This window comes from Eleutherodactylus coqui, chromosome 2, assembly GCF_035609145.1.
Source record: "Eleutherodactylus coqui strain aEleCoq1 chromosome 2, aEleCoq1.hap1, whole genome shotgun sequence".
In the NCBI taxonomy this organism is placed as follows: Eukaryota; Metazoa; Chordata; class Amphibia; order Anura; family Eleutherodactylidae; genus Eleutherodactylus; species Eleutherodactylus coqui.
The window spans coordinates 211,005,297-211,138,139 of record NC_089838.1 but is presented as its reverse complement, the minus strand read 5'-3'; the positions used below and the strand labels follow the sequence as shown (position 1 = coordinate 211,138,139).

Below are 132,843 nucleotides of genomic sequence, written 5' to 3'. Positions count from 1 at the left end.
GTTCTCACCAGGACAGCACAAGAGAATGTCGCCTGAGCGATAGAAGGGCGTTCCTATCGGGTATGGGCAACTTCCTGATGTCATTCACTGCTTATGATCTTTCTTCCGCGTTGACAATATGCTGTCCATACGCGTACATCTGCACAGGCATACACGACCATATGCGATTAGTTTCCACAATGATTCACCGGTCTTACGCTGCACATATCCACACGCGGAATCTGACCCGCTCGTGTGAGCCCGGCCTGAATCAGGTCTTTTGTTTTTACATTCTATTTCGAGTTTTTATCTTGCGATTCCTCCAGGGTTGAGTTGAAATGCGGCAGCGAAGGTCCAACACAGTGAATCTGCAGTAAAATCCTATAATCTCCATGTTGCAGGTTAAAACTTTAATTCACTAGCACTGTATTATAAATTTAGTCAGATTTTCAGAGTGAAATCCATACCAAAAATCTGCGACAAATCTGAAAATACCCTCAACCTGCAGTGATATTTGTTGTTTGTCCTTCTACATTCTTTTACTTTTTGATAATTTAATAACCTTATGAAGCAGAAAATACCCCGAACCCTTACAAGTTTAGTAAATTTTATATACGTCACTATGAGCGTCTGATAATCCAGCACCTATCTAATCCCACTGATACCGGATTAGGGGAAATTTACTGCATAAAGATCTCCATAAAATAAGCATGGAAATTGATTTCACCCAAACCGACCTCCTCCACAGACTGTGCTTGTAGTTATCATGAGCAGTGTGGTACAGTTATTTAAAGTTAGTTTTTTAATAGCTCTGAAGATAATTAATGATAAATTTTGCCAAAACAACTCTGCTACAGTCAAATGTAATGGAACAAAGGAATCCAGTTATGGTAATTTGTTATACACATAGTCAACTTGTACTTCTACTGGAAAGAGATAGATAGAAAGTAACATAGTATAGGCTGAAGAAAGACATATGCACATCCAGTTCAGCCCATTACTCCCAATTGTGATCAAGAGGAAGACATAAAATCCCAATGGGGTAGAAGCCAATTTTCCTCATCTTAGGGAAAAAATTCCTTCCCAACTTGAAATCTGGCACTCGGAATAATCCCTGGATCAACAACCCTTCAGAGTAATCAGTGACTGTAATATATAATATTGTATCACTCAAGAAAGGTGTCCAGGCTCCTCTGAAACTTTTTTCGTGAATTCGCCATCACCACATCCTCAGGCAGAGGGTTCCTCAGTCTAATTTCTCTTACAGTAAAGAACCCTCCTATGTTGGTATAGGAGCCTTCATTGCTCTAGATGTAGAGGATGCCCCCTGGTTTGGCCAGACTCACACCACCATAAGCGGAATCCATTTGCAGAGGCCTGAAGTGGATTCCAGCTGTGAGCCCGACCTAGACCCTGTGTACGGCCGCGTATGGCAGCGAAATTGTACGGCGGTCATTGCCATTCACCTTTTTTAGTTTATATTTCCTGCGCCATCACTTAGCAGTGACGAGGATACCCGTAGCCAATATGCAATATAATGGGCTGTGGGTATATGCACGACCATATAGAACAATGGATTCTATGTCGCGGATATACGCGGTAAAATAGAACATGCTGCGTTTTATTTTCTGATTGCACGATTCCGACACACTGTGTTCGGAACTGCGTAATTCAATGCATTTGATTGCACTGCGTATCAAACGCATGCGCAATCCACAATTCAGATCCAGTTGTGTGAGACCGGCCTTAGTCACAATCCTGGGTATCAATAGGCCATGGGAGAGGATCTTTGTTTTGAACTCTGATATATTTATACATAGGTAGGTAAATGGATAAATGGATGCAGTGAAATGATCTCATATCCGTTACACTTCAGTATGTGCTATAGACCACTAGATGAATACATAGCAGTTTAGCTAGATGGAGAACATTGCTAATAATATACTGCAGCCTGGTTCCAACTACCTGACTCTTGTGTGTCCCACTTCTCAGTAGAACATAATGAGCCAGTTATCAGCTGCCTCTTTGACTGATTCCTATCTTTATGTTGGACAATAAAGTCTACTCGCTTTTTGAGCTGAAATATAATAAGCATGGCAGCAGAGTGAAAAGCTGATCTATATAATAATAGGTAGTGACAACAAAGGATATTTCTCAGCAGTGCACGAATCTATACACTACTGGAATGAAATTATGCTCCCTGCAATACCTATAAATTGCTGAAACGTCTTGTTCCAGTTGACAGAAGAGTGCAGAAATGACATGTTGGCAGACAAAAATAGAGATTAAACACAGAGAAGGGAATAGAGCTATTGAGGGACGATTAAATAAGAGTATGCGGTAAAACAACATTAATTGATAAGGAAAGAGACAGAAGACGATTTGTTGGTCAATAGCTTGAAGTCTGCGGAATTACTCATGACGAGAAAGCCCCATTGTATGAGGCCGTCATCAGACAGTACAATAAATAAGCTAAAAATAAAAGATTAAAACCCTTTTTGCCATGTGCGTAATCCTTCTCTTAACATTATTGCTTTTAGTTGTACTGCTTCCTAAGGAGCTTTTCGAAACACGCCTTGCACACATGGTGCATTAAATTAGTAGAGTGAGGGAGACTGGGATTAAGCAATGTATACTGACAGGAAAAATACAGGATGCAGGCCGGATCTGAAACTCCTCTACATGCACTACAAGCTGATATTTTTCTGATGCATTCTACTATCTGAATCAATTATCTAGCACACACATATTTCACAGCATTGTACTGAGGTTATCAGCACTGACTTTGGTCCCTGACCCTATTGGGCTCACAATCTAAATTCCAAATTAATCTATTAGTATGCTTTTAAACGCTTGGTGACCAGCCATAAGTGTTTTCACAGTTGCCACTAAGGGGCCTTAGGCTTGGCCACTGTAGAACCATGGTGATCTAGTCTAAGGATGGCATGGGATTCCTGTGCCAGGAAGCCAGGACTCCTACACCAACGGCTGGGAGTGGCTGTTTTGCTACTTGCATGCCATGATCAATAGCAATTACAGCATGTAAGCAGTTGACACCCTTCAGCAACTCGAGATAAGATTATGAGGTACTGACTGGTTCTCATGATAACTGGAGGCCTGATTAAGGCTTCTATGTCTGCCATGCATGTCTGCTTCTTAGCATCTTCAAATCCCTTTGAAGGACAAAAATGTGTAAAATGAAAGAAAAAGTTAAAGTTTAATTGAAAGAAAAAACAAATTTGGCACTGCAAAAAAACCTTTTATGGAAAAAATAAAAGATAAACATTAAGTTTTGCTGTGCTTTAATTAAAAAAATTATATAAATTTAGCTTTGCCATGATCGTATTGACCCACAGAGTAAAGATAATATGTAAAGGTCCATTCGCACGCAAAGATAATCTTTCAAACTATTGAAAGTTTTAGCGATCGTTTTGCATAAAGTGCTAATGGACATTAATGTCCATTAGCACTTTACCAGCTTCATTTGCGTGTAAATGAGCCTCCAAAAGCTGTTTGCAGGTGGTCTCAGCTCTGCACACAGCTCCTTTGTTCTGGCATGGGCTGTTGGCTGAATAAAATGTAATCTCTGACTCCCATGCAGAACACAGCGTGCAATCTGTATTATCTACTCACAGCCTGAATGATGGATTTTCAGCCAAAAGGAAAACGATGGTAGCGTTTACACTCAACGATTATCATTCATATGCCATAGTTTGAACGAATTTTGAGCGATAATCGTTGCGTGTAAGTGGGGCTTAAGCTTAACCACATTGTGAACATCTTAAAAACAAGCAACCCCCCCTCTACCAAAGACACGCATATACCTAGGTCACGAAAAATAAGTTAGGATGGAAGAATAAAAATAAGAAGGGCTGTGGCAGAAAGCGGTTAAATTACATTATGTCTAGTGTGTAAGATAATAAAATTAGGACTCATAAATATATAGCTGTACAGAATATGAGGGCACTACAGAAATAATAATGCTCCTATTATTATCATTAAAATTATGGCATCATAATTAGAGATGAGCGAGCGTACTCGCTAAGGGCAAATACTCGAGAGAGTAATGCCTTTTGCGAGTACCTGCCCGCTCATCTCAAAAGATTCGGGTGCCGGCGGAGGTGAGCGGTGAGTTGCGGGAGTGAGCAGGGGGGGAGAGAGATCTCCCCCCCCCCCCCCCGTTCCTCCCCTCTCCCCCCCCCCCCCGTTCCTCCCCTCTCTCCCCCCCGCCGGCACCCGAATCTTTTGAGACGAGCGGGCAGGTACTTACAGTAATTTGCCGTTCGCAAGTACGCTCGCTCATCTCTAATCCTAATACATCACTACATGTATCACTGGTGATTCTGAGTTTGGGATCCATTTATTCTATTGAAACACACATGCAGGATTCTTGTAACAAAGTTTAATTAATTGTTCCTTGAAGTTCTATGCATTCTTTACGGTTTTGAAAAACACCACATTTTCATAGGTTGTAAATTGATGTGTCTTATCATTCTATGTATACAGCTCCTATGTAGACCTTCATGTCTCCAGGGGTGCAGATTATAAGTATAACCTATGTGTAGTCTGATCCTGCAGCCATGTGTTACTCCATTTCCTCCTCTTGTTAACCTACAAACAGTTATCCAGAGACAAAAAAAAAATCAAACCATTGGTAAAATAAGATAAAAGACATACTCAGACCACCCGATCATCTTACTGCTTCAGCCGGTAACTAGCTGCAGTGGACAGATATCACTGCTGCATCTGGAAGTGGATACTAGCAGGGGAGCGGGCACTGATGGAACGGACACTGTGAGGGATGTTATTCCACCACTCTTAGCCAGTTTGAAATTTCTTTTCTTCTCTGGATAACCGCTTTAAAGGGATTCTGTCTCCAGGTTCATGCTGTCCAAACCACAAGCAGCATGAACCCGGGACAGGTATGCCAATTACCCCCATGTATGGTTTATTCTGAAATGCTGTGGCGGAACAGAATAAACACACTTTGAAGTTTGACTCAGAGCTGAGCTCAGAGTTGTTTTGGCGGGCCATATTGGCTTCTCCCCACCCTTATTACATAGACTGAGGGCACCTCTACACTTTTGAGTATAGGAACAGTACTGCGCTCTGCATGATGTGGGTGGGGAGAGGCCAGCGCAGCCCGCCTCCATGACTTGGAGCTCAGCTCTTGGTCAAACTTCAAAGTGTGTTTATTCTGAAATGCTACAGCATTTCAGAATAAAACATGTATTGGGTATTGAGCATACCTGTCCAGCATCTATAACCCTGGCGACATGTAGATCTGCATAGGACCAGTATACACAAATGAGTATGTTTATAATCAAGACAATTTACAAAAGTTGCTCTACTTTTTACTTTAGGTGCACTGGAGGTTTACATTTCCTATAAGCCACCTTCTAGGCTGATTATCACTTTTTAGCAGTTATATACAGAAATTATTGGGGGATTTTTTTAAGATCTTGAAATACAGAGCCTATACTAATTATTGTATGTTAACATAATTTGGTTCATACAGGATGGAACGAGAGGCAATGTATACTCAACGCAAAGCTGAAAGAGCCACACTTCGGACTCACTTCAGAGACAAGTACCGCTTACCCAAGGTAAAACCACATTCAGTTGTAGCCCTGAACATTTGCTAAAGTTACCCTATACAGTCATTCCATGTATTCTCTATATGTGGTAAAAACAATGCCTCAAGACCAGCACATAGCACCTGCAATGCATTTGAAATGTATATTTATTAGCATATGTATGTGCCCCCCAAAATATTATTTATATTATATATATATATATATATATATATATATATATATATACACACACATACAAGGACAGGGGAGCATGTGTCTTAATAAATTTTGCACATTAGCGCACTTCAGATTAAGAGACTGCGGAATGAAACTTTAGTTCTAATAAATCTCCCCCATGTGTGTCTCTGTAGACTTATTACTGAGGTATTCTTCCCTGGGAGCAAAGGGAGTCATATTTTTCATTGTATGAATCCAACAGGGAAACCTCTGTATGCCTATGTGTGAAAACAGGATGGCATAGAGAGATACAATAGGGCACCATAGACTTCCCTGAGCACCAGATTACAACTCTATACAACTTGGAAGTTGTACAGAGCTATGTTATAATCATGTGCATGAGCCCTTCCCCTATGAAATTACTCTTATTGTAAACTTGATCTAGTGCCTGGTGGTTCATTCACATCTGTAAGAATGTATAATGTAAGTATTTTTATCTTTCTTTCAAGAGTGACGTTGATGATGCACAGATCCAGTTAGCTGGTGGGGATGTTGAGCTACCTAAGGAGTTGGCCAAAATGATTGAAGAGGATAATGAAGAAGAAGAAGGAAGATCATCAGTAATTGGCCAACTCAGTAATATCCAGAATATTGACTTGGACTCAATTAAAGGGAAAGCCCAATCTACACTGGATGACCTGAAGCAGTCAGCTGAAAAATGTAGTCTAATGTGACTTGATTCAAGCCTCCAAAATACCTAAGTTTGCTGACAGCCAACTCAACAATTTCAAAAATGGTTAACAGCCATAAATTATGTTGGGGAAGCCATGCAATATATGTTTGTTCCCATCAAGCCCTTATATTTGAAGTTGTTGATTTCTGTATCCATGAGACAAGGTAGTTCTTGATCATGTATGGATTGAACATAGGAGATGTTAAAAAAATGTATTTGATGGCATATATTGAGGTTCAATACAAGTATGTGATCTCATATCCAGCAGGCCATTCTCCAGCCAAGTGCAAAACAAGAACAGAGAAGCTGGTAACGTATGACAACTTTTCAACCACTATAACATAGTATGAACATAAAACCGTTACCTTCTGTTCCTATGGAGGCCTTTGTCAATGCAAGTCTGGCAAATACAATTTTTTTGACAAGGGTTATTAAAAAATACAAGAAAAAAAGAGAAATCCAGTTTCAGTGTATGTGAGATAATAGGTCCCATACCTGTATTGCTGATGAAAAAAAAACATATCTGTACATATGCTCCTGTAGGGCTTGATGTTACTAAGTATCATCTGACTTATGTTGTGCTATCTATATGTCTACAATTGTTTGGCAATAACTCTGAACAGTTTAACTGTAAAAGTTTGATCCTTCTTTTGTGAGATAACATGTCATGTTTTCTAGTGCACCAAAAATATGCAGTATCTGAACTGAGAGTTTTTGAAAGTGTGCTCGCTGTAGATGTATTAACACATTGCTATTATGTCAAGTTTACTTAAACCAAAAATGAGACCTATAACTAAAATCTTAGGTCCGGCACTGTTAATGGGTGACATCAATAGGCAGAGGAAATCTTATGTCATCCACTGACAGTGAGCAAAAGAGATTGCCTGCTTGTCACATTCACGACTCCGGGAGCTGGCTCTAAGAAGAGTCCATATGGGGGAGCAGAGGCTAGTATTAAGAAAACACAGGCAACCATAGAGACAATGGGGTAAGGGCTGCAGAGCTATGCAGCCAGCCCCGCTAACATAAGCACATAATAGGTGCTCTTTTACAATAGGTGGTTTATAAGGCTAGAATAATATGGATGTTCAGAAACCACACCACTGTTGTCCATGGGTTGTTTCTGGTATTGCATTTCAACATCATTCAATTTAAAGTGAGCCTCTGCTTCTGGACAAACAAAAATGGCCACATTGCTTCTCTGACTACCTGATGCACACTGAGCATTAGTATCCACCAGGATAATGCTGGGTCGCATACAGCAAGGGTGTCAAAAAATGCCTTCATAACATTGCCACACTTCCATGGTATACCGGCACCAGATGTATCACCAATAGAACATGTATTGTTCCATCTGGGACGCCAAATTCAACAGCCTACAAGTTTGCACAATGGAGAGGCTCAGTTATACCAAATGTGGACCGGTTCGGCACAGGATACTATACAGAACCTGCATGCCTCCAATGCCCATCCATATCACATCTTACATCCAAGCTAGAGGTGGTAGAGCAGAGTACAAGAGCCTCCATGCCTGCCTGTATCACATCTTGCATCCAAGCTAGAGGTGGTACAACGGGGTACTAGAGCTTCCCTTCAAGTGTTCAGTTTTCTGCAATAGATATCCTTTTGCTCTGATATTGTAGTCACTCACTTATATCAACGTTGCAATCACATACAAAGTTTCATTACATTATGACAACTCCTTCTAGGTGCTTCATTTTTTTACAAGTGTAGACATCATGGGATTGTGTGCTCTTGTGTTTTCCTTTTAAAAATGCAGCAGAAGACAAAGAACGCAGCCAGTCTAAGAAACGCACCATAGATAATGTGCAAATAATCAAGTGGTTTAAGGATCTTATAGATGCTAGATCCATTTCCTCTTTCGAGTAAAAACAGAACACATTTTTAACTAAATTCTCCAAAACTCACATCATCCAATGGAAAAATTAAAATCTGGTTGTACCAACTTTGGCAATTGCAATCCAACTCCTATAGTTTAAAGTCAGTCTTTCATGTTACAGAAATGGTTTATTTCAGACATAATTCTAAGGTTTTAATGAACTCTTCACTCTGGCTCCTGCTTTAGCAATTTTAAAGGAGTTGCTTGAGATTAGAAAAGGTGTCTGTTTTTTAGCCAGAAGCAGCGCCATGTTTGTCCATGGGTTGGGCCTCGTACCGCAGCTGAGCATGGACAAGAGTGATACTTTTTCTGTGCAGAATTGAAGCTGTAGATGTGTTTAGTATCACTATCTTCAGACATAACTCAATTATGAAAAGCTTATTGCTCAAGTGCAGAATTCATAGTAAAAAAAAAGAGCTTTCATGAAATTTATGTTGTCCTAACCAGTAGTAGTAAATACTAAGAGGCTCCCTCATTCCAATGAACTATGATTTCCCCAAACTCTGCAAAGTTTCAGAGAAAAATGCCCGGCGTAGGGAACAGTGTTTGCTGCGCTCCTTCATTCAGGATTCTTCCTGGTGGTCCACCTCGATTGTCAGGTCTCTTCCTGTACACATGTAATGAGATACCCGTCACTCAAGCCAGGCGGTGGGGAGTCGCTCAGTTGACATTTCTCCCCAAGTCTGGCTCTTTTTAAAACCCTTCTCTGAAACACTGCAGAGTTTCAGAGTAAAACCTGGCCTTATTTTTCCACCATGTGTGAAAGCACCCTAGTGCAATCATCACTATTTTAAGTTTATAGACAATGGAGTTCCAAAGCCTTAGATACGGCTTTATATTCCTTTCCCTACTATTCTATTTCAGTAACCTTTTCTGCACTGCGTTAAGGCCTTGTTTACGCATACCTCAATGAGGCCTTAATGTTACTCCCTCACTTGGGTGCTACGGGTCTTGGATAAATTTACCCCTTAAATAATTGCAGTAAAAATTGAAAAAAAGAAAAAAAAACATCATGAGGATAGTTTACTTAACCTCCATTCTTTACACTGGTCTCAGTACAAAATATGATTAGATGAAATGTGCCAAATTTATTAACGTGGTTTGCAGTGTACAAAGTACATGTATGTTGGAGTCGAGCCTAGCCCACTCCATACACAAAACACAGCTGTCACCTGGCTATTACACCATTTTGAACAGCTTTAAATGGCTAGACAAGGTTGCAGGGTGCCATTTGGTAGCCATGGCACCTTGGGGCCTATCTGGGTGTGGCAGAGCTTAATAGGCTGATGCTAAATGTACAATATACTGTAATACTTTTGTGCCTGAGGCATTGCAGTCTACTGTACAAGTGATCAGGTGATTACAAGTTAAAGTCTGCTGTAGAGTCTAAAAAAAAAGTAAATAAAGTTAGATTTTTAAATATTACAAAAAAAAGTTAAAAGTAAAAAAAAACTATTAGCAGCGCACCCTGGTTTAATTTTTTTTAAAGTTTTTCAGTGCATTGCAAAAAATATAACTCATTTCGCAAAAAAACAATCCTCTAGCCATATCCATGAAAAAATAAAATTATGATTTTTTTTTTAAAAGCAGGAATGAAAAAAAACCAAAAAGGTTTCTTAATAAAATTTGTCACATCTCTGGTTGCCTGTGTGTCAGAAAGTCAAATCACATTGTGCCATTATGTATGCCAGCTTCTGACGTAAATCATAGTAAAATGTATTAGACCACTGCTGGCTCGTCCAACGTCTGCTAAGCTCCACTCCTTTTCACAAAAGTGACGAGGATGGCAGAAAAAGGGCAAAAAAATCCACAAAATGTTTGCATCTAGAAATGAGCAAGTCCCTGGTCTACACTTCACTATGTGTAGAGAAACGGATCCAATGAGGCACTACTGGTGGTAAACTGGCTCAATTTTCTTTTTGCTCATTATATATATATATATATATATATATATATATATATATATATATCACTGCCCGGTTCTCTGTAAAGTCTGCACCGTTCCCATTTAACACTAGCACAGCAAATCATAACCTACTGAGGGTACAATGTGAAGAGAGGGCTGACAGAGTGCCCTGGAATAGGTTCCCTCACCAACTTTGCTCGGTGGCTCAGCACTGTGTAATGGTTCTAACAGTTTTCTTTAGATCTGTGAGTCTTTGTACCAGTGGTTTCTTGGTTTCTACTAGCAACTACATTTCTAACAACTTGATATAAAAGACCCTTTGGAAAGTTTTGTGTTGTGTTTTTGTTTGTGGAGTTTTATGATATATGACAGTTCGTCATCAAGTTCTGTCTCATCTAGAAATAGCCTTTATTTTTTTAGAACTCACCCACATTTAGTACTGTTTTCCATTCCCATAATTCCTCTTAAAGGGTAAAGCACATGGAGATAGGTGCAAAGAAAGGGTTGACCAAAAGGCCAACCTCACTGAGATGTAAGAAGGAAGTGCCCTTTTTTAGAACATAAGGGTGTTTTATTTATCACTTTACATGTCATGGGGCAAAAGGACAACCCCAAGCATGTAAGGTTTCTTCTAAGAGATGTCAGACAATAGTATGTCAAAAATTGCTGGAGAACCGTTAAACATTTTTGGAGGGGCTTTCAGTTCATTTTTGGAGCGTCTTGGATCTATTTGCACCCATTTTCATCACTACGATCACTATGGACTCATGATATCTGACGGCGGTGAGCTGGTCATTATAGATTTTTCCTGAGACAGTAGCATGCCTTTATTCTGATTGATAGACTCTGTGGAGCTTCTAAGCTAAAAGGGTATTACACAGGTTCTGTTTCACCCATTATGTAAATCCTCAGATTATTTTACCACTGTCACGTTCAACTGTATCTTCCGATCTCCTAGAACAGCTGTTGCTGTAGAGACATCTGACCTGTGCAGTTAGTGCGCTCATAAAGGAACAGGATACTTCATATGCCTTGCTGAAATAACATTCAGCTCAGAGGTGGAATTGTAACTACATTTTTTAGCTGTCTTTATGTAGACTGTAGAGAAACAGGAAAAGTAATGCACCGGAAATGGAAAATAATTTAATTTACATATAATATCGCTAAAACAAAAAACCGTACACATCCAAGTCAGTGTCCAACATTGCGGCTATTGGAGAGAACACGCTGAAAAAAAAAAGAGAGGAAGAGATTATACATTATTTTCCTACATTGCATTTCCCCCTTTCTGTGGTAAGAAGTAAAAAAGTTGACAGACTCACAGCTTTGCACAGACTCAGTTAGCATCTCTTGTCCGAGAGATTCAGACTTCCAATCAGAAGTTTTCATCTGCAGAAAACCCATAAAATGAATGATATGATTACTACAGAGCAAAACCAATCCTCTCACATGTTCTCTCATTGTACGCTCCTCACCTGTTCCTTTAGAAACTCTGCTCGCTTCATTAGTCCCTGGATCTGCAGGATAAGCACATATAGATTAACAGAGGGAGAAGGAATGCGGCTCAAGTACACAATGTCAAAGTGGTCAAGTGACTACAGATCATGGTCTTACTTTGTGGGCTTTCCCATCAATATACCGATTGCATTTATGATTATCACAGTCACATTTTCATTTAAGGGCGGCAAGTTGCTAAATATCTGTGTACGCTAGTGTTAAAAAAATCTCTGCTTACTGTGTAGAAAGACTTTGTTGGCTAGCAGTACATAGAGTATTAACCCGGCACACTATAAATATATTTCACTATTATAAAACTGAGCTCTGGTGGTTTAATGAGTCCCACACTCCATGATCTCCAATACAAATTATGAAGAATTATAGTTTTAAATCAGACCTGAATTTTTAGAATAAGCTGCTGTGCGTACATGCGGAGCTGTATGTCTAATTCTCAGCTTTCTCTGAGCTAGTGGGTGTAGGCTAGCTGCCATGATGTCTCCCATGTACTACACACAAAGAAGATGAGATTCTGCTCAACTATCTCTATTTGTCATATTAACCCCTTAGTGACAGCCCTATCGTAAAACTACGTCCTGCAGCTGCAGGACGTGTATGGAGGGAGGTAGCGCCGCTATCTCCCTCCATACAGCGCGGGCATCAGCTGTTTATTACAGCTGACACCCGCGGGCAATAGCTGCGCTCGGCCGTTCGGCCGATCGCGGCTATTAACCCTTTAAATGCCGCTGTCAATTCTGACAGCGGCATTTAAATCCCCCGAACGCTGTTCGGGGGTCCCGCACGGCCCCCCCCGCGGTGAGATCGGGGGATCCGTGCAGGTGTCATGGCAGCCAGGGGCCTAATGAATGGCCCCAGGGCTGCCTTAGCAGACTGCCTATCAAGCCATCCACACAGGGTGGCTTGAAAGACTGCCTGTAAAAAAGCAGTATGACGTAATGCTATAGCATTACGTCATACTGCAGGAGCGATCAAAGCATCGCATGTTAAAGTCCCCCAGGGGGACTTCAAAGTAATGTAAAAAAAATAATCAATAAAGTTTTTTTAATTGTTAAAAAAAAAAAGTTATAAAAAGTTTAAATCACCCCCCTTTTGCCATATCCATTATTAAAAAATCAAAATCATAAAATAAAAATATGTATTTGATATCGCTGCGTCCGTAAAAGTCCGATCTATCAAAGTAGTGCATTATTTTTCCCGCACGGTGAACGTCATCTGAAAAAAAAATAAAGAACGCCAGAAATACACTTTTTTAGTTACCCTGTCTCCCAGAAAAAACGCAATAAAAAACGATCAAAAAGTCGTATGTATTCCAAATTGATACTATCGGAAACTTCAGGACATCCCGCAAAAAATGAGCCCTTGCTCAACTACGTCGACGAAAAAATAAAAAAGGTATTGCGTCACAAAATGACCGCAGAAAATAATTGAAAAAAATTAAATATCTAAAAAAAAAAAATAAAAGTACTACAGCAAAAAAAATACTATACAAGTTTGGTATCGTAGCAATCGTACTGACCCATAGAATAAACATATCAGGTCGTTTTTGTTGCAATTTGTGCGCCGTAGAAACAGGACGCACCGAAAGATGGTGCAATGTCGTTTTTTTTCCATTTCTCTCCGCTAAGAATTTTTAAAAAGTTTTTGAGTAAATTATATGGTACAATAAATAGTGCTATTGAAAAATACAACTCATCCCGCAAAAAACAAGCCCTCATACAGCGACGTCGATGGATAAATAAAGGAGCTACGATTTTTTAAAAGGGAGTAGGAAAAAACAAAAATGGGAAAAAGCAAAAAAGCTCTGTCACTAAGGGGTTAAGAGAAGCAGCAGCAGCATGGAAGACATATACAACTAATAGCTATATCTCCTGACTCCCCCATACACATGAATGCATGTGTTTTCCATGGGGAGAGTGCAGAAAGCAGCAGCTAGACTCCTCTGGTGGTGATTTTACTCCAGGAAGAACAAAAGGATCAGGCACTGAAATTCAATGTTCCCAAACCATCTTTCTGCCACCATCATCTATTAGGGGACAGTCAGCATAAAAACAGAATTTCAGTTAAATAAAGTTATTTGCACTTTTTCTAGTCATCACACTGGCTATCACGTGAACACAAGTTTGTTGTAAAGTTAGTTTCAGGGTCCAATATCCTGGAAATACATGCCCTAGTATATTTCCTTCAGTTTACACTTCTCGAACTAGACTACTAGAATTTCATTATTGTCTTGCACTCACTTCAGCATGTAGTAGTTCTCGTCTTCTTCCAGCTGATTCAGCTACAAGATCCCAAAATGAAAACATATCAACTTATGCATTAAGGTCTATTTGTCAGTATAACTATAACATACCTAATGAAAACCCTAAACAGTTTCCCTTAACTATTTGTATCAGAGAAGACAGTGATTTGTTTTATGTATGGAGACTAGAGAATAACTACTGTATGTAGTATTGCTCAAGAGAGAGAGACCTCTTCAGTGTAAAATGGTAAGAAAGCAACAATCAAAGAAATGCATTTGAGTGTCAATTCTGCTCAGGCTTCATGCTCTGAGCACAAGACCTGCCAATACTTGTGGCATGGAGGCTGCTACCTTCACAAAAAGACTGTCACATTTCCTGGAGGTGCTGTCAAATCATATTGGAAGTGCTTTTAGATATTTTTAGCTATTTTCAAAAGATGGACAGTTAACTGACCAGTTTCTAGACTGGGCTTGTCGCTTCTTTAAGGTAAGTAACATGCTGTCACTTACCCTGAAGAAGGGACTGGTTCAGTTCCACAACAGATCGGTTACCTGTACAACTTTTCAACTGCAGAATCGGTTCTCAGTTCCTCCAGGAGGCCTCAATCTTTAAAGAGAACATGTCAGCCTGAACAGGCGGCATGTATAGAGCAAGATGAACTGAGTAGATTGATAATATAGTTTTATGAGAAAAGATTTCAGTATTTTATTCCTTTATATCTCTGCTCATTCTAAAGGTTAGAGGTCCAAGAGGTGGACCTATCAGTGATTGACAACTATTTCTCTAAGCACAGTCATACACAGATAGGACCGCCTACTGGACCTCTAACTTCAGAATGAGTAGAGATATAAAATACAAGTTATACTGAATATTTTACCATAAAACTATATATTAATCTGCTCGGCTCCTCCTGCTCAATAACATGATGCCTGAAGTTTGCACAGCATGTTCAAACTCACATATTCCCTTTAATTGCTAAATAGAGAAATGCCATGGCAGAGTGACAACTGAGGAGACCGATCCTGGCATAGTTGCAAAAAAAAAATAAAAAAATTATATAACTAATTATATATATATATATATATTAATGAATAACTCAATCTACTTTGACACAAACACTATATTTATCAAGCCTCTCTCCAAGAAGAGAATAAGGTGTGTGGTTGTCATGAAAACATACAGCTATTTTTACAGGCTCTGTGTATCTATCTCCACTTATAAATGCTCACATCTATGAAAACAAATCCAGAATACACTGATTACAACAGAAGATTTAAGGAACAGTATTTAGTTCAGAAAGAAATAATTGGAGGTAGAGTCACAAATCTTGGACGCCGCATGATTTCTCTACCGTATTCCATATCTTAAATCTCAGGGCAAATGCTACACATGTAAAGAAGTGCATTTTGTGTTATGCTCTGTGAATAATAAGGTAAAAAATGTGATATAAAATCTGCATTGTGTGGATGAAGCCAAAAATTTGTAAGTATTTTGAAGCCAAAATCCGGAGTTGGTGCCAAAAGGATCAGAAGTTTAAATTGTATCATTAAATTTCGCCCCTGGTTTAGATCCACTTGTGGCTTTGGCTTACTAATACTGATGCAAAATACCGAATGAGGCCTTACACACAATTGGGAAGAGTTACATTTAAATCCAATCAAATATTTTGCATAACCAATTGCAGTAAGATACATAAATGTGTTGCAGATCTACAGAATAAAATAACCTCACCCCGGTAATGCTGCTTTAGAAGGAATTGTATAGAGTTTCTGAGATGGTGCTTTACATCTCAGAACATGAAATATTGGGCCCACAACTGGTAACATTTTTCAGGACTCACATCAGCTGCAGAGTTTATTAGAATGCAGCAAAGAAAAGTCCTTATGCCTTTAGCTTTAATACGGGACACACATGTCACTCTAAAGATGGATGGCTGCCAATATATGAGATTATTACTCCCAGGCTAGTCTTCATCATCTCACTGATCAGCACACTATGTCCTTAAAGCAGAGTCAATGTAATGGATTGTCATATATGCAGTTTTATGGTACGTCCAAAACGTACTGAATTTGCTAGAGAAATTTTCCACAGCAAATCCACAAAAAAAACTGGAGGGAAATTTGCAGCAGCAAATCCGCACCAAACAGTGCGGATATTGGTGCAGATTTTTTTTTTTTGGGGGGGGGGGATTCCCTATGGTAAACAGCCGAGCAGTCAAATGGGTCAAAACATTATCGCCACAGTGTAGAGAGACCATCGGAGGACCATAGAAGTGTTGTCAGAGGAGCACCAGAGGAGGACAACATGAGGTTTCTTTTATTTTAAACTCCGAAATTCCAGACCGCAAATCCACAGCATTTCTGTCCAGAGTGGGCATACCCCAGCAGACATGGCTTCAGCTCGCACATAGTGACTTCATGGGTTTGCATCTTGTACAAGTGTAGATTACAAAATATTTGCACTTACCAGCAAGCATTAGTATCAATTCCCCCAGACTCTGCTGGTACAGATCCAGGGCATCAGTAGCCATGCCTTCTTCATCCTGCAGTGCAAATAAAGGAAATGTAAGAAAGTTCTAGCTGACTATATGCTTTTACACAATTTGTTCTGATGACTTCATACCTTAGCTACCGCCGCTGAGGCCACATCCAAAGCAGCAAATAGTCGTGGCTTGTCCTGAGACATCTCTTCATTGTAATGTATTAAAAAAGGTGCTGATTAGTTTTGGTCAAATATGCAAATATACTCAGTCTAAGATTAAACATGATATACCATGAAGTAGTAATAAAAGAAATCTGGATAGCAATGAGGCCCTCTGATGGGTCAGATGTTAAAAAACAGATTACCACTATTTAAACTCTGCATTATTAGAATAATGCAGAGTTTAAATAGTGGTAAACTGTTTTTTAACATCAGACCCGTGAGATAATTATTGTTACCTCTGCATTGCTCTAGTGTAGTAACTTGCTTCTTAACTTTAAGTGCACCCATGTGAGCCTCGTATCTGCTGGTTCTCTTATGCACACTGTTCGCTGTTATACAATTACAACTAAATAATCCAATGTGAGCAAAAAAAAAACATAAAAAAGAAGATCTATATATCATAAAACTGCAGGCTGTTCTGAGCTGCCAGATCTCACCTTTCAAGAGTTCCCGAGAGGATATACCCTGTTGCAGTAGGCTCTTATTATTAGATGACACCACGACCTTTAGCTCCTCAGCTCTGGACACATACTGACAAACCTGCGCCATAGAGATATTAATACTTTGCTCAAACAACCAGGATTAAAAACTTATGTTTGGCAGAAAAAAAATGTACATTGTGTCCTAAACCTAGAGTGCATTTAATCAATCACTACTAACGGCTTAAGGTGTGCAATTAAAACAGGCAATCAGCACTAGGAACGAACCTTAGAGCGGATGGCTTCTTTCCGCCGAACATCTGTTTCGTCTACAAGAAATAACACAGCAGTGCGTTAGACTTTAAAACATAACATTTATGCAAATTAAACATCTTCAGCCACTATACAAGTGGAAGAAACACAAAAAAATAATGATTACAGTGCAGGGCAGGGATGAAGTATTCTAGAGCTCGGCAGTACAATGTGAGGGCAGCTGCATGCTCTCCGGCTCCATCTTTCTCCACTGCTTCCACAACAAAGGCAGCCTGTATATAAAAGACAAAAGATCCGCAGCTAAAGGTGAAGATAAAGCAAAAACAAGACTAAGGCTGCTTCCACGCCTGCATTAGGGCTCGGTTCAGTGTTTCCATCTCTCTGCTCTGTTTTTATAAGAGAAAAACTGAAACAAAATGGAAAAAACTTTATTGATTTCAATAGGGTTTAAAAAACTGCAGAGCAAACATAAAGGCCCATTTGCTTCCGTTCCATTAAGTTTCCTTTTTTTGGATGAGAAAATAACGCAGCCTGCAACGTTATTTTTCTGTCTAAAAAAAAAAAAAGGCGGTAACCTGAGGGAATGGAAGCCTTTCCGTTTGCTGTTTTTTTTTGAAACGCCATTGAAATCAATGGGGGGAAAAAATAGATCAATTTTTTTCCATTTTATTTCAGTTTTTCTCCTCCGAACACAGAGCAGAGAGATGGAAACCCTGAACTGAGCCCCAATGCAGGTGCGAGAGCGGCCTAAGAGAAACATAGAATGTATGTAATAAATCAACGTAAAAAAACAAAATATAAGTTATTTGAGAAAAACTTAAGGACATAAAACAACGATCACATATTTGGCATCCCAATGGCTAAAACAAACTGTGCTATAAAATAAGTACACTTAGGCTAACTTCACACAAGCAAGCGCGATATGGGGGTTGTGAATCCCGTCCCCATATCGCGCTCGCCATCCATGTAAAATCTCCGAAGAGGTGAGGCGTTTTCATGTGGAAACAGCTTTGCATCATTTCTGGGATGCAGAGAATCCTCCGCCGCGGCTGACAGCCACAACACTGAGGACCATAGATGCAGCAGTTGGCCAAGGAAACTTAGTGAAGTGGATGAACACATAATGCTACTTCCCTTCGAAATCAGAAGATGCCCGGCAACGCCATCACCTCAGAACTGGCAGAAACCACGGGACCACTGGCCTTCATGCAAGAATTGTGGCTAAAAGCCATACCTCTGACATAGAAACAAAGCCAAGCTACTCAACTATGCATGAAAACAAAGGGATTGAGGTACAGAAAAGTGGCATCAGATGGTCTGGAGTGAGGAGTCAAAATTTGAACTATTTGGCTGTAACAGAAGGTAGTTTGTTCACCCAGGGGCTGGAGAGCCGTACAATGATGTGTCTGCAGGTAACAGTGAGGCATGGTGGAGGATCCTTGCAAGTTTGAGGCTGCATGTCAACAGAGTTGGTGATGTTGTCAGGATTGTGTCTTCAATGCTGAGAAATACAGGCAGATACTTATCCATCATATAATACCATCAAGGAGGCGTCTAATTGACTCCAAATTTATACTGCAGCAGAATAACGACCCCAAAACATACAGCCAGTGTCATTAAGAACTATCTTCAGTGTAAAGAAGAACAAAAAGTCTTGGAAGTGATGATATGGTTCCCCCACAGACTCTGATCTCATATCATTGAGTCTGTCTGGGATTACATGAAGAGACAGTAGAATATGAACAAGCCGACATCCAAAAAAAGATCTGTGCTTAGTTCTCCAAGATGTTTGGAACATCCGCCCTGCTGAGTTCCTTCAAACACTGTGTGCAAGTGTATCTAGAAGAACTGATGCTGTTTTGAAGGCAAAGGGTGGTTACACTGAATATTGATTTGATTTCTCTTTGGTTGATTCACTTCCCATTTTATTAATTGACAAAAATAAACTATTAGCACTTCTATTTGTGAAAGCATTCCTACTTTGCAGCATTTTTCCATACCTGCCTAAAACATTTGCACTGTACAGTAAGTATAACTTATCCTGTGAAAAACAAGACCTTATACACTTAAATTAATGCATAAAAAACTACATGTTATAGAATACCATCATGGAAAAATCAAAAATGGATCTTACCATTAGAATAAACAATGGTTGGATCTTTATAGTGTTAAATACCTCCAAACATAAAAATTCAAAATGAGGTAAAGAGAGAAAAAAATGATATAAGCACAGCAAAGACAAGATACTTACAGCTTTCTGCAAAGACTCCGCACATGGCATATGTTCTAAGTCCACAAATGGGTGGCTGAAGAAGTCTACGAAAGAAATTCGTTGATCTGGGTCTCTTACTAACAATCGTTGGAGTAGATCACGACATTCTCGGGAAACCTGTGGCCTTGTTGGGAGCTACACATGGAGGAACAGAAATAAGGTTCAGAAGGCGGTCACTCCAAGACTTGTATATTGATCATGTCCCGAGTTATGCACATAAAGATGTATTACTGTAATACAAGGCAAGTCTTATTCAAAACAAGTCTCTGATTTCAATGTAATCCACGAAGCTTTAGTGTATAGGAGAACAGACCAATGTCTCCTGGTTGGATATTAACTAGTCCCAATTGTTTGCTGTCCAAAGAAGAGGGTATTGGCAGTATAAACAATTTCAGGATCCTGCATATTTGCTATAACATGTCAGTATCCTGGTAATCGCACTGCTTCTAATATGCAGATAGATGTACAATATGCACGCAATATTAGTAAAGTCAATCAACACCTCAAATAGGACTGTGAAAACGGAATGCCTAACTAAAGTAATATCAGACTTCCTCTTTAGCCCGTTCACATGTCTCACCTCTATACTTTGGTTGCTTCTTATTTTCTCCTCCAGTTCAGAGAATGACCTTGATGCAAATGGTGCTCTCCCAAATAAAGCCTCTGAGATGAAAGAAGTGACTAGTGACTTACACAAAGTGGAAATGCAAATATGACAAGTCACATATCCAGATCAAGTGTTTTATTCTTCAGTTGCTATGGAAATCTTTACCATCTTAAAGAGGATTATCATGTTTATGTTAATTAAAGAAAAATGCAGCACACTTCAGAGGAAGTTTTAGAAGACATTTTGAAGCCTGTTGAATACACTAGGAGCAGGTGACTTTTCTCCTCTTTTCTATAAAATATTTGCCGATGTCCTAGGCTCTCACCTGGTAGTCATATTTAATTCTAGGTGAAACTCATCTGCCCTTCATCTGCCAATATCGCAGTGATCCCTAAACCAGGTAAAGACCCTTAGAACCATCTTAATTATCGCCCTATCTCTTTGCTAAACATTGACATTAAGCTCTTGTTGAAAATTCTTGCATCTCTCTTAAACACATTTTTACTCTGTCTTATACATAGGGATCAAACAGGCTTCATACTGGGTTGTCAGGCTGGGGACAGCATACGTAGGGCTATACATCTAGCCCATGTCATGTCGGCTGTTGGATATCAACAAAGCTTTTAATTCTCTGGTCTAGAACTTCATACAATTAATTCTTCAAAAATAGGGATTTGGTACATATTTTCTCTATTGGCTTACTTCACTATATGCGAATCCCTCCAAATCAGTCTGAAATGCTGAGTTCTCTTCCCAATCCTTTTCAATTGAGAGAGGAACAAGGCAGAGAGTTCATTCTCCCCTATTCTGTTTGTTTTGGCCAGTGAACCTTTGGACACGTTAAGAAGTAAAGATCCAAATATAAAAAGTATGGAGGGGGCTGGAGTAAATAAACTTGCTTGCAGACAACATCCTTCTCTTCCTCTCTTAGTCCCACACCTTCCTTCCCAACCTTCAGCGGCTTCTCACTAACTCTGCTTCTATTTCTGGCCTAACAATAAATGCAGACAAGTCCATTGCCCTCAATATATCTCTCCCACAGCAGGAAGTCAATCTTTGGAAATCTAACTATATCTTTCATTGGGGAAGTATGTTTATAACTTATCCAGACATAAAATTAACTTCTCGCTACTCAGACCTTTATGCTGCCAACTATCATCTTTTTATGAAGTCCCTCCTTGCCTTGATGGACACCTGCAGATTACTCCCCATATCATAGCTTGGACGTATTCAGGTGATCAAGATGTCCTGGCCTCCAAAATTGCAATACTTATTTCGGCTTCTCCCGCTGTCCATCCCGGCCTATATCCTACGTAATCTAAAAAGGAAATTGCTTTACTTTGTCTAGGGGTCTTCTAGGCCAAGAATTTCCAAATATACATTACACACTCATAAATTGGAGGGGTGTTTGGGCGTCTCCGTGGGTTCTTTTAGAACTTCCATCAATGACCCAATTGTCATTGACTTCCTCTGCTGGATACCTTCAAAATCTAAACCTCCTCTGCTCAGTCCTCTAATGCGGCACTCCCTCTTTGTTTGGGGCTCAGCCAAATATCTTTGCAACCTCTTTGCATATGCCTCAAACCAATATCTGGAATAATCACACTTTTACCCCGGTAGGGGAAGGGGAAAGTGGGTGTCTCCCTTCCATCATTCTGATGGTGGCTCACCAATGACTTCACTAAATTACACTAATTATTGACAAAGAAGGGGATTGTGTCATTCCAAGCCTTTAAATCTTCCCATGATATTCGTAATGCAGACATTTTCCACTACCTTCAACGTAAGCATTGGGCATCTACCGTTGTACAGGGTTTGAATAGTTTTAGCACGTTTACTCTATTTGAGTATATATGTATGTAGTCTCCCCATTCCCTTGCATCTAATCTCGATTCACTATTTCACGCTGAATAAAGTCCTTGCACCCCTCTAAACATTCTTATGTTTCTAAATGCCCTATCAACCCCACTTCTCTAGAATCAGCTTATTAATTGCTCATGAGATCGCACTTGGTGCCAGTTCGGATAGAGCATTATGTACCAAATCACCCTTCCTCATGTTTCAGGGGTTGCTCTGACCTAGGCCCTATGTTTCACAAATGGTAGACTTAACGCTTAAGTGGGTCACTTCTGGTCTAAAACTTACGACCTAGTCTGCAGCCTGTTTAAAGTGAATCTCTGTCACGATCCATGGGTGGCTCTACTACATCATGAAATATGTGCATTGTCCTGCATCCAGTTCCAGTTAAATTCAATGAATGGCCAAGCGCTGGCTGTGATTGGCTGAGCGCTGTGACCAATCACAGGCAGCTCTCAGCTGTCATTTAATGAATGACTGAGCACTGCCTGAGACTGGATGAGCGCTCAGCCAATCAGACACAGCGTTTTCAGCAGGTGGGGACTTTAGGGAGTACTTGGGCAGATACGTGTCTCGAGCAGCCTGGGCTCGGTGGAGGAAGCCAGCGTTTGTGTGTCAGTAACACTGTTTGCCTGGAGTTAAGGCCTGTCTTGTTTGTTTTTTGCTGAAATAAACCCAGGCAAAGCCTGGACTATGAACTTTACCCTTCGTGTCACTGTCTCTGGCTGTGGACGCCCAGGCTGCTATGTTATCCTGACGCTAATCCCTCACATATGGTGTTTGGATGCGGGCACAGGTCTTCAAGAGACATACACTAGTTAATGGACATTTTGCTGCAGCAACTGGAGAACCGTTGCTAAGGGCAACCGCCCAAGAAAGATTGTCTGGAGAGTGCTGTAACCCCCCATGTCCATAGTGAAAGCTGCAACGGTGCAGCAATCAGACACGGCCAAGATGGATGACTTAATGAAAAAGTTAATTCAGGCGAACTCCAGCCTCCAGCTGATGACTGCAACTCAGCAAAAGGTGCATGAGGAGGCCATGAGAGCTCAGGCCGAAACTAATGCTCTCCTGGTGGAAGCCAACCGGTTAGCCTTGCAGGAGCAACAGCGTATTAACCAGCAACTGCAAGAGCAAGTCCTAGCGGTGGCGCAAAGGGTACAGAGGTCGTCAGGTTCGCTTCCCACCGCCCGTACCGCGGTAAGGCGTCCTTGCAGAAAATGACACTCACAGACGACGTCGAGGCCTATCTCGCTGTCTTTGAAAGAGTGGTGGAGAGGGAGAAGTTACCGGTGCCTCAGTGGGCTGAGGTAGTGGTGCCTTTCCTGATGGAGGAACCCCAAAAAGCCTATTTTGACCTCAGTGAGCAGGATGCTAAGGACTATGCCAAACTAAAGGGTGATATCCTGGCACGCTTGGGCGTGAATACCAATGTGCGGGCCCGGCGTGTGCACAACTGGACTTTTTCTGATCACCTGCCAGCTTGCTCACAGATGTACGACCTATTCCACCTGGTGAAAAAGTGGCTACAACCGGAGGAGTCTACCCCTGCGGAGATGGTGCAAAAGGTTCTTTTGGACAAGTTCGTCCATTCGTTGCCCCCCGCAATCCAGCGCTGGGTGGGACAAGGGGGCCCCAAAGACGTGGAACAGCTTGTTAACCTCGTCGAGAGGTATAAAGCCACTGAGGACTTACCACAAGCCGTGCCTCCTGGAGGTTCCAACTCTGGGAACAGCAAGTCGGTCGGAGCAGCTGGTAAGACTGTTCCTTATTTAAGGGGAGTCAAAAGTGTCCCAAAGGGAGGCGGCTCAGAGATGGATCATTTGGGGCAGAAGCGAAGTCCCAAATGGACAGTCCAGTCCCGGGTAGAGCCTCAAGGAGACCGGGGGCCCATACTGTGTTGGCGCTGTCATGAGCCCGGCCATATTGCTGCAAACTGTCTACTTACAGTAGAGCCAATGGAGTGTGACTCAGCTAGGCGGCGGTCAATGTTTGCACGGCCACTATGCTCTGCAGAGACTGTATCAGAGACTGATCAACAACTATGTCAGATAAAAGTGAATGACTTTAACGTAATAGCTCTACTGGACTCAGGGAGTTTGATCAATCACATGCAGCTCTCAGCTGTCATTTAATGAATGACTGGGCACTGCCTGTGACTGGATGAGCGCTCAGCCAATCAGACACAGCGTTTTCAGCAGGTGGGGACTTTAAATCCCCGGCAGCTGAAAGATCTTCAGTACAGAGTCAGGATGCCAAGCGGAAAGACCCACTGGACCCAGACAGCAGCGGAGAGGCGAGTATATATATATAGTAAGACAGTGACTGGCAAAGTTGTTGAGGGCAGATATGTTTCGCCTAGGATGCTCTCTTATGTGGCTTTAGGGAGTACTTGGGCAGATACGTGTCACCGAGCAGCCTGGGCTCGGTGGAGGAAGCCAGCGTTTGTGTGTCAGTAACACTGTTTGCCTGGAGTTAAGGCCTGTCTTGTTTGTTTTTTGCTGAAATAAACCCAGGCAAAGCCTGGACTATGAACTTTACCCTTCGTGTCACTGTCTCTGGCTGTGGACGCCCAGGCTGCTACGTTATCCTGACGCTAATCCCTCACATATGGTGTTTGGATGCGGGCACAGGTCTTAAAGAGACATACACTAGTTAATGGACATTTTGCTGCAGCAACTGGAGAACCGTTGCTAAGGGCAACCGCCCAAGAAAGATTGTCTGGAGAGTGCTGTAACCCCCCATGTCCATAGTGAAAGCTGCAACGGTGCAGCAATCAGACACGGCCAAGATGGATGACTCAATGGAAAAGTTAAGTCAGGCGAACTCCAGCCTCCAGCTGATGACTGCAACTCAGCAAAAGGTGCATGAGGAGGCCATGAGAGCTCAGGCCGAAACTAATGCTCTCCTGGTGGAAGCCAACCGGTTAGCCTTGCAGGAGCAACAGCGTATTAACCAGCAGCTGCAAGAGCAAGTCCTAGCGGTGGCGCAAAGGGTACAGAGGTCGTCAGGTTCGCTTCCCACCGCCCGTACCGCGGTAAGGCGTCCTTGCAGAAAATGACACTCACAGACGACGTCGAGGCCTATCTCGCTGTCTTTGAAAGAGTGGTGGAGAGGGAGAAGTTACCGGTGCCTCAGTGGGCTGAGGTAGTGGTGCCTTTCCTGATGGGGGAACCCCAAAAAGCCTATTTTGACCTCAGTGAGCAGGATGCTAAGGACTATGCCAAACTAAAGGGTGATATCCTGGCACGCTTGGGCGTGAATACCAATGTGCGGGCCCGGCGTGTGCACAACTGGACTTTTTCTGATCACCTGCCAGCTTGCTCACAGATGTACGACCTATTCCACCTGGTGAAAAAGTGGCTACAACCGGAGGAGTCTACCCCTGCGGAGATGGTGCAAAAGGTTCTTTTGGACAAGTTCGTCCATTCGTTGCCCCCCGCAATCCAGCGCTGGGTGGGACAAGAGGGCCCCAAAGACGTGGAACAGCTTGTTAACCTCGTCGAGAGGTATAAAGCCACTGAGGACTTACCACAAGCCGTGCCTCCTGGAGGTTCCAACTCTGGGAACAGCAAGTCGGCCGGAGCAGCTGGTAAGACTGTTCCTTATTTAAGGGGAGTCAAAAGTGTCCCAAAGGGAGGCGGCTCAGAGATGGATCATTTGGGGCAGAAGCGAAGTCCCAAATGGACAGTCCAGTCCCGGGTAGAGCCTCAAGGAGACCGGGGGCCCATACTGTGTTGGCGCTGTCATGAGCCCGGCCATATTGCTGCAAACTGTCTACTTACAGTAGAGCCTATGGAGTGTGACTCAGCTAGGCGGCGGTCAATGTTTGCACGGCCAGTATGCTCTGCAGAGACTGTATCAGAGACTGATCAACAACTATGTCAGATAAAAGTGAATGACTTTAACGTAATAGCTCTACTGGACTCAGGGAGTTTGACCAATCACATGCAGCTCTCAGCTGTCATTTAATGAATGTCTGGGCACTGCCTGTGACTGGATGAGCGCTCAGCCAATCAGACACACGCGTTTTCAGCAGGTGGGGACTTTAAATCCCCGGCAGCTGAAAGATCTTCAGTACAGAGTCAGGATGCCAAGCGGAAAGACGCACTGGACCCAGACAGCAGCGGAGAAACGAGTATATATATTGTAAGACAGTAACTGGCAAAGTTGTTGAGGGCAGATATGTTTCGCCTAGGATGCTCTCTTATGTGGCTTTAGGGAGTACTTGGGCAGATACGTGTCACCGAGCAGCCTGGGCTCGGTGGAGGAAGCCAGCGTTTGTGTGTCAGTAACACTAAGTTACTGACACGTTGTAGTGTAAGATAGTGGCTCCAAGCCGCATAGTGCGGGCCGGCTTTTCCTGGAGTGGTCAAAGTGAACGGTGGGATGACCACTCCCACGTACCACGTGAGGCTGGTATCAGGCCTTATAAAAGCTGGTGAAAACCTCTGCATGTCAGAGGACCAGACTGGCTGTGAGCAGCCAGTGGAGTTGTGCAGTCAATAGTGAGGAACATCTCCAGTGTATAGTAAGTGCTCAGGCGAACATGTGTTGTTTTTCTGTTTGCCTAGAGTTAAGGCCTGTCTTGTTTGCTTTGCTGAAATAAACCCAGGCAAAGCCTGGACTATGAACTTTACCCTTCGTGTCACTGTCTCTGGCTGTGGATGCCCAGGCTGCTACCTTATCCTGACTCTAATCCCTCACAATATATATTTTAAGCTCTGCCCCCCCCCCCTCCCCCGAAAATCATTGTGTTCAGCGATGAGGGAACTCCCCGTGAGGGTGAAGGAATCCTCTGCCACTGAGGTTGCAGCAGTGGCAACGGATAACAATGATTTCCCATTGATTTCAAAGGGGCCCAAGCCACTCTCGCACATCGCATGCCATGTGTCGGAGACCAATTTAATTTCTCCCGAATGCATGCCTGACGACGTAGTCAGGCAAGGGCTTAATCTCGCAAGTATTTGAAAGTACTGTACTACTTTGACAGTTGGTAATAAGGCAGGGAAATCTCTGGGACTCGCTGTACTGAGTATGCAGTAAAAATCCCGGAAGATTTCAGATGACAGCTCAGTGCTCTGCACATTTCAGCACTAGAGCCGTCCACAGAAATCTTCCAGGGTTTAACTGCATGGTCAGTGCAGCAATACCCAGAGATTTTCCGGGCGAGCCACTAAAGTTAATAGATATTTTTGAAACATAGAGTAGGCCAGTAAGGTTCGATTTTCCCTTGTTTATATCCTCCCCCATTCCTCTCTACTTTCTTTTCTCCTTCAATTGTTTCCCCATTCTTTATCACTGGTCCTTTGTTCTCCATCTCTTTCTATCCTATTTTATCTCATCTTCTTCTTTTGCTCTCTTCTTTGAGGTTTACTGGTAATATTACTGCCCCTGAAGGGGTACTGCACCTGAATTGTGACAGTAATGTGTAAAAGGAGATGAACAGCATTATAAGCCTGAGATTTCTTACCATAGAGAATAACCCCAACAGACCAGAGGTCTACTCGAGCATCATAGTGTTTACTGCACACCATCTCAGGAGCCATATACAGAGGAGATCCTCGCAGTGACTGATACTCATCCTGGCATATCATGTGCTGTGCAAAACCAAAGTCTAGTGGAAAGATGAATCAATTATTTTTACTATGAAACGTCTAATATGACTGATTCAAAACAACTTCTTATACAACATCAAAACTGATTTAGTATCTTTTTTAATGTCTATTAGCAAACTTTGTTAACTTAGAACAAAAGGTGAATATAGATGTTAAAGGGGTTAGCCACTTTCTATGTAAACAATATTAAATATATCATGTGTGGTAGGGAAGAGAAGAAAACACTGATATATCTTCTGTATATAATTTACTTCTGTCTCAAGTCACACCCCCGACTCATAAAATCTTTCAAACTGCCACCATACGGCTCTTGCCCACTGCGGTGTGCTACGTGGATAGGCTGCTGACCAGGGTATGTCCATGCCAAAAACCTCCGGTTACACATGGGAGCATGCCTGCTCTCTCGGAGCAGCGAAAGCGCAGTTAGCAGTAAGTCTATGCATGGACCCTGTGTTACCTGTAGCTGACAACTGTACTGCACACAGGTGTTTTATTATAAGCAGCTGTGTGTCTCCTGGTTGTGGATTGTGCATACACAACTGCTTAAAACACAGGGGCCATGCATAGATATACTGCTCACTGCACTTTCACTGCTCCAAGACCATTCTGGAGAGCAGCGCATGTACACATGAGTAACCAGAAGTTCAGGATTGACTTGCCCTGGTCAGCAGCCCCTCCATGTCACGCACTGCAGTGGACAGTAGCAGTGTGGTAGCAGTATAAAAGTTTTTGTTAGTCAGGGGGTGTGACTTGAAACAGAAGTAAATTTTACACAGAAGATATATTAGGTTTTTTTCTTGTCTACCACACATTAGCCATTTAACCCCTTTTTTTCCCGTTTTTTCTTCTGCCCTTTAAAAAAATCGTAAATCCTTTATTTATCCATCGACGCCGCTGTATGAGGGCTTGTGTTTTGCGGGGCGAGTTGTATTTTTCAAAGGTGCTATTTAATGTACCATATAATGTACTGAAAAACATTTAAAAAATTCTAAGTGGAGTAAAATGTAAAAAAAAAACGACATTCTGACATCTTTCGGCACACAAACTGCAACAAAAATGACATGATAACTTTATTCTAGGGGTCAGTACGATTACTACGATGCCAAACTTATGTCATTTTTTTTTGCTGTACTACTTTTCAAAGACATTTAATTTTTTTAAATTACTTCCTGCCGATATGTTCTGCGCACAATAACTTTTTTATTTTTCTGTCGACGTAGTTGTGCAAGGGCTCATTTTTTGCAGGACGTCCTGTAGTTTGCATTTTTTAATACATCTGAATTTTAATAGCTTTTTATTGCATTTTTTGTGGGAGACAGGGTGACCAAAAAAGTGCATTTCTGGCGTTATTTTTTTTTTTTTCAGACGACGTTCACCGTGCGGGATATATAATGCATTACTTTGATAGATCGGACTTTTACGGACGCAGCGATACCAAATATGTATTTTTGTTTTATTATTTAGATTCTTTTATTATAAATATGGCAAAAGGTTTTCTTTTAAACTTTTCTTTTTTTTATACTTAGTAAAACTTTATTGTTCTGTTTTTTAATTTTTTTTTTTAGTCCCCACTGGGCACAAAAACTAGCGATGCTTTGATTGCTCCTGCAGTATGATGTAATGCTATAGCATTACATCATACTGCGATCGAGCAGGCGGTCTATCAAGCCACCCCACGTGGATGGCTTGATAGACAGTCTGCTAAGACAGCCCTGGGGCCTTTCAGAAGGCCTCTGGCTGCCATGACACCCGCACGGCTTCCACAATTCAAAGGGGTTAATAGCGCAGATCAGCTGCGTGGCTGATTGAGCTATTGCCCGCGCATGTCAGCTGTAATAAACAGCCAACACCCGCGCTGTATGAAGAGAGGTCGCCCCGCAATTTCTCTTCATACCTACCCCGACCACACAGGACATAACTGTACGTCCTATAGCGAGAAGGGGTTAAGGATCAAGCACTGTAAATTTAGGAAGCTTGGTCCTGGGCTTTAATGCCGGCTGATAGCCAAAGTACAGCGGAGGTTTAAAGCTCCTGCAATCAAGAAGGAGCAGGTTGGATTTCTGGCTATTAACGACAGCCAAAGACCCGGAGGAGAAGGCAGAAGTGTTTTACAGGCTACATAGTGCTTTATTAGAGTTGTGCAGTGCAGGGAAAGCGGAAGTGCCACTTCCGCTAATCGACCTGGTGATCACGTGACCGACGGGTGTACTCTGTCAGGACAGAGCAGCAGAGTCTTCTTGTTGTTAGCTGTTTAGTCGTTCACGACCCTTGGCGACCCTAAAGGCGAGCTCCCTCCATGTTTTTTGGTTTTGCACTGCTTTCAGTTGTGTGATATCCATGCCGGTATCAGCTTTGACAGTATCAGCCATTGTGTCTTTTGACGGTCAGGTCTTCTTTTGCCACTGATCTGTCCAAGCAGTATAGATTTTTCTAGCAACTGTGCTCGCATTATATGACCAAAATCCGTGTCTGAATCTGGCCATCTTGCCCTCCAGTGATATATCGGGTCTTATACAATTTAGGACTTCTCTGTTTGTTACTCTCGCCATCCAGGGCATACGCAGCAGCATATATGACTATGTAAAAAACGGTGGTTTGCCCTATCCTGCGTTTAGTTGCGATGCCGATATCCCTACTTTTCCAGATTTTGTCTGTGTTTAGCATCGCTCTTCTCCCCAATGCTATCCTATGTTTTATCTCTGGCATAGATGGAGGGTCTTAGATCCTCACAGAAAAGAACTTTACTGATAATTAAAATTTAATTTTTATTCTTATATAACTAAAAGGAGCCATATATGTACATACATAGAGAAAATTTACTATTAAAATTTTTTCTCCAAACACTGTGTTGTGTTTGGATACGCAATTGTGGTGATTAGTACTTGTTTGTTTCCAAATGTGGAACCACTTTATTTTTGTTTTTATACCCACACAAAACTACACAAAACTGCACAAAACTAGGTGCTATGCGTTTTGTGCATAGACACCCTTTACTATGCTGGTAACAATCAGTCTTATCAAATTGTAAATTTTACTCTCTTTGTGGTATCTTAGATTTTCGTTAGATAGTTATAGTATAACCCCCTCCATACACGTTTATTCTTGGAAGCTGGTTATTTTAACAAGTGGAGCTTTGGTCTATTTATTTCATATAAAATTCCATCATTATTCCATCTATTCCATCAACGCGTTTCTATAACATAAGATGTACGTGTTATTTCATCAGGATGGAAGCTGTCTGGTTTATCATAACCTTTATGATGTTATTAAATTAATATGCCCGAGCCAGAATTAATTGGGATATGGATCGCTTCTTTATTGTCCGTTTTTTTGGGACTTTAAATATGTTTGCTGGTTTTACTTGAACCACCTATACTGGTCAGAATAGACAGTGATTATATGCATCAGTTTAAATTTGGGGATAAAATAGGCATCTGATGTGAATACCCATTAACACCATTAGCTGAGCATTACGCTATCCAATCTGGGCCCACATTTACGGGGAATTTTATATGAAATAAATAGACCAAAGCTCCACTTGTTAAAATAACCTGCTTCCAAGAATAAACGTTTATGGAGGGGGTTATACTATAACTACCTAACGAAAATCTAAGATACCACAAAGAGAGTAAAATTTACAATTTGATAGACTGATTGTTACCAGCATAGTAAAGGGTGTCTATGCACAAAACGCATAGCACCTAGTTTTGTGCAGTTTTGTGTGGGTATAAAAACAAAAATAAACTGGTTCCACATTTGGAAACAAACAAGTACTAATCACCACAATTGCATATCCAAACACAACACAGTGTTTGGAGAAAAAATTTTAATAGTAAATTTTCTCTATGTATTACATATATGGCTCCTTTTAGTTATATAAGAATAAAAGTTAAATATTAATTATCAGTAAAGTTCTTTTCTGTGAGGATTTAAAAGTAAATTAAAGGACTTATAGGCCTCTGTGACTTCTAGATGGAGGGTCTTAGCATTTAAAAAAAAAATAGTTACAAGAATAAGTAAAACAAAAAATAAAAAATTACAGAATATAAAATAAATTCACCAACCAAAACCGTCGCCATATGCACACTGTAATCCAAGATTATATAAATGATTTAGTAAAACCTCTGAAACAAAATGAGGAATGCAATTTAGTGTAAATATACAAATTTAAGAAATAAACCATAAATTTATTTTTAGCTTTCTGCTCCCCATAAAACTAAAAATTGGAAAAAAAAGTCAGCGAAAAAAAAGATAAAAAATAGCATTATATGTCACAAAAAAACACGGCAAAAATAATTTTAGTAGAAGAAAACAAAATAGGGCAGGAAAACCACCAAAGTGTCTTTAGGACCAAAACACCCTTGTTCTTAAGGGGTTTAGATACATTTAAGGGTGCATTCAGACGACCGTATATCGGCTGGGTTTTCACGCCCAGCCAATATACGGCGTCTCTCTCTGCAGGGGGAGGAGGCTGGAAGAGGCGGGAGCAGTGCACTGAGCTCCCACCCACTCTCTACCCCCTCTCCGCCCCTCTGCACTATTTGCAATGAGAGGAGGCGGAACGAACGAGGGCGGGGCTAAGTTCCGGGGAATTATCCTCTCCTCATTGAAAATACTGCAGGGGGGTGGAGAGGAGGCAGAGAGGGGGCGGGAGCTCAGAGCACTGCTCCCGGCTCTTCCAGCCTCCTCCCCCTGCAGAGAGAGATGCCGTATATCGGCCGACGTGAAAACCGAGCCGATATATGGTTGTCTGAATGCAGCCTCATACTGAGTACGTATAAAGTGGCCAACCCCTTTAAATAACTGTCAGCTGAGTTCTTGTTCACCCAACAGTTATTTCGCCCGACATCCCTATAAATGCAGACCTGGCTAAGAACAGTTTAACTCGCTAGAAGAGGGGAACATACCAAACCTTTTCCCCCACAGACATGTATCGTGGGAGAAGAGTTGGGCTAGTATGACCACACTCACCAGCAAGCTTTAGGTGGGGCCTATCAAGGCTACTAAGTAGAATATTTTGAGGCTTCAGATCCAAGTGTGAGATATTTTTCTCATACAGAAACTTCAACGCACTTGCTGAAAAACAGAAGAAACAACAGATCTGTTAATTTCTCTTTTATTCAACCCTTACAGCTGCATCCCTATAGTTAAACAATTGCACATATGTGAGCACGCTCACTATATACATGAACACACATGCATATACCCAATCACTACATACATGTGAACAAATCACGCACTTAATACGCAGAGGCACACATATATACACACATTAAAAAATGCAGGCATGCACATATGCAAAATGACTGTATACAAGCACACTCTTGCATGCAGGCATGCACATGCTAAGTACTGTCACACACAAATATCACATGCTTGCATAATTCTGCACACAAATACATACAATGATGTACACACACATGTAGGGGCTTCTCTTGTAAGAAAGGAAGAGAGGAAGGGCTCATTTCCACAGGCATATGGGTGCCATTGAAGCCAGCGGTATGGCAATGATAGTGCACTTTGCATGACATGACAGCATATCTCATGCACACGGTCATGCACAGTGAGATTTGTTTCCTTTTTTCCCCAAATTCCCGCTCTGTCTCATAGCGGCATTGCGCATGCAACACCACCCAAATGCCATGCATTTTGTAAGGACAACTTTGAATATGCTACCCATAGAGAACAACAAGGCTGTACTCACATAATACGCGGTGAAATGAAGCAAGCTGTGATCTTTTTCACGCACGTATTACATGCAATGTATATATGCTAATGTGAATGGATCAATGATAATCAATGTACTTTCATTAACTCCATTCACCGTGTAATATGCTGTGAAATCACACTCGTGGGTATGAGCCCTAAACCTGATGCAGCGAAGGGGGCTGGCTTAGTTATTGAAATGAGCCAGTCAGCCAGTCCCCTGCAATGACATCACCAACGAGAGGGGAGGTATCCATATCACATGGCCAGGTGTTGAAACCAGGCAGGAAGTAGAGGTGTCAGCACCACTGGACCAGGTAAGGTTTATCCCCGGAAAACCCCTTTAAGCTAGAATCTCAATGGTTGCTTTACTTTTCCTGACATTTTGGGAGGAAAAAGGGATGTTTAGAATCATTAGTTGCAGTAAGAAGTATATCCTACCTAGTTGCTGAAGAAAAATTTGAGTAACCTTTTCTGGAAGAATACGACGCGTTCGGATAAATCGAGAAAGGTCTCCACCGGCGCAGTATTCTGTGATGAGGAATATGTAATCTCTGTCCCACTGAGACCCAGAAATCCATCCAGAGTATGCAACAAAATAAAGGACAAATAAGCACGTTATGGACAAAGGACGAACACAGATCAGTATAATTCTCTAGAGCCCAGCCAGGTACCAGCAGTGATATGGCAAGAATAAGGTTGTTGGCCCTCATTTTAGCTGTACTTGTTAACCTCTTAAGGACTAAGCTCGGTAAATATACAACGCTTGGTCCTGGGCTTTAATCCCGCTGACAGTAGAAGTGCGTCGTGGGATTAAAGGCTCTGCTGCTGCAATCAAGCAGGAGCAGGTCGGGTTGTCAGCTGTTAGTCACAGCCGAGGACCCGGAGGAGAAGCATTTTTTAACCTCTTTTGCCTTCTCTTTTCCCGGGTACATAGCGTTGCATGAGCGCTAAGTACTAAGAAGTGAAAGTGGAAGTGTTTCTTCTACTATGCAATTTGCCGATCACGTGACCACCGGGACCCCCTGTTACAGCAGAGCTGTAGGGTCCTAGCAGATTCCTGATCATCTCTGCTAGTGACTATTGTCACTACAGGGGTGTTTTCCCTGTAACTGGGGCTTCTATGGATGCGCCAGCTACAGTAGAAAAGTGTGATATATAAAAAAGAAAAAAAAACAATATGAATGACCCCCAGAGGTCTTATATGACGTCATGGAATATAGATGGTAAAAAAGAAAATGACCCACCGCTAACGCCAACCAAAACCGTCGCCGGACGTGCCTTGTAATCCAGAACAATACATAATATATCAAAATGTCCGAAACAAAATGAGGAACCCGTTCCCATACTTTATTTTAGCGTAAACATGTTCATTTTTTTAGTTTTTTAACCCCTATAAAACTAAAAACACAAAAAAAGTCAGTGAAAAAAGATTTAAAAGAAAAAAAAATGCAGCAAAAATAATCTGGTAGCTGAAGGAAATAAAATAGGGCAGTAAAACCGCCACATGGGTAAAATCCCTAACAAGTGTCTGGTCCTTAAAGGGATTCTGTCAGCAAAATAAAAACATTTATACTCACCTGCATCCGGCCCTACATCCCTGTAGAAAGAAAAGAGTTAAAAAAACAAAGTACACTTACCTAATCCTGTTGTACTTCTTCTCTCCATTATTTATGTCGCGAGAGGGGTCATCTCCCAGCAGCTCCTGTGCGCTGACGCCAAGCTGGCCGCGTCTAACCTCTGATGTCCTCGGAGAGTCGACAGTGAGTGCGCAAGAGCGCCAGGAAGGGGGGGCGCATGTGCACTCACCGAGGACTTCATAGGGTAGACGGAGCCAGGCCATTCAGTGCGTGACGCGTCACTTGTGCATATTAGATGCAGAAGCGGGCAAAGTACCAGCTTCCGCTACTGCTCCGTCCACTGACCCTAGCGGCAGTACTTGCGTCCAGCAGTGGTCAGAGCAGTGGTGAAAGCTGTTACTTTGCCCGCTTTTGCACTGCGATAGAAAGGCTGCTGGAGGGACATCAGGAGAGCAGCAGGCTCCTGGTGAACGGCCCAGTAAGGCACAGGTGAGTATAATTTTTTTTTTTTGCTGACAGAACCCCTTTAAGGAACAAAACACCATGATTCTAAAGGGGTTAAGAAGGGCTGTCACATCACCCCTTTACATATCCCGGACATCCTAGTAGGGGTCCCTTATTTTGACTCAACATGAACAAGTATTAGATGGACCTCCATACAGCTGCCTGGCAGCGGAGTAAGATCACGTTACTCCTACAGATGCAGCGTCCTGTAGTGATGAGATAATCGCTGGAGGGTCTTTTTTAAACGTAGGTTGTCTAGGTTCGATAACCCTTTGAAATAAGACAATTTTTTCACTATTTGTACCTATTTAAACAGGTTGTCTGGTTACAATTAACTCTAAATGGGTTCAAATAATAAAAAAGGGTAATTACCCTGCTCAGCCCCAGCGATCCAGGACTACGGAACTACAATTCCTCTGGTCTCTGTTGGCAGTAAAAGTCAGGCGTCTGCTGGCAGCCAATTAGAGGTCACCACCCGTACTCCTTCCATCAGTACTCACATGATGCAAGGAGTTTGGAATGGTGATGCTGAAGCCTCTGATTGGCTGCCAGCGATTACCTGACTTCTGCTGTCAACAGAAGAATAGCGGGGATTCAGCGCTGGATCGTCAATGCTGCGGAAGGTAAAAACCTTTGTTTTATAGTTTAAACCCATTTGCCTTTTATTTTAAAAAGTTGATTGCAACCAGACAGCCCCTTTCAGTCAATGTAACCAAAAAGCCTGGCGTGGCTAAAGCAGGGAAAGCAACGATTCTCTAAACAGTAAGTAGAAGAAGAGGAGAGAACATGCGTGGCTAACCTGGAAGTCCTTCAGCTCCAGGATGTGTGGATGATGGACAGTTTTCAGGATCTCGATCTCTGTCAGTAAGTTCTCCACAGAAGCTTTATTGAGGCTTTTCTTGCTGACACATTTAATGGCCACCACTTCCCGTGTGTTGTGCTAACGAGGGATGGGAGACATGGGGGTACAAGTTAGGAAAGGCAATAATACAAGTTATATACAAACACCTTCTAGCATAAATCAGGAAGAGTTAGATAGAGGATTAGAAGGCTTCTCTGGGGGAGTTCAGATAAACTAAGCGGTTAGGACCCCATAGGATGCACGTACATTACTACAAGTACCTCTACCCATTAAAGGGAACCGGTGACGTCCCACATCACTATAGACTAAGTTAGGGAGTGAAAGGGAGCCACTGATGGATTTTTTATACTCATCCACTTCCTGGATCCTGTGATGCTCGCCGCTGAAGATTGCGCTGGCACTGCACGTCTGGCTCTTTTCACACCGCCATGTGCGCACCCTCCCATAGACGTGTATAGGAGATCACGGGCACTGTGAAAAGAGTCAGATGTGCAGTGTGGGCACAATCTTCAGTGGTGAGCATCAAAGGATCAAGGGAGCAGATAAGTATAAAAAATAAAAAAAAAATAGAACCTACAGTAATCAAAAAGTTGTATGTAGACCAAAACGGCCCCAATATACTCTACAGCTCATCAAGATGGAAAAAAAATCATCACACAGCTCAGTTGATGGAAAAATGAAACCGTATTGGTCTCAAAATATAAATGTTCACTATGGAGAAGATTTATGAAAACTGTTTTAAAGAAAAATTGTCCTTGTTGCCCCTAGCAACCAATCACAGAGCAGCTTTTCTTATTCAAGAGAACTATGAGGAATGAAAGCTGCGCTGCGATTGGTTGCTAGGGGCAACAAAAACATCTTTAATTTTAGGCAGTTTCATAAATCTCCCTCAGTGTCGCAAGCCCCCAGCGTATTCGCGGCCGCACTCTGAGGACATACATATTGATGATTCTCACACGGACCGATGGTTGACAGGATAACTCCTGACATGTCGTATTCCTCTTCGTTTCACGGATGACGAACAGGACTACCAATACGTATCTACGGCCGCAGCACAGCACGTGGACTTCTATAAGTGTGCTGAATGATGCGACTTCCACCCAAACTTCTGGGCGTAACTCGCACTCATAACTAGTGCGCATCTAGTCTAAGACCGTTTTCACATGGCCGAGAAGTTGCGCATTGGGAGTACCTTGGAACGCAGCGCACGGCATACGTTGTGCACGCGACTGCGATGCGAGGTTTCCCATGCAAAACAATGGGAAGCACTTTCCGATCCGAGGCTAAAAGTGATAGCAGGGGGGCGCTACTTCCCAGAAGTGATGCGAGGCGTTTTTAACACAGAAACGCCTTGTGTCCACTAGGAGAATGCCTGTTAGAGCATGTCATAGACCAATATCGCACTCGCTCGTGTGAAATTAGCCTACGGGCTCCTTCACTCAGGTAATGAGTTTTTGCGCACGCCACAATTTGCACTACATACAATGCTTTTTTTGTGCATGTATCAGTGTATTTTTATATACTTTTTGTACACACAGGGTTATACTCATTTGCGCGCAGCAGACGAACGCGCCCCGATCTTAATGGCTATTTAGCCTAATGAGTTCCAGATGTGCTGGTTCTTTCATTGAATTGTGCAGCGTATTACGTATCTGTGCGCGTATTTTCACACCCCCCCCCCATAGGCTTCTATGGGATCTTTGAGCATGTACTATTTTTTTGCGCATGTGAGAATGAACCCATTGAAACTAATAGGCTCTATTCTCTGTGTATTGCATGTGCAAATACGCCCATGTAAAGGAGCCCTAATGAGGACACTTTTGCGCCATATTTCCCAATAAAAATTACTCTCTCCCACTGAGGCCTCCCGTGGACACCCGGATTATCGTCCTTCGTTGCACAGATTTGCGGAACACAGCAGGCCAATTGCATCCTGCGACTTGTACAGAGTGGAAAAAATGTCATTGGCGCTCTTTTGCACCCTGCAATATAGCGGCTGATGGAGGAACAGGAAACCAGTCCAAAACTGACGGCAACGCCTTGTATGACTGCAGAGCACATTATGCCACCCTTCATATGGTACTAGTGCAGTATGTCTCCACCAGAAGTATGGGGTTGGCCAGGCTGAGCTACAGGTAACACCCACGCCCACAGCTGCCCATTGGCTCCTGCGGTGGAGACATACATACTACACTAGTACCGATGCCCACTTTGTTCGTCCATCAGGAGCTTGTTCTTGGTGAGCACCAAGAGATAGAGAAGATCCTGTACATGGGTGTCCCCAGCAGCGGCTACATCCTCAGCAGAACAAGAGCTGGAGGAGGAAGAGGAGGATGAGGAAGGGGAAGCTGGCAGCAGCTTGTCAGGACCCTCCACACCCAGATCCTCCGCTTTGGGAGATCTTTTTGGCGATGATTAACCTCCCCGGGCTTCTTCAGCTCCTCCCTGAATGCCGAGGAGCTCTCCTGGGGGCTGAAGTCCTTCCTCTTGTGCCCCAGCTGTTTGTCCTGGGCACAGTGCTGCAGCAGCAATGCGGGCGGCGAGACCTGATGATGCCCCCCGCCATTCTTACTGTGCTTGCCGGGGGCACAGCTCACCGCTAACAGCAGCTCATACTGCATGACCTGCAGGTAGCCGGGCAAGAATAGGGCGCTGCCCACTGACGATGCGAACTGTTGGCTGCTCCAGAATGCTCCCCCACCAAATAAGCTGATGCCCCCTCCGCTGCCAGCGCCGCTCCCGGCTGTCTACAGTGACCCGAACCCGTAATCCCCCATTGACAAGTCTGTGTGCGGAGCAGCTAAGAGTATATGAAGCTCAGTATATATATATAGTGTGCACAGTACAGTGTCTCTGTTTACAGCCCAGGGTTACAGGGAGCCCCGGCCGGCTGCAGTGAGGAGGGTCTGGGCTTATGTCACTGTCCGGAGGGTACTAGTGTAGTACAGTATGTATAGCTCCACTGCGGGAGCCAATCAGCATCTTTGGGCGTGCCCTTGATGTTACCTGTAGCTCAACCTGGCCAATCCCATACTTCCAGTGGAGACATACTGCACTGGTACCCCTTCATACCCGTGTCCCCTGGTACGTTTATGCCAGCTCCCTAGTGCTGCTGGGAGGTCACACCTGCAGCCAGGTAGACAACGGTGTTCCTGCACCAGCTGGTCCCTACAACCCTCCAGTTATGGGGCACACTACTCCATGCCAGTCCCTGCCGGGCACCACTCACCCTCCTGTAGGCCTTATAGACGGTGGCATAGGTGCCACTGCCCAGTTTATCAGTCAGAATGAAGTCACTCAGCCGAGGAGGAGCCCAGCCGGCCATGCTGTGCCATGTACCCTCCGCGTGTGTCAGTCCGTGCACGGCGGCCTGTGCGCCCCCCTCAGCTGCCGCCAGCCGCGGCCAACGCCGTGTTGTTGTGGCTCTGTCATTCTACATGACACTTCCTCGTTGCTGCTAAAGGAACAGGAAGCAGCCCCGGCGAGGACTGCAGACTGGCGCCATCGTGTGGTGGAAAGGCAGAATGTCCCTGAACTGCTGCGATCTGCAGATAGTTGCATTTATTCACCTTCTTATATGAAGTGTGCTTCGTGTGTATGCCCAAATACAAGGATGTGTGGGATTGTTTGTGCTCACATAACTGACATTATATGTGCTTGTACTCCACACCTCTAACGTGCCAGTCGCTTGGAAGGACAGTTCCTACTTTTGACCCCATCCCTGTGTTCTTCATTTTGGCCCGATAAATAGATTTTCATTATTAAATATACTATATTGCTCCCAAAACATCGGACTGGTTTGTTGCAATAAATGCATATATTCAGAAGATATTTTAAGTTATATATAACTGAAAACCAAGTATGTAGATATTCATGGCAAATGGACGTGATGGAGCTAACAAACTGCCCCCCAGATCTGCTCTCTGAATGCAGATGTATCCCAAAATAGGAGCATGTGTCCAAGGACAGATGATAAAAGTGTGTAGCTGGAATACCCCTTTAAGCATGGTCCGCCATGACTATGTAGCTGCTGCAGAGGACAGGGTCTGGAGCTTCTGACCTTTTAAGGAACCTTTTCCGATGAGTATCCATTAGGTACAGACCCCTTACGTTAGTTGTTGGTTGCTTGCTTTACTGTGCATGTGCAGGCACACCTCTACAGAAGTGCCCAGCATGGGACAAGATTTTGGACATTTGCATACTACAATAGCAAAGATACGGAGGATTGAAAATCCAAACCCTGGCCTTCACCTGCGTTCAGGGAAGCAGCAAGAACTGCATGAAAGGGGTTGACTCATAAAGACATCGCCTGTCGATATGCCCTATTGGGGCATATGGAAGTCATAGAAGTTGGTCTCTGCATGGGACCACATTTGGATGCTCAGATAAACAGATGCTCTGTCTCAGCACCATGGACGGCCTTCTATAAATGAAATGTCTCGATGACAAATCCTCTTTTAATTGTGATTTAGCTAAATAATTGGATTTTGAAAAAAATTTTTTTACTGGTTTTGTGATTTCTTTTTAGTTTTACTACAATTCTAGTTATTTGATCATTTTAGGGTGCTTTCACACTTGTGCTGGGGATTCTGCTTTCCTGCTCCTCTCGTGTGAAGGAGCCCTTACCGTGTGGTACTTAAGCTAACCTCCCATAAACAAAATGGGTCAGGTGATTGCATATGTTGGACATAATTGTTCACACATACCGTCATGAAGCTAGACAGACTTTACTGAGAGGACCCCACATGATTTAATTTTTCCTGTCTGATCTAGTTGCCCCTTCTGATGTCATAGAATGGTGGAGTTGGAAGGGACTTCCAGGGTCATCGGGTCCAACCCCCTGTTCCGTGCGGGATCCACCAAGTCATCCTAGACAGATGTCTGTCCAGCCTCTGTTTGAGGACTTCAATGAGTGGAACTTCGATGGATCACCCTCACTGTCAGAAAGTTTTTTCTATGCCATCCATTGCGGCATAAACTGGTTGCCTTAATAATAGATGCAGCAAAAGCCCTCATTCCACTAAGGTGGAAGCAGAAGGAGCCTCCGACAGTCACCCAGTGGAAGGACAGAGTGGATACCCTAGCAAACTTTGAGGAGCTCTCTGCTTGGTCTAAGGGAACCCACGATAAATATGTTGAAATGTGGGCTCCGTGGAGAGCGGTCATCTGGTAGGCTTAGCTACCAGTTGGATAGTCATAATCACAACCATGAAAGCCTCAGGTGTACTAGCTGGGCGAGACTCCTACGTAGTGGAATCAGATTGTAGGGGTGGACCCGGACGACGGGCATCAGCTCCCTGTTGCTAGACACTATCCGAGGATGGCCGGGACTCCCGCCCCACCTCCCTTCCCTTCCTCCCTATACCCCCCCCCTCCCTCTTTTCCCTCTTTTCTTCCCTTCTCAGTCTGCTTTCCTTTTCATGTCTCTTCTCGTATTGTCTCTATTATTTTGTCCGTTACTCGTTCTTCTTTTTATGTTATATTTGCATATGTATACGGTCTGTCCTGTCATACGCCTGTGGGGATCCGGATGGACTCGCACTGATTTATCTAGCCTGTTTCGAATTTTTGGAAGTTGGTGGGGTACCTCCCCCCTTCCCCCTCGGGCCAAAGCTAAGCTGAACGCTTCTAGAAACAATAGATATTCAGACCTGTACATATTTGGTATATGATATGTTGATGCTGTTTGTATTGTTAATTCTTTTTAAAAAAAATGGCAATAAAATTTGATTAAAAAAAAAAAAAAAAAACTTTTTTCTAATATCTAGTGTCTCCTCCCTTTCAGTTTCATCCCATTGCTTCTAGACTTTCCTTTCCTATGAGAATAGGGCTGATCCCTCTGCACTGCGACAGCCCTTGAGATATTTGTAGACCGCTATTACGACTCCATTTTTTGCAAGCTAAACATTCCCAGATCCTTTAACCGTTCTTCATAGGACATGATTTGCAGACCGCTCACCATCTTGGTAACTCTTCTCTGAACTTGCTCCAGTTTGTCTATGCTTTATATAAAGTGGGGTGCCCAGAACTGGACACAGTATTCCAGATGAGGTCTGACAAAGGAAGAGTAGAGGGGGATAATGACCTCACGTGATCTAGACTCTATGCTTCTCTTAATACATCCCAGAATTGTGTTTGCCTTTTTCACATTGTTGACTCATGTTCAGTATGTGATCCATTAGTGTTGGAGTAATCACTTAATTTAGGCGATACTCAAAGGATTTCATACCTTATCAATCAGGTATGCCTAATTGTATACTTGATGCATCAAAGAACACAGTAATAAACAACTCAAGTGATGTTTCCAAGCTCTTCTGAAGCGTTTTATTATTGCATAGTTTATATAGAGAAATGCAAAGCAGTCGTAATAATCTGGTGGCTTATTCACAAGACTCCAACAAGCTGTTCTGCAGTGTCCTGTCTCTGACAGGGTGCTAGATGCAGGCTGCACATTGGCGTACAGGTTCTTGCCCGGCTACTGCTAAACATCGCCACCATAAAGTATTGAGCGCAATCCAGTCCTCACATCTCAGTGTGGGCTGCCATTATTAAGTGCATTGCCCCGTAATGCTGCTGCCAGGTTTATAGGTGTCCAGCAGAAGAGCTACGTAGTTATGAAATAAGGCAGAGCAGCAGTTAACATTGTGATACAAGGACCCTGCTGCTGTGCGTTATTATATGCACTTGTTCTAAAAGAACCCTTAGGCTTTAGTCACACGAGCGTATATCGGCTGCCATTTTCACGGCCATCCGATACACGCTACCATCTGATGCATTGGATTCCAATGCATCAGTTCAGACAGGCGATTTTCTGCCGCGTAAAAGCGCCCGGCAAAGATAGCGCATTTCAGCCAGGAAAGCGTCCTGGAACTATCTTCCTGCCCGGAATACGACAGCGTGACTGCTAAACTCCCTTCCCCTTCTCTCCTCCTCTGCGCTCCCCTTGCGGGCTGTTTGCAATGGGAGGGGGCAGGACTGGGCGGGAGCTAGTTGCTAATCTCCCGTACCATCCCATTGCTGGCTTGTGTTTAGACCAAATGATTGATTATAATCATTCCAGCAAAAGTGAACGATAATTATTGTTCACGTTTGCTCGTTTGATTTTTGAATAATCATTCCATCTTAAATGTACATTTATATATACTAACCTAACTATATAGCTACATTCAGACGAGCGCCAATCTTGCGCCATTTGTGCGTTGCAAAATGCTCAAAAACTCATGCAACTATGAACTCCATTATTATTGAATGAAGTCATTCCTTCACAGCTGCAAGGTTTAAAAAAAAAAAAAAAAAAAAAGTCCTACTTTTTCGCATCCCTCGGAACGCATTGCCCATTGTTTACAATGGGATAGTCAAACACATCACATGCCGTACAATGTGATGTTTCCAATTCAAATCAATGGGATCCACTTGCTTCACGTGTGTCGGAGGATCGCAATTTCACAGGAGTGATGCGGGGCGTTTTTGCATGAAACCCGCCTTAGATCTGTGGGTAACACACACGTTGACAAGCGGGATATCTGGCAGATTTTCTCGGACTGATAGCATACTCACCCGTGTGAATGTAGCCTAAGAAAGGCAACATGATATGTAGTATGGCATGCAGAGTCTCCTCCCACAGAGACAGTCAGGCTGCATCTCCCCACTTCTCTCCTATGAAAAAGGTAATCAATATTATAGTCCCAGAAAACCCTTCATGCTTCCTCTTCAGTCTTTTTTCTAGCTTGTAAAAAAGGACATGAAATTAAGGTCCCCCCCCCCCTCCTTTTTTTTTTAACAAAGTTTTTTTTTTTTGGTGCATTTTTTTTTTGTTTTTAGCGTTTATAGAAAAAAAAGACCATGGTAAAAGGCCAGAAAAAAATGCCATGCTAAGCTCTTGCTGCGAAGAAAAAACAAACAAAAAACACATCACTCCACGCCATCGCATTTAACTGCTGTCAAGGCATGCTCGAAGTTGTAGTTCTACAACACTTGGAAAGTCACAGGTTGGAGATCACCGCTCTTGTTTAGGGCTTCCTTCAGACTAGTACATTTACATGGGGCGAGATCACGCAAAGAATTGCTTGAAACAGCCATTTTTGGCACTAGTCACCCGTGTTCACAGCCACCGATGGCATTGAGTGAGCAACTGCCCGTTTGCATTGACTGGTAGGCGGGTGGATGGAAGAGATCTGTGTCACACTTTGCTGAAAATTCTGCAGAGATTAGCCGGATGGGCGTAGCCTCCCACTGCCCAGCAAATGTACGGCAGAAGCTGGCATAAAGTAGGCTGCTTTCACACATAGCGTAAATGCTACAGACTTTCCGCAGTGGATTTTGCAGCAGTAATTATGCATCATTTACAGCACAAGCCATGTGGAGGAGAGTTCAAAAATCTCATTAACGTGGAGTGGAACACTTCTGCATTAAATCCACGGTGTTTTTGAAGTACGCTGTGGATTCTAAATCCAGCAGGTCTATTTATGTTATGGACTTAACCAACCCATGAAATACAAGGGTTAAAACCCACAAGAAACTCCTATAGCAGTGATAGCTCGCAGCAGATATGCGGTGTGTGAAGGCAGCCTTATTGTGCAAATCTGCACTGCTCACAGCTCATACTGGTTAATAAATTAGCTACATCTTACTTTATCACGAAAAAAAATTAGGAATGACATGCGAGACACTATTTTTGTTAATTTCCCCCCCATTTTTATTTTTGCAATCTTTTCTGAGGTTTGGGGGAAAAAAAGCCTTCCAAAAACGGCAACTCAGGGACCATAAAAGCTTCACTCACTTATCAGTGTCTAAAGATATTTGTACTTCTGTGATAGTATTTTAAGTGCAAATTATTTACATCCATGCCTGTGCCTTGTCATATGTGTGTGTATAATTATATATATATATATATATATATATATATATATATATATATATATATATATATATATATATATATATATATATAAAGTGGATTATACCCACCTGATAATCAGGTTTCCAGTAGTCTCCACGACAGCACCAATGAGATTGCCTCCTCCTGGTAGGACAGGAACATACTGAGAGGTTAAAAGCTCCCCCCCTTCCCCACTTTCCTCAGTGGATTCTAACGAATTGCCGGGGCAGGAGCTAAACTTAAATTTTTTCCCCTAACCGGGGTTTTTTAATTTTAAATTTATTATTTTATTTTTCTAGGGCGGGAAAGGTACGGGTGCTGTCGTGGAGACTACTGGAAACCTGATTATCAGGTGGGTATAATCCACTTTTTCCCCCAGTCGTCTCCACGACAGCACCAATGAGACGTACCAACTAAAGTTTATTAGGGTGGGATTGCTGCCGAGAGGACTTTGCGGCCGAAGGCCATGTCCTCGTCCTGCTGCACTTTTACCCTATAGTGTTTAGTAAACGTGTGGGGTTTTTTCCAGACTGCGGCCTTGCAAATTTGCTCGACCGAGGCTGAACTGTGTTCGGCCCATGAGGACGCTACTGCCCTTGTGGAATGGGCTTTAAGCGCTAACGGGATCTCCTTCCCGAGGGCTTTATAGGATTCTATGATGGCCAGGCGGATCCACCTGGCTATGGAACTTTTCGCTGCTTTGCTACCCTTATTTGGGCCACTGAACTGGACGAACAGGTTGTCATCCCGCCTCCAGTGGCTCGTTGTATCTATGTAGGTTAGGACTGCTCTCCTAACGTCCAGGCAGCTTAGGGTTCTTTCCTCCTCGTTTTTTGGGTGGCTGAAGAATGAGGGGATTATTATATCCTGGGACCTATGAAAATCTGACACTACTTTCGGCATAAAGGCCGGGTCTGTTTTAAATATTAGTTTGGTGTCTGTAATTTTCATAAACGGGTGGCGGATGGACAAGGCCTGTAGTTCGCTAACCCGTCTTGCGGATGTAATGGCTACTAGGAAGATGGTCTTGATTGTCAGCATTCTTATAGGTAGCGCTTTGATCGGTTCGAATGGTACCGCTGTCATGGCCCCTAGAACCCAATTAAGGTTCCAGTCTGGGAACAGGTTTATGGGCCTAGGGCGTAATCTAGCTGCTGCTGTTAGGAACCTGTGGACCCATCTATCGTCTGCGAATTTTGTGTCGCAGATAGCGCTAAGGGCTGAAACCTGGACTTTTAGGGTGCTCGGGGAGAGGCCCATCTCTAAGCCCTCCTGCAGGAATTCTAAGATTAGCGGAGTGTCGGGGATAGAATCCCCGCGATCCCTTCCCTGTCTCCATGAGGAAAACTTTCTCCAGACCTTCTGGTAGATCAGGTGGGTCGTCTTTTTCCTACTGGACATTAGGGTTTCTACTACTTTCTCTGAGAATCCTTTCTGTCTTAGCGAGGATTCCTCAAGAGCCATGCCGTTAAATGGAGTTTGTCTAGGCCGGGGTGGTTCAGTGGCCCCTGCGATAGAAGATCCGTCCAGGTGGGCAAGGTGACTGGGTCCTGGACGCTCAGTGTTGTCAGAAGACCGAACCAGCTTCTTTTTGGCCAGAAGGGGGTCACTAGGATTAGCGTGCATCCCTGGGTTCTGAAGTGTTGTAAAACCCTGGGGATTAGTGGTATGGGAGGAAAGGCGTAGGCCAGTCCTTGTCCCCAGTCCTGGCCCAGGGCGTCTACCGCTATCGGACGATCTCCTGGCCGGAGGGAGAAAAAGTTGCCTACTTTCGTGTTCTCCCTGGTTGCGAAGAGGTCCAACTGTGGGGTCCCCCACCGGTTGGTTAAGATTCTGAATGCCTCTGGGGAGAGGGACCACTCTCCTGGGTCTATCTGCTTCCTGCTGAGGAAGTCTGCTTTTCCATTTAGTGTCCCCTTTAAGTGGGTTGCCGTGATCGAGAGGATCCGGCCCTCCGCCCAGTGAAAGATTTTCTGTGCGATGCTTTGCAGTGGGGGAGATCTTGTGCCCCCTTGGTGTCGTATGTGAGCGACCGCGGTGACATTGTCTGACAGTATTTTTATGTGATGGTTCTGTAGCGAGTTGCCCAACTGCTGTAGAACCTGCCAAACTGCCTGTAGTTCTCTGAAATTTGAGGATTGTTCTTTTATCCTCTGAGGCCAGGGACCCTGAAAGAATTGGTTCCCCACATGCGCTCCCCATCCACAGGCGCTTGCGTCTGTTGTGATGTGGATGGCTGGGTTTTGTAGCCAGTGAACCCCTCTCCGCAGGTTCTCTGGGGATGTCCACCAACGCAGGGATGTTTTTGCCCTGTTTGGGATGTACATCCTTGCCCCTAGCGAGGACTGCCTTTTGTCCCACGAGGATAGGACTACGGCCTGTAGGGCTCTGGTGTGGGCCTGGGCCCATGCTACTCCTGGGATGCATGATGTCAAGCTCCCCAGAAGAGACATTGCCTCCCGAATTGTGCAGAATCGTCTTCGTAGGAAGGTTTTGACTATTCTGCGGATTTTTTGTATTCTCTCCTCGGGTAGGTAGGAGCATTGCGATTCTGAGTCGAGAGTTATTCCCAGAAACGTCTTCTGCTTGCCGGGATCTAGGCTGGATTTTTCCCAGTTTATAATCCATCCCAATGATTGGAGAAGTTGTAGCACTGTCTCCAGATGTTTGGTTAGGAGTTTTTTGGACTCTGCTATTAATAGAATATCGTCCAGGTACAGTACTACTAGGATCGATTTTTCTCTCAGGTGGGCGGCTACCTCCGCCATAATCTTGGTAAAGATTCTGGGAGCTGAGGATATCCCGAAGGGCAGGCATCTGAACTGGTGGTGCTCTGTTCTTCCGCCCATGTCCACTGCGAACCGCAGGTATTTCTGTGAATCTTTGTGGATCGGGATGTGAAAATACGCGTCCTTCAGATCGATGGACGCCATGTAGGCTCCTCTGGGGATCAACTTTATTGTCGAGGAGATGGTTTCCATTTTGAATCTCCTGTATCGGACGCAGGTGTTCAGGTCTTTCAGGTTTATTATCGTCCGGTGTTTCCCGCCGGGTTTTTTTACTAAAAAGAGCCTGGAGTAATAGCCCTGGGTTTCCTCGTTTCGCGGTACGGGAGATATTGCGTTTAACCGCTGCAAGTCGCGCACGCTTTGCCCTAGTAAATGTAGCTGTTTTTTTGGGGCTCGCGTGGTAATGAATTTCCTTCTGGGGATGGATACCAGCTCTATCTGGTATCCGTGCTGTAGGATCTTTGGGATCCATGGGCCCCCGCAGATTGCGGCCCATTGATCCACAAAGCTCCCCAGCCTTGCCCCTACGGGGATGGCGTCAGGGTCTTTGCTTCGGCTCCCCCTGATGGGGGTTGAAGAGGATATTCCTTCCTCTGCCCCCCTTGGGGTAACTCCAGCGGCCTGTCTTGCCCTTGCCTCGGTAGGCCTCGGGCTGCTGCATTGGGGCCCGGGGAAAGGTCTTCACTCTCTGTGGTTTTTCCTCAGGGAACCCTTTTTTCCTGTCGGCCGCCTTCTCTAGAATTTTATCTAGGTCCGGTCCGAATAGAAATTGGCCGTAGAAAGGGAGGGCACACAATTTGTTTTTCGAGGCCAGGTCGCCTGACCATGACCTCAGCCATAACACCCTCCTGGCTGAGTTAGCGCGGGCTGTGGCTTTTGCTGAGAGTTTGACGGTCTCGGCTGCGGCGTCCGCTAGGAAGTTAGTGGCCATGCGCAGTATGGGAAGGGAGTTAAGGATCTGATCCCTCGGCGTTTTGTTGGTCAGATGTAGTTCCAGCTGCTCTAACCATACCCCCAGGGTCCGCGCCACGCAAGTGGCTGCGATCCCTGGCCTAAGGATGTTTGCCGCTGCCTCCCATGATTTCTTTAGGAGTCCCTCTGCCTTGCGATCCATGGGGTCTTTTAGCTGTGCGGCATCCTCAAAGGGCAGAGTCGTCCTCTTGGCTACCTTGGCCACCGGGACGTCTACCTTAGGTATTTCGTCCCAGCTTGCGCAAGCTTCCTCCTCCAGGGGGTATCTCCTTTTTACGCCTCGAGCGGAGTAGGAACCTGCGTCTGGTTTACTCCACTCTCTCTGAATTATTTTAGAGATGTTTTTGTGGACCGGGAAGGTATGTTTGCGCCTCTCCCCAAGTCCACTGAATATCTCATCCTGTCGGGTCCGCGGCTCTCTGGGCTGTTCTATTTTTAACGTAGCCCTAACTGATTTAATTAGTTCCGTCAATTCATCTTGATGGAACAAATATTTCCTGTAGTCCTCCTCCTCTGAGGACTCTTCGGCCGCCTGCTCCTCTTGCTCTGATCCGATGGAGTTCTCGGAATCAGAAGACTCCTCGGGAACATATGCCTTTCTTTGGCGTTTTGCTGGCGGTGCCGGCAGTGACGTTAGAGCTGATTGAACCTCTTCCTTCACCAGCTTTCTAACGTCATCCAGGAATCCCCCCGATTCCTCTCTGACTAGCCTAGCCACGCATGCCTTGCATAGAGGCCTCTGATACGTGGCTGGCAGTCTCGTCCCGCATTCCACGCACTTTCGCAGTTTTGTTCTGGGGGGGATGTCTTTTTTATCCCCCTGACAAACAAAGCATTTTTGCGGGTAAACATGCAATTTTTCCATACACAACATACTGGATATTTGCATTGTATTTTTGCCGCACTGGCTACTTACGGCCGCTGAGGCTGAGGTTTCAGCTGTCTCTGGGGCTGGAGCACTCATCTTTATACCAGTGCTGCAGACACCCTGCGACCTGTGATGCTGGTGTTCTGGCTTCTCTCAGGTTCCTATTTGAATTTTCGCGCTCCTGCGCTAAGCCCCGCCCCCTCCGCTCCTAATGCAGACGCGATGACGTCATCGCGCTGGACGTGAGATGCGGCGCCCCGCCCCCTGCCGTCAAAGGGCTTCCTGGAGCGCCGCGCTGTAATTTCTGCCGGAGGACGAGGGGGACTGAGGCTCCCGCTTTGAACCCCCTATGGGCCGCCGCGGGAGGAACCTGGCCCGGGGGTTACCACCCTGATGTGGCGTCCCGGGAGTCGTCTGGCTGCGAAGGGATGACAGGGTGAGCCACTGCCTTCCGATCCGCCTGTAAGTATGCTTTCGCTGGCTTCTCCACCAGCTCCTCTCATAGATCCTGCCTCCTGGCAGGACAGGAAGACACTGAGGAAAGTGGGGAAGGGGGGGAGCTTTTAACCTCTCAGTATGTTCCTGTCCTACCAGGAGGAGGCAATCTCATTGGTGCTGTCGTGGAGACGACTGGGGGAAATATATATATATATCTATCCATATCCATCCCTGCCACTTTGGATCCATTTCTTTAAGCCTGAAGAAGAACCCTGCATTGGTTCGGAAGCTTGCTATAAAATATCATGTATTTTTGTTAGCCATTAAAAGGTATCATATCTACAAGATTACTAGGTTTCTCTTGCTGGGAGAATCACATTTTGCTCTACTGGCTAACAAGGTACCAAACTTTTTTGCATTTGGATAACAAACATCATGCAGAAAAAAGAAGGGTACGGAGGATAACATCTGGCCGTAGAATTTTATGCCACAAAAACACACTGGTAAAAACAATGAAAAGTGAAATAATGTGCCCTTTTCATACAAATAGCTACATGTGAAGTCAGTCTATACAATGTAGTTTTTCTCTGAGCTGCAGTATGGCAGAGGTTCTAGATTTTTGTGCTATAAAGTATGTTGCACTTGTCTGCCAACAGTGTGAAGCGACTGTCATTCCAGTGACATATGCTTAAGTAATGCAAGTAATCAGAGGTGTGTGCAGCGCTGGTTTAGGACAGTCTCTTTGAGACTTTGAACCGAGCAAAGTACATACAGAGGGTGTGTGCGATCTCTCTACCCAAACACCAGTGGCTTGCAGATAGGCCGTTCAGCAGGGGTAGGTGAGCTACACATCTACGGAAGGTTATACTCTGGCACACATAAGTGCTGCCAGATACAACAAATGTATTAAAGAGGCTTGCACCTCTTCACCCCCTAAAGGCCACATTGATGCTATGTTCCCACCGACGGTGCAGATTTTGACTCTTTCGATGTGCAAATTTCCATCCCTTGGGAATGTACCCAAAAATTGGAAAAAGTCTCCCAAAAATATCATTTTTTATTGTAGATTTTGAATTTATGCCCCATGTAAAAATATTCAGTTTTAATTCTATTTTAACCCGTTAGTGACAACTAATTTAGTCTTAAAGGGGTTGTCCAATTATCGGATAACATTGCCTCCTAGTTCCAACTGTATTAAAACAAAAAGAGCATGCAAGTACTGCTATTTTTGTTAGTTACACCTTCTCTATCGTGGAGATCCAGCATTGTACCTCCAATGTGGTCCCAGTATTTACTGTTGCTGATTTAGTCATCGGAAGTCACCTGACTGCTGCAGCCAAGCAGAGGAGCTCACAGATGTGCGACTTGTTAATACACTGATTCCTCATTACTTAAACTTTAAAAGTGGACAGAAAAATAAATAAATAAAATGAAGTATCCATTGTAGAAAATAGATTTATTTAGATTTTCACTCATTAGGCACTATAGGGTGACAAGTTATCAATTATACAAAGCTGGTACAGTCAGTTTGTTGCCTACAGAGCAGTAGGTTAGGTTATAACTTGTACCTATAAAAGACCACTGTTTAGGCCTTAATCGTTACAGTCATTTTATTCTCACTATATAAAACCTTGTAAATGGATGTGCCAGCATGCCACATCACGGCCAGGAGGAAGTGCAGGCAAGGATTTGTGTCTTTAAATGTTTAAAACCCATCATTTCTGGAACGGCCAAGCTGTTGTAATTAATCCGATCTGCCATCGTTTAGCCTCTAGTGAAAAACACTGGTACATAAAATGTCTTCTGCAGCAAATATAGAAATACAATGACAGGAACATATACAAGAGGATAAAGAAGAATCTACATATTTTACATCTCAGGCTGGGTCAACATAGAACAAGCAGTTCATTACCACAGATTTGGGTGTTTTACAGACATCATTCATTCCCCTTTCTGAATTTAAAAAAAAAAAGGTGAGAAAAAAAAATAAGAAGGTCAAGCATTGAGAAAATCATTTTTTCATCTCTAAGTATATATATATTTATGTACATGTATATGTAGAATTTCACAGTCTCTTAGTGGAAGTGGGACCATATGGAGTGCTGGATACAACCACCAGAGGCAATTACTTAAGAGACAACCGATTTCTTCTCTGGAGACGATGTAAAGGGGATAAGGGAAACAGACGTGTAAAAGAGGGAGAAGGAATGGAATCAAAGCGTTCAGTTTTCCTGGAATGCCCCCCTGGCAGCTGAAGTGGCGGCTCCGGCAGCTGCATTTTGAACTGTGCGATTGGAAAAGATGCCTTGTGAAAACTCCTCCTGCGCCCTCTGGAAACTTGCACCTGTTCTGCGATACATCGAGTGAACCTGTGAGAAACATATATACATTGAAACAGAGAAAACGCCAAACCTAATAAAACAGATTAAAGAGACTGTAAACTTCAAACTGCACAGTAAGAGTGGAGAGGACTTCGATTTGAAGAGTCTGTTGCACCCTTGTATGAGCCATTTTAATGTTGGCCAAGACTAACATTCAGTTGGATTACAGATAGGACGGCCACAAAAAGAACTGCTTCCATGATTACTTCATGTCCGGTTGTAGAAATACTTCTTGCATACATGCCTATGAATTATATAAAAATTAAAGACCCTACTACTCACCCCTCCCAACCCTCCTGTGGCTGGGACCGCAGCCACCAGTCTCTACTGTTATACACTGCTTACAGGCTGCAGTCAGCACTGAGCTTCGATTGGCTGCAGCAGCCTGTGATTTCCATACAGGCTGCCAGTAAACCGGACACCATAGGGAAGATCAGCGGCTGTGCTGCTGGACACAGTAGGGAGTGGCGAGAATAGGGTCTGTTATTTTTACACATGGGCAGCTTATTTAAAAACAAAGTAAATAACTTGGATAACCCCTTCAACCTGTTGTGAATGTAGCCAATTTGAGCCTTGACACAACAGCAATATGTTGTTTTTGCATCACTGTGTTCCAAGAGTCATGACTTTTTAACAACCACCCTGCTTCTTGACAGCAGCTATTAACGAGCTTTATTCTGCAGTATTGTCTTTCGACGGCGGTTGCATGAGAAGCCTGGCACGGGTCTCCTGTGTCAGGGAGAGTGGGTGCTCAGCTGTCAGACGACAGTTAGGCACTTGCTCTAATAGCAGGGACAAAGTGGACTGAATAAACCTTCGATTCCCGCTATTCAACCCTTTACATTGCTACAATCAGTATGACCGCAGCATATAGAAGGTTGACAGATGGCAAAGGCTCCCACTCACCCATCAAACCCTTGCAATGTGATCGCGGGCTCCCGATAGGTTGCTATAGCACCTGGAGGCTTGAATATAGCCTCCGGATCTGCTAGCTATGGTGGCCTATGAGGCTCAGCCTCTGGCTTTCTAATGCACTACTATACTGAAGTATAGTGTATTAAAGAAGAAGAATGATAAAAGATGCTGATAGTGGGACAAAAATAAAAAGTTAAAAACGTAGAAGTAAAAAATAAAAAATACACCAAAACCACACCTTTACTATGCAGAAACAAAATTAAGAAAAATCACACAGATCAAAAAAGAAATCTTAATCCTAACAGTGCACGTCATGAAGAAAAACAAAACAAAACAAAACAAAAACATGACGCAAATAGCTAGATTTTGCCTATCTCGCTTTACAAAAAATTAAATTGAAAGCGCTCAAAACGTCACATGGATCAACAAATGGCACTATTAAAAAGTACAACTCGTCACACAAAAAAACAAAACAAAAAAGAAAAAAAGACCTCACAACAGCGTTGGCAGAATAAAAGGTTGTTAGGGCTCATGTCCACGGGCAAAATAAGAATTAAAATCCGCAGCGGATTTTAGCTCTTCTCCTGCCCGCGGATCCGCACCCCATAGGAATGCATTGACCACCCGCGGGGTAGATAAATACCCGCGGATCGTCAATAAAAGTGATTTTAAAAAAAATGGAGCATGAAAAAATCTGGACCATGCTCCATTTTCATGCGGGTCTCCCACGGGGACGGCTCCCACGGGCTTCTATTGAGACCTACGGAAGCCGTCCGGATCCGCGGGACACAAAAATCGGATTTTACTCACACGCTCTGGTTCTTCTCTTCGCCGCAGCGCCATCTTCTCTCAGTCGCGGCCGGATCATTTTGCTTCGGCCCGGCGCATGCGCGGAGCACGTCACCGACGTCATCATGCACATCCGCCGAGCCGAAGAAAGAAGATCCGGCCGCGACGAGAGAAGATGACGCCGCAGCGAAGAGAAGTATCCGGAGCGTGTGAGAGGTAAGTTAATTCTGATTTATTCCTATTTTTAGCCCTCATGTCCACGGGGCAGGAGGGACCCGCTGCAGATTCTACATGGAGAATCCGTAGCGGGCCCGATTTTCCCCGTGGACATGAGGCCTTAGGGGTCTTTGAATGCAGCAACAAAAAATGCATAAGAAAAAAAAAATGAAAAAGCTACAAAAAAACCCCTATATAAATTTGCTATTGACCTTGCAGAATTAGTTTAACATAACATTTATACTGCACTGTGAATGCAGTTAAAAATAAAAAAAATGGCCAGAATTGCAGATGGTTAATTTTGCCTCTAGGAAAAAATGGAAAGAAAAACAGTGTGGTATAGGTTCCTAAAAATTGAATAAATGAAGACCAGAGTTCATCCCGCAAAAAAACAAGCCCTTATAGAGCGCCATCTATGAAAAAATAAAGTATTATGGCTCTTGGAATGTGGCAACACAACAGCAATTGTTTTTCAACTTAAAAATTTTTTTCTGTGTACAAAAATAGCAAAACAAAAAAACTAAAGCAAAAAAGAAAAACTAAATAAGCATGGTATCACTGGAATTGTGTTGACCCAGAGAATAATATTACTTTATTTTGCACACTGAATGGCATAAAAATGAAATACTTAAAAAAAGAAAAAAAAAAAAGAAAAGAAAAAACACAAGTAGCAGAATCCCCCCTCCCCCCTCATTTCCATTCCCCTAAAAAATAAGAGTTATACAGTACATTGTATGTACCCAAAAATGTTACTATTATAAAATACAACTTGTCCTGCAAAAACCAAGCTCTCATATAGCTATATTGGCAGAAAAATTAAGAAGTTATGGCTCCTGGAATGAAACTATGAAAAAACAGACCCCCCCCCCGTTCGGCGCAAGACAACCCCGATGCAGGGGTTAAAAAAACAAACCAGGTAGTACTTACCCGAATCCCGGCGGTCCGGCGTCTTCATACTCACCTGCTGAAGATGGCCGCCGGGATCCTCTCTCTCTGTGGACCGCAGGGCTTCTGTGCGGTCCATTGCCGATTCCAGCCTCCTGATTGGCTGGAATCGGCACGTGACGGGGCGGAGCTACACGGAGTCTGCATTCTGCACGAGCGGCCCCATTGAAGACAGCAGAAGACCCGGACTGCGCAAGCGCGGCTAATTTGGCCATTAGAGGCCGAAAATTAGTCGGCACCATGGAGACGAGGACGCCAGCAACGGAGCAGGTAAGTATAAAACTTTTGATAACTTCTGTATGGCTCATAATTAATGCACAATGTACATTACAAAGTGCATTAATATGGCCATACAGAAGTGTATAGACCCACTTGCTGCCGCGGGACAACCCCTTTAAGGCAAAAAGTGTTTGGACTGCAGGATAAAAATACTTCTGTACTGCAGCGTCATTATGGTTATTAAATTACATTCAAAGCCATGGGGGACCCGTCGGCCACCGATAGGCCTCCAGTTGCCATAGTAAGCAATCAGACCTTTGTGATTTCATTGCAGAGAGTCAATGACGTCACAAAGGAAACCCCCTTCCTTTGTGAACTCCGTACATGCAGTGGTCAATATTGATTGCGACATGTCAGGGGTTCATGGTGGGGGATTGGCGTTTTCTCCGATCCCCGATGTTGCCGCAGGACTTCAGCCATCACAAGCACTATCCTCGTGTGTATGCGAGAGCCCCTTTCCTCCCATCAAGTTCATGTAGGTCATGGGAGAGAAAGGGGTTAAAGAGGTGATCCTCATCCCCTCTCCAGAGGATATAGTAGGTGATAAGGTATCTGTTTGCTGGGGATAAATAACCTTTAACCACCATACTAGTGATCATCTGCCCATGTAAATCCACCTTTAGTATGCAGTACTGGAGACTTACCCGCTTCAGCAGGAACACAGATAAGACGGCAGACACTGTGAAGAACGCTGCCACAACCATCATGATCACAGAAACGGCAGTGTTAAGTTTGATGACCTCTAACGCCATTATCCAGCCACTGCAATAAAGGAGAAAGATGTGAGATAACCATGAATAATGGCATAGAGAACAGTGAGAAGAACTTCAAGCTTACCTGTCTCCCCAGTGAGGGATGCCAACCGCTTGTATGATATAAATGATGATTTGACAGAAGAAGATGAAGAAGAACCAAAAGAAGTTAAAGGAACTGTCCGTCCTAAAAAGAAAAAATAGGGCGTCAATGAGGTTGAGACTTGAAGTATAAATATATATTAAACTTTTAACAGCACATATCTTTGTAATAGCCGCTGTGTTAGAATTATGCCATCTAACACCAATCTTAAAGACTGATCAAATATAAAAAGGTTGGTGATGGTTACCCAGCAAGGTTTATGAGCAAATACACAGCCATGATCCATAAAGACTGACTCGCTGCAGCATTACCGCACCCTGTATAAAATCCCACCCAGTCCTATAGGAGAAGCAGGAAATGGAAGTAAAGCACCGCGCTCCCACTGATTTCAACGGGAGTGAAGCTGGTGCTCCCACTTCCTGCAGTGACCGCCGATGAAGACGTCCGGCCGCACTGCACTGACAACAGGTGAGTGAATCAGTTGATATACGGACCCCTGGAATGCCGCTGTAAGGCTGGGCTCATACGAGTGTATTGTATAACGCAGCATTTTACCGCTGTGGGAGCCAACGTATCACTGCGCATGGCAATGTATTTTACGCATGCCGTCATGTTCAGTCTTACTCTTTTTCTTAATTTCCTGCTCTGTCACTTAGCAACGTTGCATTTAAAGATATACTGCGTTTATTACGCACACAGAGAATAGGGCTCTATTGTGTGTTATATGCGATAATAGAACATACGTATTATACACAACGTATATATGCAAGTGTAAATGGATCAAAGAAAATCAATGTACTTTCATTGACTCCATTCACTGTGTAATACAATATTAAAATTATGCTTGTGTAAGCCTGGCCTAAAGAAAATGGGTTTTCTACTAGTTGTAGCGAGATTTTGTAGCCGTGTGAAAGAGGCCTTATAGGCTAGGGAATTTGGATTCTGATATCCACAGCAGCCTGTTAACATGTTAAGTCTTACCTTTAGGTCGAATGCACACGGCCGGGTCGGATTCCACACGCGGAATCCGACCCAGTACCAGGCCGGTGACCCCTGTGTACCTGTCCGGATAATTTCTCATCTTTGCTGTGGATGTGCCAGCGCACATGTACAGTACAGATAATACTGCACCGTTGCTATGATGCGGCCCGTGACAGCTGCGGATGGTGTGGATCTAACTGCTTCCATTGACTTGGAAGCTGTCCGTGTGGAATTTGCGCTGAAATAAAAACTTGCTGCGATCGCAAGTGATTTTCGCTTGTGGACAGGGAAAAGTGATTTTCTATAGAAAGTCTATGGGCAGTATTTGCTGTGGAATCCAGAGACGAATGCCTGCTCTGGATTCCGCAATGCAAATACGCCCATGTGCATTGGGCCTTAAAAGAAAAACCTGTTTGAATTTTTCTGATACAGTGAGGAATACAGGAGGAGTAAAAAAATATTCTATTAAAAAAAAACAAAAAAAAAAAACAAGCTCAGGGTTTTTTTTGGCTTCTGGGAGGGGGGGGGGGGGGCGGCGCATTGATGAGTCTCTTAATTTGTCCCCGTTACTCTCGCAACTAAGGTCCGCTTGGATATGCTTTGCTACACAGAGTTCATTGGTCTCTATCCCCGGACCTCTCACCCCACTTCTAGCTAATCCACAATTTAAGGCCTTTGAAGACAGTATGCATCTCCTGTCTATGCACTTGGACCCCATTCCACGTTTATGGGATATTCTCGGACCTGGTGGGCTGAGGCCTCTGGTGGAGTTCTTTGAGAGAACTCCGATTCCTCCAGGAGAATGGCTGAGATATTTTCAGCTGCGGGGGGCCTTGGATTCCCTGACACCCGATGCAGGTTTAGTTAAACACCTTTTGGCCTTTGAGGTAATTTGCACCTCCATAGATACTCCTAAACACCCAATATCGTACCTATATAGGATACTGCTATCTCGAGAGCTGGGGGACGAACCCCCAGAGTATGTTGGGGCTTGGGAAAGGGAGCTGGGTCGGCACCTTCCCCGGGAGCAGTGGCAAAAAGCTATCACTAACACACAAGGGGACGGTGTATTCTAGACTCCAGTAAATTTACTTTAAGATATGGTCACGATGGTACAGGACACTGGAGCGCCTACATAGAATGTTTTCCCAAACCTCCCAAATATGCTGGAGGTGCTCTGGGAGTAGGGGTAGTATGAGTCACATATGGTTGGATTGTCCCCCAGTGGCAGCTTTGTAGTCGGATGTCTTGGCCCTGTATAACAGGATTTGTGGCGCTCCCATTGTTCTCACCTGCGAGATGGCTTTGTTGTCTATGTTTCCAGGGTCCATAGCAAAGGTAAAGAGGGGTTTGTTACGATTCTTTGTCCAGGCCATTAGGCAGATCATCCCAAGATTGTGGAGAACCAACATTTCCCCAACCAGAGTTCAGTGGGTGGAGGCAACCAACACACTGGTGCGTTATGAAGAGATGAGAGCTGAGGAGGACCAAGATCTTAATGCATTTTATGCGGTGTGGCAGGAATTTAGGTCATCTCCCAGAATGAAAGAATGGTTGTCTTTAGGTTCGGGCATGGCACAGTAAAAGCCATCTTTGGGCTTGACCCTGGTTTCCCCGGCCTCACATGAGAGAATGTCAAAGATAGTCTGGGTTGCCACCATTTCTACTCGGCAAGGTTGATTTCTCTTTTCCAACCTCCTTTGAGGCCCAGATGTCCCTTCCCACCTTTCCCTCCGCTAGATTTCCCTTACTACCTGTGTTTATCTATTTTACTTTGCGTTCTATTATATTGTTTGATTTATCTGAAAATCTGTGACATGGGTGTCCTCTTTGGATGCTTTTCAAGATCCACTGTCAGAAGAGATATGCTGTTAAATTCCCTTTTATAGAGCTTAACCTGTGAGTTATACAACTATATATTATTGTTAATTATGTTTTGTCACCTATGTCAAAATAAAATATTTTTGAAGGGAAAAAAAACCAAAACACTTAGGACTTTGCAGCAAGATACACTTCGCTACAAGTTCTAATTTTCAATGGGAAAACTCGCATCGCATTTACATTGAATGGCATGTGAGTGCTATGCAATGTATTCAAGGTCCCATTAAAACCAATGGGCGATGCATTCTGAGGAATGGGGAAAAAACAGGACATGCAACAAATTTTTTACCTCACAGCATCACTGTGAGGGAAAACATTGCTCATGTGTATGATTCCATTCGAAAGAATGGAGTTCATAATTGCATGAGTTTCGCGGTCGTATATAACTTAACAGCTGTTTGCCTTTAGCAATGTCACACATAATGGTAAATACTTCTAGACAAACAAAGTAATTCAAAGTTTGAAGAAAAAACAAATTACCTGAAGGCTTTGTAGATTGGTCGGTACCAACATAAAAAGGCACAAGGTGTAAACAAAACAAACCACAAGATGGATAAGCCAAAATCCACACCACCTTCAGCTTTGGTAGTGAAATACGCCAAGCAAGCCAAAAGGTTGAGTAGAAGTGTGACCGAGTGAACTGGAGAAAAGAAGCAGAGGATTAATGCCATCATGTATTAACACTCTCTAACCGTTCGGCAGAGCAGTTATTTTGTGCACAGCACATACATTTAGCAGGACAAAGGAACAACTAAAATAAATGGCCAGACTGTATATGTAAAAAAACTACATGCTTGGAGGTATCTGTGCCACTAACAAAGTACAGACTTTCTTTATACTTGCTTTAGATTCACATGTGGAAAATGTTTTATAGAACTTGCATATAAACGATAATATACATACATCCAATTCATAGGGAAGGGGTTGTCTCAGGGCACTGAATGGAGAGGCAGCGCACACACACGACCATCACCCCATTCTAGTCATGGAGTATGAGGGAGGAGAAAATCAGAACAGTGGGGACCTTTCTTAGGCCTCCTTCACACGGACGGATTTCCGCCGTGTTATTCGTGGCGAAAATTCGCTGCGTTGCCCGCAGCTATTAGGTTCTATTGAAACTAATAGCTCAGGGCTCACGGTGCAGAATTCCGCACAGTGAAATCTCCCGTCCTCACCCGCGGCATGCTCTATTTGCCGCGGGTGTACGTGCGGATGGCTTCCATTGCAGTCAATGGAAGCCATCCGTTCACATTATCTTCCGCTGTAGCACAGCGGAATATAGCGTGAAAACGCTTCCCCGCCTACCGCCGGCGCGTCACATGACACGGCCGGCCGCGTCATGTGATGCAGTGGGCGTGCCATGTGACGTGGTCGGCGTGTCACATGACGCGGCGGCGGTGGGCAGGGAAGCGTCATGCGGGAGCGAGGACGCCGGATCCGCAGGTAAGTATGGGGTCTCCTGGGGGACGCCGTGACAGGCTCTGCCACGGAATTTCGCGGCGGAGCCTGTCACGGCTGTGTGCAGCCGGCCTGTCTCCCCACAATCAAACATTTATCACCTATCCAATGTATAGGTGATAAGGGTCAATCTTGGAACAACCCCTTTAATATGCATTTTTGTGTGGCAATTGTGGTGTTATAATATTCCTTGAAGCACTTCCATAAAAAAACAAAACAAAAAAAAAAGCACACATTTGCCTATTTACTTTCCAGCTTTCTCTTATCTGTGCAAAGATCACAGTAGGAGGAAAATAAATGCTTGAGTAGGACATTGAAACCCTTATTCACTAACATTTATACATTTGAACTGTGCAAAATACCATAACTGCAAGCATGCAGAGAGAAAAAAAATTGCCCGGTGTAAGTTCAGTGTATTGAAATTTGGATACTTTCTCCTTAGGGACCTTGTTCCACTCATTTACTGGCAGTCTGCAATATGAGAGACTGAACTATCATGATCTGAGCGCCTCTGGTACGGAAGTAACAGATTAACTCCCTTTTACACGGGCTGAGAATCTCACTATTCTTGTTTGCCTAAGCTGGTGACGTCATCAGCAGCACGTTCCCACTCGGGGACTGTAATAAGACTGCACAATTCTCGTTCACTAATTATTCCTATGTGGGTTCGGAAGGGTATCTTTTCTAGGGAGAGCACCTAGGTGGTATGTGAGGAGACTAATAAGGCCATGCATGCTCCTCTGGGAAATATGCAAATAAGGGAGATGGAACAATACCTCTGCAGCGCCACCTATTGGTGGGCAGCATTCCTTCAAGTCAATGTTAGATTTTATACAAGCCTTTTAACAATGACCGGGAATTGAAAACCAAGCCAGTGCTGATTTTCATACTGACTAAAACGGAATGCTGAACGAGAGGCGCACAAGATTCTTGTTCCTTGTTTAGTTGTTGGCTTGCATTTAAACTGACCGATTATAGTTCAGTTTGGCTCGTTTGAATGATTTTCTAAATAATCTTTCCGTGTGAATGCAGCATAAAGCCAAGTTCTTCAACTTTTTAAGCTACATTTTGAAAGCGAATTGTGATAAATTCTGCTTCAAGCAGACACAAGATTCCTTGTCTTTCTGAAAGTCTAATATATGCATGTAGGAGTCACTATATATTTCCATAGGGAGGTTCACAGACTGATACTTACACATCCACAGGTAGTACAGCATCTTACAGGTCTGCTGGAAGTCAGCTGGGATGTCTGCTGAGAAGTCCTGGTAGAAGCACGGTTTGATGGGACACCTCGCAGGAAGTGGAGGCCAATTATTCTGTCTTACTGCAAGAGGACAGGAAGTATGTCAGGCAGCCCAATTGTATTGCCGAAGGCCCTTTTTGACGTCCGTTATCATTACGAATAATACATTTCCAAGCAATTGTAACAATAAGAAACTATACTTAATCATTATTTAAAATGCATTTTTCATGCATACAGTTTTCTTTGTAAAGTTCCCATTTAAAAGGCATTTGATACTCATCCAATAGACACTGATCTCTGAGGACCCCCACCGATCAGAGGAAAGGGGTCCCAATCCACCTGTTCCTCCTCACTGCACAACCACAGTGAGAAGTTTGGAGTAGAGGTCACATGTATACATACGGATACTCCATTTAATGACTGTGGGGCTAAAGGATAGACCCAAGCGCTATACTCAGCAGCTCTGAAAATGGTATCATATGTATGAAAACTGATGGAAATTAAGGCAACCCTTTTAGTCCTGCACAAAAATTGCCACACTGCTTCTCTGACTACCTGATGCACACTGCGCTAGTATACAGAAAGTAGACCAAGAGGCTATACGCTGCTTTGATTTGCCACTGTAGCGCATGTGAGCAGTACTAGCCAAGTCAAAGCATCCGGTAGTCAGAGAATCGGTGTGGCCATCTTTGTTTAGCCAGGACCACAGGGTTGCTTTAGGACTGTTAAAAAGACGCCAGATGATAGCAATGTGCTCTAATGAGGCACATGGACAATGGTCTTCCTTACTGGAAAATCTTAGCACAACTACTAGAAGAGTCACCACACATTAAAGAGAAACTCCATTAAAATCAAAGCAAACTTTCTCCACCTGTAAACTTTTTTAACAGTTTGTAACTTATATAGCAAAATTCCTTTAATTTAATATGTGTTAAAATAAAAAAAAAAATCTAGGTATGTATACAGCATTTCCAGCACAGAACTGCAATACAATTTCTCAAGACCAAAAGAGTTAGCAGAGGATTTATTTCTAATATACTGAACCCTTGCTATAGAGTGGTTCAATGATGGCAGCTTCAGTGCATTGTGGATTTTAGATAGACCATATATAATTCTGTTTTCGCTGAGTTTTTTTGCTATATCGTGGAATTTTGTGGTACATACAGGAAATACAGTACGCCACTAGCGTTTGCCAACATAGGATTGTACATGGCACACTATTGGCTGATGGAATGTGTTCTGCATCTTGGGCGCTCATTGGCTCACTGATCGTAGCATCGGTCTGTTTGTCCATTGTGTGTAAACTGGCATTAAATACAACGCTGGTACTTTGCGGATTTTCACGTATCGCGGAGGTCTCTGGAACGCAACCCCCATGATAGACTAGTGATCACTGTACTGTATATAACACTTATAAACATTATAGAAGGACACGATAAAGAATAAAAGCATACAGCCTGAAACCTCAGCTTACTTACAGTTAATATTGACATTCCTCATTTCCTTTTCTTTCCTCTCAATCTCAGCCGCTTTCTTGTCCAGCTCCTCTTGCTGCTGCAGGAGGCTAGCTTGTGCTGCCGCTGCTACTGCCTGCAGGGGGAGAGAAGGAAGAGGGGCTGGATGAGCGAAACACACATGTACGGTCTATGAAAGACTTAAGCAGTGAATGTGATATGCAGATATACTGCAGCCATATGTGTACTGCTGCAGACTGCATGTTACTATGAGCGGTCACAAGGATCTAATAGTGAAGAGAAAAAAAAAAAACTAACAGTTTATGTTGACGATGACCAATATGACACCATGACATAATGTAGCTGTGTCAGGACAATGGTGTTCCTACATAGCAAGTACTCAGAATGCTGGCAAAAAATGTCAAATTAAGGGGTATTAAACTAAACTGCATCTCTTGAGTTAAAAAAAAAGGCACAGGATTTGCTGAAACCAATGCCAGTTTTACTGAGATTAGTTATTTAACCCCTTAAAGACTCAGCCCATCACCCCCCCCCCCCATTGTTTAGTTTTTTCCTCCCCCCTATGAAAAAAATCATAACCCTATGTTTAGCATCGTCATGGATGCCCAAGGGCTTGTTTTTTTGCAGGACGAGTTGTATATTTCATATGGTGCTACATAGTTGTGCAAGTGCTCATTTTTGGTAGGACATCCTGTAGTTTTTATTGATACCATCATGGAGTACATATAACTTTTTGATTGCTTTTTCTTACATTTTTTCTTCTTAGAGACAGAGTGACAAAAAAAATTTGCAATTCTGGCGTTTTTTTTTTTTCTGAAGACGTTCACTGTGGGGTAAATAATGTGTTATTTTGATAGAGAGGATTTTTAGGGATGCAGCAATACCAAATATGTTTTTTTAATTTTATTATTTATATTTATAAATATGGCAAAAGGGTGTTTTTTTAACCTTTATTTTTTTAATAATTAATAAAACTTTTTAAACAAATTTTTTCAACGAAATTTGCGATGCTTTGATCACTCCTGCAGTATAATGCATCAGGCATGGCTTGACGGGCAATCTACAACGGCAGTTCCAGGGTCTTTCAGAAGGCCCTTGGCTGCCTTGGCAACCAGCGATCTTATCACAAGGGGCAGTGCAGGGCCCCTTAAAATCAATTGGGGCATTTAAAGGGTTAACAGCTCCGATGAGCAGCGCTTCTTAATGGGAGTGGTAGGGGAAGTGGGGGGCTGTAAGAAACAGCAGGCACCCGTATAGAACGGGGGTCGACCCGTGACCCACCTGCAGGACGTAACTGTATGCCCTGTAGTTAAGGTCTTAATGTAGTTAACACAGGAGCTTCTTCAGTATACAATTGATTCCCAGTTCATTTACTAGACCAGAGGGCCAAGTCAATAGTAATGTCTTAATTGATCAAACAAGATTTAATTTTCCAGCCCTGCAAGGTTTGCCCTTCATGCTCAAATGCCACTTGTGCCCTGGAGACTGCTAATTGTCAATTTCCAACCCATTACTGCCAGTTAATTATCTTGTACTTTCCAAAAAGGCTCAATAAAAGGCCATTTGATGCATATGGACACAGGACTAGTGGAATAGTGATCATCCTTCGGTCTCTGACACCAGGAGTGCATATGTGGGAGCCACGTGGCCTATTCTACATAACCCAAATGTACCTGTGGAGACGGCTCTACGGATGGCTGTAGAACAGCCGGCTGAGAAGGCATCACGGGCTGTACTGGTACAGTTTTCTGATTCGTTGTCTGAAAGCAAGCAATATACATGTAGAAAAAAATATTAAAATTAATAGCCAGAAATAAATGTCCATTTGGCCTTGGCCGAGTAGAGAACTGCATATACAAATGTAGATCATATTATCAACCAGGTAGTCTCAATACTCTTTGCATTGGATAGAAATGTCTCATGCAATGAAAGGCCCGATTCATAGATGTGCAAAATGACTGCAAACTAAATTAAGTCATCACATGAAAGTAATAGACTGGATGTAGAGAACCATCACGTGAGACAAATGTATTCCTTGTAGCAGTGGGAATGGGCAGGTCTATCTAGTTCAGATACCCACCAAACGGGAATTTTCAGAGAAAGGGTTGAATTCTTCAATGTTCCCATGGCCGCCACTGGTAATTTGTGTGACTGCAGGATCCTGTAAAGAAAAAGTTTACATATAAAAATAAGTGCGGTGGAATAGAAAAATACGTAACACATATGATGAAGTGTCATTGCTGAAGTTAAACGCTGCAGACTCCATTATGGAGAATCAGCAATGCAAAAGTGCAATTTTATTTAATTTATTTTTATTGCCATACCACAGTGAAGTTTTCTGAGTATTGTCAAGTCCTGCCATAACATTGCTATGACAGTGGGAATATATCACAGTGCCTTTTACGGTACGTTCTCATGGGCAAAATCTGCACTTGGATTTTTCAGGATCAAATCCATGGAACATTTTCGCTGTGTGAACACACCATTACCATGAATAAATGACCCCTTCCCCTCAGAAAAGGGATGCAGGTTTATTTTGGCCTTCACAGTGGCCATATAACTTACTTTAAGGCCCATTTAGACACAACGATAATTGCTCAAAAGATGTCGCTCAAGCGACTTTTAAGCAATCATCATTGCATCATTTACAGCGCAAGATGATCGCTCAAGATGAGCGATCACCTTGCACTGCCAGCGGAAGATGCAGAAGACAAGCGGGGTGTCCTCGCTTGTCTTCTGCATCCAGCTGTTCCCCCCACTCCGAGCGCCCGACTGTTATACAGCCGAGTGCTCAGAGTGGAGGATGCAGAAGACAAGCGGATCTGTTTCAAAAACGCAATGATTATTTTAGTCAATTTTACTTTATTTTAGTCAATTTAAGACACAGAAGCTCTAACACCAGAGGAACGCAGCGTATTTGTTCTGTTAATAAATGAAGATGGGCACGCAAAGGAACTCGCTCCTCAAAGCACTGCAATTAGGTGAGAATATAGTGCTTTAAGGTGATGAGGACCTACAGGGACCTGCAGTGCTGTCTTTCAGGCTCTGTGCATGTGACAATGCCATAGTCACAGAGCCTTCCCACAGAGGGTGGCCATTGTAGAAGGTGCACTAGACTGCAGCTAGAGATTTTATGATATGTACACAGTCTGGTTTCTTACTTGGGTATGCGGTGACAGATAACGTCATCATAGGGCAAGGCCAGAAGCGCAGGTATTGCAACCATGTACACAAGCTACAGAAAGTTTCTTGTACTGTTTTTTTTTTTTGGCTGCACGTTACTCATTTCAGAAAGAAATGCCAAAAATTCACCTCACTGTATGACAATGGAGCTAACCAATATACAGATCTACAGCACATCCGCTGGGGGAATCAGAGTGTAAGCCTCCTAGTAAAATGCCCCGTTTCCCCGAAAATTTTGCTCCAGAAGATTTTACTTTTATACATGTATAGCTGCCTGGACACTATTTACATTGACTTCTTTTATTAACTGTAACTAGGGCTTAAATTTTGTAGTAGGTCTTCTAGTTGAAGCATCCTCAAAAATCGTTCGGCATCCTCAAAAATCATGCTAGGGCTTATTTTCAGGGTAGGTCTTATTTTCAGGGAAACCGGATATGCGACAGATTTACAATATGCAAATCCAATGAGTGTGAACATACCCTATTGGGTTTTGTGTTGTACACAAGTTACAGACACTGACAGGTGTAGTTCTACAGACAACTTCAACTGTGCAGCTACAAAAACCTAGAACTATGAAGCCCGTTATGGGCCATTTCTCCATCTGTTATTTTTGTTGTACAGGCACACTTGCCTACCAATGATGGTGCCATTACCTGTACAGAACATAAAGGGGAGATGACTACTTTCTAAGGTGTAGAATCACTATGGTAGAGGTGTAAACCCTGGCAGCATGTGTTGACTGTATGAACTATACAGCAGCCACTCCCTGGCTTTTCTAACAAGTTTGCCCAGTGGATGACTCACATGTGACCTAGTGATATAGTGCGGGATAGTGACATAACACATACACCCTGAAAGTATCATGGCCTTTAAATATGGATATTTCAGGCCTTCGTCAGCCATTCTGGGAAACTTATTTTAGACAAGACTTTAAATAAGTAACTTATTTTAAAAAGTTCCACCAGCCCTCACTGTACTACATCATGGGAGGACCAGTCATGTCCTCTGATCAGTGGGTGGGATACATATCTTTGTAGCTGCAGCCCCACCTCCTCTTCTCTTTGAAAGCCAAGCCCTCACCCGGATACCAACCTCTATAAGTTACCAGCAATTTGAATTTGTCAAGTGGGCGGTCCTCTGCTCAGAGTCAATAGTTCTGGGGGGGGCAGGCAGTGTTTGCCCATTGTCACCTAGCAGAAGGAGAACACCCAGGTGACAGATTTAAAGCGCTAGGAGCTGAATCTTATGGAGATCGTTGCGGAGGAGAGTACAAAGAAAACAGATATGAGTAACAGAATTAATTCTGAGGATCAATGAAAATGAAATGAGCCCACATTGTTTCCTCAGGGACTCAGTTTGTATTTTCACCCATTTTCAGTCTGTTGTCCATGGGCGCACCAATGTTTAACCCTTTCCAATCCAATCTTGGATTCAGGGTTTCCTAAAAGGCTTTCTCCTTTTGCTGTTATAAAAACGGTGCCAACTGCTGGCTAAAGCCAGTATGTGTGTGCCAGAGAGGCTCCGACAGCGGAGTGGCTAGCAATAGACGGTAAGAATACTCTGTCGGACGTATTCTGACATTGAAGGCTGTAAAAGCCTCAATCAGAATGCAGAAAGATGTCAGACAGTTGATTGGAAAGGGTTAATACTCTTGGTGCTTCTCAGCGGTATGGTTTGTAGTTCTTGTCTCCCATATAATAACCTTTGAATTTGGAAAAAGATTAAATGGGTCTTGAATTTTATTTGCTGGGCAAACCCATCAGCCATGAAATTAAAACCACCTGTGTAGGCATAGCTTGTACCTCCAGAACAGCTGATCCATCCACCATGGCTCAGACTCCACAAGACGCTGGTATCTGGCATCAAGACGCTAACAAATCCCTCAAGCCCTGTAAATTGAGAGATGGGCCTTCAGGGATCGGGCTTGTTGTTTAAGCAAATCCCACAGATGCTAATTTGGATTTAGATCTGGTAACTTGTAAATGAGACCTCCCCTTTATCATGTTCCTCAAACCACTCCTGAACAATTCTTGCAGTGTGGCACTATGCATTATCCTGCTGATACAGATTACTGCCATGATTGTTACCCTGTACTTGATCTGCAACAATGTTTAGGTAGGCGGTAGATGTCAAAGTATTGTCCACAGGAATGCCAAAACATCCCAGAGCATCGCATTACCTCCCGCTGGTTTGCCTTCGTCCCATAGTGCACCCTATGCCATGTCTTAGGGCTCATTCCCAAGAAAGTATTTTCACCGCATATTACACGTGGCGAATGGAGTCAATGAAAGTACATCGATTTTCATTGATCCATTAGCGTATATACATTGCGAGTAATACGCACCTGAAAAAGATTGCATCCTGTTCTATTTCACAGCGTATCATGTGCGTTCCAGCCCTATTGCTCTCTATACATAGCGGCATACACAACATTGCTCAGACAGAGTGGGGAATTAATAAAAAACAAACTAGTCACACTGCACATGACCACGTGTGAGATACCATGTCACACGCAGTGCACAATCGCTGCCATATGCAGCAAAAGCCGGCTCCTGGAACGGTAAGACGCGTGACCCACACAGCATTTACGCATACGGCTGCAGGAACAAGCTCTTACCCTGGTAAGCAATGCAGACACATCCACGTGATGTTGAAGAAAACATGGATTCATCAGACCAGATCATCTATTGCTCCAGTTCTGGTTCTCATGTGGCTGTTTTTGTCACAGAGTGCTGGCCAGGTATAAGAATTGGGCACTCTGAGCGGTTAGAGGCTCTGCAGCTCCAGAGCACCATATTCTGTCCCCTTACTATTATAGCCAGCACTAACTTCTTTTGCAGCAATTTGTGCTATAGCAGCTTTTCTATGGCAGTGTTCCCCAACTCCAGTCCTCAGGGACCGCCAACAGGTCATGTTTGCAGGATTTCCTCAGTATTGCAAGTGTGATGTAATTATTGTCAGTGCTTCAGACATTGCCACAAGTGTTCTTACTAGAGGATATCAGGATAACATCACCTGTTGGTGGTCCCTAAGGACTGGAGTTGGGGACCCCTGTTCTATGGGATCAGACCAGTCAGGCTAGCCTCCACTCCTCATGTACACCAGTGAGCTCTAGAAACTCATTATCCTATCCCCAATTCCCCAGTTGTCCTTCCTTGAACCAGTTATGTCAGGTATTAACAGCAGTCTACCCATAAACCCCACTTTGGAGATGCGCAGTCGTCTAACCATCACAATTTGGTCTTCTCAAAGTTGCCGAGATCCTTTCAGGTCTCCGTTCTCCCCGCTTCCAACATATCTTCAAGAACTGTTCACTTCCTGCATAATAGATCTCACCCTTGATATAAAAACACAGATTCTTATGACACTTAAAACCACTGGTGCAGTGAACGTTATGGCTCATCAGTGTATATTTTACCGCAAACACACTTTGTGGCCTTCTAAACTATAGATATTGTTTTAAGCTATATATCAAGTTATGTAACTTTTTAAAATTTCTTTTTAGATAGAACATACAGCTTATAGAGAAGCTCTAAACAGTAATAGTCCTGCTTTGTTGATTTCTATAAGGTTCTGCTAGATTGGTGCATTACCATACAATCTTGTTCTACATGGTGTTCAGACTCTGCTGGATGACCTTATCACGCCATGTGTTTACTCAGCTGGGTGACAGTATGAGGACTTCATGTGACAACGTTAACAGATTAGCCAAAATGGACGGTTGCATAAACACTCAGGAGAAGTGTGTTGTAATTGTCTGAATTGCTTTACTATCCTCTTCTCCTCACCAGGAAGCAATCATTATACAAGACTAGAAGTAGACTTCAAGGAAACGATACTTTAGAGTTTTCATTAAAGCTACATTCACACCACTGTACAGCACATACTAGTAACGCCAACCTACATGTGAACTACAGTTTGAAACATATCATTCGGGAAAGGTGTGCCAAGATTGGCTTCTGTAGACTAAACACCATTCAAAACACTACGTCACCATTCCTGGACTCTTTGGAAGAAGAATGGTCATGCAGAAAATAAACTTCTAGAGAACACTCTCACCAAGTCTGTAGCTATAATACCTGGGTGGTGCACATCCATGATATTACTACAGCCAGCCATCAACAGTTAAAAAGAACTCACCTCCAGGTGTATCAGCTAAATTTATTACTATTGTGTAACGTTTCCTACACAGGGCCACCTACATCCATGTCAGGCTTCATAAATAAGCCGTTATATGAAGATGTGATTTAAAAACATTCGTGACTCACATTATAAATTAAATTAGATAGCAACAACAACAGACGGCGTGTGGGTGTCCCACAAAAACACGGTATAAAAATATTACATCAAAGGTCGCAGTCCACAAAAATCACAAATACATCCCCTCCTCAGGCATACCCCTACATGCATTTCTTGCGGTAGCTTCGTTATGCCTCAAGCCTTTGTAATAAGTTAGTTTTTTTCTACTCTCCTTGAGAGTTCGACCATTTAGTGCGCCCTTTCGACAATGTGTAATATTTTTACACCCACACATCATCTGTACTGTGGAGGAATATTACACCCCAAGTTTCTAATGATACTCAAGTCATAAAGTCTTAACTGAATCTCAAAAAATTTATTAAAAGATCATCACATAGAAGACAATTAGGGTATATGGACATCATAGAGGAAGGTTCTTTGATGTTAGAGTGGCTACCTCTCCGGCAGAAGCATTACATGAAGACCCTACATGAATGCTGCCTTCTAATAGGTGGCGCTGCAGAGGGATTGTTCCATCTCCCTTATTTGCATATTACCCAGAGGAGCATAAATGCCCTTATAAGTCTCCTCACTCACCTTCTAGCTGCTTTCCCTAAGGAGAAAAGATAGCGTTCCTGACCCACGTCACAGGCCTCTTGCTAGCCAAGCCAGAAACCTATGACACACTGGTAAAGGGCAAACACCCGAAACAGCTGTCTGTGTATGGATTCTGGCTTGGCTTTCAATTCCCAGTCCATAGGTGGCGCTGCAGAGGTATTGTTCCATCTCTCATTTGCATGAAGACCCTTTCATGTGAGTGGTAGCCATATAATGCTACAGTGAGATCATGTCTGCATCCACAGTTTCCTGCGTCAGCCCCTTTAAGTGTGTATGGCACTGCTTATTTCCAAAACACTAACTCTGATGAAGGAGATTGTGGTTAGAAAGGAGTTTATTTTATTTGCTTTGGGTTTGAGATTTTGTTCTGGCATTACAAGTTATTATTCGCTGGACTGGTACCTGGCCTCTGAACTAGACGCTAGTTGTCGTCTATTTGAGAAGACCTTAAATGTACGTGCAACAGTGTGGGAAGTTCTTCAAAGTTCTACAACTTACATAACAATTCACATGCACAGGTTTTACCATAACCCCATACTGTGCATAGCTCTGGATGAGCTTCCAGTTTTTTTCTGCTATGCCCACTGGATGCCATTTGATGGAGGTTATTTTTCTGCATTGCTTGTAGGGGAGAATATCCCCATAATACAGCCGCAGGGAAGCAAGGACTTAGGATGTGAGCAGAATCCATTGGATGTAACAGTGCTGAAGGGACATGGAAGAGGACAGAAATTGTGCACATATCTGTACATGTAAAGCCAAGTGCAATTAGGTCTACACCAACTACACAAAACCTAGCATGTGTTAATGCAGTCTTGCGATTCGTCATAAGATATAGTGGGAGTTCCATAAGGCCACTCACACATGGCAGCGTTTTACCGCGATTTTTACTGTCATCTTCAAAACGCAGGCTCTGTGTTAGACACACACCCCATCATTGTGAGGGGTGAGGAGATGCGTTAAAAAGTACAAAAACGCGTTAAAATAGAGCAAACGCCCCGTTTGAGTGCAGGTCTGCGGGGCACCATTGAAATAATCGGGAGCATTGTATTGCGATTACCATGGCGTTCAAAACACCGTGGAAGTCAGCGCTTGTGTGAGTGGCCTGGGGACACTCACGCAGGCGTGTTTTTACAGCGTTTAACGCGCATTTGCAACGTGCTGATTAAACGCTGTACTAACCAGCCATTCATTTCAATGGGACTTCTTAGATGAGCGTTTTAGCGTAGCATTTCTAACGCTGCGCTTTTCGAGCGCTGACTGATGTATTTTAGTGTGTTTCAACAATTTTAAATGCGTCGAGTTGCCAATGAATGGGGAGCATCTCCAATGCAGTCAAAAATGCGGTTTGCTGCGTTTTTAAAATGCAGGTTGCTATGGTTGGACCAGTTCTGACATCAGTTTGCTCGGCTGCGTTTCTTACTACGCTGTCAGAAATGCACCACAATGCAGCTGAAAACACAGTAAACCGCTGCCTTAAAAGACAGCGCATTTTTACAAACGACCCTGAGAGACTTGCCTGAGGAGACAAGATGATGTAGAAGACCTTAAGAAGCAGGGCACTGCACTCCAAGAAGTTTGTCAACTCAAATCAAGAAACCGGCAGCCGCTAGGAATGCTCCCGGCCTGATATACAGCACAGCTGTGAGCCCGGCCCGCGGGAGGCTGACAAGTCAATATTTAGCAGCTCATGTGGAAGTGTAATAACAGCCTGTAATCCGCTGAGGCATTGTGTCCCGGCCAAGTGTTTCATTAGACATGGGAGAGGGCTCGGATCTATCTATAGACTCCGGGCCAACAAGGTTGTGCTGCATCAGTATGGGGAATAGTAGGGAGACATTGTGCAGACACCTCTGCTGTACGCGTCCTGGTAAAGTCTCCATACATTTACTTCATCTCATAGCATAATCCAGCAAAATATGACACGGTCTTTTATTGCTCAGTGTAAAGCCAGCCTAAAGTTAATCATAGATGTCCCATAGAATAGGAAGCTGAAGATTGTTAGTCGACTAGTTCATTAAAGGGGTTATTCCCATTTATAGTATATCTGCAGAATACGGCAAATACTGCATATAGACAAGGGATCCCTTCTCCGACCCATACCCATCTCCAGAAGTGAGCCTGTCCCAACTCCTCCTGTCTCAGGCCGGGCTCACACGAACTGGTTGGATTCCGGCTGGTCCCCCTGCGTACCTCAATAAACGGTATTGTGGATGACCGTGGAGGTTTGCTGGTGGTCATGCGCAGTACAGTTTTTTTGTCTGTATTTCCTACCCTGTCGCTTAGCGATGACGATGGTACCCATACGCAATGTCAACTGCATATGGACGGTGGATCTGACACCTCCATTGACTTTAATGGAGGCCATCCGCATGAATTCCACGGTGAAATAGAACATGCTGCGATTTTTATTTCGCTCGTGGAATATGCAATTCATATCCACTTGTGTGAAGGAAAAAAAAAAAAATAATTATATATATATATATATATATATATATCTCGAATGTTCATGCCTTTCAGTGCCCACATTTTACTGTGGATCATCCATGTGGATGGTGATCGCAAAATCCACAATACAAATCTAGTCGTGTGAGACTGGCCTTAGGCTGTATTCACACAGGTGACCATTTTCCATTTAATTTTCCTTTGCACATCTCGTTTCTTTATTCATGCGGCCCCCATAGTAACTTGTTTTAAAAAAAAAGCATCATAAATGTTCAACTTTGACTTGGTCAGCTTAGAAAGTTGAGAAAAAGAAAATCAAAATCGGTGTCTTTCAACGGGATGAAAAAAAAAAGAAAAATACATTTATATATAAATATATATAGTGTGTGAACGTAATGTACCATTAAAATGGGACACATAATGCAAGCTTTAACCCCTTAGTGACAGCCCAATAGTGTTTTTACGTCCTGCTGTTGCAGGACGTGTATGGAGGGAGATAGCCTCTAAATGCTGCTGTCAATTCTGACAGCGGCATTAAAACCCCCCGAACATCGTCGGGGGGAGCCGTGCAGGTGTCATGGCAGCCGGGGGCCTTCTAAAAAACCCCAGGGCTGCCTTAGCAGACTGCCTGTCAAAAAGCAGTATGCTGTCATACTGCAGCAGTGATCAAAGCATCGCTGGTTGTGGTTCTCTAGGAGGATTAAAAAAAATGTATAAAAACAAAAAAGTTTTACTAATTGTTAAAAAAAAGTAGTAAAGCCCTCACTCAACTATGTCGGCGCAAAAATAAAAAAGTTGTTGTGTGCAGAAAATGGACACAAAAAAATAATTTAAAAAAATTCAATATCTTAAAAAAAAAAAAATACAAGTACTACAGCAAAAAAACCCCCAAAAACATGCAAGTTTGGTATCCTAGTAATCGTACTAACCCATAGAATAAAGATATCAGGTCATTTTGTTGTAGTTTGTGCGCCGTAGAAACAAGACGCACCGAAAGATGGTGGAATGTCGTTTTTTTTCCCTCATTTCTCTCCACTTAGAATTTTTAAAAAGTTTTTCAGTACATTATATGGTATAATAAATCGTACAATTGAAAACTACAACTCGTCCTGCAAAAAACAAGCCCTCATACAGAGACGTCGATGGATAAATAAAGGAGTTACGATTTTTTAAATGGGAGGAGGGAAAAACGAAAATAGAAAAAAGCAAAAAAGCTCCATCACTAAGGGGTTAAAAGAGAAAAAGAAGTGAAGCCTGAGAGTAGAAGTTACTTGTCTGCTCAGTTGGGTTGTGCATGTAACATTTCCACAAAGGGGGGCAAGCACCCTGTAATTACCGCTACATGGTAATCTGTACATAATGTGCTGGAAGGAGGAAATGAAAAGATAGCAACTCAGTGTTTGTGCAAGGTGTTTATATCTGCACTGCTGTAAGATCTCCTGTGCGACAATGATATTGGCCATAACATGAAATGTGATCCAGTAAAGGGCTATTACAGTGCAGGAATATGAAATGTGAATCTTAGTGTCAAAGAGCGTTACATCCTGGAGACATGAAGGACTCTAGACAGAAAGCTGTGTGCAGTAATAGAAGCCCTGCAGTACACACAAACAAGAAGTATCCGCACACACCCAAAACAGAAAACTTATTAAACCTCCTGATACATTTCAAAGGTTTACTAAAGACATAGCAAAGCATGGGAGGCTGTGGCAACGTCCCACCATAGTATAGCCCTAGGAAGACGGCAGAAGAGGCAGCTCTGGGTGTGTCCTCAGTTGGCTCTAAAGTTTATGAACAAGTTTTTCCTGTGCAACCATTTGTGCAATAGCAAGTTTGAGGATGCATAGACTTCAAAGGGCGGTAATTTATTTATATTTTTTTTAAAGGACCACTCCAGTAAACACATTTGTCACACTTAGGACATCTCCTAATGTCTACTGCAGTCACTTTCATGCAGTGCAGATTCCTGTCTGATACTTAGCAGGCACCATCTTGATGCAGAGATTTCCACCTGCCCGGCTGACATTGTCATAATTAAATCAGTACAGCATCACATAACCAGCTAGAGAGAGTACCATCTCTGCCTGCGGGGAGGACATAGCCACTACCGTCTGTATGCTATATTCAGAAAATACTGCACTACCTCTGAAAACTTTGCACCCCCAGCACCTCCTACACCGGGCACCTGGTAGCCTCTAGTGAGCATAGCACCGCTGGGCAGGTGATGCAGAAGTGGCCAGTGATGCTGCGCTCACTAGAAGCCACCAGGTGCCTGGAAAGTCGGAGGCAGAAATCGTAAGATGTGTTAAGCCTCAACATTAGCCACAGCCCATTTTTAGTAGGGGTGTGTTCATGGTAAAACATTTCGCAGGGGTGCCACAAGGCTGAAAAGTTTGGGAAACCCTCTACTAGACCGTAGTAGTAAATCTGCCTCAAAATTTCCGCAAGAAAAAGTGACACATTTTAGTCACTTGTGGTCCAGTGAGCACTCAGCCCCTCATACATCGAGAAATCGTGGAACCATTTAAAGGAGTGTTACCATGGGCAGAATAAGGGTGTTTTCATACCTGCACTGGGGATTCCCCTTTACTGCGCCATTTGGGGAGCAGGAAAAGGGAATGTCCGTGTTCAAATGGTCCCGCTGCCTGGCTTTTGGAAGGAAGAAAAAGTGGTGCATGCAGTGTTTTTCCTTCTGGTATTTACAGCCAGATCTGCGATGGTACCTCGGACCGGAAGTCCCAAAGCATATGTGAAACCGACCGAATGATCTTGGAGACATATCCATCTCTCATTCCAAGAATGAATGTAATAAGAAATTCATTATAAACATCTTAACTTTCAGTCCTGGGACGATAAAGAGGGAATCCATGTGACCCTAATGCAGCCAGACGAGGCAGGACAGACTAATTAGATGACACACATTCTTCTATGTGAATGTATGAACAGCTGGCAGTGTCACAGGAGTGGGTGCAGTGGTTATATTGTGCGTTCTAGAAACTAGATTACATAAGCAATAGTTTGGAATAAAATGAAATACACGGACACATGCACATGACTGGGATGGGGCATAGCCATATTAACACCCAAGCACCCGAGGGCAAGAAAAAGCCCAAACACTATGGCAATTTTTTGACACCCGACAGATAATCCGAAATTAAAAAGGATCTCCTTACAGACTGTGCATGTAAAGTAAGTCAATTACCCAATCAGAAGCGGATTAATCTATGTAAATAGGCCAAACTTGCGGTTTCTGACTGTCTCCCCAACTTTATGCTCTGTGTCACCCAGATGATTGTGGCGGTGTAGAGGACTTAAAATGTAAAGGGTCTGTCAAGCAAAAAAGATACATCAATCAGCCCTAACAAGGATAAGACAAATATAGTGTAGATCCCCCTTACATCCACAGAACAGCTCTGACCCATCAAGCACAAGACTATTCTGGGGTGTCTGGGACCATGACACAAGCAGGTCCTTTAACCTGGAAGTTGTGAGCTGGGGGTCCTAATGAATTGGATTGAGATCTTGGAAATTTAGAGGCCATGTCATGTCCTTGAACTGTTATGTTCCTCATCCATTCCTGAACGATTTGTATGCATGCCCCCTGCCATATGGCAGGGGGCATTATCTTGCTGATAGGGGACATTGGGAATACCCAAACTTGATCTGCTACAATGTTTAGGTGGAAAGTGTCAGGGTATTCTAATACTCCACACAAATGCTAGCACTCAAGGTTTCTTAGCAGAACATTGCCTAGGGCATCTCACGGCCTGCATCCCAAGGGCATCTTTTCCCAAGCACCACATCACACCATTCACATAATAAAAGAAAATGAGGGAAGTTTATGAAGCCATTTGCAACAGTTTTCTGACATTAAAAAGTTGTAACAATTTGGCACATGCCATATTTGTGTACAAATTTGACTTTTTCCAATACTCTCCCCTCTTTTTTTTGTCTCAAAATGCTTTATTGAAATTTTGCAAAGCAATACAAGGTGCTGCTTTATTAAATTCCCCATGCAGGGGGTGTCTGAGCATCAGTTAAAATAGAAGGAAAAAAAAAAAAAGACAGAAAAGAAATTCCACATATATGAAATAAAAATATAAAAGTGAAAAATCCACATGTTCTAACAAGCTGTATTGATTCAGCTCTTTTAGCCGTATGCCTCCCTCTGTCCTCCTCTCTCCCCCTTCTTTCCGACTCACATTACACTTTCACCTCTTTAATTGAGGATGGGCCCCACATTCCGTGGGAAAGCAGAAGTTAAAAAAAGACAAACCCCACAGCGCATGTGCAGCGGTGTGCCGGCTGGCGCTTCCTCACACATCTGCAGTGAAAAAAATAGAAGACCTGGACAGGTAAGCAGGGTTCTCAGCTGCTGGCAGAGTTGGATTCCGCTGCGGGGCTTCTGCATGCGGAATCCGATCCGCCCGTGGACATGAGGCCCTAGACTGGGCTAATGCATCAAGGGATTAAAGGAGATGTCCCGCGCCGAAACGGGTTTTTTTTTTTTAACACCCCCCCCCCCGGTCGGCGCGAGACAACCCCGATGCAGGGGTTAAAAAAACCACCCGCACAGCGCTTACCTGAATCCCGGCGGTCCGGTGACTTCAATACTTACCGCTGAAGATGGCCGCCGGGATCTTCTACCTTCGTGGACCGCAGCTCTTCTGTGCGGTCCACTGCCGATTCCAGCCTCCTGATTGGCTGGAATCGGCACGTGACGGGGCGGAGCTACACGGAGCCGCTCTCTGGCACGAGCGGCTCCATAGAAGAAAGCTGAAGACCCGGACTGCGCAAGCGCGGCTAATTTGGCCATCGGAGGCCAAAAATTAGTCGGCTCCATGGAGACGAGGACGCTAGCAACGGAGCAGGTAAGTATAAAACTTCTTATAACTTCTGTATGGCTCATAATTAATGCACAATGTACATTACAAAGTGCATTATTATGGCCATACAGAAGTGTATAGACCCACTTGCTGCCTCGGGACATCTCCTTTAAGTAAAAGTAAGAAACCTCCAGAGTGCGACAGGCAATCAGGTGAGGGGGGCAGGCATGGAAAAAGATTATCGCCAGAGTGGCCCTTTAGCAATTCATAGAGATTCATAACACACACAGGACAGACACTGCTTCATTAGAGCCCGCTACTGTTTGTAAAACAGTGCAAATTTGAACAAATCAATCTGTCTAAAACAGTCACATGGTCAGTTAAAGAAGTTGTGCCAAGGTGGCGCACCCCCCGTCCCTCTTTCATATGCTATTTTAGGGCATAGAAAGATGGGTCCCCCACTCTGGACCCCCCCCCCCCCCGACCCCATATGACCCAGAATGGAGAGCCGCTCAGTGACCTCAATCTGGTAGACCTTCTGCCGTCCTGTAATACTACAATTCTCCTACAGGGCAAATACTAGGCTGGCATGCATTGCCTTGGAACAACGCAAGGGCCCATTTTACTCAAGAGGTAAAATAGAACATGCTGCATTCTTCTTTTTATGCACCTATTATACGCAATGTATCTACGCAAATGGGAATGGATCAATTAACTTTCATTGGACCGATTCACCACGTAATACGCGATTAAGTTACACTGCCGTGAGCCTGGCCTAATGCAGGTGTAAGAATCATGTGATGATCGGCTTTCTGTAAACAGGCAGTTGTTCATCTATGAACTGCCTGTTTACTCTGGATGGAGGTGGGTGATTAAGTGAGCAATTATCCTTCCTGTGTGAAACCAGAGAGTGACAGTCATAAAAGAACCCTATGAGGATAGGGTCATATGACAGTGGAAAAAACCTCCAGCAGATACTCACTATGAGATTAGAAATGGCAGCTTCCTTGTCAAACTCTTATCTCTGCCCTCTACAGCAGCAGCTGCACACATCCAGCATGACAGCAGGAGTGTCTAATAAGAGCAGATATATATGGAATTGTGTAACATTCACACAAATACACAATATATTTCACTATAAATACGTTTACTCTTACAATAGAAGCCAAAATCTTAATTTTTAATTTCCCCTGCATGGGAAATAACTTTCTTTGAGATACAATACGTTATTTAATAAGGTGTTCTCCCATTTACATATCAAAAAGTTATGAAAGTCTGTTAATAGCTGTTATTTACAGTGTCCCAGTCCCCCCTATGCTAATGTCTGCTGCTGGGTGTAGGTTCTGGACAATATCAGTCTGCTTCGACCTTTTTCAGGTACGTGCACATGACATTAAAAGATGACTGGGGAAGGCAATGGCAAACCACCCCACAAAAATAAACAGTGTGCCATGAAAACCTCACATCACCCCAGGAGTCAGTCATGACTCGGTGCTTGCACCAGGGGACTTTAGCTTTTACCAGCTCTACTACTACAGAGGCGATGCTACTTCCCAAGTAAGCAGAAAGCATTTTCAATTGGCAGCTCTGCAGTGAATAGAGAGGCATTACACAGAGAACTGGTTGACCAATTGCCCTTTTACACGAAATGACTGTCAGGTGCTTGAGCGACCGCCAGCCGTCCCAGCGATAGTCGCGCCTGTGGTTTCACACAGTAATGAGGATTTCTCACCAAGTGAGGCAGGCGGGAACCATCTCCGGTCCAGTCGCCTTCGTTCACAGTAAACAGGCCGTCCTTCATAGATAAACAACTGCCTGTTTACACGGCCCAATTGTCATTTGATTTTTATGCCTGCAGAAACTGAAACAACGAATTATCATCATTTGTTATTCAGTTGCAGCAGGCATTTACACGGCCCGATTGAATTTCAATCATCCAGCGAGAATTTGAACGATGATCGGGCTGTGCAAATGGCCCTAAGGGTGCATTCACACGAACGTATATCGGCTCGGTTTTCACGCCGAGCCAATATACGTCGTCCTCATCTGCAGGGGGGGGGGGGGAGGGTGGAAGAGCCAAGAGCAGGAACTGAGCTCCCGCCCCCTCTCCACCCCTCTGCACTATTTGTAATGGGGAGAGGCGGGGCGGGGGCGTTGCTAATTCGCAGCCCTTAGCCCCGCCCCGGCTCCTCTCATTGCAAATAGTGCAGAGGGACGGAGGGGAGGCAGAGAGGGGGCGGGAGCTCAGTTCCTGCTCCTGGGCTCTTCCAGCCTCCCCCCCCTGCACATGAGGACAACGTATATCGGCTCGGCGTGAAAACCGAGCCGATATACGTTCAAGTGAATGCACCCTAAGTGTGTGTGCTCTTCAGCCATCAGTTCATTAGATACACATTGCTACTTGCACTTTGAATACCAAGTGGCGCTATATTGTGCCAGGGTGCTTTTATATGGATTGACAATCGGCTTGCTCTAACGAGCACCGCTCATCACGTCTTTACGAGGATTAGAGGTATAGGGATGTACTGATCATGGTAGCACAGAAGGGCTCGGAGTACAACAGAGATACAAGAGGCATAAAGACACAGTTTGCAGGGATTCTTATTTAGTGATTCAGGACAACTGAGTATAACCAGTGGATTTTCACATAGTCGTCAAACCTTATGGTTGTCACAACCAAAATATGTCCTAAACATGGACACACTTCCCTCTAGTAAGTATAATTAAACCGTACAATGCTTGATCAGTCCATTTATATCATCATCAATGTGGACAAAATCTGAGCCCCCCTCAATATTTAGAGGCCAACGATATGCCCGGCGAGCATTCGAGTATACAGCAAGAGAAATTAAGACAGTACAGTGCCAAGCTCAAAAATGGTGGTGGTTGACCACTTGGAAGTTATTAGTTCCATCTTAGTGGTTTATAAGTGTGCACACTATAGTCCTACCCTAGAGACCGGTCTCTACTTATACTTAAGTTCAGCCAAAGCATATCCATCAGTATGCTCCGTAGCACCTGCAGGTCCCCGGCGGTGATGTATGGCATCGCTGCCTCTTTTCTCTCCGAAAACACTAGTGACCCACTGCTCTACGTTCTCTCAATGAGCATTTCATCCCAACTGTCATCAGCTTCCTCTGAGCTCAGGCAGCTGTCTCCTTCTACCAGCAGGGTAGACATGGGGGACCTGCCCTCACTCCTCCTAAACTACTCCAAAACCAATAGTCACCAGTCCTCTCAGAGCGCACTTCACAACAACTCTTCCAACCCTTCTGTCAGGGGGCCTGAAGACTACCAATCAGAACATTGTCCAGAGCAAAGTGATCCACATGTGTTATTACAGAACTTGGGCACTAGATGTCACTAACATCAAGTTTTACTTTATAAGTTTAGCAGCTATAATAATTACTTGTGCATTTTGTTCACACATCCCCACAGGGTAGATCCCTTATATGGACAGCAAACTTTAATACAGCATGTGAAGGACACTGTACAGTATTATTGAGTAATGGTTACTAAACATGCATATACATCCTTCAGTAAATACTTCCAGCTGCAGCAGCATGTCTGTGTTGCTTCATCCTCCTTTTTTCTCCATAGACTTTTATGGGCAGCATGATAGAACAGCAAGCTGCTTGTCTTGGAGTCTATGCTAACAGACAGACTTCACATGACAACAGGCAGTGGACAGTAAGTTAGAAGGAAGGGAGACCCTTAGAGGGATTTTTGGCACAAAATAGTGCAATTTTAGATATATAAGGCAATCTGCACTGTTGCCAACTATCACAATGACCTATAGCCATTATTAAAAGGGCAGTACCTATTTAGCTGATAATGCTAACATACCACCCTTTTCTCTGCTGCCAGCACATTAAGAAAGCTTTGGGCTGAACAGATTAATATGAGAAACTCTGGTTGTAAAGGACAGACAGCCCAGCAGATATAGCCTTGTATGCTGGATTGTCAGACAGTGGGGCAGAGATTACTAAACTGAAATCACTCGAGTTCTAGTTCAATTCACACAACAAAACAAAAACTGTTATGTGCTACATTTATTGCACTTTATGCAACAAGTGGATGTAGTTTAACAGGGTGGGGAGGGGGGCAACATTGTATCAGATGCAACAAACTATTAGCAAAAACTAACCAATAGGTGCTAGGAAGACAAGTGTCTCAAGATGCACCGGATTTGTCAGCCACAGTGTTAAATTTAGCGCATCCTCAGTCTGTTTAGTCTTAGTTTACACTGTCTATTACACTGGATTAGTAAATCAACCCTGCTGTGTTTCTAAGGCTATATTCACATGGCAGATCTTGAGTGAGTTCTGTGTCCGAAATGGACAGAACTTGGGGGAAAATGAGGAACATTGGAACGGCCCTTATGCCTGAAGAGTGAACAATTCAAAGTATTACATATTTGCCCTCTACTGGAAACCGGGGAAAGTATCCTGGAAAAGCCAGCAATTCTCCCAGAAGCCCAAACGACTTAAAGGCAGTGATCAATAACGGGGTTTTTCAGGGACTTTTTGCCCCCCCAAAAAACCCAATTGACCTGCAGTTATCAAAACTAAAATAAACTCCCCTTTTCTGCTCCACCAACTCCTGGCCCCTGTTAGTCTTTACTTCCAGATGCAGAATGAGGACATCCCAACACCTGGTCATGTGACTGCTGCAGCTAGTTTCCGGATGAAGGGATTGGCTGCAGCAGTCACATGGCCGTGGTGTCGATCTTGTCATTGATATCTCCCTGCACCCAAGAGTAAAGACCAGCAGGAATCGGGTGCAGGGAGGGTGAGCATTTCTAGGTAAAGTTGCCAGGTTAGAGTTTTTGAAGACAAAAGCTTAATAAGGGCGGCAGCGTATGCAGATGAGGTACATGAACTAGTTTAGAAGTATGTCAGCTCATCACTGCATATTCGAACACATTCCAGGAGGTGCAGTGAAGAGAGTTCCACGCTGGCCATCGGGTCGTTGACAAGTGCAAAAACTAGAACACTCATCTTTGAGATAGAACCAAGCTACTCTAATCCATCATGTTAAAAACGTCATACAGGCAAAAACCGTGCAGAATTATTTCAGACCAAACAAATGGTCCCTACTGACATACTCCGAATGAGCAAGAATCGGGGGCAGATTTTTGATAGCCATTTAAGACAATCTGTCTTTCTTGCCCATAGCAACCAATCACAGTGCAGCTTTCATTTATTATACTGCTGAGGTAAAATGGAAGCTGCGCTGTGATTGGTGGCTGTGAGCAACAGATTTATAAGACAGCTTGCATAAATCGACCCCCAGGTGTTTGGTCCACAACCCATAAGATGTAACCGCACCAATCACTGTGTGTTGGCATCCCACCCCACCAGCCATCTGATGTTGGCATTAGGCACGTGCAGTGTGCTTGTGAAGCCAAGATATACACCCTGGCTCACTGCACATGATCACATGGCGTTTCAGCCAAGACCCCAGGACTCTGCATGGCTGCGACACCATCCGAATAATTCCAGAGACCTTATCAGCATACAGCGCCGGCCCTAATAAAGCTTTCTTCCTGCAAAAAACACTAACCTGACGATTTGACCAAATAATAAAAAGCAAAAGGCGTTGGGGCTCTACAGACCCCCACAATTGTAAGTATAACAGCAGTATATAAAAATCAGCACTGGGGGTCTGTAGAGCGCCAGCGCCATTTGTTTATTATCTGTACATTTGCGGTCCTCTGGAGCGGTAGCTGAAGGGCTGCTGTGGGACCTCCCAGCCTTCGGGCTAGACTTAATATAAAGCCCACCTGCTTTGGCATCACCTGCTACAGGCCTTCTTGGATATTGTGTGGCATCATCGGGTGTCAGGCATGTAGTGGGTTAAAGGGGTTTTCCAGGGAATTGATGATCCATCTCCAGGGTCCTGAGGGTCATCAATACCATTTCGCTGGAAAACTCATTTAACCCCTTATAAGACCAGAGTGCTTCAATCCTAAAAGGACCAGACACTTTAGTGATTTTACCCATGTGATGGTTTAATGGCCATATGCTTTTTCCTGGTCTGCCAAAATTATTATTTTTTTTCGTCACATATGGGGTTATTTAATGCCTTTTTCGCTTTTTTCCCCCTCAAACTTAGTTCTTCATTTTTTAAATTACTACATAAAATACTAGAATGGAGTATAGGAATGGGTTCTCCGTTTTGTTTTGGACATTCTGGAAAAGTTTGTATAATCTTGGATTAGCAAGGCAGATGTGGTGATGGTTTAGATTGGCATCGGTTTGTGATATATATATATATATATATATATATATATATCTGCATGCACACAGGCGGGTCGGATTCCACATGCAGAATCCGGCCCTGTCAGCAGCGGCGTCCGTGCACGCCTTTCTCTTCTTTCTGTACTGCAGACGGTCCACACAGCTTGCTGTCGGACATGCGCAGTACAGTTTTTTTTTAAACTACTGCTTTTCCTGTGGCATCCGCGGCCCGTCTGCAATGTCAATTGAGGATGGGCTGTACGGCTTCCATTGACTTCAATAGTTGTCTGTGCGTACACCACCAAAAACGAAGCATGCTGCGATTTGTCATCCGTGGTTTCCGTTTGTGTACATAAAGAATCACTTTTGCATTGCATGCTATAAGCTGTATTTGCTGCGGTATCTGAAGGCAGACGTCTGCTCTGGATTCCGCAATTCAAATCCACCCATGTGCATGCACCCAAACTGAAGTATCCATAGGAGCCCCAATCACAGGGTAAACATCCCCCTAGTGTGATATTAGTCACCATCGGAGCTGGTCAGGGGTCTGCCAAGTTCCTGCAGGTCTGACATGCTGCGAGTTGCCAGTGATCACTTGATCGCTGGGTCCCATGCAGGAAACTGCCCTGCTGCCTCCTGCATTCTCTATACAGCGCTCATTGAACGCTACGTAACCTGTAAAACCGAAGCCGTTAAAAACCTCTTTCTTCTCCTTCAGGTCGTCTGCTGAGTCTGACAGCTGAAAACCCAACCTGCTCCAGCTAGACTGCAGAAGCCGTATCCATACACCATCCACCAGGATTACAGCCTAGGACCAAGTGCCGTATAATTACAGCGCTTGGTCCTTAATGGGTTAATCTATATATAAAGTGACACTCTGGTTTTGGCTCATGATTCTATCCCAGGACAGAAGTTTTCCTTATCCTGCAGCGCTACTTGAATAACGACGCCATTACTGACTTTTGGGATTTTACCAAGGGCCTGGCTGGAACACTCCTCAGAAGTCCTCATGTCCTTGGGGTAGTAGCAAAAGTGCTGCTGACAGCTCCCTTTACTTCATCCTCGCCCATTCTTGTACTTCTCTCCACTGCAGGGCCCAATTCAGACATGCGACTGTCGACCTGTGTCAGGTCATCGCCTGTGCTGGGGAGTGAAGACAAGTTGCAGTGCAGTCTCTGGGGGTCTTATGTTTAGGGGTCTGCAGTCTATATGCAGGGGGCTGGATGTATCTTGTTCAATGTGTGTTCTGCGCTTACTCTGGGGTTGTGATGGAGGGCCACCTGCTAGAAGTGCTGCAGTCCTATGTAAGTAAGCAGAGCAGGCAGACCCTGCTCTGGGGGCGCTATTACTCCCCTCTTTAGATCTGCACACTATTTTTGCGCTGTCTGCGGAAGTGCCGAGGATAAGGCGTCTCAAGACGTGGAGCCGCTTCCAGGAAGTTACTGCAGCACATCCCACGCCCCGTCCACCTGCAGACACCCGGCTCCCATCCACGACCGGCTGTACTCTGGACTTACAAACATTCGCACCATAAGCAGACCAGATCGCGCGTCAGATTTACCTGGAAGGGGTTAACTTCCACCGGGTCTGCAAAGGGGTTCGTGTCGTATCCGGCCATGGCTCCTTCCGCGAGAGTCACAGTGCGCAGCTGCTCCTCCCTGGACAGGTAGCTACTGGATGTGACGGGGCAGTCTGTGCAGGGCGGGGCTCCCGGGAGCGTCGTCTGTACGGTAGCCAATAGGCGAGCAGCAGGACTTCCAGTCACCTACTAGCCAATCATCTCGCGCGTCTCCGCAAGAAGAGGCGGGACTTGCGCTAGGAGCAACTAGGCCGCTGTTACGTAACAAGGGCGTGGCTAATGACACAAGGGGCGGAGCTATCATGGCCCAATATTTCTCTGATATCCGGGGGGAGTGGCTTAGCCAATGAACAGGTACAGGTGAGGCACGTGACGTCAGTCTGACGACAAGAGGCGCTGCAGGAGGCTGTAAACACGTCGCGGCTTCTTAGGCTAGGAGATAATCTGTTGTATTAACAAAAATAAAACCTCGCGTAATTAAGGTGGTTGTTAATTGTATGTCTGCTATGATCTGTGGCGTCACCGAATCCCCAGGTCTCCCAGCCTCATACTTTGGCGAAGTTATTTTTAGCCGCAACGTCAGCAGGTGAATGACTACAACTCCCGGCATGCTCCACGCTGTGGTGTGGTTACGCACTGTTAGCTGAAACGAGGTGGAAGCAGCGAATGATGGCTGAGCCCCGAGGTGAGCGCAGGGCGGAAGGACACTGACACTGCACATCGAGGACAGGTTCCACTGGATAGTTTCCAGGGCGATGATACTATGGTAGAGGGTGCTGGGAGATGTAGTCCTACAGTGGGCGGTCTACTATATCTTATCACTAGTTTTAGATGGCTTGTGATATTTTGCACATTGATGGCACATATTATTCACGTGGTTTTTGTGGTCATGTGTTATATGAATTGTAGGAGTATACGGTCTGTCTAACTGCTACCATAGTATACCAACGATTGGAATGGAGGAAATTTCCCTTCATTCACGTGTTGGTAAATCCACTTGATCATTTGGGTGTGTTCACATGAGTTTGGTGCAGATCTGCAGCAGATTTCACCCTTTAAATTGAGAGGCTGAAATCTGCTGGAGATCTGCACCAAATCCTGTTACGTGTGAACGCACCCTTAGGGCGGCTCCACATGGGTGTATTTGCATGCACAATATACAGAGAATAGAACCCATTGATTTCAACGGATTTGTTCACGTTTCTGTATATTGTGCACACATCTAGGTTGTGCAAAAGAATAGAAAATGCTTCTTTTTTTTCTTCTGCGTATTTGCAACCAAAGTGCCCCATATAAGTCAATGTGGGGGGTGCGCAAATGTATGAAACATTCTACTGGCAAAAGAACACATCTAGAACTAATTAGCGTGCTAATCGGTGCGTCTTTGTTTGCCATGCGTAAATCAGCGTGCTTTGCGGGCGCAAAAAGAACAGTAAAATAAACTGGTGCGCACAAAATAGCATTGTTCATTGTGCAATCTCGCACCAATATGAACCCAACAAATTGCAGCACCCCCTATCTTGGAGTGAACTATTGCATCTCCCATCATTCTCATTGGGGCCCGGCGGTAGCATCGCACCACGTGCTAGGTGCACGCGATGCAATGCTAGATTTCAGCTGCGGCAGAGGATCGCTACTTCCCCGAAGTGATGCGAGGCGGTTTTGTTCCAAAAACGCCTCGCATCCGTGACAAAATCGCATGTTGGTGACTGCGCTATCGAGCCGTGATTCACAGCCCAATATCGCGCTCACCCGTGTGAAGTTAGCCTTAGGCCGGCTGCACACGGGCATATTTGCATTGCGGAATCTGGAGCGGGCGTCCGCCTCCAGGCTCTGCAGCAAATACTGCTCATTAGCATGCAATGGAAATGCGCTTTTTCCTACATATGAGCGGAAATCAATTGCGATTTTCTGCTTGCAGAGGAAAAATCGCAGCATGCTCTGTTTTTGAGCGGTATCTGCACAGACTGCTTCCATTGAAATCAATGGAAACCGTCTAACCCTCGACGCTTCCGCAATCATCATTGTGTAAAAGGTTGCAGAACCCACGTCATCGCCTAGCGACAGCACAGGAAAATGTGTACTGCCCATGTGCGACGACCAGACCATCCGCAGTACAGATTAAGGCCGCCTGCAGACGGCGGGGTCAGATAAGGACCCGACCCGACCCAAGCCCCTGCAGGGACCAGCGCGGCACTCACCTGCTCCCGCGGCTCCGGCTCGGTGATGTGCCGGCTGCTTGTTTTCAGTGCGAGGTTTTGCGCAGACAAATCGTGGCTGTCTGCATAGGATTGCGTTTTCTAACGCTATCCTATGGCAGCTTCCATGGGCGGAAATTCTGCGGGAAATCCCGCCGCGGAATTTCCGCCAGTGTGCAGGGGGCCTAAGTAGATTCCGGACAGGTACGCGGGCTCAGATTCCGCTGTGGGATCCTGCATCCAGAATGCTTATGGGTCATTCCGTGTCAGTTCAACCAACGCTCCCGGTCGACCATCTCAGATTTCAATGAAACTTTGCACAAAGGTAGACCCTGACCCTAAACTAAGATAGCCAGAATATTAGGCTTCAAAGTGCTTTGGTTCACGAGCTACAGGTCTTACTCTAGGGGGTTGTCATGTGATTACAGCGCGCAACCTGAAAAAAGTGGCGATTTCAATCCATTGCCAAGCCAGTTCTAATGACTAGAGCAATGAAACTTCACACACTAGGAGAACTTTTGGTGCTGAATCCAGCTAAGCTACTCAGACTGCCACTCTTATCATCATTCTGCCACCATTGCATGTCAAAGTAGCTGAAAAATTCTATCGCGCAAAATAAAACTCATATTTTAAGCAGTAATAACTCATAATCAATGCAATCCAACTCAGCTATGAATTTATCAATGTGTACTCCATAGAAATGTTTCTCATTATTCCCATTATGGACCCAAAAGGATGCATAGCTCTTAAGATACAATGAGTCAAAAATGGCAAAAAACACTTTTTTGCTAATTTTTCCCTTTTTCAAAGGCGAAAATCGGAATGTACTCCATTTTTATTTTTTTTCATTTTTGTTCTATTTGGAAGAGAATTTTTTGCTCTACAAGATTTGATGTTTTTCATTTTGTTCCCAGACCTTCTAGATGGGAAAATATCAATGCCTGTGAAGGTCCTATGCACTCGCGGAGGTCAAATAATAAAATAAGTGTAAGTTTTGCATGGATGTATAATTAGTTTAGAATTCTAGAATCTTGTAGAGCAAAAAATTCTCTTCCAAATAGAACAAAAATGAAAAAAAATAAAAATGGAGTACATTCCGATTTTCGCCTTTGAAAAAGGGAAAAATTTGCAAAAAAGTGTTTTTTGCCATTTTTGACTCATTGTATCTTAAGAGCTATGCATCTTTTTGGGTCCATAATGGGAATAATGAGAAACATTTCTATGGAGTACACATTGATAAATTCATAGCTGAGTTGGATTGCATTGATTATGAGTTATTACTGCTTAAAATATGAGTTTTATTTTGCGCAATAGAATTTTTCAGCTATTATTGACATGCAATGGTGGCAGAATGATGATAAGAGTGGCAGTCTGAGTAGCTTAGCTGGATTCAGCACCAAAAGTTCTCCTAGTGTGTGAAGTTTCATTGCTCTAGAGTCATTAGAACTGGCTTGGCAATGGATTGAAATCGCCCCTTTTTTCAGGTTGCGCGCTGTAATCACATGACAACCACCTAGATTAAGACCTGTAGCTCGTGAACCAAAGCACTTTGAAGCCTAATATTCTGGCTATCTTAGTTTAGGGTCAGGGTCTATCTTTATGCAAAGTTTCATTGAAATCTGAGATGGTCGACCGGGAGCGTTGGTTGAACTGACACGGAATGACCCTTATAGATTTCTGTGGATATTCAGTATCTGCTTATGCTGGGTGCAGAGGTAGCAATCACACCAGGGCCCTCATACCTGGGTGGGTCTGAAGAAGCGCATAAGAAGATGTCAGGGTTATAAGTGGCACTTGGTAAGTGGGGGGCCTGATCCAGATTTTATATTAGTGCCCGATAGCAGCAAGTTAGTCAATAAATGTATGACATGCAAGTTAGATGGGTAAAGAAGGTAGTAACTGGCAGCAATCAGCAATGTAGAAAGATGCAAAATTTATTTCCCCATTACAGAAATTCAGCAACGTTTCGGTCCCAATGGACCTTCCTCAAGCCACCTTCCACCTTGGCTTGAGGAAGGTCCATTGGGACCGAAACGTTGCTGAATTTCTGTAATGGGGAAATAAATTTTGCATCTTTCTACATTGCTGATTGCTGCCAGTTACTACCTTCTTTATCTGGATTGCACCCCCGGAACCCCCCTGGTTTGGGCTTCCCTACTGGCGTTGCATACCGTGTTGCCTGACTCTGTATGAGGATATATGCTGTGCTGCTGGGAACCTCTTTTCCTATTTATTGATGCAAGTTAGATGGGAACAGGGTGGGGCAGGTCAGTAGCGGATAAAAATTAAATATTTCTCTATTAGGTTTTGCAAAACACAAGTTTTTTCTTAAAGGGAATTATTTTTAAAGGGAATCTGTAATCATGTTTGAGCCCCAAAAATTATATTATGGGGCTCAAACGTGATGGAAGGGGGATCTTTGAGAGCTGTGTGTGACTCTTATGTGTCCCTGTGAAGTTGCTGCACACAGTGCGCGCTGCCATAGAGATGAATGGGGATGCGTGTGCATACAGCCAGCTGAAAAGAGTTACACTATGTGCATGTGGCAGCTGCATAGGAACCTGGGGAGTATCAAACACCGCTCTCTGTTCCATAACATTTGAGCCCTATAATGTAGTTTATTGGGCTCAAACATGATGACAGGTTCCCTTTTAAAGGGGATGTCTGGTTTGAGCCAAAACAAGGTAGTTGTGCTAAATTGAATAAAACAAGCCTTACCTGTTATATTTAATGCCATCGCTACAGTTCTCCCATCCAGGCTCTGCTTAGTCATCTACAGTGTCGACATCACGTTCGTAACATGTGATCGCTGTAGCCAATCACTGATCTCAATGGTGTATCGCTGAGGTCAGTGATTGGCTGCAGCAGTTGCGTGATGTTGACATGACCTCAAGAGTAAACTAAGCTCAGATGGTCATTGAATTCAGGGACATGATGTCACCAACTGGCATAACTATATGGCGATGCAGTTGCACCCAGGCCCAGGAGCCTTGAGGGGCACATAAGGCCTCTATTCTCCATATAGGGAGTCCAGTACTATGAATAAAGCATTATAGTTAGAGGCCCTGTTACAGATTTTGCATTGGGGCCCAGGAGCTTCAAGTTATGCCCCTGCGTTAAGGGGTTAAGAAAAGTTGGGGGGCTCCAAGATAAACTTTTGCACCTGGGCCCATGAGCCTTTAGCTACGCCCCTGATGTCACCGCTGCAGCCAGGTAAACATTTGGTGGGAAAATGAGCAGTGGTGCTGGATCTAACAGGTGAAAGTTTGGAATTACAGTAGTAAATTGCGTGTATTGTGTACATTCAATTATCAGTTACTTTCCATAAATCGATAGTAGAGATAAAAGATAAGAAACTGTAATATCTTATTAGAAAAAATGCCTCTTTCTACCCCAGAAGCACTCCCAGAAAAATGTTTCTTTTCTTCCATTTGTAATGAACATCTGGGAAATATAAATGAGCACATGAACACCCTTGGGTGATCACACAGCTGGCCCAGTGTGTGCAATCATCCCATGTGAAGAAGGAAGGAAATCCAGCACTGTACTTGTTCCAATAAGAACGGGGCTTAATTCAAATAGATACATAATGACACATGTAGGACTGATGCGTTTCAAACACCTAGTTCTCTTAATAGTAGATACAAAGTATAGTGTGGTACATACTTAGGCCCTATGTCCACGGGAAAATATCCGCAGCGTGATCCGCACCCCACAGGGATGCATTGGACACCCGCAGGTAATTAAATACCTGCAGATGTCATTTTCCTCTGAGGCGTGGATTGCATTTGCGGGAAAACACCTGCAGCATGCTCCATTTTAGTTGCGGGTCTCCCGCGGCTTCTATTGAAGCCTCTGGAAGCCGTCCGGTCCTGCGGCACACCCGCAGCTGTATTTCTGCTGTACCATGGAAAAGCAGGCATTTAAAAAAAAAAGTATACACGGCACATGTGCGTGGCACGTTACTGGCATGCCGAGCACATCCGCCGGGCCGAAGAAAGAAAATCCGGCCGCGACGGAGGGGAGATCCGCAGCGTCCGGACAGGTGAGTATTTCTGATTTTGTGGTCTCATGTCTGCGTGAAAGGAGGGACCCGCAGCGGGATTTTGCATGGAGAATCCGTGCGGGGCCGAATTTCCCCGTGGACATGAGGCCTTAAAGTGTAACTGTGTTTTCTATAAACATTTGAGCTATCATAGAGGCTGGCTGCTGAGAACTCCCATCAATCACTAGAATGAGCCAACTGAAGCACTTATCTGCATTCTGTCGCTGCTTAACTCTATAGAAAGTCTATGAGCCCATCTTCAATTAGCAACCAGTGGCAAGCTTCAGCTGGCTTATTCTAGCGACTGGTGGGGGGTCCCAGCAGCTGAACACACAGCGATCAAAACTTTTGATAGGTCACTATGACTTGTCAAAAGTTTTTAGAAAGCACAGTTGCACTCTAATTACATATAAAGGGCACACAACTTATCCAATAAAAGACCGTGATCAATTAAAGGAAGTAATTATGGCAAAATTAACCCTTAAAGAGTTGACTCCCTTAAAACACGATACACACATAAATGGAGTTTCAAAAATAAGACTGTCTAAAGAATCATCAGCAACAATGAGAAAAAAGGAAGATGTGCTGCAGACAACTAGGATTTTTTTCATCTTCACAAAAGATGTGACCAGCTGATGTACAAGCGTTTACTTGTTCATCCGCTAATCAGATGCAATTTCACATGGCCCACTAATGGGGAAATTGATTTTACTATGAATGTACCTGCCCATCAGCGTCTCTTGATATATTTGAAGTGCAGTTGAGTAAAATATCCATTAAAATGACAAGTATACAAACATCAGGAATATATGAGATATAAGGGATTTGGGAGAAAAAGATGGTGTTGGCCTCCATAAAGAGCATTTTGTTGTGAGGAGGAAGTAGTTGCATTGCTTCATTCTATGTTTTCTTCTATGCAGTTTTTCTTCTGTCCTGCGTGGTACAAGACTATGCCTGGGGCAAGCTTGGAGCTGACAGTGAAGTAGCTCAGCTATGGGTCAGCGGTGACTCTGGGCGGAAGATTGAGCCAAATAAGCCATATGCAGAGGTAACCTAGAGATTGTTGAAGAATATTGCCAGAAATGCAGTATTCATCACATGTATATTAATAGCAATGGGGAAATATACTGCAGTCATGGTTAGAGAGTTTAAAATGTAGCTGCTGAATTATGTAAGCAGGATGTTCAGTTCTATTACATCACATCACATTACAGAAACGGGTTTCCTTATATACAGCTAGGAGAAAAAAACTGCCCCTAGTGAAGCAGTATCCTAAGAGTAATTCACACACAGCAGGTCTGTTGCAGGAATTTCTGCAAACATCCGTACAACCCATACATTTGAATTCCATTGTTTCTGTAGCATGCACATGGATTTCTGCAACCCCATTCAGATATACAAGACCATCACAGGATTTTCTGCAACAAATCTGCCTCTTGTCAGTATAGACAGTTGTCAGCTGCAGCGCTGTGCAGTCAACAGCTATCACTCTCCTGTATTCAGCTTGTGTGCAGACTGCTGCGCTATTTATTCCATTTTGAAAACAGAAATGAAACACAACGGAATCAAACGGAAATATTTCCGTGTTTTCAAAGCTAATTAACCCTTTCCAATCCAATTTGTATCCTGGTTTTCCTAGGGGGCTTACTCTTTTTCTGCCGTTATACAATGGCGCTATATGCTGGCTAAAGCCAATACTACATGAGGCGACACGTTGGATAGGGTCCGACAGCGGAGAGGCTGGCAATATACAGCAAGAGAACCCCGACGGACGTCTTCCTGCATCGGAGCTGTACAGCCTTAAATCATAATGTCTTCAGAGGTCAGACAGTGGATTGGAAAAGGTTAAAATCAATGGGGAAATGATTCATAGAATGGCAGTAACTACCCATGAAAGACAGACTCATTTGTTTTAATGTGCAAACATTCTTTCCTGACCCTCAGCTGATAATAGGGAATATCCCTGGATCATCATGACAATACCCTGCAATACCTTTAATTAATCTTCTCACTTTGTGATTATTCTTAGTAGACCCTAATCTTATCCTATCTATTTTCCACCTACATTGAGACCCCTCATCTCAGACATTGGGTCTATCAATGAGATTGATGGCTGTCTTCAACCCTTAAAGCTTTGTATTCATGGGTACCGTGGGGACAGCACTGATGTACTCAGGAGTTTCCAACATTTTTCATAGTCCTCTGATTACTCTTGGCTAACGTGTGACATTGTTAATCTCCACTCATGCCTACCACATACCTTAGCAATTTAAGCTGTCAGTTTCCACTCTGACAAGCACAGTCAATATTCATTAGAACCAAAGGAATTTATCTGTCTGGCTATTGAATATTTACTGAAACATAATTTTTTTATTTGATAATATTTATTATTTACAAATTGTTGGAGCCCCAACGGGGGCCTAAATTTTTCCGTACTCTTGCTGCATTTTACGTGGCATGGTGGGAGGACACCTTTATATTTAAACATAGTGCATAAGGCATCAAGAGACAGGCTGACTTTATTATTTAGGGTAATGTATCTGAGGATTTAAAGCTCAAGGCCTTGCTAGTGCATCACTCCCTAAGTCCGAGGGGCACTATGTAATGTCACTAAGGTATCTTTTCCTGTTTGGAGCACACAGTCAAAGGCTTGGGTCACAGTTTGGGTCTTTCAAGAATGGTTTTTGAACAATTTTATCCCTGTTGTTGATTATAATTGCTTGGGCAAAAACATTCCTTTTGATAATTCTCCTTGACAATGCCCCTGGACATCCAAATATTTAAAATGAGATGCACCCCAATGTAAAGATGGTATTTATACCTCCTAGCACCACATCATTACTTCAGCCAATGGATCAGGGAGTCATAGCCTGCTTTAAATCTGTTATTTATGGAGGACATTCTTGCAAGCTGACAGGGCTACCCGAAATAACGAAATTACCTTAAGGGAGTTCTGGCAGAATTATATCATTTATGATGCCATCAAAAATATTGCTGATGCTTGGGATGAAGTGAAAGAGACAAATTTGAGAGGTTTGGACCAAATTTTGCCCCCAGTTCACATGAGAATTTGGAGGTTTTTAAGGTGAGCTTCAGGTGATCCGTCGGGTGTGGTAAGCAGGTATGGTCAGTGTAGGCCACTTTGACTCTGGTCAGGTGTATTCAAAGTCCCATCTCAGCAACTTTTACAACAGTCAGGGTAGACGGATAACAGTGTATTGAGCCTTCCACCTTGGCACCAGAGGCCTCTCAAGCCAATCTTTCACCTAGACTTTTACCCCTGGATAAAAAGTACACAGCAGTATCCAGATGTATAGGTAACTTTTGTTCAGAAATATTCAAAAAGTAGGTAACCTTTTTCCTGCTCTTTTGGCGATGGTTGCCATGGTGTTACCCAGGGCGAGCCTCTGCTGCTGATTTATCATCTCTCCCACTATTTTGTTGTCTACTTTAATCCTCAACACTACTTGGTTAGGCCTACCCTACATCATCTTAAGAGGGGAATAACCAGTTCTTTAGTGGGGGCAGATCTGATTCTGAGCAGAGCAATGGGTAGGACTTGTGGCCATTTTAGGTGAGTCTTCTGACTCGTGCTCAGCTTTTCTTAAGCTCTGAGGTCTGTGTGCAAAGTACAATTTCCATCTGATCTTAAGACAGTTGGCTAACTCTTTTATCTCTGCAGCAAAGGCTGGTCCATTGTCTGACCAAATTCGCACTAGTAGGCCATGTCTTGGAATTCTGTCTCTCAGTAGTGCTCTGGCAACTTCACACTCATTCCCAGTGGGGTAGGCCTCCACACACCCTGTGTATGTGCTGACAAAAAACAGGAGTGGTTCTGCTTCTATAGTCTGTTGGGTTACCACTGCATATCCAGCATAGCATATGCCTTTTTCCATGAAGCTGCTACCATCTGTGTACTATTCGACATCAGGAGCTTTAAGAGGTGTGTCCCGTAGATTAGGATGGCTGCTAAAGGCTTCATCCATCACCTCACAGCATTATCGTCAGGGGTTCCAGTTCTAGTGGACAACAGAGTTGCTGGATGTAGAGTGGTGCATACTTTCAACTTCAGTCTTGGGTTTTCTCATAGGAAGCCTTATTACTTGGTCATGTGAGCATTTGTCATGAGCAGCCATTGTGGGCCTGACCCCTTCTTCCTTCTCTTCCTGTATGAGCAAAGGAACTGAGGGGGCAGTCTCTATTCTAGTGACCATGCTTCCTGCACCTTTTGCATTGGTCTCCATCAAGAGGGCTGTCTTGAGGCCTGCCCTTCTGTACGTATGAAGGAAGTGGGTCTTTTTGGGCGTTATATGGTGGTGGGGGCTGTCTTGATTAAATTGCTGCAGCCAACAAGTCCCCCATTTTTTTCATTGTTTAATAGTCCTTTGTCCCCTGCCATTGTGCGCTATGCATTCTAGCAAAAGCTGCCAGCTCCTGTAACTTTCTTCGGATATCACTAGCTGCCTGTGCCATAAACTATGAGTTAACTATACATTGGTTTTCAGCTTGGGAGAGGTCAAAGGGGGTATACATTCTGTATGCTTCACACAAGCTTTCAAAATAAGCGGCAGGACTTTCATCTGTGCCTTGTGTTACCTCTGCTACTTTAGACAAATTCATAGGTTTCTTCCCAGCTTTTTAAACGCCCTGCATTGTAGCGTTTCTGTGCCCATGCAGACTATTACTTCCACCGTCACGGTTAGCATCCCAGTTCGGGTTAACATCAGAATATATGGCAACTATGTGAGTGGCTGCATTTGCTATATCATGTAGGATTATGGTCTGTCAGGCACTCCCTAAAACTTGTGTCAATACAGCAACATTCTCCACATAAAACACAGAACAGGGCTTATTCTTACTACAAATGCCTGGCCTTCTGCCCAGACATTGAGAACAAATCACTGTTTACACAAATACACTTGGTTTCTCCTTACTAAAAACAATCACACTTTACCCTACTGGCTAACATGGTACCAAACCTTTTTTTTCCCTCAAACATATACAAAAACAGCATGCTGGAGCATACACCAGGGTGTTAGGTTACAAGCTCTGATGCTCCAACTACCACACAGCTTACCACCAGCACTGAGCCACCAATTACCACACAGCTTCCCACCAGCACTGAGCCACCATCTACCACTGAGTCTCCACCTACCACACAGCTTCCCACCAGCACTGAGCCTCCATTTACCACACAGCTTCCCACCAGCACTGAGCCTCCATTTACCACACAGCTTCCCACCAGCACTGAGCCTCCATTTACCACACAGCTTCCCACCAGCACTGAGCCTCCATTTACCACACAGCCTACCACCAGCACTGAGCCTTACTGTTTATGTATTAGATTGTTTAGTAATAGAAATGAGCGAACGTACTCGGTAAGGGCGATTTCGCAATCGAGCACCACGATTTTCGAATACTTCATTACTACGGGTGAAAAGTACTCGGGTGCGCCGGAGGGCAGGGGGGGGGGAGGCGCGGCGGAGCGGGGGGGTAGCAGCGGGGAACAGGGGGGAGCCCTCTCTCTCTCCTTCTCCCCCCCTACTCCCCTCTGCAACCCCCCGCTCACCCCCGGCGCACCCGAGTACTTTTCACCCGAGTAGTGAAGTACTTGAAAATCGCGGTGCTCGATTGCGAAATCGCCCTTACCGAGTACGTTCGCTCATCTCTATTTAGTAACATTTTAGCTTCTATATGATGTTGAATTTTAATGTTTGGTATATCAAGGGCTAAAGGGGTTCTGTCAGCAAAATAAAAAAATTATACTCACCTGCATCCCTATACAGTCTAACCTGTGGAAAGAAAAGAGTTTAAAAAAAAACCAAAGTAAACTTACCTAATCCCATTGTATTTCTTCCCTCCATTGTTTAGCTGTCGCGTGAGGGGTCATCTCCCAGCGGCTCCTGCGTGCTGACGCCAACCTGGCCACGTCTAACCTCTGACGTCCTTGGAGACTTGACGGCGAGGGCACAAGCGCGCCAGGAAGTGAGACGCATGCGCACTCTCCATCAACTCACCTAAGGACTCCAGAGGTTAGATGCCGCCAGGCCAATCAGTGGGCGAGGTGTCACTTGTGACACGTCGATCACTGACCCGAGCGGGAGTACCTGCAATCCGGCAGTGGTCGGAGCAGTGGCAGAAGCTGGAACTTTACACTACGATAGAAAGGCTGTCAGAGGGACATCAGGAGTGCAGTAGGTTCGTGGTGAACAGCCCGGTAAGGCACAGGTGAGTATAATTTTTTTAATTTTTTTTGCTGACAGCACCCCTTTAACCCCTTCATGACATGGCCTATTTTGGGCTTAAGGACGCAACAATTTTTGGCGGATTTTCTTCTCCATTTATCAAAAGTCGTAACTTTTTTATTTTACCGTCGACGCGGCCGTATGAGGGCTTGTTTTTTGCGTGGCGAACTGTAGTTTTTATCGGCGCCACTTTTGGGTACATAGATTATATTGTAAAACTTTTTTTTTTAATGATAGCAGGGAGAGAAAACGCATCAATTCTGCCATAGATTTTTTTATTTTTTTTACAGCGTTAATCATGCAGCATAAATGAGACATTCCATTTTTTCTGCGGACCGGTATGGTTACAACGATACCAAAATTCTTAATTTTTTTTTAGGTTTTCCCACTTTTCTGCAATAAAAACCCTTTTTCTTGGAAATCTTTTTTTTTTTTTCTAAATTGCTGCATTCAAAGTCCTGTAACTTTTTTATTTTTTGATGTACGGAGCTCTGTGAGGGCTTATTTTTTGCAAGACGAGCTGTAGATTTTATTGGTACCATTTTGGGGTACACACGGCTTTTTTGATCACTTTTATTGTGTTTTTAGTGAGGCAAAATGCTAAAAATTTGCATTTTGCCTCAGTTTTTTAGCGTTTTTTTAAGCGTTTTTTTTCCGTGCACAATCAAAAGCATGTGCAACTTATTGTATGCATCGTTACGGACGCGCCAATACCAAATGTGGGATTTTATTTTTTTTTACCTTTTTTTATGCTAATCTGAGAAAAAGCATAAAAAATGGTTTTTTTACTCTTTTTTTTACATTTTTTTTTAAATTCTTTTTTTAATCTTTGTTTTTTTTACACTGTTTGTGTCCCTCTGAGGGACTTTAACCACTGCCCTGATGATCGCTGTCATAAGGCATGGCAGATCTACTGCTCTGCCATGCCTTATCGCTTGTACAGCGATTATAGGCATAGGCAATACAGGACGCCAGTGTCTGGCGTCCTGTTGCCATGGTGACAGGCCGGGCTCTTGCGATGACATCGCGAGTTCCGGCCGGAGACACAGAGGGAGACGCCCTCCCTCTGTGAACTCTTTCCCTGCCGCGATCTACTTAGATCGCGGCAGGGAAGGGGTTAACAGCGGGGGGCGCATCTCCCATGCCCCCCCGCTGTTGCAGCGGGACGCCGGCTGTGACTGACAGCCGGCTCCCGCTGCGGGATAGTGCGGGATCATATGTGATCCCGCGCTATCTCCAGGACGTAAGTTTACGTCCTGTTGCGGGAAGTACCAGGCTGCCAGGACGTAAACTTACGCCCTGCATCGGGAAGGGGTTAATGTCTAGTTTAGCAAGGGTTAATGTTTTTGTATGGAGTCATAGGTCAATGTTTTGTTTTTAATGTGTATCAAATGTAGGATAAAATCAGAACATGCCTGTGTACTTTTAGCATTATTGATGACAGAATAATGACTTTTTAGTTTATCCACCGTTTAAATGCTGGAATTTTTCTCACTGCTGCTGTTTCATCATCAGTTGTGGATGGGAACTCACCCCAAAGGTGATGCTTTGATCACAGACAACCGCATTAATCAGAAGACATTGGGACAATGGATTGCCGCCCATCCAGATTGTCTGGGGTCGAAGGTCCGAGAAGATTTTCAAGATCAGCTGCCCTTTCTGTTTAAAGTTCTATCTGTGAGGCTTGCATTGTCTATCCAAGCTCATCCCGACAAGGTAAAAGGAATCGATTTTAATAAGACTGAGGCTACAAACACTTGATATTGGCTTCTCTATCTGTCACAGGACAGTGATGCATCTTAATGCAATCCTATGGACTGCAGCTTTTATGTAACAGTTGATATTCCAGATGTGCAATAGACGGTCTGTATGTCTTCAGCCAACAGTGTTCAGTTGTACTGTGTAAGGTCACTTTCAGGCAGCAGTATAATAAATAGCATTTTGCATCAGTAAGTCAGAACCAGGAGTGGGTCCAAGACATGGGAATCTTTGTTATACTTCCTCTATATAAGTTCCACTACTGGTTTTGGCTTACAACTAATGACCAAAATACTGCTGTGTGAAAGTGGCCTAAGGGTAGTTCAAAGGGGTTGTGCCAAGTTATATTGTTATTGTTACCCCCTATCCACAGGACAGGGGATAACTTTATGATTGGTTGGGTCTGACTACTGGGACCCCTACCAATCCTGAGAACAGGCGTAGGTCCCTGTATGAATGGAGCAGAGGTCACACATGTGTACTGCCACTCCCTTCATTTTAATGGGAGCACTGAAAATTGCTGACTTCTTTCCATGCTCCGATTGAAATGAATGGAGCTTCAGTGGCATGATTAACCTCCATGGCATTCATGTGAGTACCTACGGTACCCCCATTCTCTGTATGGTCCCAGCTGTCAGAAACCCACAATCATAGTTAATCCCCTACCCTGCAGATAGGGAATAACGTTATATCATTTGGCACAACCTGCTTAAAGGAACACTAAAACTCAAAGTGAATGGGTCTAAACTGCAATACTGGGCCCAGCTCTTGGATAAGGGTCGTGCTTTACGTGGAAATAAAGAGATACCCTTTTTTCAAATCCCAGACATTTCATTTAAACAGAATACCAAAATGCCCTTGCTACAGGTCTGAAGCTTAAAGAGACTCTGTCACCATATTTTTGCATCCCTGAGGGCAGCACAAAGTAGTGCGTGTCACACTAATTACAGTAATGTCTGCTGTGTGGATCTGTGCAGCAGTTTCTGAGAAACTTGCCTTTTATCAGTAGCAGCACATGCACAGAGGACTATCTAAAGTAGTCCTGGATAATCATAAGCAGCAGACTAGCCACACCTACCCCACCCTTCTGCCATTGATGGACAGCTCTTTGCTTATTACTGTTCATAGAGCTAGAGCTGCCAATCATTGGCTGGAGGGCAGGGTGGGTGTGGTTATCCTGCAGCTCATGAATATGCAGTATAATATGCAATATAATAGTTCTGTGTCTGGCTGCTAGTAATAAAATGCAAGTTTCTCCCAAACTACTGCACATATACACTAAGCAGACCTATCACTATTACCAGTGTGACCGACACAACTTTATGGTGCTCTCAGTGAGGGTTTCAAAAAGATGATGACAGAAATTCTTCTAACAACATTTCTCGCTCGTGTCATTGGGGTACACAGCAAAGACCGTGGGATATAGCTTCTGCCACTAGGAGGCGACACTAAGCACAAAAAAGTTAGCTCCGCCCTCTGGCTATATCCCTCCTGCCGACAGCAGGCTAATTAGTTTTTAGCTTAGTGTCTCGTAGGAGGACGGTCGTGCCCATTAGGGTAGCTTTAATGGCCAGGGTTAGACGGAGAGGCAAGACGCTCCCCATCAAACCCGAACGAAGAGGAGGGCGAACAACCTCGGGTTTGTCCAGGTTGCTTCTTGCCCGGCCCGCCTCAGAGGAAAAGGTGGCACATCCGGATCATATATATATGCATATGGCCCGCCAGCGAGAGCCCCCCCCATGTTTGGTGCAGAGGTCCGCATCCCCTTCCCATGGGCAGGTAATGTTATAGGGGTAGGCTGCTGGAACTGGGGAGCCGCTTTTTCTTCCAGCAAGGACGCAGGAGGTGAGTATGCGCTGGCGACCCCCCCCCCCCTCCCCCCTTCCTGGCTCTCCCAGTATGTCGCTTTTTGCACGCGTACCTTGTGGGCTGCAGCGAGGCGCAGGGATAGGCGCAGGCAGACAGGCTCCTTTTCGTCGGGAGTAGTATATGGTATGTATGGCTGCGGCAGCGGAGGGCATTATTCGCTGGGGAATTCCTGCATTCGGCTCCCCTTGAGCTTGCAGGCGGGGTGGGGGTGGGCAGGTGAGTTCACCGTGGAGGTATGGGCTCACCTGATATTCAGGGCGCTGGTTCCAGGCACAAGCCGGCGGGGGGGCGTGGCCTCGCGGGCATGGTACTTCAGGGCAACGACTTTCAGTATGCCCTGGTCTTCCAGCTCCCTACAGGGGCTCCCAGCAGGAGTTCCTGCGATGTGGGGGCTCAATGGAGGGGGCTGCACTGCCGGAATCGGAGGGGGCGTGGCCTTGCCGTGTGGCCAGGCCCCCGTGTGACGCGGGGCATGGCTTCGCGGCAATACCTCGGTGGGTGGGTGTGGCCACGCCCCCCCTCATTGACTCCATGCAGGGGTGTGGCCTCATCGGCAATGCACGCCGCCCTGCCCCTCCTCCTTCCTCCCTCAGCACAGGTGAAGGGGGATGACATCAGAGAAGCAGCCTATTGCTGACAGCGCGCCAGGACTTAAAAACCGCCCTGCTGCTCCACTCCTTGCTGCCCTTTTCTGCTCAGCTTATACGCTGTACAGCTCAAGCTCCAGGAAAGAAAGCCCTTCAGCCCCTGCAGTCTCCCGACCCAGCGGCTCCCCGGACCTCTTCGGACCTCGGCAAGGACCTGGATAAGCTCTGCCTGGCGGCTAGCTCCCCTCTTTCGCTGCGTATCCCTCCTGCCGGCGGTTGGCATAGCAGAGGATAGCTCGCAGTTTTCTTTGCCGGTGAAATCCCAGCACCATGTCCGACCCCAGAGCCCTGGAGGCTGGACTAGGGACAGCAAGAGTAACGCACTTTGCTTGCTCACGCTGTAACCTAAAGTTCGCATGCGGACAGGCTGAGCCCTTTTGTAGAGATTGTTCACCTGCGAAACAGGCGGCTGTGCAGGGCACCCATCCCCCGTTCAGCCCCCAGCTATAGCCGAGCCGGAGTGGGCCCGCTCCTTGTCACTGGCGGTGTCTGACCTCTCTCGGGCATGTGGCGCAATTTTGGAAAAATTAGCGCAGGACGCCTCCAGTTCACGTGAGGAGCGTGGCTGTAGACGAAAACGGGTCAGGCCTTCGGACTCCCGGCGGCCCTCCCGGTCACCATCCTCATCGTCACTTTTGCGCTCTTCTGGTACTAGGTTGCGGCGCTTGTTGGCAGAAGAAGATGGTTCGGAGGAGGAATGGTCTGAATCCTCCTCAGACTCTGTCGTGGAGGAGGATCAGGTCCCCAAATTTTCGGCAATGGTGGTGAGCTTAGTGGTTGCGGTGCGTGACACTTTTCAGCTCACTGAACAGGAACCACAGGCATCTGGGATATCATTTTCTTTCAGGCAGCCTAGACGCTCTCCGAAAACCTTTCCTCCTCATGAGGACTTTGACAAGGTCCTATCTAAGGAGTGGAAGGCACAGAATAAGCGTCTTTCCAAGATGGGTTACTTGGACAGGAAATACCCCTTCCCGCAGGACTTAGTGGAGAAGTGGTCGGTCCCACCGCTAGTGGATCCACCCATTTCGCGCCTGGCTAAGCATACCGTGCTACCCACGGCAGAGTCCTCCTCCCTCAGTGATCCCAAGGATCGAGGAGTCGAGGCCTTGGCAAAGACCGTTTTTGAGGCGGCAGGGTCAGCTTTTAGGCCTGTGTTTGCCTCGTCCTGGGTCAGTAAGGCTGTTACTGACTGGGCAAAGCGGTTACGGGAAGGAATCCTCATAAGGTGGTGTTGCGACCGGTGCGGTCTTTTCTAAATTTTATCAAATACATACGTTCGCGTCAGCCGACGCTTCGCTGGGTCGAAAGGTTTTACAGACGGCTGTAAACTGACCGCATGCGTGTTGATTTATTTGTACCCACCCTTGGGGACGACTGTGTACCCCAATGACACGAGCGAGAAAAGAGGATTTTTTACTCCCCGTAAAATCTCTTTCTCGTCTCGTCATTGGGGGACACAGCACCCGCCCCTCTTTCTTTCTATGACACGGTTGGTGGTCCTGGTCGGACTCCGGATTCTGTAAGTTGCACATGGTGCTGCGTGTTTTTCATTCATATGACTAACATTTGTTGTCTCTCTGTTCCTGCATGGCTATTCCAACTGCTGGCATGACAAACTAATTAGCCTGCTGTCGGCAGGAGGGATATAGCCAGAGGGCGGAGCTAACTTTTTTGTGCTTAGTGTCGCCTCCTAGTGGCAGAAGCTATATCCCATGGTCTTTGCTGTGTCCCCCAATGACGAGACGAGAAAGATTTTACGGTGAGTAACATATAGTATGTAAGGCCGAATGAAGACATTGTCCATCTAGTCCAGCCTGTCTATCCTACTGTGTTGATCCAGAGGAAGGCAAAAAACCCCAAGGCCAGAAGTCAATTAGCCCTTTTGGGGAAAAAATTCCTTCCCGACTCCCTAATGGCAATCAGACTGTTCCCTGGATCAACCCCTAATAGTTCCTACCTGCCTATATTCCTCTTTTCCTGTATTGATTTCTGAAAGACACACAGGGACATTTATTAAATGCTTTACGCCTTCATTATCTAATATAAACATCATCTCATCATGTTTTTTCTCATTTTCATTCTTCTCTCTATTATTTCTTGTTCTAACACCTCACTCATGTCTTCTTTCTCTCTCCTCTAACTTTATACCTAGGCACTGGCCAAGAAGCTGCATGCTCAGTTTCCTCAGCATTATCCTGATGACAACCACAAGCCAGAGATGGCCATTGCTCTCACTCCTTTCCGGGGTCTCTGTGGATTCAGACCTATATCTGAGATTGTAGGATTCTTGCAGGGTATGCACCATTACACTTTGATCATACATGGGGGGGGGGGGGGGGGCCTAATAAAGATTTACATATGCAGGGATTACAGATATGTTAAAATATATTTGTACTCAGTTGTGCTAGTTACTTTTGCATTAGTGGCACAGAAGCTGATGGTCACTTTAGTATTAAAAGACCAATCTGACCAATCTTGTCAGTTTATGAGAAGCTAATTAAAAACTGACAACTAATAAGTCTGCACTTCCTGTTGTCACCTTTGTAAAAGTAGCCACTGTAACTAATTAGCAAAATGTGTTAAAAGTTAAGAAGGGATTAAAAATGCTTGGTTATTGCTACAGTTTATCTTCTGACTGATTTCCTAATACATGGCACGGTTTTTAGATCTTGGTTATATATCCTCTTTAAAGGGGTATTACCACCTCAAACATTTTTTGACACATCCACAAGATATGCCATAAATGTCTGACAGATACAGGCCCCACCTCTGGGATGTGCTCCTATCTCCGGCAAAAGGGTCTCCCCATTCCAGTCCCGCAAGCATGCTCAGCTATCCTCACCTCCCATGGAAATGAATAAAGAGAGTCATGGTGGCCACCTCACCAAATGGGATGGGTGTTTGGTCGTCTGCTCTGGAGACAAGTGCACACCCATATCTATTAGACATTTATGGCATATCCTGTTATGATAAAAATGTCTCAGGTAGGAATACCCCTTTAAATGAACATTTACCATTCTATTTAAGTACTCCAAGTGTGAAGAGAAAAGGGATAGAACATGAAGAATTCCACAAACTGCAGCCAATGCCGTGTAAAGAAACCTAGTGCCATAAATGAAACATCTTCACACTTAGGCACTACATGAAAACTACATTTTCATATTAAAAGAGACAATACTCAGTATTTGCCATTGTTTTGTAGGCATTCCAGAGTTTCGTGCACTTATTGGTCAGGATGCTGCACAACAGCTGGAGGACAGTGCAGAAGATCCCAGTAAGGAGGCGGAGCAACGGAAGGCACTGCAGCGATGCTTCACCTGCATGATGCAGAGCGGCAAGAAGGAGTTTGCAGAACAACTTAACTTGCTGGTGCAGCGTGTAACACAGCAAGGTACATAAATATAGCGAGGGACAAATATAAGCAAATAAGGCAGACTTTATTCCAGAATGCTGTTCAGTAGCAAAAGTTTCCTAGTCTTAACATTTACCATCTGATCTAACCAAGAGATATTCCATCACCAATGTATACCATATGGCTCTTTCTCTGGATTCCAGCATAGGAAAGAATTTCTTCTGCATGATTCTGGACTTGGGTCCAAGTATTTGGGCAGTGACATAATTATCATAATTTAGCCTCTGTACAACACCACAATGGATCTGAAACAAAGCCATCATGATGTGATTGAAGAGTAGACTTTTGTCTTTAGTCTATGTCGTTTAACAAACCTCTTACTTTAAAAGTGTTCAGTATTTACAACCATTTATTACATAGTTCCTCCATTTTCACAGGCTCAAAAGGAACTGGGCAAATGACTTATAAGCAGTTTCATGGTCCATAGAATCATAGAATGGTCATCCAACCCCCTGCTCAGTGCAGGATTCACTAAATCATCCCAAACAGATGTCTATCCAGTCTATGTTTGAAGACATCCAGTGAAGAAAAACTCACCACCTCCCGTGGCAACCTGTTCCACTCATTGATCACCCTCATTGTCAAAACATTTTTTCTAATATCTAATTTGTGTCTCCGGTGCGTCCTGTTCCCTTATTATTTCATAACAACCTAAGGAGATAAAAGGTCTGGAGATTATTCCAGGTGTTAACATTTCCATTTGGTAGCTGTTCATGGCAACTCTCAATATGTGGTTCAATGCAAGTGAAGGACACCATCATTAGGGTGTAAAATCCCCCACAATAAATCTACCATAGAGTTAGCAGAAACTCTAGACGTGGCCAAATTTGTGAAATAGAGGGAAAGATTAGATGAGCACAGAAGACCACTAAATTGGATGAGCCCGGAATTCTTTCCTGCAGATAGCACTGTGAGGAGCCGTATAAATCTGAATGCACTGATCTTCCCCTTGTGGTGGATTTGGGTAGCCAGAATTTTGTAATGTAACTGGCTGTGTGAAGGGAAGTAGTTATATAAAATTGTGCAGACTATTCTGGCACTATGTGACACACTACTGATGCGGTTTACAGAGGGTTGCTTTGTTGGCAACATTTTTGAGGGGCTGAAGCTGTTGTTATGGGGAGTGGCTTGTACTTTTGGCATGGATTTCACCAAAAAATATATATCATTGTCAGAATTAGAGATGAGCGAGCGTACTCTGTTCGGGTGTTTTTGCACTCGAGCACCGCTTTTTCTGAGTAACTGACTACTCAGACGAAAAGATTCGGGGGGTGACGAGGGTGAGTGGGGGGTTGCAGAGAGGAGTGGGGGGGGGGAGAGAGAGCTCCCCCCTGTTCCCCACTGCTACCCCCCCCCCTCCCCCGCTCCACCACGCTGTCCGCCCGGCGCCCCCCGAATCTTTTCGTCAGAGTAGTCAGTTACTCGGAAAAAGCGGTGCTCGAGTGCAAAAACACCCGAACCGAGTACGCTCGCTCATCTCTAGTCAGAACGCTTTAGGCCCTTTGTGTATACAGATAATCTCCTACTTATGAACTGGTTGCGTTTTAGAAAGCTGCTCGTAAACGCATTTGTTCGTATGTCTGAACAAATGCTTGTATGGAAGGAGGATCGCGGGTGGATCCCACTCCATACAATGTTGGGTGCCAGCTGTTTCTTACAGCCGATACCCAGCTGCAGCAGCTCCGACAATCTGGTACTGTTAATGGTTTAAATGGCGCTTTCAGAATCGTGGGATGCCATGCAGTTGCCACAGTAGCTGGGGGCCTTCTGAAAGGCCCCCTGTGGTTTCCATGGTAGCCAGGGGCCTTCTGAAAGTCCCCAGATGGTTGCCACGGCAGCCGGGGGCCTACTTAAAGGCCCCAGGGCTGCCTATGCAGAGTGCCTATCAAGCTTTGCCTATTGCACGGCTTGATAGAATGCCCGCTGATCGCTGCACAGTATGATGTAATGCTATGGCAATACATCATACTGCAGGACAGGCTTGTTCGTATCTAGCGAAGTTCGTAACTGGAACGTTCACAAAAAGAGGAGTATCTGTATATCACTTGTTGCATTCTGTCACATTATATCATAATTGACTATTTCTTACATAACATATTTCAGTTCAAAAAGCAGAAGATGTGTCGTACTGTATCGGAGACCTGCTCCTCACACTGCACTCCCAGTTCCCTGGAGATATCGGTTGTTTTGCTATTTATTTTCTCAATGTGGTGAATCTTCAGCCTGGAGAAGCCATGTATCTTGGAGCCAATGAACCCCATGCATATCTGGAGGGTGGTGAGTAACTGTACAATATTTCCAACACTCAAGAAAAACACCCAAAACTTTACATCATGGAAAGCAATCTTGGAACATATGAATATTTTTTTCATCTACAGTTTGTTCTTTAGTGCTGTTCCTAGAAAGTTGACAGGTAAGGTAAAGGCCCCTGGTGCAAGCACTGAGTCATGACCGACTCCTCAAGTGATGTCACATTGTGATGTTTTTTTGGCAGACTGTTTTTGCTAAATTTGTCAGAATGTGGCACCGTGAATAACAGATTTGCTTGGTAGGCATGTTAGACAAATTTCTCTTTTTTTTTATGTCATTTTCTGGTTGGACCACAACATTTTGCACAATGAAAGCACAGAGATATGTCTCCTTTAGCCAAGTCCCTTTATTTCAATAGAACTGTAATTGCATACCCTCAAAGCTTTTGTCCGTTATTTTGCAAATTGCGCATGCTTCCAAACAAATGGAAATCTAATTATAGTCTAGGGCGCATCTCTGTGATTAAATGGGTTATCCGGAGACTTTTGTCTTTTCAAAACCCTGGTCAGCCTGCAGTATTAACTTAAAAGTTAAGTCACTCACCCCATCTGCAGTCTCCCACCGCTTCTGCCCTGCCAGTGCCCACATCCAGCTGGTCTTCACTTTCAGATGCAGCATGATGATGTCATGACACCAGTGCCTGCGACTACTACAGCTAATCACGGACTGAAGTGAACCAGTGATTTGCTGCAGAGCTCACATGGCTGTTGGGTCAGTGACTTCATCACTGGCTTCCTGCACTCAGAAGTGAGGACCAGCAGAGATCGGGCGCCAACAGAACAGGAGCAGTGAAGTTTGAATTTTATGTTACTACTGCCGGCTGAGTAGGGTTTTGGGGAAAAAAAAAACATTTCTGGATAAACTGTTTAAAATGACCTTCTTACCCAAGTTGCTTTTTTACTTTGAAACTCTTCCCATTAGGGTTCCACTGTCGGAGATAAAATCCTTACAAACATACTCAATTTTACATGGGATCATAGATGCCATAAGATGCCTAGATCGGTTATGCTTTATTGGCAGGACCAAATAAACATTAGTATTACCAAAGCAAGTGGAGAATACTGATTTGAGGGTTTAGCGATAGGATCACATCAAGCATAGGAGGTATAGGCATCCATGACATATCATGCTCCTCTCAGTCTATGGCAGGCACTATATTGTGCTGCTGCAGCTGCTTGGTTTTCCTCTTCCACAGAGCTGAAGTCTGGGAAGAGTCTTTTGAAGCGAGCGTCTCTCACAGCTGACTATCTTGGACATCGCAGTAGGAAGTCTGCGTCATCCTCCATGGCCACTTGGTCGTTAACACAGTCTGCTCTCCCTGGGCTTGCAATTCTGTTTGACGCCCTGATTCCGATGGCTTCTTCTGTGTTCTCTTAGTCCATACCTACTCAGAGTCTATAGCTGCCTGGGGTTTGGTAGCATTTCCAGATATGGATCCAGTTTGTAGTCCCTCTGTAGACCCTGGTGTATTGTCTGCTTCTGGGATGTTTTCCATTTCAATTTCTTACACATTCCCTCCATTTACCACACTGAGAGATTCCACCTTTATCAAGTTCATCATTTTGTAATTTCAGTGTTTAGTTTCACTCAGGTCTGCATTCCCAACCTCCTTGCGAAGCTTTGTAGAGCTGGGTGGGACCTCTACTAGGGGCTCCATTTCTGAGATATATCTATAACATATGTTGTCTTCTCAAATAAGTGTTACGACTGTCTGCCACAAACATATGGCTAAATGGGAAGCGGCCTTGGGCAAAATTATCTCTCTAAATCTTTGGCAAATTATGGTGACAAGCTGCCAAGACCTCTACTTGTACAACATGTAAGACAAAATGCTGAACATCATGATAGTAACCCAACAGAACACACTATATCCAATGAGTTGTGTTGGGCGCCACTGGTGTCTGTCATTTGATGGATCCGACACACTGCTATTTTTTGTTCTTCTATTCTATGATGGAACAGAAAATCTGAAATTTTAGACGTAAATCTGAAGAGAGCCTAAGCCATGTCCATGCTATCAGCTCTCCAGGCTGAACTAACATACTGTGTAAATCTGATGTAGGGAGTGCTCTGGATAATAGAAAGGGTCCCAATTCAAGGAACTTTACCATCATAATATCTAAAAGGATATATGAAAAAGCTACCTATAGAACGAAACCTATGATGTCTTTTACCATTTATTTCTATATGACATATGAGATCATCACAAGCTGCCAGAGAGAACTGCAGGGGAAGGACAAATAATAGTGTTATCTGGATAGCTCTAGTCTGAATAAATACATAGTAACATAGGAGGACATTTGTTAAAGATATGGTGTAAAAAAAGTCACAAAGTTTTGCACAAATTCCTACTTGAGCAAAAATTTGCAACTTTTATGGCCTTTGGTGCTGGCCTCAACAATTTCATAAAACATTGTTGGAGCTTGTCAGGAAGAGGTGTGGTTGCCCCAGACCAACTGATTTATGTATAATTTACACTAAAAACTGGTGTAAATTATGGCAGAAATGTACGCCAGTTTGGACCTGGTGTACATTTTCATGTGATTGTTTCCAGCAAGAGAAACCACGTCATCTTGTAGATATGATACCTTATAATGGCTAACAAAAATACATGATGTTATAGCGAGCTTGCAAACCTCTCGGGTTCTTCTTCAGGCTAAAATAGAATGGATCCGAAGAGGCATGAATAATTATACACACTTATAACATACATACTTATGACGAGGCACAGACATGGATGTGATTGGTTTGCACTTTAAAGGAATACTGCAACAGGAATACAAACATTTTTAACTAGGTACCGATAAGGGAGTGAAAGTTTTATGGTCCCTGAATTACTGTTGGGGGGTAGTCAGGCCAGGAATGCTGAAACAGGTACACAAACATTCTTAACTAGACACTGATAAAGGAGTGAAAGTTTATGGTCCCTGAATTACTGTTGGGGGGTCGTCAGGCCAGGAAGGTGCACGGTGGTGCCGAGATGTGCCTAATACATGAAGCCGCGGGAATAACTAAGACCAGTGTTGGAAATGGCGGACAGTTTGTAAGGTTCAAAAAATACATACGTGCATCCAACGCAACCTATTATGCTGCAATATTTACTCAGGGAAGGCAGAAGAAACCCTCATGAAGCAACAGCCAATTTTCATTATCTTAGGGAAAAAATTCCTTCCGGACTTCTCAAAGAATAGCTTCTGAAGTAATCAGGGACTATAACGTAATATTATTCACCTAAAGAAAAGTATCCAGACTCTTCCTGAACTCTTTTAGCAAATTCACCATCACCATGTCCTCAGACAGAGAATTCCATAGAAACCTTTATTCCTCTAGATGTAGAGGACATCCCCTTGTTACAGTCCCAGGTATAAATAGATAATGGTAGAGATCACTATATTCACCTTTTATATAATTACTAGGACACTTCTCTGCTGATTTCATGGATTTTGATATTCTTCCTTGGTATCGTAGTCCTCCCTTTCTATTTATTACATTGGTTGCTTGCCTTTGAAACCACTTTAAAGAGTTGTCAGAGTTATGCAAGGGGCATCTCAACAGGTCCCCATGGTGTAAAATAACAAAGCAGCTGCTGCGGCAAATTACAGTGCTCAGCGATTATCGCTATCGTCTGCAGCCGCTTGTTTGGAGGCAGCTCAGGCTGACTGTAGCCTGTAACAATGACACCAGCAGGGAGACCCTGAGCCTCTGGCAGGGGATGAGCAGGGAGACCCGAGTATCCCCTGCTTTGCTCTACACCACGGAAGACCCGTTGAGATGCCCTTACATAACACGTACAACTCCTTTAAGATCTGATGTCTGTCTTTGCTTTGGTGCTCAAAACAATTAATGCAATGAGATGTAAGCATTTCATGCTTCCTACTGCTTGATCCCACAGAGCCATTATTTTGTTAGGTAGAGTAGAATGTGGTCTTCTTCCATGTCACAGTCAGGGACATGGACAGTTCATTTTCATGGTTCTCACATGCTTTTAACATCTCCTATCCCCACTTCCTCAACTGTGTGCGTGAAATGGGGGTCATAGCATTCACACCTCAATGTAATACCAGGGGAATTATGCTCCAAGACTAAAGGCCCATTTACACGCGATTATCACTCAAAATTCGTTCAAACAATGGCAAATGAGCGATAATCGTTACGTGTAAACACGGCCATCGTGAACTTTTCGTCTGAACGATGATTTTAAGATAAGCTTAAAATTAGAGATGAGCGAACGTACTCGGATAGGCACTACTCGTCCGAGTAATGTGCCTTATCCGAGTACCTCCCCGCTCGTGCTGAAAGGTTCGGGAGCTGCCGCTGCTGACAGGTGAGTCGCAGCGGGGAGCGGGGCAGAGCGGGCGGGAGAGAAGGAGAGAAAGATCTCCCCTCCGTTCCTCCCCGCTCTCCCCTGCAGCTCCCCGCTCCGTGCCGGCACCCGAACCTTTCAGCACGAGCGGGGAGGTACTCGGATAAGGCACATTACTCGGACGAGTAGTGCCTATCCGAGTACGTTCGCTCATCTCTACTTAAAATCCATCGTTCAGCTGGAGAGAGAGATAACACAGACCGCACGCTGTCTTCTCAGTGGGTGCCAGAGATTACATTGTATTCTGCCGACAGCCTGTGCCAGAACAATGCAGGTGTGTGCAGAGCCCAGCCCACATGCCCGACTCTGCAAACAGCCCCCGGAGGCCTTTTTACATTCAGATGAAGGTGATAAAGTGATAATGGACATTAGTGTCCATTAACACTTCATGCAAAATGACTGCTAAAACTGTCAATCTTTCAATTGTTTGAAAGCTTGTCTTGGGGTGTAAACGGGCCTCAAGTTGCAGTGAGACTAGAGATGAAATGATCAAAAACAGGACTGTGTCTGTAGCACTATGAGTTACGAATGGACAATGTCTCAAAGAAGAGTAACAAATGCAAAACTGTTTAGTAAAGAAGTGGTCTGCATGCATACATAAGGGCTTTAAGACACACTGCAACATATGCTGATATATAAAAAATGTTTTTGTATATTTACAGATTGCGTGGAATGTATGGCTTGTTCTGATAACACTGTCCGTGCTGGACTTACCCCTAAGTATATTGATGTGGACACACTGTGTGCAATGCTGACCTACATACCGGCTCCTGCTGCTGACAAGCTGTTTATCCCATCACCCGTTAGTGGAGACTGTTACGCCCTCCTCTATAACCCTCCTGTACCGGATTTCTCAGTCATCAAAATTGAGGTGAATTAACAGCATATTTTGCACTTTATATGATGCATTTTTAGTTTTTCAGTCAAACAACATGATTCAGGTGTCAAATGAAAGGTCTGCATATTTTCCTTATAAATGTTGAATAAATGATCTAGAAATTATATATCCAAAATGTTTCAGTCTTAGATTTTTAAAATGTATTGTACAAAAAGTTGAGCACCATTTTGCACAGAGGACAGTAAATATGTACAGGGTACAGTGCATAAATCATCATTTATTTGGGCTTCTCATACACTGAACGATCACTGCATTAAGAACAGCTGGCACGTGACATCTTGTGATCAGTAACACGGTACAACGTGATAGCCACGTCCCGATCTGCTCTCAGATGATGTACTGACCTCTTTTCTGCAGAGCAGAAGGCAACATTTGGCAGTCATGGGTAAACGTGGTGACTTGAGTGACTTAGACCACAGGTAGATTGTTGGTGCCCGGAGCTGTGGTGCCAGTATTTCTGAAACAGTCGCATTTGTTGGCAGTTGCTGAACCGCGGTATTAAGAGTGTACCAACATTGGTTGAACCACAGTCAGACATCCAACAGAAGATCACACAACAGCAGGCCAAGTGTGGTTAAACCTAGAGGCAAGTGTTGGTTGGCATGTCTGGTGTCTCAGCAATGACATGCCGTAGTGGATCAACTGGCCCAGCAGTACAACAACCCGGACGTTTGACAAATTTCCATAATGGCTATGCGGAATACCTTGTGTTGACTGGGGTTCATAACGGCAGACTGACAAGGTTGCCCCTAACAACTTTGTGTCATCGGCAATAATGCCTTGCATGGGCCCAGGAAAGATATCAGTGGACCTTGGACACATGGCAGAAGGGCAACTGGAGTGACAAGTCCCATTTTCTGCTGAACCATACTGATTGCTTAGTCTGCATTTGGCATAAATAATATGAAGTAATATTCCATGGGTGTACCATTGGAGTTCAGCAGGCCAGTGGTGGTGGTGTCAAGGTCTGGGGAGCGTTTTCCTAGCATGTCCTAGGACCATTGTTCATCACACCACAATCCTTGAATAATGAACACTACAGGAATCTTTTAGCTGACCATCTGCAGTCATATCTTCAGGAAATCTACGATCACCCAAAAAGGTGGACCTTCTTCTAATTGAGTAGGTGTTCTTGATGCAATGCTCGTTCAGTGTATATTTTCAAACACATTACATTCACTCCACAGTAGATCAAACTAAATAATTAACTATTTAGATGTGCATGCAAAACACAGCGCCCCAAAGCTACATGAACAGAGGCTTAAGAGCATTCTAGGCATTGTAGTACTGGCTATTATATACTTTTTGCTAATGACAAATAGCAAGAGGCCTGATGTGATGGTGAAATATATAACTGAAAACACAAGATAGATTTACTAGTAAACCAAAATGTCTCTTTTACTCCTTTTACAGGTTCCATCTTCCACATCCCAGTACCAGGTTTCACCATTAGATTCTGCAAGCATTCTACTGTTCATTCAGGGCCAGGCCTCAACCCAAGGAATCCATGGAGGATTAAGTCTTCATCCAGGCTCAGTTCTTTTCATCTCTGCTAATGAAAGTGTGACGCTTACTGTGGAGCCATCCCACAATCTCCTTCTATTCAGGGCTTGTTGTGTGTTGTAATGCTGGCGAGATCTAAGGCTGTTACATGACTAGTCCTACAATCCTGCTCCAATTCCTACAGCTGCACTACTAAGTTGCAATTTAAAGAAATTTTAGGTATTAAAGAATCAAACCTTTTTTTGAACGCTACACTGGAAGCTGGGTTATCTGTATTAGTTTACCAAATACTTGCTGTTATTTTTGCAGTGTGGGGTGTGAAATAAAAACTAGTTACTATGAAAATCTGACCGTGTTCTGCCCTTTATTGTCCCTCAAAATGTGTGGCATATTTTGCTCAGAAAACAAATGGCCAATAATGGCAGATGGGGTGCGTACTGTAACTTCACCCTGTGGTCACTTTTTCAGTTGCAGTTTATAAAAGCATTAACCCTTTGACCAACTGTCCATATGCCTTTTTACAGCAGTCATTAAGGGGCTATAGTCTAATGCAATTATCATGGAGAGCGGGTGTTGGGCTGTTGGATAACAGTCCGGCCCTTGCTCAAACAGCGGGGACCAGAGAAACCCACTCCCCGTTGTTTATTCCTTTATATGGTGCAGTCAATGCGACTGCAACATGTAAAAGGCTGACAGAGGGAAAAAGAGCTCCCTCTATCACCCAACAGACCCCTGCATTATGATCAGGGGATTCAAATGGGTTGCTGTTGCTTGGCCTCAGGGTCTGTCACCTATGGTGGCCTATGAGGCTCAGCTTCATATGCTTTATAATACACTGCTATACTGAAACAGCAGTGTATTATAAAAATTGATAAAAGATTGAGATATTAAAGTCCCCTATTGGGTCTAAGAAAACAAAAATGGATAGAAGACGCCTAGAGTTCATCCCGCAAAAACCAAGCTGTTATAGAGTTCAGTTGATGGAAAAATAAAATAAAAAAGGATGGCTTCCCTAGGCCATAGCAGTTTAAGATTGTCAAAACTATAGACACCCTCCCTAAATCTTGTGAGTTGGGGCCTCTGGATTGGACTTGTTTTTCCAGCACATTGCACCACCGCTCAATCTGGTTGAGAAGAAGGTGTTGATTTGGCCTTCAAATTCCCCCAATTTCAGTCATGTTCCTCATCCATTCTTGAACAATTTTTGCAGTATGCAGAGCACAGTATCCTGTTGAATGAGGGAGCTATCGTTAGGGATTATTACTGTAATGAAGGGATGTACTTTGGTCTGTACAATGTTTCTCTAGATGTCAAAGTAACATCCATATGAATGCTAGGACCTAAGATTTCTTAGCAGAAGATCGCTAAGAGCATCGTCTCACTGCCTCTCTTCTTCCCATAATGCATTCTGGTGCCATCTTTTTTTACCCAGGTAAGCAACACATGATGTAAGAGAAGGCATTCCTCAGACCACCTTCTTCCATTACACCATGGTCATGTGCCCATTGGAGCCAAGTGTGAGCATGGGCAGTCTGAGTTTTAGAGAAAGTATAAAAGACAGATACTGTCACAGATCCAAGGCTTGGGGTACATGACACGGGCAAGATCACAGGGTTGGCTTATTCCCAACTCACCAGATCTTGCAGGTGTTGCAAGATAGAGCCAAAATTATATCCAGACTTGGTCTTGTACACCCCAACACCTTGCTGCCACCACTGACTGTTTTATTGCAAGACAGGTTAGCTACCCAGGTTTTGCTCACTAACTGGATTCGGACCCTTCCAACTTTCTAGCAGCCCAAACTGCCACATCTATTGGGGACTAGGTGTTGCTCACAGAGCTTCAAGGATGGGATAATAAAGATAGCAGTGCGTGCGTGTGTGTGTATATGTATATATGTGGAAGTGCGACACAGGAGTGGTGATCTGACAGGTAGGGCACGACTCACAGTACTCCTTTATGTCCTTGTACACCCCTGGCCAGAAGAACCTTTGAAGATTTCTATCCTGCGTTTTATCAGTTCCTAAATGTCCTAATACATCATTATGTGCTAAGTCTAGCACCTTGTGCCTGTACGGCTTCGGTACAACCAACTGTTCCACTACTTTCCCGCTTGTTTTTGTTACTCTATACAACAAGTTATTATTCATGGCAAAACAGGGGAACCGTTGGTCAGAACCCGGTTCCTGTAACACACCATTTATCACTACGACATTTTCTTTTGCATTGATAAGCGTGGGGTGCCTTAACTGGGCTGTCCCAAAGTTCCCAGGCGCATCCTCCAGATCTGACACATCCTGAACCGAGGGGTAGCCTTCCTCCTCAGCGTCATCTCCAGCCAAGACCTGTAAAGAAAAAGTTACATCCTCTGGTTCAACATCCACATTTACCCCGCTATCCTGCGGATTTGTAAGGTCAGCTGGGTTTGCGTCAGTCTCTTTAGAAGGGATCATTTTTCCCCACAAGTCCAGGATACAGGGAAATCACATCCCAATATCACACTGTGCATTAAGCCTTTGACAACACCTACATCGTAGGGTACAGTTTTGACACGAGTCTCAAAGTTACACACTCTATAGGATACACCCTGCTATCACTGTGTATACATACCACACTTATGTGCTTACCCAGTATGAAGCCTTCTGCTATCAGGCTAGCATGCACTAAGGTGACCAGGCTACCCGAGTCCAGTAGAGCCTCCACAGAATGGTGGTTTACACTTATGCAATACAGTTGTGGCTCAGTCTCTAGTCTCTGTGAGGCATTGCAAATAGGACTTGCAAACAACGATCAGGGCCAAGCACCATCGCACTCTATAGGCTCATTGGTCATGGGGCACTGAGCCAACACATGCCTGAGACCCCGGCATCTCCAGCACCTCAAAGGCCCTGGTTTCCTCGGTTTAGCAAACGTGTTGGGGTATCAGAGCCTTTTAACTCCATTGGTGCTGCTTCTGGTGGCCCGACCTCCTTCCTGCCATGCCAGTTTTCCTCTGGCATCTAGTGGTCTCTTACCCCGTGTAGGCCTGGAACTCGTAGCGGGGGTCTGGACGGAATGGACGTCCCGGAGGTAGTTCTTCGTCACAGTGTAGCAGTCGTCCAGATCTACCAGCTGGTTAGCCTCCATGGCCGACCTAGCGTTGCAGATTTGCCGGCAGGGCACGGGTATAACGATCTACCACGACTTTATCAACCATCTAGGCTGGTGTGCACACGTTTGGTTCCAGCCATTTTTTTACGAGATGGTACAGGTCAAACATCTGCGACCTGGCTGATTGGTCGGAACTGTAGCTCTAAGTACACTCTTAGAGCCCAGACTGCCGCCGTAACACCCAGACGAGCCAGGATCTCTGCTTTTAACCTGGCGTAGTCGGTTACCTCGTGAGCACTGAGGTCGTGGTACGCCTTCTGGGGTTCCGCAGTGAGGAACGGTGATAGAACCCCGACCCATTCAGCCTTGGGGAGTTTCTCTCGTTTGGCGGTTCTCTCAAACACCGTCAGATAGGCTTCAACAACATCATCAGGTGTCATCTTTTGCAGACATTTTTGCACAGTCTCTCTGGGCCTGGCTGTGGTCGGAGCTCCATCCTTCCTCAAGGCAGGATGTTTTAGGAGGACATCCGTTAGCTGATCCATCCGCATCAACAGCTCTTCCATCGCGATCCAGGTTTTACCCAGGACATTCACCAGGTGCTGTGCCATTGCCCTCAGTAGTCAGGATTGCTGCCTGCATCCAAACACCAAATGTAAGAAAGTCCTCCAGAGGGGTGGGGGCGGCAAAGACACACTGGACTAGAAGGTGAATAAAACTTACGTCAGTTTTATTTTAAGGTACACTTCAAGCCAAACAAACAGAAAAGTCCATGTAATATTTGCCACGATGCACCACGCAGGGTGCTCACGTCCTGCTGCAAGTCTTTATATCTCTCCTCAGCTTGTCAGGCAACAAAACAGCAACACAAAAGTCCATGCAATATAACAAATGAGATGCTGCACCACGCAAGGTGCTCAGAGGGTTTGCTCCTTAGGCTGTCAGGCACTGACTCCTTGGGAGCTGCAGCCTTTTATGCCCCAGTAACGGGGTCTGTGCCTACAGCTGAGCTTCCTAAGGACTAGGGTGAAGTTGTGGACTGGACCGCCACCTTGTCCAGACTAAGAGCCTGGAAGGGAGATATACTCCATCCACAACTTCACCCTTTAACTGTCTAGAAGTGTGTGAGTGTGTGCGTGTGCGTGTGCGTGTACACTAGCTGCACAAGCGCGACGGCAATTTTTTTGCCGACTGAAAATAAATCAACAAAGAAACGCACGATTCTCAGTAGTCGTTGGCTACATTTAAACTGAATGATTATTGTTCAGTTTCGCTTGTTTGAACAATTTTCTAGACAATAACACTGGGGAACAATTTAACAAAATTTTTGTTGACTTTGGTTATTCAGGCAATTAAAGGTAGCTTCATTTGCATGTATTTAGAGTACAGCGGGTGGTCTGTTCTCTAAATAAATCACTATTCTCCAGCAGGACAGCTGCTGAAAGAATGTTATCAGCGCTGCACAGGGAGAACTCAGTGTGTGGTCCTTCTCATCAGGGACAACAGATTTTAAACTAAGCTGAACTCAGCAATGAACTGTGCGTGCACTATGAGTACACATTTACATGTGATTATTGCTCAAAAGATGGCTTTTGAGCAATAATTGTTGCCTGTAAAAGGGCCTTTAGACTAAAGCAGGCCTGCTGATTTCAGAAATGCAGGTAATTTTCTTCTATGAGGTCAAGTTTTTTTTTCTCTACAGCTTATCTTAATACGATTACTCAAGCCTGGGTCGAGTAGAGCACCAGTGTTCACCTATTGGCATAGGGTGAACCTCCTACAAGTGGGGAGGGGTAAAAGATGACCTTGGCCACAGGTTGTTATATGTCTAGGCTATTCAGTTACACATACTACAGGGTGGCGAGGAGTTGGGTGCCGCTCAATATAGTGAATTAGCAATATTTTTTTTTTTTACATATTTCCTTTACTTCAGATCATGTTTGCACCTGCTATTTCTTGTCATAAGTGCCTAAACAGCTGAAATTCCTTTTGCTAGATTTGGGTCAGTTCCACCATTCCCAGTCGAAGAGCAAATATCAGTGCATTTGCCAAGCAAGCCTATTTTGCATATTTCAAACTTGCTAATCAAAATGGGATCGCGTGCGTGCGTTCTCTCCATCATTTTGGCCGCTAAAGGGCTCTAAAAGTGGGAAATGGGGCCTCGAGCACCCTTAAGCAAAATGTCTGTTCTAAAAACCACCGGCTGCTCCTTTCGGTTTGGACCCCATTGTGCATAGAGACACAAGATTAGGGCTACAACGGGTATGTTTCTGAACACAGGACAAACAGGGGTGTCCATTTTGGGTGCAAATTCTCATTATGTGCACTACAGCAAAACAAAATCCTGTCTTTTAAATGACATATTTGCAAAAATGTGACATTTTATTATTTCTCCTCTAAATTGCATTAATTTCTGAAAAGAAACGGTGGGGTCAAAATACTCATGACATACCTTAGTGAATAGATTCAAATGTTTTTTTTAAAACAATAGGGGTATCTATCATTCTGACACCAATGAGCCTTTGCAATCTTGGCTTGGTGTAGAAAAACAAAATGTTCCTCAAAATGTTGACACGTAATTTTAAATTTGTACGTCTCCTAAATGATTAAAAAAAAACTGAAGATTTTCCAGTGTGCGTGCAGAATAGAGTAAACAGATGGAAATATATCTCAAACATGTTTACAGTATGGTTGCACATATTTGAGATATTGCAGTTGAAAATGTGAAAAAAAGACATTCAAAATTTGCCCAATTGGCGCTTTTAATAAATTTTATCGGTCTATTTTTACCACCTAAATGAAGTACAATATGTGGTGAAAAAACAATGTTTTTTCAGTTTTCAGTTTCTCTTTGTGTAGAGGATGGAGACAAAAGTCATTAAGTTGTTGCAATATCAAATATTCGAATCTGTGTTGACCTTAACCCTTTCCAATCCACTGTCTGACATCTAAAGACATTCTGATTGAAGGCTGTACAGCTCCTATGTCTGAAGACGTCCAGCAGGGTATTACTGTAGATTACTGGCCGCTCTGTTGTCAGCGGCCTCTCCGGCATGTCACATACTGCAGTACTGGCTCTAGCCAGCAGATGGCGCCATTGTATAAATTGCAGAAGGAGTAAGCCCCGAAGGAAACCCTGAATCCAAAATTGGATTGCAAAGGGTTAAAACAGTATGCTTCCTTCTAGGTCACCAATGCAGATATATAAAGTATCCCTGTTATCTGTGCTTTTGGGAGAGCAGAGCTAGTGAGAAAAATGGGTGGAAAGGAATTGGCCTCCATGGTCTAACCTTAAACCTGGTGACCCAAACCTTCTACATGAGCCACTTGACAGAAAGAACATGATATTCCCACTTCTGCACATGAAACAATTCGTTAAAGTTTTGCCAACTGAAGGAGACCGTTCTAAGTACCTTATTTTGGCATTTCTTAGCCAGTCGTTTGAAAAAATAAAAGCCAGAATGTTCGATGGTCCACAAATTCAGCAACTCATCAAAAATGGACATTTCATTGGGGCAATCTCAGAACTCCAAAAGAAGGCTTAATTATCAAAGACATTGTCAAGGACTTTCTTCGAAATAAGCAAAGAAAGAATTACATCAAAATTGTCAAGAAACTCTTGGAGAGCTACAAAATGCTTGCTTGCAACATGATCAATCAAGATGCATTTTCTGCATAGCCATCTTGGTAACTTCCCAGAAAACCTTGGCGTGGTCAGTGTTGAGCAAGGTGAACGATTTCACCAAGATCTGAAGGTCATGGAAGGACGGCATCAGGGATGAATATACATACAATAGCTGACTATTGTTGGAGCATCAGGTGAAATTGTCCATAGATTGATCACTCCAGGAAAAACTATAAAAAGGTATATTTTTACCTTAACTGCTACTACTTGCACACAATGTGATGTACGAAAACAATACATCCTTTGTATTGACAAGATAACTTTAAATAAACAATAAACATTTTCCATTGTATGTACATTTTATATGTTTTTTTTTTTTTTTTTTAGAAAACTAGAGTGTTCTGCATCTGTAAAAGTTGATAATCTAGAAAAACTGGGGTAATTTTTTGGATTCAGAAACCAAAAGTTAGCAAAGAAAACAAGTGCAAGATCAAGTCAACGAAAATTGTGTTCCCCCAGCATAATCAGTCAGTCTACACACAGCATTATCATAAGGGGGCAGATGGAATCAAAAGCCCTGCTATTCAGGTGGGAGCAGGAGCCAGTGAATCAGCATGGCTTGGAGAGGACAGGTGCTCGTTTAATGTCTTGCAGTATATCAGAGAGGATATCGGGGTGGGGAGAGCTATAGCACTCGTACTTCATAATAGATACCACTACTATTTTTGAATCTACTCCTGGTTTTGGCTTCAAAAATTGCATTAAAAAAAACAAAAAACAAACACCTGATGGAAGGCTGCAGATGTGACAGCCATACATGTATGTTCAGTATAGCACGCTTAGTTCTAGACATTCACATCATATACTACCGGAATCTCTTCATTAAAAACACAGAGGACATAAAACAGAAAGTGTGTTTATTAAAGATACAATCTCTGAAAACAGCTGAAAATAAAGTATTAGAGGCTTTTGAGAACAGTCTTTAAAATGTTAGTTCTTGCTTGTTTTGCCGAGCCCTCCGGCTAAAGACAGATGGACGTAACGCTTCAGGGCCTTAAAAGCCCATTTCATAAGAAGTCTCACTTGACATTATGTAAACATTTAGGTCCACCCTACTTGCACTTACTCAATAGAATGTGATGTGGACATTTCCTAAACCTGTAACAGAAGGAACCACAAAAAGATCACTTCAATATTAGTGTATTACATTTCCCCCATTGTCTATATTCAGTAACTTTTTTTGTAATGACCAGTTAGTTCTGCAATATCTCCATGATGTAACAGTCCACTTCCAGGTAACAGGTTTAGGACAGACGAGTTACCACAGTATGGAGATGTGCATAGCCTGCAGCCAAACCAATTGCTCCAACCGAGAAGGCAAGCCGAGATCAGGCAGATCATACCGGGCACTCATCAGATTAGAGCTCATCAATGCCAACATCCTGGGTCTTTGGAATCACTTCTAGTAACTTTCATCTGGTGGCCCTGTGTGCCATTGTAAAAGCACCATTGGTTAGGTCTTTGGAAAGGATTGTCATGTCACAAGGTAAATAACAGTTTCTTCAATTTCACTTCAAGCTGGTTCTTCTGGCCCATTATAATATTAAAGTGCATGTAATAAAGCCAGGCCACTCGTACAGGCATTCTATATCAAGAGAGCCCATACCTCTCATGCCAAGTGTAGGTCATCTATCCGTACAAGTCCTGTAAACCATTTGATCAGGGACCTCCCAAGATCAGAGAAAGTCAAAGTGGCAGCTAGTAGGTGACAGCAGGGACAACACATATATCTTCCCATGTCTGATCACTGGATGCAACACGACCAAGATTCCCCCAAGCAGCACGGACAGGAGAACGAACGTACAGGCTTAGGAGGAATCAAGTCTAGATCTTCATCATCCGGGATCTCATCTAAGTGATAGCCATCCTGGAGAAGTTGTCTGTTAAGGTCTTGTGAGACCTGCTATAGAAATAAAAAGCAAACCAAGTTATAAGTCTGCACTATAATGTATTTCACTTTCCAAAACTCCAAATAATGAATGATAATTACTTCTAAAAGTCAATCAGCAGCACATAGGTTCTGATGGTAGACTCGGGAAGCCACGGGAAATGTAAGCTCCCATTGTCTCCCTGGAAGTCTAGAAGTTCTACAACAGCATGTATACAGTAGTGCTGACAGATTCTAACATGATGTTAAGGAATTACCACTAAAAAAAAAAAAACATAACTTATTTTCAGGTGACATATTGTACATGAAGGCTTGTTTTTGCAAGATGAACTCCATTTTTCAATAGTATCATTTAATGCACCATATAATGTAGAGGAAGACTTTTAAACATTTCTAAGTAGAGAGAAAAAACCTACAGTTGCAAGATTTTGGGGGTGAGGAGTAATTTTTACGGTGTTCATGATGAAGTAAAAATATCACATTGGTATCACTATAAAGCATACTGACCCACAGCAGTATAAAGAGATAGATACCCTGTTTCCCTGAAAATAAGACATACCCTGAAAATAAGACAGCATGATTTTCCAGAATTTGAGGATGCAAAATGATTCTTCAGGCTTTGAGGATGCTTGATATATAAGCCCTACTCCAAAATTAAGCCCTGCTAACAGTTAATTTAAAAAGTCAATTTAAATAGTGTCCAGGCAGCTATACATGTAAAAAAGGTAAACCTTTTTGAACAAAAATTAATATAAGACACTGTCTTATTTTCGGGGAAACACGGTATATACACACACATACATATTTTTTTAAAATGCTTTCTGCTGAAAGCTTTTGACGCTCATAACTTAATTCTATCAATAGAAACGGAGGACTTGTTTTTTGCAGGGGAACCTGTATTTTGTATTGGTATTATTTGGGAGAACATGACTTTTGCTAGCTTTTTATTCAATTTCTTCTTGGAGACAGTGACCAAAAAAAATATAAAAATTGGACCTTTACGGCAGTAAATTGGACCTTTTAGGCAGTAGTACCAATTTTTTAAATTTGTTTACTTTTTATTTTTAATATTTACTTTTATAATAAAAAAAACAAACATTTTACCTTTTTTTTCTTTCAACTAGTCCCCATAGGACACTTGAACTTGCGATAGTTTGATCGCTAATAGAGTATAAGCACAAGCACATCTTTAAAAGGCAAGCTATCATGGCAGCCCAGGGGCTCTTCAAAAGTCCCCAGGCTGCCATGTAATCCAGATGGCACCCCCACAATCTTTCCAGGGGTTGCGGTTCTCTCTGATCATGGCTGCTGGCTTTTAAAGACAGCTACTACTGGCCGCGTATGGACTGGGTTCAGCTCCCGAGCCCTCTATACCCAGCATATGCAGTGGACGGCTATATACGTGCCAACTGCATAGAGTATGTGGAGTAAGGATGTATATAGCCATATTTGCGTCATGAAAGGTTAAGCAATACTATAATACACAGATCTACCCAGTCCATTATAATATGTAGGTGGAAAAATGCCAAAAAAAAACAAAACAAAACCTTTGTGGATTTCTACAAGGGCAGTAAAACAGAAAAAAGCATATATGTTTACCCATAACTGCTCTGTCATTCCAAATAAGATATTAAAAGAGGTTTTCCAGGACTGAATTATTGATTACCTATGCTCAGGATCTGTCATCAATAGCAGATTGGTTGGGTCCAACTCCCGGTGCCCACACCCACACTGCAGCTATTGTACGCTGGAAGCACACAGCTCCTTATACTGCAGCAGACCAAGATGGTACCGCAGACTCTGACCCATCCACTCCCAGGCCGCTGCAGAACGTATGGAGCTGCGCGTTTCTGGCATACTGCACTAGTGCTGCAGCTACAGCGAACAGCTGATTGGCAGATATGCCAGCTGACATACCCCTGCCAATTTACAATTGAATACCTATCTTGAGTCTAGATCATCAATGGTTCAAGTCCTGGAACAGCCCTTTAATTATCAGATCCAAGATTTGAGCATGTATGAACATTATAGAAAACACGTGAACATTGCCATTCACTCTACCCAACAAAGTACAAAGGCAGCACACCGTAAGATGTATTCACCCATGGTGTTGCAGCAACATGCCAGCTCCTCACTGAAACCATTTTCAAGGCAGAATTTTGCATTTTGTCTGTTGCCAAAAAAATATTAGTATTTATCCTTTTTATAAATATTTTCTTTTCTCTTGCCAATCATGGAAATATTCACACAAGTTACTGGTTTGGTGAAGCCACTTAGTAGATGTAGCTTTACCCAATGAGCAGCTCTGATGGAACATTGTTTAGGCGTCTTGCTCCAAAGGAGATCTATCCTAGCTGTAATACTAGATTTTTCACTCTTATAAGACGCACTTTTCTTCCCCCTAAAGTGGGGGGGGGGGACGACAGTGTCTTATAGAGCGAACGTGCCATTTGTTTGTGCGATTGTGCGATCAGGTGAAGAAACTTGCGATTAGTTGCGAGAGCAGTTCTCTCTCCTTTGCACTGACGCCCGTATGTGCCACCGATTGGTGGTGAGCGCCGGCAGAAACTGCTGCTTCCCCGCCTCCACCAATCGGATTCTTTCCTTCCTTCTGCTGTACACAAGCACCGCTGTGACATGGTATTTCAGAGCTCTGCGGCGCCTTTTGGTCTGTCGCCCGGTACTACCCCCTGCACTGTCCCTGGTGAGTTGAAGATATTTTTTCCCTATTTTCTGCCTCTAAAACGGGGTTGTGTCTTATAGAGCAAAAAATACGGTACTTATTCTCCACAATTCATTTCAGTGCATATAAAGAGTCCACTGCTACCTGCAGGCTGCTAAAGTGGAACTTTACTTTAAGACTCAGTATTGGGGATGTCTTTACATGCAAGCTTACCTCTGCTGAGGAATATCCCGAAGAACATCTAGATTCCAACTCTACATCACTACAACAGAAGAAGGAAGGAAACCGGGGAAAGTTAACAGGGTGAAAAGAGGAAGAGAAAATACATGGGGGGGGGGGAAATAAAACTTGCTTTAGTTCTTCATATGTAAAACCAGACCTACTGGACATAATAAAAGTCACAGCGCATGTGCATAAGGGTAATAATGCAAACAGAAATTGCAAGACCGCTCAGTGGTGAAGCACTTTGGCCCTTTTGTTGTTTGAGCAAGGCTATAAAGGTTTTGTCACATGTCGCGACCTGGTTACGTATTTTTATGATTTTATGAAATAAACCCTGATAAGATCTACACCTCTTCTGGATTTCGGACTCACTCCTGGTTTGGCTTACAAGCACTGATGCAAAATACTCACCTAAATACGGCAAAAATTGCCTTCTAAGGTGTATTCCCATACCCGAGTCCCCATTGATGACAGGAAAAGGGGTCCCATGTTCCCCTTTCCTTCTCGCTGTACCCATCATAGTGAGAAGAAGCCTGAATGAAGCAGCAGCTGAGCAGGTGTGCCCCCCCCCCCCCTTAAATGCTGCAGACTGCTGAAGATAGACCAAGCATCGTACCCTGCTTCTTTGAACTTTACGGGCCTGCTGAAGAGAATCGGCAGTGTGCATATGCTTGGCTGCTGCTCCATTTAAGCTTCGGAATGTGGGGTAGCAGTTAGGAGGAAAGGGTGATAAGGGACCAGAAGTCTATCACCTATCCTGTGGACAGGCGATACAGATTAATTCTGAAAGTGTCCCTTTAAGCAAAATTCCAAACCTGTATTTTGGTCAGTATTTTGCATAAGGTCGAATACACAGCCGGGTCAATTCCGCATGCGGAATCCGACCCTGTACCTGTCCGGTGACCCCTGTGTACCTGTTCGGATTCTTAATAATCTGTATTGCGGATGTGCCAGCCGGTGCTAGGCGATGACATGGATTCCACGACTTTTCCACAATGAGGATTGCGAAAGGGCCACGGATTGGATGGCTTTCATTGACTTCAAGCCATCCATGTGGAATCTGCGCTGAAGTACAACAGGCTGCGGTTTTCCATCCGTGAACAGAAAATCACGACCGATTTCCGCTCATGGACAGAGAAAAGCGATTTCCAATAGCATGCCTATGGGGCGGTATTTACTGTGGAATCTAGTTGAGGGCGCCTGCTCCAGATTCCGCAATGCAAATACGCCTGTGTGCAGGCGTCCTTAGGATGTCTATGCCAAAAACGTATAATGGAAATGTATTTTGGACCCACTCCTGGTTTTTACTTTCAAGTACTTATGCAAAAAATACATAAGTATGAAAAGTGTTCACATCTGTTTCGGAGGCTCCATTCAAAGCCACTGGCACAAAACGTTGGTCAAGATAGCACCGTGTGGCTCATCTGGCGCTGGTCTTGCTCATCATGTGCCGATACAGCACTTCAATTTTACGACAAAGCCAAACAAAGGAAAATGTTAGTGCAAGTGTGAACCCAGTCTTATGAGGTTTATTCAGGGAAAGTATACATTGAAAATTGTTCAGTGCTGTATAAAGACACATTGTCCTCCCCCGAAGTGGTGGCCGGCTACATCCAATAACCGGCTGCAGTGGTCGGTCAGGTACCTGCATTGAAGTGTTATCAGAGATAAAGTGGTGGGAGATCAGGTGTATGTGCCTCTTTTTATGTTTTATTACTACATTGAGCAGTTCTCCGTATAGACAACCATAAGCTGAAACTTTATCTCCTCTTACTTCCCCTAACTCATACCCCACCCTGCAATGTTTGTCTTCAATCAATCATTAAACAGAATTTCAAGGAATTCCTGCACTGAGAACAATCACTAGCAACGCTCCACTGCACTGAAAAAATTAATAGTCAGACCCAAAATTACAACATTCTTACTAAATAGGACGCAGCCAGAGCACAAGATCTCGTGTTCGGAGAGTGTAAGCGGCCAAGGAAGATGCCAGGACAACACAATCTGGAGGTGCCTGCTTGCATGGCTGCCTGCAGACGGCCAGGTCGGATCCCACTGCGAGAATTCTCGCAGCGGGATGCTGACCCGTGCCCCTGCAGAGGCCTGCGGCTCACCCGCTCCTGGAGTCTTCAGTCTCCTCTCTGCACTGTGTGCTGGCGCATGCGCAGAGAGGAGCCGGCCCATCACCACTGACATTTCTGTACGAGCCCAGCACAGGAATAGAACATGCCGCGATTTGTTTTCCGCGTGTGCCTAGGATTGCATTTTGCAATGGCAGGCATGTGCAGAAATTCTGCAGGAAATCCCGCTACAGAATTTCCGCCTGTGTGCAGGGGCCCCTTAGGTAAAAAATACTGAAACATTCGCTTCACCCGTACAAGTCACACAGCAGAAGATGGCATTACCAGCCACAGCGATTCATCGTTAAGCTGCATGTGGTTCTCAATAACGCGGCACGCGCTCACTCCCACTGTATAATGGCTCCCTAAGGCTAGGGCTACATGCAGGCTTTTTGCAGCATTACTGATTGATTTTTGGCTATAGAACTACAGCCGGAGTCTGAAGGAATACATTGACTTGTATGGACTGCAGCTGTCACCGACTAGTACATCAGCTCTCCTGAGTTGTCCATTTCAGTGAATTGTATCCTCCATAATATATCAATTCTGGAACAACTTTTCCTGTAACTCTGCATTGTGCCATTCCGCTGTTATTCCGCCTAAAAACTTATGAGCAAATTGGCAACTAGGTGTCATCAGTTGGGGATCTGTCTCTACACAGTCTGACACTGTCCAATCAGAGCCCACAGTGTAGGACATACCCTAGAATGTTAACACCCAGTTGTCAATTTAGCCAGATAAATTCAGGAGGAATAACAGAGGAACGACAGAACAGAGGCAAGAGAAAAGATGCTCCAAATATTATGTCATAGGGAATACAAGTCTTCACCATACTAGCCAAGTCCAGAATAGAGACCGATGCTCTTTAAAAATGTTCATGCGGAGTTCTGTTTAACAGATTTTATTTTTAGGCTCTGTTCACACCTATTAGTCTGTCTCAATGAATTTCTGACTGAAGACAACACAAGTCTAAGCGGATGCAAGCGATTCAATGAGCGACAATTTTGCATTTGTGTCTGAAAAACGGACAGTAAAACACTAGATTATAGTTTTTCTGCATATGAAGAGTTAACTTTACAGGTTTCTTTACGTTTTCATACCTTCAAATATTTCAATAAAGTATCCTAGTTTAAAGACTTTGTCCCAAATCTCGTAGGGGTTTTCTGGGCAAATACTATTGATGACCTATCGCAAAGGGAATATCGAATTGCGGTAGAAGCCACAAGCATAACAGGCGGCTTTGCTGCCATCGATTTCAATGGGAGTGAAACTGCCTCTGAAGCTTCCTGCTCCGACCCCTATACTGACTTCCAGGGGTCTTGAGCGGCAGATCCCTGGCAATCAGCTATGGATGACCTATCCTTGGGATAGGTCATCAATACCATTTGCCCGGAAAATCCATTTAACTCTCTAAGGCAGCGTTTCCCAACTCTGGTCCTCAAGGCACCCCAACAGCTCATGCTTTCAGAATATCATATAGCAAGAACAGCTGTGCCAATGTCTGAGGACTGACAATAACTACATCACCTGTGCAACACTGAGGAAATCCTGAAAACATGACCTGTTGGGGTGCCTTAAGGACCGGAGTTGGGAAACATTGCTCTAAGGGCTCCTGTCCAGGGGTGTATGCTTAAAACCTGCGGGTCTCCCAAGAGCAGTTCACCAATTTACAAGCATCGGCTTTACTGGCAGTCCGCACATGGCTGTGGGTGTACTGCGCATGGCCGTGCAGCAAACAGACATGCACAGCGTGATTTTTTTTTTAAAATTCCCCCACTTTGTTTTAAAGCAGGGATGTGTATGAAAATGCTGCCCATACATGATGTATTGCATATGGACAGATTTTCATATGCAGCCTTTCCAAATATTTTTGGGGTCACGCTGCAAAATACGTAGAGAAATAGAGCATGCTGCGATTCACACACACGTGCATAGATCAATGAAAGTCCATTGACCTTCATTGACCCCATTCACTGTGTAACACGCAGCTGTGCAACGCACAAATAAGTGGTGAAAACACTTGTCGACACAATCCCTACATAGGCGGCTCTTTTGGGCCAAAAAAAGCCCCCCCCCCCCCCCCCATCATCATAGTGTTCCAAAAATCAGAAACTTTTTTTTTTTTTTTAAGAACTTTTTCCTCCCCATAGCTGTAATAGGGTTTGTTTTGAAAATTCTTTTCCATTTTTTTTTTAAGTCGCACTGAAGCTGGGGACTAGCTGTGTCACCACTTGATCGCTCATATAATGCAATGCAGTACTTCTTTACTGCAATATATTATGAGGCTGACAGGCATCATGTTAGACCCGGAGCACATGACCTACTTGTACATCATAAGGGATAAATATAATACTTAGAAGCAAGAATACGCAGAAGCAAAGCAATGTTAATAGCATGACAGTAAAAAGCGAGTCACCTGTCAGATTCCAAGGAGACTAGTGTTTCATCTGATGCCTGACTGAGGGCGGCATATCCCTTGTTAAACTTTACTGACCTGAAATAAAGAAAAGTTACTACAAGCACATAACTGACCGCCTCAGCTCCATGTACCAGCTTATTGTGCAGCAAGCCATACCTTTTGGGTGCAGCCTTCATTTTACCTGCTCCCCCAAGCATTCCTTTTTTTCTCAGAGCTGCCCGTGCCAAATCTCGCTGCCTTTCTGAAAGGAGAGAAGCTTGTTATTATGGCCTGTATACAAGACAAGTGCAGCAAGTACTTCCATTAATGCCCATTCAATCTGACAACCTAACCTCTGCGTTTCCTGAGTCCACCCCATTGCACAAGATCAAGCCGCCTGAGGCCATCATAGTGCAATCCTTGAAAGACCAGTTCCTATAACCAGTCTGGTATATTTAGTGCCAGACAAAAAGGAATACAACCCATAGCACTTTACAAATATGGGTGTTGTACTCAGCTGCTAGGAAAACCCAGGCCCTTACCCCAGGCACGGGGGTCCCAAGCCCAAAACCCCAGGCACGGGG

At 43.9% G+C, this 132,843-nt stretch overlaps 5 protein-coding genes across 7 annotated transcripts in view; 2 read left to right on the top strand and 3 right to left on the bottom strand.

Annotated features, from left to right (window-relative positions):
- CPLX3 (complexin 3) overlaps positions 1–6,466 on the top strand; it is a 16,292-nt gene extending 9,826 nt beyond the window's left edge. The window contains exons 2-3 of the mRNA XM_066589947.1: positions 5,498–5,585; positions 6,242–6,466. Coding sequence (XP_066446044.1) covers positions 5,498–5,585; positions 6,242–6,466 — 313 coding nt within the window. The remainder of the gene's footprint in view (positions 1–5,497; positions 5,586–6,241) is intronic.
- Positions 6,467–11,394: 4,928 nt separating this feature from the next.
- ULK3 (unc-51 like kinase 3) lies at positions 11,395–39,888 on the bottom strand. Its single transcript, XM_066592404.1, has 16 exons — positions 39,657–39,888; positions 36,365–36,505; positions 33,923–34,043; positions 32,747–32,851; positions 27,631–27,774; positions 20,274–20,356; positions 19,673–19,828; positions 17,588–17,693; positions 17,437–17,477; positions 17,167–17,269; positions 16,649–16,713; positions 16,493–16,568; positions 14,024–14,064; positions 11,747–11,788; positions 11,594–11,660; positions 11,395–11,498 (listed from the first exon to the last, which is right to left on the bottom strand). Exons 1-16 carry the CDS (start codon positions 39,750–39,752, stop codon positions 11,482–11,484), a joined length of 1,404 nt encoding a protein of 467 aa, XP_066448501.1. The 5' UTR covers positions 39,753–39,888; the 3' UTR covers positions 11,395–11,481.
- Positions 39,889–51,809: 11,921 nt separating this feature from the next.
- Positions 51,810–87,054, bottom strand: SCAMP2 (secretory carrier membrane protein 2). The gene is made up of 9 exons (XM_066592403.1): positions 86,905–87,054; positions 65,871–65,951; positions 65,464–65,550; positions 63,794–63,905; positions 62,268–62,396; positions 60,095–60,254; positions 56,735–56,836; positions 56,542–56,659; positions 51,810–52,741 (listed from the first exon to the last, which is right to left on the bottom strand). Exons 1-9 carry the CDS (start codon positions 86,959–86,961, stop codon positions 52,595–52,597), a joined length of 993 nt encoding a protein of 330 aa, XP_066448500.1. The 5' UTR covers positions 86,962–87,054; the 3' UTR covers positions 51,810–52,594.
- A 281-nt stretch (positions 87,055–87,335) lies between these two features.
- Positions 87,336–116,518, top strand: MPI (mannose phosphate isomerase). 2 transcript variants are annotated; one of them, XM_066592401.1, is made up of 8 exons: positions 87,336–87,607; positions 94,086–94,213; positions 100,926–101,126; positions 105,840–105,981; positions 106,890–107,078; positions 109,203–109,376; positions 114,435–114,643; positions 116,084–116,518. In XM_066592401.1, exons 1-8 carry the CDS (start codon positions 87,589–87,591, stop codon positions 116,294–116,296), a joined length of 1,275 nt encoding a protein of 424 aa, XP_066448498.1. In that variant the 5' UTR covers positions 87,336–87,588; the 3' UTR covers positions 116,297–116,518. The 2 variants fall into 2 exon arrangements, with proteins under 2 accessions (XP_066448498.1, XP_066448499.1); XM_066592402.1 differs by lacking the exon at positions 87,336–87,607 and adding an exon at positions 87,623–87,688.
- Positions 116,519–123,788: 7,270 nt separating this feature from the next.
- Positions 123,789–132,843, bottom strand: part of FAM219B (family with sequence similarity 219 member B) — a 14,276-nt gene continuing 5,221 nt past the window's right edge. The window contains exons 3-6 of one of the 2 annotated variants that reach the window (XM_066592399.1): positions 132,437–132,521; positions 132,278–132,355; positions 127,733–127,781; positions 123,789–124,851 (exon numbers count right to left, since the gene is read on the bottom strand). In XM_066592399.1, the coding sequence (XP_066448496.1) occupies positions 124,693–124,851; positions 127,733–127,781; positions 132,278–132,355; positions 132,437–132,521 (371 nt within the window). In that variant the 3' untranslated portion in view covers positions 123,789–124,692. The remainder of the gene's footprint in view (positions 124,852–127,732; positions 127,782–132,277; positions 132,356–132,436; positions 132,522–132,843) is intronic. The other variant, XM_066592400.1, reaches the window with a different exon arrangement.

What these genes read in the sequence shown, in the direction of transcription:
- SCAMP2 (XM_066592403.1), bottom strand. Translation starts at nt 86,961, where the DNA reads ATGGCCGGATACGACACGAACCCCTTTGCAGACCCGGTGGAAGTTAAC. An exon ending in CCGTAGAGCCGTCTCCACAG is followed by an intron (nt 63,906 to 65,463) that starts GTACATTTGGGT and finishes CTCCCCCTGCAG; the next exon opens with GCAGTAGCAGCGGCAGCACA. An exon ending in CTGTGTTCCTGCTGAAGCGG is followed by an intron (nt 52,742 to 56,541) that starts GTAAGTCTCCAG and finishes TGTTTCTCACAG; the next exon opens with GTTCACTCGATGTATCGCAG.
- MPI (XM_066592401.1), top strand. An exon ending in TCCAAGCTCATCCCGACAAG is followed by an intron (nt 101,127 to 105,839) that starts GTAAAAGGAATC and finishes CTTTATACCTAG; the next exon opens with GCACTGGCCAAGAAGCTGCA. An exon ending in GCAGCGTGTAACACAGCAAG is followed by an intron (nt 107,079 to 109,202) that starts GTACATAAATAT and finishes AACATATTTCAG; the next exon opens with TTCAAAAAGCAGAAGATGTG.
- ULK3 (XM_066592404.1), bottom strand. Translation starts at nt 39,752, where the DNA reads ATGGCCGGCTGGGCTCCTCCTCGGCTGAGTGACTTCATTCTGACTGAT. An exon ending in GAAGCAACCAAAGTATAGAG is followed by an intron (nt 19,829 to 20,273) that starts GTGAGACATGTG and finishes CTCCATGTGTAG; the next exon opens with CTCCCAACAAGGCCACAGGT. An exon ending in ATTGATACTAATGCTTGCTG is followed by an intron (nt 14,065 to 16,492) that starts GTAAGTGCAAAT and finishes GGGATCTTGTAG; the next exon opens with CTGAATCAGCTGGAAGAAGA.